The sequence below is a fragment of the Meriones unguiculatus genome, chromosome 8 (assembly GCF_030254825.1).
Source record: "Meriones unguiculatus strain TT.TT164.6M chromosome 8, Bangor_MerUng_6.1, whole genome shotgun sequence".
NCBI lineage: Eukaryota > Metazoa > Chordata > Mammalia > Rodentia > Muridae > Meriones > Meriones unguiculatus.
In genome coordinates this window covers 2102851-2219786 of record NC_083356.1, presented here as the reverse complement: position 1 = coordinate 2219786, position 116936 = coordinate 2102851, and the positions used below count along the sequence as shown (strand labels likewise).

General features: G+C 56.2%; 5 protein-coding genes and 1 long non-coding RNA gene across 13 annotated transcripts; 5 read left to right on the top strand and 1 right to left on the bottom strand.

Moving 5' to 3' along the window:
• The first annotated feature begins 1795 nt into the window (after positions 1 to 1795).
• Positions 1796 to 41171, top strand: Acvr1b (activin A receptor type 1B). Of its 3 annotated transcripts, none has more exons than XM_021654414.2 (9): positions 1796 to 1959; positions 21505 to 21744; positions 22295 to 22543; positions 25774 to 26004; positions 29632 to 29799; positions 30642 to 30798; positions 31858 to 31982; positions 36829 to 36959; positions 38388 to 41171. In XM_021654414.2, the coding sequence occupies exons 1-9, from the start codon at positions 1869 to 1871 to the stop codon at positions 38511 to 38513; spliced, it is 1518 nt and encodes a 505-aa protein (XP_021510089.1). In that variant the 5' UTR covers positions 1796 to 1868; the 3' UTR covers positions 38514 to 41171. The 3 variants fall into 3 exon arrangements, with proteins under 3 accessions (XP_021510089.1, XP_060244559.1, XP_021510090.1); XM_060388576.1 differs by lacking the exon at positions 1796 to 1959 and adding an exon at positions 4322 to 4341; XM_021654415.2 differs by lacking the exon at positions 1796 to 1959 and adding an exon at positions 4721 to 4784.
• A 7908-nt stretch (positions 41172 to 49079) lies between these two features.
• Tamalin (trafficking regulator and scaffold protein tamalin) lies at positions 49080 to 56690 on the top strand. The gene is made up of 8 exons (XM_021654437.2): positions 49080 to 49363; positions 51205 to 51254; positions 53193 to 53247; positions 53351 to 53453; positions 54603 to 54696; positions 54797 to 54863; positions 55038 to 55104; positions 55519 to 56690. The coding sequence occupies exons 1-8, from the start codon at positions 49169 to 49171 to the stop codon at positions 56019 to 56021; spliced, it is 1134 nt and encodes a 377-aa protein (XP_021510112.1). The 5' UTR covers positions 49080 to 49168; the 3' UTR covers positions 56022 to 56690.
• LOC132655736 (uncharacterized) lies at positions 54255 to 55519 on the bottom strand. The gene is made up of 3 exons (XR_009593526.1): positions 55232 to 55519; positions 54973 to 55043; positions 54255 to 54806 (listed from the first exon to the last, which is right to left on the bottom strand). It is a non-coding gene; the product is annotated as an uncharacterized LOC132655736 (long non-coding RNA).
• Positions 56691 to 76115: 19425 nt separating the features above from the next.
• On the top strand, positions 76116 to 94092 carry Nr4a1 (nuclear receptor subfamily 4 group A member 1). 4 transcript variants are annotated; one of them, XM_060388571.1, is made up of 8 exons: positions 76116 to 76216; positions 79648 to 79761; positions 89615 to 90486; positions 91250 to 91379; positions 91609 to 91760; positions 92083 to 92285; positions 92371 to 92549; positions 93329 to 94092. In XM_060388571.1, exons 2-8 carry the CDS (start codon positions 79752 to 79754, stop codon positions 93583 to 93585), a joined length of 1803 nt encoding a protein of 600 aa, XP_060244554.1. In that variant the 5' UTR covers positions 76116 to 76216; positions 79648 to 79751; the 3' UTR covers positions 93586 to 94092. The 4 variants fall into 4 exon arrangements, with proteins under 4 accessions (XP_060244554.1, XP_021510095.1, XP_060244555.1 ...); XM_021654420.2 differs by lacking the exon at positions 76116 to 76216 and adding an exon at positions 76286 to 76656; XM_060388572.1 differs by lacking the exons at positions 76116 to 76216; positions 79648 to 79761 and adding an exon at positions 81468 to 81608.
• An 8477-nt stretch (positions 94093 to 102569) lies between these two features.
• On the top strand, positions 102570 to 109011 carry Atg101 (autophagy related 101). Of its 3 annotated transcripts, none has more exons than XM_021654439.2 (3): positions 102570 to 102847; positions 104953 to 105265; positions 108414 to 109011. In XM_021654439.2, exons 2-3 carry the CDS (start codon positions 105014 to 105016, stop codon positions 108816 to 108818), a joined length of 657 nt encoding a protein of 218 aa, XP_021510114.1. In that variant the 5' UTR covers positions 102570 to 102847; positions 104953 to 105013; the 3' UTR covers positions 108819 to 109011. The 3 variants fall into 3 exon arrangements, with proteins under 3 accessions (XP_021510114.1, XP_060244556.1, XP_060244557.1); XM_060388573.1 differs by lacking the exon at positions 102570 to 102847 and adding an exon at positions 104647 to 104815; XM_060388574.1 differs by lacking the exon at positions 102570 to 102847 and adding an exon at positions 104817 to 104837.
• Positions 109012 to 109155: 144 nt separating this feature from the next.
• Smim41 (small integral membrane protein 41) lies at positions 109156 to 113432 on the top strand. Its single transcript, XM_060388575.1, has 2 exons — positions 109156 to 110637; positions 113001 to 113432. The coding sequence occupies exon 1, from the start codon at positions 110079 to 110081 to the stop codon at positions 110562 to 110564; it is 486 nt and encodes a 161-aa protein (XP_060244558.1). The 5' UTR covers positions 109156 to 110078; the 3' UTR covers positions 110565 to 110637; positions 113001 to 113432.
• The last annotated feature ends 3504 nt before the right edge of the window (positions 113433 to 116936 follow it).

The window sequence follows — 116936 nt, the reverse complement described above, 5'->3', positions numbered from 1 at the left end:
TATAGTGAGCTCACAGGCAGCGCGGGTCACGTGAGACTCTGTTTCAAAACAAAAGGCCTGGCCAGTGGTGGCACACATCTTTAATCCCAGCACTCCGGAGGCTGGGAGACTGGGAGACGCAGAGGAGGAGTCAGTCCTGAAGACTGGGTTCGGGTTTCTAGGCTTCAGAACGGACAGAGAATAAACTGAAACCAGCTTTGGTCCAGTGGCCTTCAGTACTGTGCCCAGGGGAGCTGGGGACCTACGGGAGGGTGGAGCAGTTGGGTAGACCAGTTAGACAGACTTGGGGAGGAGAGGTGGTAACTTTGGGTAAAAAGAATAAAAATAGCTACTCGCTAACGGCAGGCTTGACTCTGTGTGTACCTGGGGAGGGAGGGCCAGTCCTGATTTCCCTCGGTTCCTTGGGGACAGCTTATAAGGGTAAGGTGACAAGCACGCACTAAGACAGCCTCCCTCCTTGGTTTGCTTGGGGTTTTTTTTTTGTTTGTTTGTTTGTTTTGTTTTTTCCAGTCAAGGTTTCTCTGTGTAGCCCTGGATGTCCTGGGACTCACTCTGTTGACCAGGCTGGCCCCAAACTCAAAGATCCGTCTGCCTCTCCTCCCTGTTTCATGATCATCTTCTCAACGCTAGGTCTCACACATGAAACTATGCCTTAGAAAGGTGAAAATGTTGTTTTCCCAGTTAGTTATCAGAAGCAGAATACAGACACCAAAGTCTCTGGACTCTCCAGGCCTCACCCTCTTAATGAGTCAAGCTAAAGAAAGTGAACTCTGGAGAAAGATACGGGATCATTTTCCTTTTATAAGCATTTCCCACTGAATTTGAAATGTTTACCTAGAGAGTATTTAGAAATGACTGGAATATTTACAGAAAAGGTAAAAAATTATTTCAGCCTGGTACTGTGGCACACACACACCTTTAGACACAACATTTGGGAGGCAGAAACAGGCAGTTCTCAGTGAGTTTGAAACCAGCCTGGGCTACACAGTGAGTTCCAGGGTAGCATGGGCTAGCTAGTGAGATCCTCAAATAAATAGACAACAGAAAATCCTAGCGGTACTTTTGAGTAATATCCTCCTGTTTTCTCCTACACATACGTATCAGCCACCAGAATTTCACGTCGTAAAGTTTGGCGTTCTGTGCTCTCGTTTAACACGGAGTAACATTTCCTCGCGCCATCAGTTTCTGTAAACCGAGGTTTAATTACTAGGCCCCTTCTCGTGGCTGAGCCGTAGTTTATCTAAGCTTCTGCGATTGTTTCTCTAGCTTCCAGCTTTTCCCAACGATAAATAAGCAAGGGAACATTCTGCGTAAATATTTAGCCTCATTATTTCCCGAAGACAGACAGGGGGAAGCGCGACGCGTATTCCTGAGGCGTTGGGCGGCCGCCGTCACACGGTTTACCCAGAGGGCGCTACCTGGGCAGCGCCCTCACCGGGGCTGTGCGCAGCGCCAGCCCAGCCAAATTTCCAAAGGGCGATCGCACAGGTTGCCGTGTCCGGAGGGCGGCCGCGGCGACGGACCCAGCGGGGCTCGGCGGGCCGGAGGGCGCGCGGAGGGAGGCGGCCGCCCGACCCGGCCTCCCCCGCTCTCCGCTCGGCGCCGCACGGGCGCGCGGGGTTGGCCGAGGGGAGCGCCTCCGCCCCTTTAACAGGGACCCTCCCCTTTAAGGCGGGCGCCCGCGCGCACCCGGCCCCGCCCTTCGGGGGCGCGCGCGACGGCGGCCGCACCGGCTCCCGGGAGCTCACGTGCCGGCGCGGAGCGGAGGCGCCGGGGGCGCGCGCGCGCGGGCGCGGGCGGGAGGAGGGAGGGAGGCGCCGGGGGCGCGCGCGCGCGCTGGGCGCTGCTGGGCTGCGGCGGCGGTTACTATGGCGGAGTCGGCCGGAGCCTCCTCCTTCTTCCCCCTTGTTGTCCTCCTGCTAGCCGGCAGCGGCGGGGCCGGGCCCCGGGGGATCCAGGGTGAGTCCCGGGCCGTGGGGGAGCGGGGCGGCGCGGGATGCCGAGGGCCGGGCGAGGCCTCGCGCCGGCCGCGGGGCTCGGGCGCGCCCCCTCCCCAGCCGCGCAATATGGCCGGGCGGGGGGCGCGGAGGGCCGGGGTGGCGGAGGGTCAGGCCTGGGGACCCCGCGCGCGCTTCCAGGCGGAGCCCGGCCGGGGCACCCGGGGGCTCGCGCTTCCAGCCCCCTCGGCTCCCTGCGCTCGGAGCCTAGGCTTCCTCGAGATGTGGAGGTCCCCGGCTCCTGCCCTTCAGCGCGTCCGTGCGAGGGGGGTTATTCCCCGCCGGCAGATGCTCCTGGGGGCGCCTTTTCTCCCGCCAAGATTGCGGGGTTCGACGACGGGGGTTTGTTTCTCCGAGGGGTTCTGTTGCCCAGAGCCCATTCCTACCCTAGGCTACGAGGGTAGGGGTCTTCCACCTTCCCTTCAGCTTGGGGTACCCCTCCTCTCCCTCGCCTGCCACCCTGATGTTCTAGGCGCCGGAGTCACATTTCCCCTTCCCTCGCTCAGTCCCTCGGGTTCTGCAGGCACCCCCCCTCTCGGATATCCATGCCTGTAGGAGCTGTTTGGAGGAAATGGGGCGAGCAGGCCCCTAAACCTCTTCGGAGCCTGGCTTCAGAAGCACTCCAACCCTGAAGACCTGGCTCCCCAGCTGTTACCTGAAGCTGGGTGCATTTGTATTTGCTTTCCTCCTCGCCTCCCCCACCCCGCCCCAGGGGGCCCATCCAGTCAATCAATGAGGATGCTTTCAGGTGAAATCCTGGAACATGCTTCCACCCCCGCCCCCACCCCGCAATTATTTAAAGACCCCACATTGCTCTGTCTCCTAGGCCCTCGGTCAGTACTTTTGCCGTGCCACACCATCCCTCCTCCCAGCACCTCCCTACACCCCCTCCCTTACCTTCCAACCCTCAGGGCCTTTCGCTGGCCAGGCCCACCCCCACCTTTCCCACCACAGAGGTGGAGGTTCTGTGGGACAGGCTGGCCGTGTTGTTTATGAGGCGTTTTAGGCTGGGAAGGGCACGCGAAACCCTAAAACATTTCATTTGATAGTGTTCTCAAGTGTGTTTTGGCGTTGGGGTTGCAGATGAAGGTTATATTTGGCATTTGCATCGCAGTGATTATTGACCCACAGATGGATATGGTGAGACAATTAGGATTGGATTTGCTGCTCCCATTGTACAAAGCCTGCTGCTTTGGCTTCTTAGCCGCCCTCACCTTCCAGCAACGGGAGATCAAGTGCGTGTGTGTGTGTGTGTGTGTGTGTGTGTGTGTGTGTGTGTCTGGGGCTCTTCTCTGAACACACACACACATACACTCTCTCTCTCCGGTGGGTCTTGGTTCAGTAATGCAGACCCTCGGTGGAAGGCATCAGGCTACCTTGGTAGTCTCAGAAACAAGTTCATTATCCCCCGCTCTCCCTCGGTGGTGGAGCCTTTGTTCACCGGCTGCCGCTCCTGGTGGGCACTGTGCTGCCCTCCCTGTGTTGCTGCTGTCATAGGTAGCTGTGGACCCTGATAAACGAGCTGGGCTGTGTGAACAGAGCCCGGCATTTGGGGAGAGGAAGATTTTCATAAACGAGAATGTTTGCTGGGCCTTATGGGCCATGCTTTTGGAATGTGACAGCGCCAGTCCCCTGGTAGGAGAGTAAAGATCAGGAGACTCCGTCTTCAGGTCTGTCCTGTTGTGTATAAATAAATCTTTAAGTCCCTCCAGTGGAATTCATACCCTGCCCAACATCTCAAAGATTTTTGAAGCAGTCAGTTCCCTACTGATCCCGTGTGTCTGTCTGTGGGTGTTCCTTGTTGCTAATATAGTTAAGAATGTTTAGTTGGTGATCCAGCTGGTTCTGAGTGCAGTAGGATACCGTTTGTTGCTGTGTTTTGCACCCTCCCTGAAATGGGTGTTTGTTGGGGTGGGGGTATAACAGGGAGTGAGGTTCTTTTTTTGGCAAATGGGAAACTCTGTTGTGTGTCTAGCAAACATTCTCCAAGGCCTTTAAACTTGTTGGCCAGACACTACAGTTTTTCCCGGACACATCCAGTTGCCAGTAGTGCGTGCTATGGAGACCACTGTTGCAAAAGGCTTAAAGCAAGGCGTCACTTCTGGGAAAGTAGAGGCTGGATAACAAGAAGTTGATTTTTTTCCCTCCCCTGCATTTCCTATACAGTGCTCCTCTGTGTGGGCTGGGAAGGGACAGAGCTGGGCAGCCCTCATGCCTGGCGTGCGTGTGGACACCGTGTGAGGGCAGCAGCAGATAGGGTCTGTTAATTAATAAGCCTGCGCGGAGCGAAAAGCCAGCAACGGGAGAATGATTCCCTCCCCAGAAACAGCAGCCGTTTGATAGGGTATGTGTTTAAGACCTCTCTTAAGAATGTTCACATTAATATTATAAAATGTAAAATTTAGTAGCAGGAGAACATGACATTCATTTTTTAAAGACAAAAGCAGCAAGAGAGGCATTTGAGGTTCTGATAGAACACTGTGCTTTTCCGTGAACTGCCTGGAAGTGTAATCTCAATCCCAGCCTGTAGCTTTGCTGAGTGGGCTGGGACCTGAAGCACGGTGGAAGTGAGCTGTGTGGAGGGGGGGGGCTCTGCTTAGTTTGTTCAGACAGCTCCCCGGGGCAGATGTGATAAAGCACACTAAAATGGCTACTCTGGTTAAAGGTTAGCGCCAGATGGGGGAGGAGGCTGGTGCTCGGGGAACTTTGTTTCCTTACAGGTTGTCCTTGAGCAAGTAACTTAACCTGTTACTGCCTCGATTTTCCCTCTGGAGAAGAGAAAATGCTGTGAGTGCCGCTGTTGGGACGGTTGTGAGGCTGACTTACTGATAGCCAGTTGGCAGGGAGGTATTTTTAGACCCAGTTTCTGACTTGAGTGAATAGGCGATGTTGCTTACTTTTTATTGTATGGGGCAGAATAACATAGTTTGATTGATAGACGCACCACATGGCAAGTGTGGCGCACTTCTGATTTTGCTTTTTGTTGCCAGGGTTCAGATTTCCTGCAGTTAACTCCTGCCTTTGGCAGGCTTTTTCCTCACCAGGCGGCCTACCTGGGGAGTGACCTGCTTTAGGCTTTATTGGCTGGCAACGTTATGCAACTCTGGGTGTGTTTATGGGTGTATGTAAATGTTACATAAGAACATGGAGGCTGAGGTGGCCAGAGTGGTGACTGAACACAGGAAGGTTAGACGGAGAACTCCGTCCAGAAGGACCTTGGCCACGTGCAGGCCGCAGGGGGAGAAGCTGTACCTCGTTCTCCCCCAGGAACCCTGTTAGTTGATTGTGCCTGTCGGGGGACTGCCGCGTTATAAATAGGTTTATTCTCCACCGGTGAGCTAATTGTAACCTTGCTACCAAAATATGAATCAGTGGAGAGGAGCCGGGAGAGGAGGGCGCGCTGCTGCTGTTAGCATGCCCTGTTGAGGGTGTGCGCTGCATTTTGGAACATGAGTTGAGTTGCTTTGCAGTCTGTTCTCATAAGTACCCAGGAGAACAGGGTGTCGTGGGGAATGGAACTCCCAGCTCATGGCGCTTAGGTCCTCTCTACCTTATTTTGAAGGTTAAGTTTGAATGCTGGTATGACTGTTGTGTTTTAATCTTGAAATCTGCTTATTGCTGAAGTTCGACTTGGAACAGCAGTGAACAGTTTCCGGGGCCCTGCCTCTTTGTACCGAGTTCTTGTCTGTTGCAGTGGGCGCTGGTGGGGGGACAGTGTGTCATGGTCTTTCGTGTATTTACAAGAAGGGGGTCCTGGCCACTGTGCCGGCTGAGCTGCAGGTGTCTCGGGCGGCAGTCCCGCCTTGCCCGCTGAGCTGCAGCCGCAGTGTCTGCTCTTGGCCTGTTGGTCTCCAGCAGCCTGGCTTGCACAGCCTTCTGTGCTTGCTCATGTCAGGGTATGTACACCGTGCATGGCCCACCCTGAGCTTGGCCTCCAGAGACTCCATCCCCACTCTGGTCTGCTGTGTACCTGTTGGCCTCCACCCGGGAAAAGTGAGCCACAGAGCAGCAGCCGTCCTGCAGAACAGCCTCCCTCCCCGACTCCAGACCTGCCAGAGTTTAGCTGAGCAGTGAATTTCCCACCCCAGCAGACCCTACCCACTCTCCGGATCTCAGAGGTAGTCAGTTGAGGCCACATGGCCATCTTACCCTATATATATATATATATATTTTTTTTTTCATTCTGTTCAGTCCCAGGCCTACATTTATCCTGCTGAATACTTTGGATTTAACATAATGAAAGTAACAAGTGTCACATCACCTGTAGTATCTACATAGTCACATATAGGGAGGTTTCTTTATTCATTCAGTTGGGGATGTGGCTGGGACAGCGTTGGCATGAGGAAATAGCACTGAATAAGATGAACAAAAGTTCTCAAATCCCTACTGTTGTAGAACTTAAAATCACAGTGGCTTCAACTAAAAATAAATAAGTAGATACAGGTACCTGCTGAGCGCTCTGAGGAAGATGGGCCAGAGCGTGCCCAGGGCCGCCACTCTGTCCTCGCTTTACAGCTGGCAGAATTGGTAGTTATGGTCGCTGCTAACCAGTATGAGCCGCCGCTCCTCGAGGGAGTGTGGGCTAGCCTCTGCTCAGCCTTTCATCAGGTGACCAGTGGGGAACCTTGTTTCTGTGTGAAGACCCTGCTTACTACGTGTTGTTGGTTCAGAGCACGAAACCCCAGCAGCAGCAGCGCTGTGGCTTGTCTGAGTGAACCTTCCCTAACACCGTGCTCCCTGACCTAACACCGTGCTCCCTGACCTAACACCGAGCTTCCTGACCTAACACCGTGCGCCCTGAGGCACATCACTGGCTCCGTGTGCGTGGGAACACCGGCCACCACTTCAGCACTGCCCTTGGAGGCCGTTTTACGTAGCAAAGTCATCAACGAAGACTGTGACACTAAATGTACTGCCAGGAGCACGTGTGTTTGCAGTATGAGAGGGTCGCCCCGTCTGACCTCCCGGGGGACGTGTGTTGGCTCGCTCCAGCCTTTCATTGTTGTGCACATAGCCCTGGAGGACCAGGCAAGCCCTGCGGGCATTGTGCTCTGGGGTCACAGGTAACGCCTGGCAAGCAGGCAAATTCGTATGCGTGGAGTCGGAATGATGAAGATCAATTTCAGGAGTTAAACAAATGTCCTGGGGGGAAAGCACCCCATGTGGGTTTTAAGGACTCCTTTCTGCGTCTGTGTGTGCGTGTGTGAGCGGGCGTGCTGTTCGTGCGTGCCTGTGTGGCGGCCAGAGATGGATGATTGACGCAGGTGTTCTCCCCAGTCACTGTCCACCTTCCTGGAGACAGGGTCTCTCGATAGACTCGCTGGCCAGCACGCCCACCGTGTCAGGTCGCAGACACACTCCTCCACACCTGGCTTTTATGCGGGTGCTGGCGTGAACCCCGTCTCGCGTGCTCGCACAGGGAACAGTTTGCTGTCTGCCTGGTCCCTGAGGCCCCATGAGGGGTCATTGCATCTGGATCTTTTGTTTTCCTTTGGCAAGGCCTGGGTGGAACCCAGGGTCTCATTCATTCTAGGCTAGGCCGCTGGCTGCCTCCCCGGCCCCAGGCTTGTGGTGCACACACTGGGAGCAGACAAGCATAGGTGCATAGAGCATGTTTTGGTGAGGCCCACATCCCTTTAGCACATCCTTAGCGAGTGCATTAGCATGGGTGCGAGGGATGCAGCTGCCTTCCCCATGATGCCTGCCTTCTGGACAGAAGACAGCACGTAAGAGGGTTGTGCTTGCAGCTCTCACACAGAGCCCTGGGAGCCGACATCTGCCCACCTGTACCCAGGTGTTCAGTCTGACGCTCGTGGTGTTGGTGCTGCCTAGGGTTTGAGAGACAGGTGTCAGTCAGTGGCTGTACCAGTGGGGGGTGGATTTAAAAGCAGATTCTGGGTCCATTGCAGAAAGGAAGTCAGAGATGGTCCAGCTGGTCTGGAAGCAAGCGAGCACCCCTGCTATGAGCTCCGTCCCATCGGGCACGAGCCAGGCGGGCGAGGTGCTGAGAGTGGCCCTTGTCTGACAGGAGGAGAAAAGTGGGGCTTTGAGTCCTTGCGTGTATTTGCTAGGCAGTGGATTTTGCAGAGAACCCTGAAGCTTGGAAGAGGACCTCATCTCAGGAGAACCCTACCTTAGCTGACACCAGTCGTGCTGTGCTTGGACCTGTGACCTGTAGAGTGGAATAGTAAAGAAGTGTTTTTAAAACACATGTGCGTGTGCACCGAGTCAGACAGCCGTGGGGAAAGCGAAATAGTGGGGAAGGACGAGAAGCAAGCCAGGAGGAGGATGCAACATTGCATTGCCAGGTGTCACCTGTGAAAGTCCTTTCAGTTGTGTGGTGGCATGTGCCTATATTCCTAGTAGTCAGGAGGCCGAGGTTGGAGGATCACCCTGAGTTCAAGACTGGCTTGGAATTAATATGGGGTGGGGGTGGGGGGAGAGGATTTGTATACTTTCTAGATTAGCTTGGGTTGGATCGAGCTGAGGAGTTTGGAGGAATCTGAGGAACCTCTTTGGCCCCGATCCTGGGGCATTGTCTTAGTCTGTTTGTACATCGCACTCAACACTCACAAGATTGAATCCGTCCCTCAGCAGCCAGGCCTGGCCCGGGGCTGGAGAAAGGGGGATAGCCTTGCCTTTCGGCAGTTTACACACACATTGACTCTCCTGCCTGTTGGAATTCCAGTGGAACTGCAGGAGTTCAAACCTTGTCCTTCACCAGGGTGATGGTGGCAATAAAGCATCTAATCCCGGAAGTGCAGCTTCCTCGGCCCTGGGCTGAGCTGCATGCAGTCGGCCTTTGAGCTGCAGCAGCAAGGGGGGCGGAGGGGGCCTGAGCAGTGGCCAGTGCCTGTGGTGAGGCTCTAGAGATATGCTCCAGGTGCTGTGCCCTGCTAACTGGCTTCTAACCCAGCGCTGGCCTCAGTCTTTCACCCCTGGGGGCTTTTGCTTGGGAAGTGTCCCTGGGTCCCTCTGTTTCTGTGTGCTTCCAGGATCAGCTCTTGGTCCTGGTCTAATGTGGCCCTGGTCTTATTGCTGCCCTTGTCTCTGGCTGGAACCTTTTTGCTGTTGGCATTGTCGTTTCAGTGTGGGCTTCATACGCCTTGTGTTTTTCATGGCCCCATGCCTTTCCTGTTCGTTCTTTCTGGTAAGCTTTCTCTCTGCTTCTCTTCCCAGCTAAACACAATGTCCCAGGACTGTTATGTGCCTGTTTTTCCTGGTCAAGGGTGCACCTTTCCTTATTGGGAGTGTTAGAGAGTCACTTTGCGTAGGGTGCTGCTCCTCCTCCGTCAAACAACGGGCCCTTCAGCTGGGCATAGAACCTTGTGCATTTTAAGTCATTAATAAATTTGTTTAATTGAATTTATTCATCTCCATCCTCTTGGTAAAATCCTAGGTAAATATGACTCTGTCTTGCTGTGATTTATTTCCTTATGTATTCACTTTTTTGTAACGTGTGTGGCTGTTTTGCCTGCGTGTATGCATACGTACTTCAGTATGCGTGTACTGCATACTTCATACGTCCACACTGATAGAGGCCAGAAGAGGATGTCAGATCCCCTCGGCCTGGAGAAACAGATGGTTGTGAGCTGCCAGGTGGGTGCTGGGGACAGAACCCAGGACCTCAGCAAGAGTCGGGCTCCTCTGCTGAGCTGTCTCTCCAGCCCCCTGCTTTGTTTTATTTTGTTCTTGTAAATCCCGGTCACTCAGAGATGCTGCAGGGTTTTGAGTCACTTGGGCACACTGATCCCGCTTTGCCCCTTACCTTTGGCTCCTGTGCTGTTACTTACCCATTTGATTGCAGCCAGATGAAGATAATGTCAACCTCAAGACACTCCGTGTCCGCTTGATCTTTTTGCTTGTTTGCTTGTTTCTCCTCCATTACCTTAGTTGCTGGAAATAGTCGCCCCTATCGCTCCTCCCCCTCACAAGTGTGAGGCTCATTGCTCTGTGCATGTCGTATAGTAAACGGGCCAGGAAGACAATATCACTGATAAATATTCTCCCTTAATGAACCAGAGTGTGTCTGCGTGAGTGTAGCCACAACAAACAAACAAGCAGCCACCTGCTTTCTGTGTTTGTTATGAAGCGAGTTACTGAAGGTTTAAGTCCGGCCGCTAGTCTGCGTGCTCGGGGGAGCTTTGCACACCTCCCTCCTGCTGACCCGGCTTGGTTTCCTCTGGTTCTTCGGGCAGCAGGTGGGCCCTGGGTGATGTTCAGGTATTTACCATCAGCCATAAATTACATTGCAGTGACAGGTCTCCTTAGTGCAAACATGGAACATCTCTTCTGCTCGAGAACAAAGCTTTCATTCTCTGCACCGGGCTTGCTGCTGGACTTGTTTAAACAGCTCTCTAGGGTTGGCTTTGTCTCCAAAGGCAGCTCGTAGAAGGTGGAGTGCGGAGCCAGCTTTCCAGACACCTTTCCCTTATGCATTCAACTCCATTCCAAGATCTTTTCCAAGATCTGGAGTTAAATGCCAAGTTTATCAAGTGTCTTATTGTTAAATTGGTGGGGCCGTCTACAAAAGCTTCCTTTATTGTGCCAGTGGCATTTTTTTCATAAGTGCTTTTTTACCACACAGTTTTCTGTGTACCACAAGTCATTGTGGCCTTTGACTGTTTGTCTCCACACTTAGAACTTTGATTCTTATTTTAAAGTTCGATTTTGATGATCATGAAGATGAACATGGAACTTGGGAGGGTGTAGCCAATAGCGTGCAGTTGCTTTGCTGATACAAGATTCTTCTACCTAGTGGAGTTAGAACTTTGGGGCTAGTTACTGCCTTCTCACCCTTTTATCCCCTAAGCAAACCAAACATCTTCCTCCTCCCCTTCTTCCTCCTCTCTTCCTTCTCCTCTTTCCCCTCCTCTTCTTTCTCCTCCTCCTCCTCTTTGTGGGGGAGAGTGTTCACATTCCAAGGCGTGTGTGTGGAGGTCAGGAGTCAACTCTTTCCTTCTACCAGGAACTCAGGTCATCAGGGCTGGCAGGAAGTGCTTTTAAATCACCCGAGTCATCTCACTCACCCCCAAGTCAAGGTTTTCGTAACCATTTTGGCAATTGTCTAAATCTGTAGTTACTGTTTTTTATAGTTTAAGCAGTAGGAGATGACAGTATTGGGGATAGGGGTGTAGCTGAGTGGGTAGAGTCCTTGCCTAACATGGAGAAAGCCCAGCACCTCATAAAGCCGGATGTGGTGGTACCTGAGTTGGACAGTCAGAAGTTCAAGGCTAGCTTGGGATGTATGAGATTCTCTCCCAAAGAGGCTGGTGGTGGGATAGCACTTGTCCTTAATCCCAGCACTCAGCAGGCCTTCCGGCAGTTTGTGAGTCTGAGACAACCCCGGTTTAAGTAGCAAGTTCTGAAGCAGATGGGCTGGCTGCAGTAGTGAGACCCTGTCTCAGTGTGGGCTGGGGAGCTGGCGCGGTGAGTAAGACACTTGTTGCTCTGTCGGACGACCGGGGTTCAATTCCCAGTGCCAAATAACAGTTCACGACCATGTGTGACTCCAGCTAGAGAGAATCTCGTGCCATCCTCTGATCTCCACGCCCACCAGGCATGTATGTGGCATACAGACACACACACATATACATGTACACACACACATATATGCATGCAGGTGAAACACTTGCACATAAAATTAGTAAGTCTCATATAAGTAAACACATTACAATCTAGAAATGCATGTAGCTTTTTGGGCTGAGGCTTATCAAACAGAGCGCTGGGCTGGCTCGGGGTCTCTGGGTCTACCAGATAGGGGCAGAAGGAAAGGGCCCCTGGTGCCCTCCTCACAGTTCAGAGCTTCTTGGGACATGGCAGAAGGCCTGGTGAGCAGTTGGCACAGCACTGTGCCTCCAGATGTTTTTCCTGTGGGTATACTCAGATTTTTATTTAGTTTTTGTACTTGAGTCAGTATTGTATTTGTATTATAAAGTTTGCTTTAGATGTGTAGATTTATGGTAGCTTGAAATTGTAATAAAATGCACATAGCAGAATTCACTTATTTTAAGCACCTGAAAGTGTACACTTGGTGGCATTAAAGTCTTTCATAATGTCCAGTCACCACTATGGACTGGAAGTGCCAAGGGTTTTCACTAATCAGTGGCTCTCCCTCAGCAACACCTTCCGGCCACAGATCCACGTTTGCACACGGCAGGGTTCCTTCCTCAGTTTTCAGGGTCCCTCCGTGCTGTAGCATGTGGAATTGTCTCCTTGCTGTGCGTGTGTAATGATTCCATTGTACGGATAACCACGCTTGCTTCACCGTTCATCACCTGGCGGGGACTTGGGGATTCTGTGACTCTCAGTTCCTCTGGGGCCATGGCCAGGAGTGCGCCTGACGGGCTGTGTGGTAGTTGTGCGTAGTGGCTCCGTCTCCTTCCAGGGAACAGGAGGCATTTTCTGTGGTGGTGCGGGAACACGCGGTTGTGATGGACTTTGTGTGGGGTGGAGGAGTGGGGGGATCCAGGAATCAAATTCGGGTGTCTAGCACAGGGCAGAGGTCTCGCTGCGCTGGCTCCCGGGTTTGTTCTGTCCTTAAGACAGGTGTGGCTGTGTCGTCCAGACTGACCTGGTGCTCGCAGTCCTCCTGCCTCCGGAGGACAGAGGTTGCACGTGGAGTTAGCTGTCGTTTAACCTCGCTGAGTGGATTTGCGGAAGAGACTTTCTTCTCTTGAATGCCCTAGGCACACTGTCGAGAAGCAGGCGGTCCGGGGTGCAGCCTTTGATCTGTAGGTCTGTCCCTACGTTGATAGGTATGACTTTGTAGGGAAATGGGAGTCCTCCAATTTGGTTCTCTTATTTTTACCCTCCGTAACTGTCTTGACTATTCAGGGTCTCTTATGATTCTATATGGATTTTATTGTCAGTTTTTCCATCTGGGATGTGAAGGGGAGGCAGTGCCCCTTTGATAGTGATTGATAGTGATTTGCCCTCATCACAGGATGATCGGGACTGGAGACACAGCTCGGGAGTTAAGAGTGTGCACTGCTCCTGCAGAGGTCCTGAATTTGGTTCCCACATCTACTTCAGGTGGTTCACAGCAGCCTGTAACTCCAGCTCCAGATCTGATGTCCTTGAGAACCTCATGTGTACATTACAAGGATACAGATACACAAGATTAAAAAGTGTGTGTGTGTGTGTGTGTGTGTGTGTGTGAGATAGCCAAGCAAATGAGCACACACCTTTAATCCAGGAGGCAGAAGCAGGTGGATCTCTGTGAGTTGGAGGCCAGCCTGGTCTACAGAGTGAGTCCAGGACAGCCAGGGCTACACAGAGAAACCCTGTCTCAAAACACAAAACAAACATGTATATGCTGATGCACTTAGTGTATGCTGTATAGAAGATAGATCTTGGGAGAAACTTAGTTCCCCCCCTTTTTTTTGTATTACTGAATATGAAAATTTCTTGTATAATTATGTTACTACGTCTAAGAAACCTTGGAGAAATCTACCCCAGATTTTTCCTAAGTAAGTGGAGAGCGTGAATTGAGGGGCCTCACGTCTGCCCCGTTTTCAGCGATGCTGAAGTTGGTTTTTCTATCTACAGCTTGAACATTTAAAGAAGGAAACGGGATTGTATAAAGAAAAAATTGAAACAACCGAGTCAAGAAAAATGCCCTGTGGCCGTTGGCATGGCTCAGGTGAAGCACTTGCCCTGCAGACCTGGGGTTCTGAATTCAGTCCCCAGAGCCAGCGGTTGGGGAAGACACACCTCATACACACTCACATCACAGACCTGGGGCTCCGAATTCAGTCCCCAGAGCCAGCGGTGGGGGAAGACTGCAAGTTACCTTCTGGCACGCACACATCACACACACATCCCATGCACACACACCTCACAGACCTCACATGCACACACCATCACATGTATATACACACAAGTAATAAAATGTTCCAAAGATAAAGTGTATTAAAAGGCCAAAGTCTAGCACACACTATTTGCAGTAGCCCCAGTAGTGTGTGCAGTGACAGAGGCTCTGCCGGGGAGTTCTCCGGTGTGTATGGCTGGACCTGAGAAGCTGGAAGCACTCGAGGGCTTTGGACAGGAACAACTCACAGTGTGCAGATGTCCAGCCACACAGCTGTGGGGAGGGTGGGCTGCCTGTGACCGCACCCACGGTCTGGCCATCTGTGGAGTGACTCGGCCAGGACGGCTGCGATGCCGACCGATGCCGACCTCCTGCCCAGGGTGATGAGGCTGGACCCGACACAGGGTTAGATCAGACATGAGCCACGCGCACCCTCACCGTCAGAGCAGAGCACGGAAAGGGCCTGTGCACAGGCACTGGCATGATGGCCAAGGAGCACGACAGCCCGAGTTTGATCCCCTGAGAGCCATGTGCCGGGGGTGCCCTGGAGCTGCCCCTCTTCTCCGTGTTACACGTACACTGTGACGTGAGCACATGCTCGTGCTGAGTCCATTCGTGAGCTTTGAGTGGCATCTAGTATGAGGGGAATGCTTCACCTTTGCAGAGGACTGCGCCCCTTGGGCTACAGGGGCCGGTGCCGAGGACAGACACACTGCCTGCTGCACAGGCCTGTCACAGGAGAAATCCAGAAGCTGTGTGTGTCGTGACTGTGCTAGTTAACATCCAAACTGACATTGGGTGTGGTGGAACAAGCCTGGAGTCCTGGGCTACATAGTAAGACCCTGTCCTGAAAAGCCAGCAGACTGCCTGGAGAGACCGGCCACTCAGCTGTTAAGAGCTCTTGCTGTTCTTTCGGAGGACCCGGGTTCAGGTCCCAGAGCCTGCACCGTGGCTTACAACCTTCTGTAACTCCAGTTCCAGAGGCTTTGACAGCCTCTGCCTCTGTGGGCGCCAGGCGCACATGGTATGTGTGCATCCATACAGGCGAGCACTCACGCCTGAAATAGTGAAGGAAGAGTGGCCATGGTAAAGACTCACACCTCCCTAGAAGGTGGAGGCAGGGTTAGGAATGCAGGGCAACACTGGGCTGTCTGAGCCCCTCTCTCTAAGAAAGAAAGGGGCAAAAAAAGTTACATTGACTTGGATGCAAACCAGACCTTCAGATGTGAGTTCATAGAGTCTGAGAGGCAGCACATGCCAAAAGGGCACCCGTGGGAGCCAGCAAAACCCAGAGCATAGGGAACTCTGGGATGAGCCGCCTGCCTTCTCAGCAAGCACTAGGAACATGGGGTTTAACAGGCTTAAGGGCTTTTGGCCAGGTGACTTGGTTTTGGCTCAGATTTGGACGCTCTTACCATGTCTTTTGAGATAACAGGCTCATGAGCACTGGCTGGTCACTGGGAGGTGTTAGGAACGCTGTTATTTTGTGGAAATGACCAAGCTGAGCAGTTTAAGATGGAGCATGTAGAAGCTTCTTAGAGCTAGCCTGGGACCAGTCGGTGCTGCCCTGTTCTGCCCAGACCCTTGCCTGTTAGAGTCCAGGGCAGCAGACCGTTTTGGGGCAGTCCATTTGGACTCCCAGAGTATCTGAAACAAAACTGTTTCTCCTTCTATCATGAAGGACTTTAGCATTGATATGATAAATGGCCACTTAATTTATTTTGTGATGGGGAGGGTGTGCTAAAGTTCAGACGACACCTTTCTGGAGTCAGTCCTGAGATGTGGGGGCTCCAGGGATCAAACTTGGGTCACCCTTACCTGCTGAGCCTTCTTACCAGCCCAATGGCCATTGTTTAAGCAAATACTTCCTGTGAGCCCGCTCATATTCAGTCCTGGAGACACAGAGGTTTCTTTGAATGGCACATCAGCCAGGACCCTGTTAGTGACTCGTTGTAGAGAGAGTTCTAAACTCCTGGTTGTTCACTGGGATCTGCCAGTGAAGGCGATGCCGCTGAGGAGACTGGAGTTCCCTAACATCTAGCAACCTAGTGGCTTGGAGTGTCATTGCTGTTTTCAAAACAGTGTTCCAGACTGTCCTGGGACTCACCGTATAGACCAGGCTGTCCTCCAACTCACAGAGCTCCACCTGCCTCTCCTCCCAAGTGCTGGGATCACAGGCGTGTGGCACCACCACCCTGGTTTGGAGCTTTTTAAGGAGGTAAAAATGTCCAAAGAGAGGGAGGTAAGAGCTGGAGAGATGGCTTGGCGGTTAAGAGCACTGGCAGTTCTTCCAGAGGACCCGGGTTCAGTTCCCAGGACCCACATGGCAGCTCACAACTGTCTGTAACTCCGTTTCCAGGGATCTGACACCTCACACAGACACACATGCATGCAGAATACCAGAGCACATAAATAGGGTAAATAAAGTAAAATGAAGCCAGTGAGGGGATGGAATACAAACTGTCAGGGACCAAGTAGGGTCCTGTTGGTTGATTTGAAACCTGACTTTCGAAGCTGAAGTTGGAAGATCCGAACTCCAGGCTGACATGTGTCATGTGAGTTCCGTCTCCAGCCACACCTACAAGGAGGAGCTTTCCATGTGTATGCAGACCTGCCTTTGGAAAGTCGCATGGCTGGCTACACTGCCAGCTGGTGGGCGGCAGAAGGCTCAGGCTGGAGCAAGCTGCAGGTGTAATCAGGACGGTGTTCAGTCGGGAGTGTCGGGTGGATTTGGCATGGTGGGGTGGGGATTCGTCTGCAGGATGGCGAGTTTAGTGGGAGGGTGTTTCCTGTGGTTCTGAAAGTTAGGAATCTCTGGGTAGTGTCCCAGGGACACTGGAGCATACCGTGGGTACTCTAGGAACTACGGGGTCTGTGAGCCCCTTACCTCCTCCAAGGCCTGTTCGCACAAAGTGGAAGCGCTGAGTTGTGGGGGCCCATGGAGGAGGAGGACCTCGGAGAATAATGGAGTGTGTCTGTGCCGAGTGTACCAACAGCCAGAGTGAGCAGTCCCGAGTGCCGGAGCCAGCGCCTGTCGTTTCTTCCCTACTGAACTCACATGAGTGCTCAGGAGTGACGGGAGTCTTACCTAGCAGGCCTGGTCTCTAAACTGTGAGCCTGTAGAAAAGCACGCCCACCAGATACCACCCCTGGCCGCACATCCGCAGCAAACTGAAGTGCTGTAGGGAGGTTGGGTGCGTCCAGGGGAGGAGTGTGGGTCCTGCTGCTGCTGTGCACACAGTGTGTGGGGTTAGAAACCAGAGTGGGAGCTGCACAAAGCCTGCACGCGCCAGTCCTAAGCCAGGCCAGCGAGCTGTGGAAGAGGGGTTCAGTGCGCCTCCCTCAGACTGTGCAACACGCCGCCTATGAAATGTGCAGTTCCCAAGGAGTAGGCTAAGCAGGGTCGCTCTAGGCTTGGAAACCACTGGGGGGTGTTGGTGGCTGATTCCTGGCAGTACAGGGTGCTGTGCATCCTGCTCCTATCTTTCTGAGGGTGTGGGCATCCCCTGGCGGTGTCTTGTGATGCTCTGGCTCTGTGGGGTTCCCGGGACTTCCCGGCTGAGCACCCGTCTCCTCCTGAGGCTGTGCAGCATGACACACAGCAGCCGGAGCCTGCCCAAGGTGGGACTTGGCCTTTCTGAGAACAGCCTGCCTTCTGATTGGGTTTGCATCTATGTCTCACCACAAACCACCTTCCAGTCAGACAGGCTTTGAACCCTGCTCCAGTCCCGCCAAGGTGGCTTTGTCTTCAGTCCAGTTTTGACTAATTAGACTCTCGTTAATAACAGCAAATGTGTGCTGGGGAGGGAGGCTTCAGTTCTAACCACTCCCTCCCTCCCTTCCTCCCTTCTTCCTTTCCCTCCTCCCTCTCTTCCTTTCTTCCTCCTTTTCCTTCCCACCTCCCTCACCCCTTCCCTCCCTCCCTCTCCCTTCCTCCTCCCTCCCCCCTTTGTTCACCCTTTCTTCTTCCCTCCCTCCCTCACCCCCTCCCTCCCTCCTTCTCCTTCCCCCCTTTGTCCTCCCTACCTTCCTTCCTTCCTAACTCCCTTCCTCACTTCCTCCCTTCCTCCCTTCCTCTTTCTTCACACCGGCACTCATTTGCAGTGCTGGGGACTAACCCCATGGCCTTGCACGTATTAGACAGCCTCTGCTGCTGAGTACAATCCTGTTCCCTGGCTTGTTTGCACACAGAGTGAGCTGGGCAGCACTCCTGATAGAGCATGCTTACTGGTAGAGTAGGGAGCATTTTAGCAAGTTGTTGACACACGTGTGCAGATGCTTGACCTGATGAGTCACTGTGAAGCATTACAAGGGGCTGTTGTCACTAACCCAGATTTAGCTTTGTAGAAAGAAGTAAAATTAGGGTGCTACGTTTCAGAGGATGCTTATAATTTTATTATTGCCTTTTTGTTTCAGTGAAAAATATTAGCAGATGAGGAGCAAAAACACAGGCCTTTAGAGGCCAGGACAAGCCGGGCACGGTGGCACACCTGTGATCCCAGCACTTGGGAAGCAGAGGCAGGCAGAGCTCTGTGAGTTCCAGGCTGGCCTGGTCTACAAAGTGAGTTCAGGACAGCCAGGGCTACACAGAGAAACCCTGTCTAGAAAAAAAGGAAGAAGTTGAGGCCAGCAGCAGAGGGCGACAGTGCTCCAGGCCCACCCAGAGGAGAGCTTAGAGCTGGAAGGACTTGGGAGGTCATCTCCTTCACTTCCGTTTTCTGGCTAATCGTGAGGAAGATGAGGCTCAGAGAGGCGGGAGGGCTTGCAGCTGAGCAGCCGCCCAGCGAGTGGGCAGCTTCTTCCTGAGACTGCAGCTCACCACTTCCTAGGCAGCGTTAAGAGACGTTTTCCTCATTTTTTCTTTCAATTTTTATGTTAAAGGGGAGGTTGGTGTTTACTGAGCACATGCTATCCTAAGTTCTTTTAAAGCATGTTACCACGTGCAGGGTTTTTATGGTCTGTGAGCCAGTTGTTCACAGCGCTGCCTCACAGGGCTCCAAGGAGGCTGTGGCACGGTATGGTTAATTGTGGGCTCCAGCTCATGTGACTAGTGTTAAACCAGGCGTGTGCGATTCAGGGCTCTGTGACTCGTTCGGTGATACCCACTGTCACTCCTGGTGCTGTCAATTCAGGTCTTGTCAGGGTGGGTAGTGGCGATGGTTATCTTCAGTGTGTCTCACTCTGTAAAGGGCAAAGATGCCCACAGTGGGCGGAGTGAGCCCTGCTCGGGAGCCTCAGCGCTGAGCAGGCAGTTGGCTAATTTCCCTCTTGTCTCTGTAAGATAAGTGGTGTTTGCTGGTTAGGCAGTCGAGGCCCAGATAGGCTCAGGGACTTACCCAGCCCCTTATCACAAAGCCACATGGCCCGTTTCCCAGCTTCTCCTCAGCCCCTTCGTGCAAAGATTTCGCCACTTTTGTTCTTTCCTGTCTTACACCAAGATTGTTTCAGTACTTCCCAAAAATAATGAGCCACGTGTGGGTGTGTTCATTCTCCAGAGTGAATCACTGAGCGAGGCCGGCACCACCACCAGGAGAATAACTATCAGGAATCAGAGACTCCTGACTCCTCTCCCACTAATTGACGGACCGTGGAGTGGCTGCTCTGAAAAGGCGGCTGTGGGTTTGGCCTGTGTCTCACCGAGCTCAGAATAGTCATCTCTTGAAGTTGTTAATTTTCCCTTTCTTGCTTCCCAAAATAGACCCAATGCTGTTCTCTTTGCCAGACGTCACAACACGGGTTCTGAGAGGTGTGCTCCCTGTGGGGAACCCCTGAGGGACACAAAAGGGAACTGTCAAAGGCGACGTCTTGGACTAGCCGGACTCCTGGAGGAAGAAAAAAGGGTCCTGCCAACAGGGCGCCTTCTTGGACTAGCAGGACTCCTGGAGGAAGAGAGGAGTCCTGCCAAGTTTGCTGAGATGTGAATAAATTCTAAGTTCTTAAGAGAGTAAGGCAGAGCCTGGCTTAGTGGCCTGGGCCTCTAAGCTCAGCGCTGTAGAGGCAGGAGGAAGGAGTTCAAGGCCAGCTGGGGCACGTAGTGAAACCCTGTCTCAAACAAACAAGCAAACAGGAATACGGAATGAGAGAATTTTCAAACACAAGTTTGGGAGGAAGATTTGAGGAAGATTTCTTCCTCTTGAGACCAAAAGGTAGACGTGTGATCTGGGGACAGCTTGCTGTGAACTCTTTCATGATCATGATTGCCTGTGCCCCGTGCTCTGCCTGTGAGGAATAGTGTAACCCCAGCTGCTCACAGGTAGCTGCATGTTGGGGAATTCATCTCAGAAGATAGCGATCTCAAACCCCGTGAAAACACAGCAGCCCTGCGCGGAAGGCTTCCATCTACCTGCCTGTCTCGATGCTGTCTCGATGCTGCCTCGAGCTCCTCCCTCCTCATGCCCCGTGTCCTGGTGTCCTTGAATGGGAACAGCAAAGACCTTGCCTCATGTACAGACACTCTGAGCAGCTTGGATTGGCTTTGTCTTTGCAAAGCTGAGGGATGACTTTTCAGAGACTAGATGAGGAGACGAAGATAAACTCTTGTAGCCTAGGCTTTTGTTTGGATTGGTCGCAAGCCTTTTTCCCACAGAGGCTAGGTGTGTAGGCCCTCCCATTGAGTGTGCCATGGAAGCTTAGGTGTGCAGGCCCTCCCTCAGGGCATGCCCCAAAGGTCTTGCACCCTTTCCTTCTGCCCCCTGGTGGTGAGTGCCTTGTCCCACGCCTGGAGGACCCGCTGGTACTGTGGCCAATGCCACATTCCTGCCCGTCCCAGGAGGTCAGGGCTGGGTTAGGCCTGGGGGAGACACGAGAGCACCAACTGTCTGTGCTATTCTTGCTGGTCAGATAAATAAAGGGCTGCAGATTCCAGGGCTGCTGAGTGGCTTCCAGAGGCGCCAAACTCATTCACTCTGACTTCCTGTTGGTGCACACACTACGTGTGACACCTGCCCAGCAGAACTTGTTAGTTCCAGGGCAATTGTGTGTACTGACTAGTTGAAAAAAGTGTGTGCGTAGCACACACACGAGTGTACATTTGCATGCCAAGTGCTGCTCAGGGGCCTTTCCGGATGGTTAAATTTATTAAATACTTGATGTGCGTGATCTCATTTTGTCCTCACAGTAACTTTGTGAGGTGAACATTCCAGTTCTCAGTGGAGAGCACCCTCCTGGCCCTCGGGAGAGGCCACCACACGTGGCCTAAAGGGAGGAGGGGATGAGGGGAAGAGGAAGCGTTTCAGGAGTGGTGATAGAGCAGAGTTTTGAAGGATTTAGGCAGAAAAAAAATTTAGTGAGAGGAGGTATGAGAGCATGCATCATCCTGGAAATTGGGGTGCCTTGAGCCCAAGAAGATGGAATGGGACTGGCCTTAAGGAATCCGGGGAGTGCTGTGTGGGATGGGGGGGTACCTGCTCTCCAAGGGGAAGTCTCCGCCTGCCCAGCAGGATCGTGAGGATGGAGAAGGTAGATCCTTTGTCTGTTAATGGTACAGGATAGAGCAGTGAGGAGCAGTGGGGCCTACGGAGCTTTGCCTGTGAGCCGAAGTGCAGAGGTAGCCGGCACGGCTGTCTGGCAGGCCTCACTCTATAAAAGCTGCTTATGCAGGGGATCTGAAGTATTGCAGGGGCTCGTTCTGAGTCTCCAGAAGGGCCGAGGAAGACCTTGCAGACCCTTGATACCCTGCTCCTCCACGTCCCGCAGCTCTGCTGTGTGCATGTACCAGCTGCCTACAGACCAACTATACGTGTGAGACGGACGGGGCCTGCATGGTCTCCATCTTCAACCTGGACGGCATGGAGCACCACGTGCGCACCTGCATCCCCCGGGTGGAGCTGGTTCCCGCCGGAAAGCCCTTCTACTGCCTGAGCTCAGAGGACCTGCGGAACACGCACTGCTGCTACGCCGACTTCTGCAACAAGATCGACCTCAGGGTGCCCAGCGGTGGGTGCATGGCTTGTGGGGTCCGTCCTTTCTCCACTGCTTCCCAGCCCTTGGCTCAGGGGGCTCAGGGTTGTGTTTGGGTTTCCCTGGGGGCATAGTGGAGGCTGGGCTTCGTCTCTAGGCAGGCCTGGAGGAGAGGAGAGCAGCTCTCCTGTCAGCAGGGGAGCTCCCAAGCACCCGAGGGGGAGGGCAGTGGCAGCACAGCCCAGACAGAGGTCTGCTGCAGGGACAGGACGAATGGTGTGAAAAGGCTGGACTTAGACAGGGTGCCAGTGGACACCTCCGGCAGCCCTGCCTTCTGTCCGCTCTTTTTGGGGAAAGACTGAGCAGAGCCCGGAAGAGATTGAGCCAAGCCAGCAATTCTGCGTGCCTTAGACTTGCAGAGAGGGAAGCAAGGCAACACTTGAGAGCACCGAGGCACAAGCCAGCGCAGGGAGAGCAGAGGAAACCCGCAGCTGAGGGTCTTTTATGGGTAGCCCAATTCGGGGATAAACTGGGCCACAGCAGTCTCTCATTTTCACTGTCTTCCTCACTGTGCTCGTTTTCTCAGGACACCTCAAGGAGCCCGAGCACCCCTCCATGTGGGGCCCCGTGGAGCTGGTGGGCATCATCGCTGGCCCCGTCTTCCTCCTGTTCCTCATCATCATCATCGTCTTCCTTGTCATCAACTATCACCAGCGTGTGTACCACAACCGCCAGAGACTGGACATGGAGGACCCGTCCTGCGAGATGTGTCTCTCCAAAGACAAGACGCTCCAGGACCTTGTCTATGACCTGTCCACGTCGGGGTCTGGCTCAGGTACTGGGCTCTCCAGGCGCCATGTGTGTCGGCCCTCACAGCTGGTTCCCAGCAGGAAAGGGTGTTCACGAGGAAACCAGGGCCTGCTGTGTTGAGTCATTTGCTTTCATAATTCTCTTCATCTGGAGTCTGACATGGAATAAGATGTGATAATGGCCTCACTGAAAATCTCTCATTCCCCGCGATTCCAGAGGTCAATGCAAAACTTCCTTTTGCAGAAGCTCTGCCTCTCTTCAGGGTTTGTAGCTGCGTGTCTGTGGAGAGTGCGCTGCTTCCCTTTGGGGTGGTGGCATGCTCAGTTTAAGGCCCCTTTTGAGAAACAGGAGTGTGCCTGGTTCCTGTGAGGCTCTGGCGGCTAATCATTGATCCCAGAGCAGCCACAGGGGAGTCTGAGGACACGAGGCAAAGCTGAGAGTGCAGGCCTGGTGAATGATTGACTCCCGTTGCCCATGGCTGTGCTGAGTTATCTGAAGGCCGCGGGAGCCTCCTGCAGAGCTCGGCCTCCATTTCCTGTAGTGCCTCTTGTTGTCCAGGGCTTTCTTACCTGAGGTTTGCACTCAGCATTGGGCCTTGACATGAGACCAGAACTCAGTATGGAGAGAGCTGAGGTTGTCTCAGCAAATAGCTCAGTTAACAAAACCAGAAAAAATTAAATATCTGAATGTGGTAGAACATTGCTGAATCATCTAAAATCCCAGCACTAGGGAGGCTGAGGCAGGAGAATTGCCTCAAGTTCAAGGCCAGTGCAGGCTACCTAGCAAGTATCAGGCCTACCTGCACTACACCACCCAGCTAGCACTCAGATGTGAGTGTGCCTAAAAAGATGTGTGCTGCTGCTGTTCTAATGAAGATGGATGACCATGGAGCCAGTCTGTGCTTCTGGAGCACACAAGTCCCCCCAGAGGTCAGCGCTGCTGTGTCAGCTGACACAGGGCTCTCACTGTGGCTCCGTGTTTCCCTGCCATGGCTAGACTGGTTAGCAAGGAAGTTGTGCCATCAGTCATGCCAAACGCCCTCAGACAACAGGCGTCCTGTGACATTGCAAGGTCTGTGGTTTTGGCTCTGTGAAGCCCGGCAGTAGAGCACACCAGCATGAATATATTTAAAAGCTGCACATTTTTAGAAGCCTAGAAAATATCTGCCGTGTGCTTTTCCACCAAAGGCAGGGCAGTGCCTGGGAAAAGTAGTCTCAGGTCCTGGGAGTTTGCAGCTTTTCAGGCCAGGTGAAATTAGGGAATCTTGGTGAACATTTTGTCTAGATGAAAGTGGTTAATGACTGTCTCTATGGCTGATTCAGTCCATTTTGGTATAGAGTGTACAGAGCTTCCAAGGTGTTGGTCTTTTTTTAGTTTAGTTTAGTTTTGTTTTGCTTTTAATTATGCGGGGAGCAGGCATGTACAGGTGAGTAGGCGCCCTTGGAGGCCAGAGATGGCAGATCCATTGAAACTGGACTTTGTGAGCCTTCTGAAGTAGGTGCTGGAACTGAACCTGGGTCCTCTGGAGAGACAATTGTGCCTCTCTCTCTCTCTCTCTCTCTCTCTCCCTCTCCGTCTCCCTCCCTTTTTTGACAAGGTCTCACTGTGTAACTCTGGCTGGCCTGAAACTATGTAGAGATCCACCTACCTTCGCCTCCCGAGAGCACCACCGCACCTGACCCAGTGTAAACTCTTAACCAGTGAACCATCTCTCTAGCCTAGGCATTGGGTTCTTAATAATGCTGTCTTTAAAGTGGTAAGTTCATGTTCTTCAGGACTCTGGGTCTTTTTAACAAATGAATGCTGAATGCCCTCTGGAAACAAAGACCTTTAAGGAAGTGAGGCTAGCCTGTGCTAGGCTGAGAGGCTTGTCACATTTGAGGGAGTCTGGAAGAAAAGGTTGAGACTGTGAGCAAGGTGAGCAGGCAGGGAACATTCCAGGCCATGGAGCAGACTTTGGATGCAAAGAACAAAAAGCCAGGAAGGCTCAGGGTCTGTTGAAAGACTCACAACAAGGAGACAGGCATGGTGTGCCTAGAGAGGCAGAGGCCAGCTGGCCAGGTATCAGGGCTGTGCGGCCATACTTTGTTTGCCGGTCAGAGCTTCCGCAGAAGTTGTCATGTGGACAAGCGAACACTCACGTTTTTCCTTTGGGTGAAGTTTGGGCAATGGCGTGGAGGCTGGACCCGCTCACTGGCCAGTCTCTTGTTGGAAAGGGTCGGGTGGAGCAGGGCTGCGTGTGGGTGTGGGGGGCAGTGGCCGGGTGAGGCGAGGTGGAAAGAAGAGCTGGGAGTCCTTGAGAAGGGCAGAGCAGGACAGGGCACAAGCTGGAGGGAGGAGGGGCCTGCATGGAGAAGCTGGCAGTCCTGTCCGGTGCAGTTGAAGGCAGGGACTGGAGTGTCAGCCCTGGATTTTATTCCAGCCTTGCCTTTTGCCGTTTGCACTCATCTGGGTGAGTTACCTAACACCCTTTTACGCCGTATTGGTTTTCTCATCTGTGCAGTGGGCATCACTGCCCGCCTTAGTGAGCATAAAGAAATGTAATCTGTGTAGACCTTGGCATAGATCGCGTTCCTCTCGAGCACAGGGGTCCAGCAGACCAGCGTCACCAGCAGCTGTTACTTAGTCCAGTCAGGGAGGAGAAGAAAGTCAGTCATGATGATAAGGGGGGAGGGGGAGAGAGAGGGAGAGAGATACCAAATGAGTCAAAATGAAGGCAGTGATGCGCCTACACAGCAGTAAACCGAGGCCTGAGTTGATGTGGGTAGTTCCTAGTCTACGCCTGGAGCCTTCCTGTGCCTAGAGCTCCGGAGAGCCAGTACCCATGTGCTTAGACCGAGGGTCCACCTTGTCGGCCACACGGCATTGCCCTCTAGTGGCCAGTGAGCAGGGTGGCCAGAAAGGCAGTGCCCAGCTCCCGAGCCCCACTCTTAATTTTTGTTACCATCAGAAGAAAGCAGACACCGGGGAGTTGACAAATCTGGTCAAAGATTTACACTCAAGTTTCTCATCCGCACAGACTGCAGAGGAAGTTCTAAGTGAAGTGGCTAAAGGCAGCTAGTTGCTAGTTTTCTGTGTTGACCTGCGCTTAGCCTGCTGGCCACCCACCCAAGGTGCTGGCCTTGCTGTAGCGCTCTGTGGCCGCTGGAGCGGTAGCATGGCCAGCGCGTGCCCGGCCTTTCTGGAGACACGTTGAGTGTCAGGCTCCTGGTCTGCAGATTGGCAGTCAGCATTCTCTCTGCTCTTTGCCCACAGGGCTCCCCCTATTTGTCCAGCGCACGGTGGCCCGAACCATTGTTTTACAAGAGATCATCGGCAAGGGCCGCTTCGGGGAAGTATGGCGGGGCCGCTGGAGGGGTGGTGACGTGGCCGTGAAAATCTTCTCCTCCCGAGAAGAGCGCTCCTGGTTCCGGGAGGCGGAGATCTACCAGACAGTCATGCTCCGCCACGAGAACATCCTGGGATTTATCGCTGCTGACAATAAAGGTACAGCGGTGTTCGGGGGGGGGGGGGGTGCGATGACACCTCACAGGTGTGCGCACACACACACACACACACACACAGGAGAGAGAGGAAGACCGCAGTCTCAAACGTGTTAAAGTGTGGAACCTTTTATGCCGAGCAACTCCCAGGGAGATGGGGGTTATTGGTGGCGGAAAAGGCACCAGCCTCACCCCACCTGCACCTACAGGCTCTTTGCTCTCAGACCTGCACCCAGTGTGGCCCCTGTTAGGAGTCCCCTATGTTTATTTTGAAAGTCACTACAGTAAGAAATGATGCTCTAACCCTTCCGGGAAAGAATGGTGACAAAAAGCATTCAGTCGACATTCGGCAGCACGACCAGCACTGTCTACACTTGTCCTGGTCCAGCTCCAGAAGAGCCGAGGCCACCTTCCGCACAGTGAGACCTCCTAGTTGTAAGACTCAGTTTTTGGCCTGTTCTATACCTAAGACCCCTGAGTTGCTGCTGCTGGTGATGGTGATGGTATTGATGATGGTGGTGGTGATGGTGGTGGTGGTGGTAATGATGGTGGTGGTGGTGGTGGTGGTGATGATGGTGGTGGTGGTAGTATTGGTGATGGTGGTGATGGTGATGATGGTGGTGGTGATGGTAGTGATGAAGGTGGTAATGGTGGTAGTGGTGATGATGGTGGTGGTGGTAATGATGATGATGGTGGTGGTGATGGTAGTGATGAAGGTGGTAATGGTGGTAGTGGTGATGATGGTGGTGGTGGTAATGATGATGATGGTGGTGGTGGTGGTGGTGATGGTGATGGTGATGATGATGGTGGTGATGATGGTAGTGATGAAGGTGGTAATGGTGGTAGTGGTGATGATGGTAGTGATGGTGGTGGTGATGATGGTGGTGGTGATGGTAGTGATGAAGGTGGTGATGGTGGTGCTGCTGCTGCTGCTGCTGCTGATCCCCCTCCCCTCCCTCTTTTCTTGTGTCTTTGTTAGGAGGGTTGGAGTTGAGGTAGAGTCTTGCCATGCAGTCCAGCCTGGTCTCAAATGTAGTGCTCTGTCTCGGCCTCTCAAGTGGTGAGATTCATAGGTGTACGGACCACACCTGGCTGCCTTGCTGCAGCTCTGAGTCTTTTGCGTGTGCCCAGGCATATCCGTGTTTTGAGATGCTGATGACGATAAGAGGCAGGTGCCAGCCAGCCTGGCTGAGCTTAGATTGAAGCAGGTCACATGAGCTTGAGACAAAAGCAGCAAAAACCGGACAGAAAGGAAGGCTCTGTGCATGTATGTAGAGGTGGCGTGTGTTTGGGATTCTGCAGATATCATGGGAGAAGCAAGGGAGGGGTGGCCATAGACCAGGTTATGCTGGGCTTGTGTGTGCATGTGTGTGCAGGTGCCTGTGTGTGTGTGTGTGTGTGTGTGTGTGTGTGCATGTGTGTGCAGGTGCGTGTGTGCAGGTGCCTGTGTGTGTGTGTGTGCATGTGTGTGCAGGTGCCTGTGTGTGTGTGTGTATGCATGTGTGTGCAGGTGCATGTGTGTATGCATGTGTGTGCATGTGTGTGCAGGTGCGTGTGTGCAGGTGCCTGTGTGTGTGTGCATGTGTGTGCAGGTGCCTGTGTGTGTGGAGGCTAGAAGTCAGTGTCTGTTTTCTGTATTATTCTCTGCCCTATGTTTTGAGTCCCTTCTCACACCCAGTGCTCACTAATTGGCTCGACCAACTGCCAGCCAGTGTCTATGATCCTCCCGTCTCTACACCCAGTCTGGTGTTGGTGTCACAGGAGCGTGTGTCACGCTTGATTTTCTATGATTACTGGGATCTGAGCTCACGTCCTCATCCTTTACCAGCTGATGATGGAGGACAGGGATAGTGATTAGAAGGCTGTTTATTACGTCAGTGGCGTCTGTTGGCCTCTGCGGGCTGGAGCCCAGCCTCTCAGATCTTCCATAGCCGGCCTACACCGAGGTCCTGGGGAAGAGGGGACAGACATCTGGCAGCCGAGTTCCTGCAGCCCAGAAATGAGGAGGGAGCCCGGTCCTGTTCTCAAGTCTCTGGCAGCTATGACAAAGCTCGGTGTGGTAGAGCGGCTTCAGAGGCCAGGGCCCGCAGCGCCTGTCGAAGTGCTGGCTGAGTCATTCTTCACGGGGCTGTAGGGATGCTAGAGACTCCTGGGTTCTAACACAGCAGGAGAATCTCAGCCGTCCAAGGGGGCTGCTGCTTCTCTAACCCTCGTAGAGTCGCTGAAAGGCTCAGAACCGTCCCGTAGAAAGCCAGTGGGCCCTGAGGAAGCTGTTTAGTGTGGCCCCTGCTGGCATCAGAGGTGCCAAGGCTCAGCCATTTCCAGCAGCGTGCTCTGTTGATTCTGGCAGCTTGTGTAAGCTGGGTGGCTGGTGAAACCCGAGTTAGGGCCAGGGAAGGAGGGAAGTCAGACTGTTCTTGCCTGGAGATAGCACCAGCCTAGAATTGGGGAGCTCTCAGTCCAGTTTCTAATCTTCCTAGCAACTTCGGCAGGCCTAGCCTGATTTGATTCCTGCCCCTCCCCCATCCTCCTTCCTGCCACCTAGTGTGAAAAAGAAAGTGTAGTGATACTGCCCACCTGCCATTGCTGCTGTGCAGGGCAAGGTGGCCTTCGTGGGAATGCTGGGACGTGGCTGCTCATGCGTGGAAAGGTGTGCTTGGTTCTGTAACAAAGCAGGCCTCTCTGCTCTGCTCATGGCTCCCGGCCTAAGGAGGGCCGAAAACTGCAAAGAAGCATTTCCAGTGAGACAGGTGCTGGGACGGCCCTTGATTAGAAGGTCACACAGCAGGGCCTCTCTTCCTTGGCAGTGGTGGGTGGAGCCCTATGGGCCCACGTCACTGGGGTAAAGGCGCTGACACCGTTGCTTTCTGTAAGCACACTGTTCTCTCCTGGCAGTGAGTGGTGTACTGCTTAGAATCATCTTCACTCCCTCTCAGAGTTCTCCACTGTCTCCATCACTTGTTTATTCCCGTGATAAAACACCGTGCCCAAGCTGGGCAGTGGTGGCTCACACCTTTAATCCCAGCACTTGGGGGGCAGAGGCAGGAGGGTCTCTTGAGTTTGAGGCCAGCCTGGTCTGCAGAGCAAGTTTCAAGACAGCCAGGGTTACACAGAGAAACCCTGTTTCAAAAAAAATCCTAAAACATAAAAATAAATAATAATTATTACCATTATTATAATAAAATACCATGACCAAGGCAAGTTACAGAAGAGTTTACTTTGTGCTTATGGATCCAGAGGGCTAGAGTCTGATGGTGGAGTGGAGGCAGGAGCTGAGAGCCCACATCTTGAGCTACAAGCAGGGTGATGGCTCAGGGCTTTTGAAGCCTCAGAGGCAGCCCCAGTGACACGCATTCTCTATCAAGGCCCAGCCCTCCTAGGCTTCCCAGATAGCCGCTCACGGGAGGTCAGTGGTCAAATGCCCCAGACCTTTGGGGCTGTCATCTGGCTCAGAGCGCTCACTTGGATGGGGGACAGGCCTAGAAGAGAAGTGCTGTTGCTGCCCTCTCCTGAGGTGCAGGGGCACGAGGGGTAAATTCAGGGTCTGCGTGAGCCTGCCGCTGCCTGCATATGTCGTGCTGCTTCCTTCTTGCTGGAGTCCCTCCTGTGCAGACCTGTCTCTTCTCTGCAGATAACGGAACCTGGACCCAGCTGTGGCTTGTCTCCGACTATCACGAGCATGGCTCCCTGTTTGACTACCTGAACCGGTACACGGTGACCACTGAGGGCATGATTAAGCTGGCCCTGTCTGCAGCCAGCGGCTTGGCACACCTGCATATGGAGATTGTGGGCACACAGGGTAAGTGGTAAGCCCAGCCAGGGAGCAGGAGTTGGAGCCCAAAGACCTGCGCGTCCCTATCCGGTCCTCCCCACTGGGGCTGGGCCAAGCTTTGGAAACGGTGGTTCCTCCTGAGGAACAGAATGCCAAACTGTATTGGGAAGAGCAGAAGCTGAGTGGGGTTTCCTCTTCAGCTCTGTCATTAGCCCTTCCCGGGGAGGTCTGTAAGGCGAGGGCATGGCTGTTGTGAGCATTCACAGGCTTGCTAAGGAGCAGCGGTTTCTGGGGTACACTGTGAAAGAATGGAATGAGAAGAGAGCAGGCCAGCAGCAGGAGTGTCAGAACCCCATGCTGAGGGTGGGCATGCTGCCTTGTCCGAGGCGTGCTGGCCACACATGGGGCCCAGCTATCTGCGGGTCCTGGATGACGACCCAGGCTTTGTGCTCGATGGATTGTTGGCTCCTGGCCATGCCAGGCAGCAGGGGTGATCCCTGATGCCCGGTTACCTGGTGCCTGGCAGGACATGGCATGACTGTTGGGCCGTGGCAGCCATGGTCCGCAGCGCCGGGAGCCCTGGGAGCTCGTGGCAGCCTGGCCCGCCTGGGCTCTTCAGGACTGGTGAACGGTGGCGACATTTTAATGTGAGGCAGCGACCATGTCACTGTGAGCTCTTTGCTTCTGGGCATGTGTTCTTTCTCGTCACATTCCCATGAAGTACTGTTACTCTGTAAGAGAAGTATAAGCTTCTCAGGGTCATTGGCTTGAGGGGGTCAAAGCCAGGCCTCAGCCCAAGACTCTGGCTCCGATTCTGTGCATTACCCCTGTATACATCATCCTCAACATGCTGGGTTTTTCTCTGTCAGGGAAACCTGGAATTGCTCATCGAGACTTAAAGTCAAAAAATATCCTGGTGAAGAAGAACGGCATGTGTGCTATTGCAGACCTAGGCCTGGCTGTGCGCCACGACGCTGTCACCGACACCATCGACATTGCTCCAAATCAGAGGGTGGGGACCAAGCGGTAAGCAGGCCCTGGCCCAGCCCTCACTCGGGCTCACACACAGGAGGACATGTAGGAGGGTGATCTCCCCATCAAGGAATGGTGAATGTTCTCACAGCTGCACCACACCAAGAGCACAGCTCCACAGCTGTATAGGCTGCGGCCCAGGCGGAGGGCAGTGGGGAAAGAACTGGAGCAGGAGGCTTGGCTTGGTGGCACACACCTTTAATCCCAGGACTTGGGAGGCAGAGGCAGGCAGATCTCTGTTACAAGTTTGAGGCCAGCCTGGTCTACAGAACGAGTTCCAGGATAGCCAGGGCTACACAGAGAAACCCTGTCTCCAAAACACAAAAAACTACAAAAGATTTTGGAGCAGCGTTGGGAGGGTAGGCGCCAGGCCTGGCTGGAGGAGGGGGCGCTGCAGTGCAGCTGTGGAGGAGGCAGGAGCGCCGTGCTGGAGGCTCATAGAGCAAGGCCGGCCCCTGCGTGCCCAGGAGTCCGTGGCCTGCTTTCCAGAGCGAAGGAATCACAGAGCTGACCTCCTAGGGTGGAGGCAGGAGGAAGAGAGGGTCTGGGCGTCTGAGTGAGTTCATTGTGCTGCTGCTTCTTGTCCTTTGACCTGAGACCGCACCTGCCCAGACTCCACAGTGTAGGTGGGCCCCCGTACATCATACAATTACACACAGTTACTGCTCAGAGCCACGGGGCACGGTTTCCATCACCTCCAGAATGAGTTTCACCCAGCTGAAGTCAAGTGAGATAACATAAGAAATTCAGAATGGACTTATGCTCACCTCATCGCCGTGTCCCCTCAGTGAAGTGAAGGCTCCAGTAGCCGTGTGCCTTTACTGTCTGTATGGTTCCCCAACGCCCTGTGCCCAGAAAACCAGACAGACAGGCGCCAAAAAAGTCATCCGTGCCAAAACGTTCAGGTTCGAGCCCAGAGAGCTCGTGCAGTGAAGACATGGGTATGCTCCTGCTCCCCAGAGAGCAGCGTGCTCACACATGCACACCTCTAGGTGGACGCTGATCAGACAGCGGCCCCTGTGCTCCATGTGTGACTGTCTGTTGCTGCCCCAGGTACATGGCTCCCGAGGTCCTTGACGAGAGCATCAACATGAAGCACTTTGACTCCTTCAAGTGTGCTGACATCTACGCCCTTGGCCTCGTGTACTGGGAGATTGCTCGGAGATGCAATTCGGGAGGTACGTCCTGCTCCGGCCCTGGCTTTCCGAGTTACGGTTACCCCTGGCGTCAGTGCCCGCTTCCTCCCAGCCACAGTCCTGGAGGCAGCGTGGCGGCGTGTTCACTGCGTGGGGCTGGGCTGAACTTGGGCCTTTGTCGCGCTGCCCAGTACTCTTCCGCATCCTGAGCCCGGGGACCGGATGTTAAACAGTGTCGTTCTGTGTGACAAGTGTTCGGGGGTCAGCACACAGGCGCACACACGCACACATGCACTCGCCTCCTCTCCCTCTCTCTGCTTCCTCCCTCCTCCATCTCTCTGCCCTCACTCACTGTGCTAACTCACAGGGCAGGAGAATTCCTAGGATACACACGGGCCAGGGTTAGTGCTTCGGTCTTGTCAGAGGCACCATGTTCTAACGTGTTCTCTTATGTTCTGGTGTGTCCCCTGCCACATCTCTGGGGAGCCCTGCTTGGTTCGCAGTAGTGTTTAGGACTTTCTGAAAATTGTGTTTTTTTTGTTTTTTCCCTAATTTAAAAGAAAAGAACCTACAGTGACTACTTACTCATGTGAGACCTGATGAAAAGTAGCATCGGATTTAGCTGAATCACTTTCTTTTTTGTCAGCTTATATCAGGTTTGGTTTGGTTGGTTGGTTTGGTTTGGTTTGGTTTTTGTTTTTTTGAGACAGTGTTTCTCTACGGAGTTCTGGCTGTCCTGGACTCACTCTGAAGACCAGGCTGGCCTCGAACTCAGAGATCCACCTGCCTCTGCCTCCTGAGTGCTGGGATTACAGGGGTGTACCACCACTGCCCGGCTGTGCTGGTGTTTTAGGATAGCCTCCAAACATTCGGCCAGGTGGTCTTGACAGAATGGTCAGAGCCTGGAGAGCCCCGCCTCAGCCTGTCCTCTCTGCCGAAAGGTCCAGGGCAGTGGCAGTGGTGAGGTAAAAATAGCTGGTAGATTTTCTGCGCGGCCCTCTTTTTGTTCTGCCTTTTTCTGCCCGTAATGTGTGGTTAGACCCAAGGAATGGCGGAGACGCTGTATGTTATTCATGGGCTTGGGCCTCCTCAATTCATCACGATGGCCCAGCGAAGCTGGGGTGCAGCTCCGTGGCCGTGCCGCACAGCGTGTGGTGTGTCCATGTTGGTGTGTCTAGCGTAAGCCCCGGCAGCCCTTTCCCACGAAGAAAATTGCCATGGGTGTTTTTAAAACTGGTTGTGTGTGTGTGAAGTGGGTTCTTGCTCCCATAGGTCTGTGCGCATGTGTATGCGCGTGGAAGCCAGAGGTTCTCCACGTGGTTCTGAGACAAGCGTTCCCCCTGGACCTGGAGCCCGCGGGGTGGCCTGGATGGCTGTGGTGCCCCCGGGGTCCCGCACTGCGCCTGCAGGGGTGTTCCTAGCTCTTCCCGGGTGGGTCCACAGCAGGTGTCTCCTTCCTCACAGCAGAAACTCGGGCTGCATGTGTGCTAACTGGAGTGTTTCCTCACTGCGGGCTGCATGTCCTCGGTTCACGGCTTCCGCTCACGGCTTCCCCGCAAAGCTGTAAAGGGAGACTCCAGTGTTGTCCTCATTCTGTAGATGAAGAACACGGGTCAGGGGCGATCAAGTCATCTGTGCAAGGCTATGAGCTGGAGCTCTCACGGGCCAAGGCATGAGTTCAGCTCTAGGCTCCATGTCAGGTTCTCTGTCTGGAAATCTCCCCTCACAGGGCTGGGAGATGGCTGAGGGGCAAGAGTACAGCCACTCTTGCAGGGACCCGGGTGCCCAGCGCCCACGTGGCAGCCCACACCCTCTGTAACTGTAGTTCCAGGGGCTCTGACTCCCCCTTCCCTACCTGTGCAAGCACCAGGCACACATGTGGCACACATACATAGCTGCAGAGAGTGAGGAGAGGTGGTAGCTAAGTGTGTGCTCTGCTTCTAGAGGGCCTCGTCACAGCCACCTGCAGCTCCACGGCACAGCTCCATCTCTGCTTCCAGCTGCCTTGGAGGCACAGACTTAACCACAGAGGCAGAGGGATGTAACTCCTAGCAATATACTTTTTAAAGATTTTTTTTTTTGGTTAGACACTGTTCTGCCTACATGTACACCTGTTTGCCAGAAGAGGGCGCCAGATCTCAGTATAGATGGCTGTGAGCCACCATGTGGGTGCTGGGAATTGAACTCGGGACTTCTGGAAGAGCACCCAGTGCTCTTAACTTCTGAATCCGCTCTCCAGCCCTTAATCTAAGAATAAATCTGGGGCCGGAGAACCAGCTCGGCTGCTGGGTGCACTCGCTGCTCTCCCAGAGGGCCAGCATTTGTCCACGTTCCCAGGTCAGGTGACTACGTGTGACTCCAGCACCAGTCAGACACCTCTTCTGCCTCTCGGGACCCGCACACAGATACTCTACACACGTAAAGAGAAAGAAATGCTTTAAAATACACAAATTAAGAAGAACTCTTACCAGCCAGCCATGGTGGCACACGCCTGTAATCCCAGCACTTGGGAGGCAGAGGCAGAGGCCTGGTCTACAGGGCAAGTTCCAGGACAGCGAGAGCAACACAGAGAAACCCTGTCTGGAAAACCAGTAAAGAAACAAATAAATAAATCTGACCTCAGGGCCAGCAAGATGGCTCAGAAGTATACAAGCCCGAAAACCTGCATTTAAGGCCCAGAACCCAAAGTAGGGGAGCCCTACCTACTGCAGCTTGTCTTCTGACCCCAACATGTGCACTGCCCTCCCAATTACACACACACACACACACACACACACACACACTTAATAAAAATTAGTAAATTAAAAAAGTAATAAAAATAAATATTGCCAAGACTGGGAATGGGAGCCAACTTAGGAAGTGGAGAGAGGGAATGAGAAGTTTAAGACTAACCATGGCTATGTGAGACTCTGTCTCAAGAAACAGAAAGCAAATATATAGTATATCCCAGTGCGGCAGTGGATCCCGTTAGCGGTGCGGCTGGGGGCTGCTGTTCTGTGTGAATGGGGACAAAAGTGAGAACAGTCCATTTGGCTCGCTCCACTCCAGACTGAATTAGAATCCTCGGCCTGTCGTGGGTCTAAGAACGAGGATTACGGGCGGACACCACTGTGCCTAGCTTTGGTGTTCTCGACTTTTTATTATGAATTCTCGTACGTGTAAATCTAAAGGGTAAGAGCTCCACGTGCTACAGCTGCTCTCAGACGTGGACCCCAGGATGCTGAAGCAGGAGGATTTCTAGCTGAGGGCTGTGTGGGAGCCACCGGCAGAGCACTGGCCCCTGGCCGGGTGGTATACCTGCAGTCCCAGTGCCCGGGAGGCCGAGGCAGGAGCACGAGAGCCCGAGGCTGGTCCCAGTGCCCGGGAGGCTGAGGCAGGAGCACTGAGAAGCCCGAGGCTGGTCCCAGTGCCCGGGAGGCTGAGGCAGGAGCGCTGAGAAGCCCGAGGCTGGTCCCAGTGCCCGGGAGGCTGAGGCAGGAGCGCTGAGAAGCCCGAGGCTGGTCCCAGTGCCCGGGAGGCTGAGGCAGGAGCGCTGAGGGCCTGAGGCGGGCATGGGCCTGGATAGCAGGGCCTGTCTGGAGCAGGGCGACACTGGAAGGTATGGCTCAGGAGAGGGAGGCTCCGGGTTTGAGCTCACACTGCAGGCGCGGGCAGCCATCACTGCGTCAGCACATCTCTGAAGTCTCTGCAGCCTTCGAGTTTCCTTCCTTCCTTCCTTCCTTTTTTCTTTTCTCTTTACTTTACTTTTTTTGGAGAATGCAGTCGAATGTCCTATAGTTTTCCAGACTAGACTTCACGGTGACCCGGTGGTAAGTCCACCCGGCATCCTGTTCCTTCTATGAATTGGTAGTTTGACCTATCAGACCCACATCCAGGTTGGGGACTTTTGTTGTTGTTGTTGTTGTTCGTTTGGGAAAAATATCTCTCATGGGCTTTAGTCTTTAGTCTGGGCTTTTAATACAAAGTACAGAACGTTGTTCTTCTCCCTTTGTGATGCTGACATCCAGGGTGATGGCTTACAAACCCCAGATGGCTAGAGGCTAAAATCCAGCATGCCAGCATTCATTCATTTATCTCCCATGAGTTAGCTGCATCTCTTCTTATGACAGACTGCCACAGGGTGTCCTGGCCTGTACCCATAGCCTGCCTGAGAGACTGAGGCTGAGGACCGTGGGTTCAAGGCCAGCCTGAACTGCATAGTGAGGCCCTGCCTCAAACCACAAAAGGAAAAATAACAGGACAGCTTCACCGACACATTTGTCGCCACGTATTTGCTCGGAGGTGGAAGTACGAGGAGGCAGCGCTTCTTTCCGGTACTCAGGGTTCAGAATAACTGCTCCCTTGTGGTACTCAGCGGGGGCGGAGCCCTCTCCTTCCAGCGTTCTTATGAACTGGTGAGGTCACAGACACTTTTCCCACTCCCAGGGTTGACATGCTGGGGCAGGCAGAGCTTGACTTCATTTCTGGCCTGGTCTACTTAGTGAGTTCCTACATAGAGAGACCCTGTCTCAAAATACAATAAATAATAAAATAAAAATTGAAAAGGTCCTCCTGTCAGATTGCTTAGTCTTAGATTTCCTTAGCTTGGTCAGTTGGGAACTGCTCAAGTGGCCCTGGAGTCTGACACTGTCTGTGTTTTGTTGTTGTTGTTGTTAACTTGGGCTGTGCTTGTCAGCTGGGTTTTGGTTTGGTTTTTCTGAGGCAGGCTTGTGGGACAGTGCTCTATCAGCCTCCTGTGTCCAGAACTGGAGGCCCAGACTGCCGTGTGACTGTGCCTGGAGTCAGCGGCCTCCAGAGGAGCCGGGCCCCTTTTCGTGAAGTCATTCCACAGCTCAGGCGTGGCTGTCTTCCTCCTCTGGGTGACTGGTGACTTGTTCTTTTCTCCCAGGAGTCCATGAAGAGTACCAACTGCCGTATTATGACCTGGTGCCCTCTGACCCGTCCATTGAGGAAATGCGGAAGGTTGTCTGTGACCAGAAGTTACGGCCCAACATCCCCAACTGGTGGCAGAGTTATGAGGTAGGGGCCGCGGTAGGGACCTGTGTGACATGGTGACGTCCTCATTGCCAGCTTCCTCTACTAGGAAATAGAGTGGTTTTCCTTGTTGATGTGTTTTTTTCTAACGGGCCAATTCCCAGGCTTGCCTTTTGAGTACACTCTTTGTCTGTAAATCCAAAGTGTAAAACTTTTTCATCATTAACATGGTGCTACAACTAGAAAAGCCCGCACCTGGCCTCGTGTGGTGGCGCAGAGTCACATGCAGGCACATGGAAACTATTACACAAGGCCACTTTCAGGCCGTGCGGAGAAGGTAGATAAGACGCATAATAAGTGAGTTTCCTGTCCAGACTTGGTCCTAGTCCCTTGCCTGTACGGACAAACCTGCAGACATGGCGGGTCCTGAAAGGACTCTGCCCCAGCTTCGCAGATGTGAGGATCACTCTGTGCTGTTACACGCGGAGTCCTCTGTGGCTGGAGTCACTTTTCTGGCCTTTGTAGAGTAGTCCCTTGGAAGTGATAGCGTAGAAGAAAAGCATTCCTTGCCATAGGGAGGGAGTCAACAGGACAGAAACAGAAGTGCACAGTACAGTACTGGTGTGCCTGCCAGAACTGCCCTGGGGTGTAGCCCAGTGCAAGGCCTGGGTCCATCTCAGGCCCTGCAGAGCAGTCTGTCAGACTAGAAAACTGTGGCCACAGGCTGGGGTGGTGTAGCATGGCTTTCCAACTGGGTGCCTCAGAAAGAGGCAGGCGGAGACAGAAGAGGGGTGGGAGGGAGGAATGTGAAGGGTTGGATTAGGAGGGGGGTCTTGAGGCACGTGACGTGGGGCGGTGGCTGAAATGAGAGTTTGGTGATAGGTCCCTAACTAACATGGGGTTTGGGGGCCCGGGAAGCTGAAGGTCACCGGGTCCCCTTTCACTCACAGCATCACCTCTCTTCTCCTTTGTGCAGCTTCACGTAACAAGCACACACAGCATTTGCATGTACTGGCGTCCCATCTAGAGTAGGTTGTGATTTTCCGACGCCTACCGCAGTAGAGCCAGGAGCACGTCTGTGACTTACCTGCTCCATGGGTGTGCTAAGCACAAGTGAAGTCTGCTCTGGGCCGCACAGCTCTGCTAAGTCTGGGCCACACCCTCCTGTGTGGAGGGAGAGCCCGCCTCCACCTCTAAGGAGGCTGGCCACTAGGGGGTGTTTCTGCCATGGTTATGAGCTCACATTTCAGCCACCCATTGTGGTTGCATAAGAAGGCAGCATTTTCGGTGTACCTTGGGCGCCTTGGAGTGGATTAGCTGAGAGTGAGGTGAAAGAGCCAGCCTGCGGCTGCCTCCCCTTCCTGGCTCTCCTGCCCCTTCACGGAGAAGAAGCCTAGGCAGAAAGTGTGCAGAAGGTTGCGGGGTGGGCCTGCCCTGGCTGGCCTGCAAGTCACTGTGGGCTTCTCTGCGCAGGCCTTGCGGGTGATGGGGAAGATGATGCGGGAGTGCTGGTACGCCAACGGTGCCGCCCGCCTGACGGCGCTGCGCATCAAGAAGACGCTGTCCCAGCTGAGCGTGCAGGAAGACGTGAAGATCTAAGCTGCTGCTCCGCCTCACACACACCCTGGGCAGTGAGGGTGGCTGTAGCCCCCGGGCAGGTGGCGTGGAGGCCTACCTCTTGTTTCTGCCCAGCCCTCTGGCCAGAGCCATGGCCTGCAAGAGGGACAGAGCCGGGAGATGCGCACACTCCCACATTGGGTTTGAGACACAGACACTTTTTCTATTTACCTCCTGGTGGCATGGAGACTCTGAGAGAAAATTATGTAGAAAACTCGATGCCACCACTCAAACTGCGGTGGGAAGTAGAGAAAGCCCAGTGCACCTGGCGTGCAGCCAGGAGTGGTGGCGGGCGCTGGGCTCCCGGGAGCAGCCCCTGGACCTTGTGGTCCCCTGGGCTGCAGGTTTTCCTCCAGGGACCAGTCAGCTGGCACCAGGGTATTCAGAGAAACCAGAGTGTCACCCGCCCTCCCCCAGGCAGCCCTGAGCCACGCCTTCCCCTTCTCTTGTGGACATCTGAGGGACTGCCCTAGAGACACAACCTGCTGCCTGTCTGTCCAGCCCGGTGTGCATGTGCCGAGGTGTGTCCACATTGTGCCTGGTCTGTGCCACGCCCATGTGTGTGCAAGTAACTGTGCGTGTGTTATGTGTGTGTGCGCGTGCGTGTGCGTGTGTCTGTAGGTGCACACTTACCTGCGGAGCTTTTTGTGCATGTGTAGGCCAGGGTGTGGTGGGCCTGCTGTCTCCGAGTGCCGCTGCTGCTGTCACAGTGGGCAGCATCCGGTGTCCTCCTGACGGTCTCGTGTCTCAGGCCCTCTTCCCAGCAGGCTGCTTGTCCACCCTGTGTCACGGCTCCCCTCTCCATTTCACACCACAACCAAAGCTGGCCCACGTGTCCGTGGTAGGAGAGGCGTTGGGGCGGGAAAAGCGGGGAAGAATGTCAGGAAGCCTGGGTTGTGTTTCAGCATCAGCCGCGAGAACGAGCCAGCCCAAGGGCCTCTTCCTCAGCAGCCGGGAGGAAGGGCCGAGGAGTCCCAAGCCAGATCTTGGGACTCGGATTGGAATGTCACATCTGTCTGTCCCACCCCAGATTCTGCAAGCCGCAGTGTATATTTTTGGTGGTGGTGGCGGTGGTGGGTTTGGGGTGGGGTGGGATGGGCCCCAGGGGGTGGGGAGGGAGGTGGGGGACAGAGGCATCTGCATGGGCCTTCTTGTACTGGATTCTGATCAGGGTAGAGAGGATGAGCGATTCACTCGCTTCGGGGTCCACACTGAAGGGAGCGCTGAGCTGGCTGTGCTGTTTGACCAGGCGCGGTAGTTGCAGACTCTCGAAGCCTGCTGTGAGCGGGGATTTGGTCAGCGTATCTTAAGTATATGATAACTGAAGCCATAACTTTTAACTGGAGCGGTTTATTTTAATTCATTTTATTTTATTTTGGGGGGGAGGGTCAGGATTTTAACTTTAATACCATTAAGTTTTGTAAAAGGAAAACCATCTCTATGTGACAATTACCTCTTAGAAATCCCTAAAACCAACAAAATACCACAAAAATTCTCTAAAATCAAGTGCACATAGTTCAGTCACTGGAAACATTTGTCTTTGCACCTGAGCCTGTTCCCACTGAGCACTGAGTTCCTCTTCCCTCCGGGGGCTTGTATTCCATGCTCACCTTGTCCATGACCCTCAGCCCTGTGTGCATTCTCCCGCCCGCCTGCAGCCTCTGCAGACATGCCGAGTGCTGGGCCCGGGAGGACCCCTAACCGTGAGACAGGCCTGGGCGCTGCCCCTGGAGCGTGGAAGGAAGAGCTGAATGGAGCGAATGGCCAGGGCCCACTTTGAGACCAGAAGTGCTCACGCTGGTCCTCAGAGCCTTTGTGAGCTGGAATCACCATTCTTAAATAAGACCACTGAGGAAAGGGAAGGGGAGCCTGTTTCCCGCCTGGGAAGACAGTGGTGGTGAGCAGTGAGACTGGAGTTCAGAGACCCAGACGGAGTGCATTCATTGTGAGAGAATGCAGGCCAGCTTCCAGCCGCCTCCTGCCTCGGTCTCCCGTGTTCTAGCCTTTCTATTTATTTCCTGGTGTAGAACTTCTTTCCTTGCATTAAAGGGATCTTCCTTTAATTCTTTGGGCCAATTTACTGGCCGTTGAACAGTTTCCCTTGATCCCAGTTGTGTCGTTGGGGAGCCTCTCTCCACCCTGCTGACCTACCCCTGCAGCGAGTTGTCGTGGTTACAGGTGGTGATGTTCCGTGCCAGCAGACACCCCACAGTGACCCCCATGCCGCTGGCCTGCTCCTACGGGCCCGTCTGCCCTCCGACAGTCCAGCTCGCCCGCCTCAGGAGACTTGAGCAGGTTTGGGGAATGCCACTCCCATCGCACCACTCTGCATTAGGCTGAAGCTGTGATTTGGCGCCCTGAGGCTGCCCTGATCCCCAGGGCAGCCTGCACCTCTGGATTCTGGATTCACAGACCAAGTCCAAGCCTGCTCTTCAGCCGCTGCCAAGGCCCCTGAGCGGTATTCGCGGTACTTCTGTTTGGTTTTTGTACAGTTTATTAGAAAGGACTGTAATAGCCACTTAGACACTTTACCTCTTCAGTATGCAAATGTAAATATGTTGTAATATAGGAAATCTTGTTTTAATATAAGAACGAGCCTGTCCAGTTTCTGCTGTACATTATTAAAGTTTTATTCACAGAGCTTCCCTGGTACTGTCTGCTCTTCACTTGTAATGGCTTCCCGTGGCGTGGCCAGAGTACGGGGCAGTCTCCTGTGTGTGCTGTGTGAGTGCACACTCACGGACATGGTAGGTCTTCTGGGGCCTGCTGTGCTGTCTTGTAGCATCTTGGCCCGTTTATACCACAGGGTCTTGATCCTGGTTAGTCATGGCCACTGACCCTCGAAGGCAGCAGAAGAGATGCCCCAGTTTGACGACCCTCATCTAGACTGAAGTGACTGTGAGTTCTCAGGTACATATGAGACTGCTGGACCTTTCAGAGCACGGCTGTGTTTACTGGTGGTTGGGCCTGAGAGTGGAGCCTGAAAACAGACCGCGATAGCCAACTTCAGTGAGAGCGTCAGACTGAGGGCTGACGGTGGTCACCTGAGTAAGGTTCTTGTGAGTTTAGCTGTACACACAAGGACAAGCTGCACCGGGCCAAAGCATGTTTTCCACAGAGGCGTGTGCACTGGCAACAGTCACTGAGAGTCTGGAGTAAACTCCCTCCTGTCGGATAGACCTGGGAGGCCCGTGACACACGTGGACAATTCCGAGCTCACAAGACTCTTGTTTTCTTAGCGCTTTCTCACAGCTCAGAAATTCCCTCACAGAGCTCCGTTGCTGGACTGTGGTCCAACAGGCCAGTTGTGCCTGTCTGTAGCTCCGGGCTGCGGGATCCAGATAGCAAGTAGCTGGAAGGACAGCTGGAGACCCTGGAGAGGCTCCGGAGGCTCCGTGCTCGGCCGTCCGGGCCCTCGACGGCCGTCTGTAGGCTGCCCAGTAGAAAGGACTCCTGTAGGCCTTGTGCAGACCTCTAGACAAAGGCCCTCAAAGGGCAGCAGTCAGCAGTCAGACCGTTCAGTTAATACGAGCAAAGGCCTGTTGAAGACTCTTCTGGGTGGCAGGGAGGTGGCTCCGTTTGTATACACGTTTGCAGGGTGAAAGAGGAGGTAGAAACAAGAGAGTTGTCCTCTGAGGTCCACGTCTGGGTGTGGCATGTGAACACACCACACACACACGAGCGCACGCATGCACGCACATGCGTGTAATGCTAAAACATTGCTAAAGCTGGGTGGTGACACACCTTAAATGTGAGCACTCAGGAGCAGAGGGTCTGTGTGAGGACTGCAGTGAGACCCCGCCTCAAGAACAGACAGAGACGAAACCCTAAAAACAGGCACAAGAACAGCCCTAGTGGAGAAGCCAAATAAATTTTGGTTTTTGTTTCTTTCTCATTTTTTTCTGAGACAGGGTTTCTCTGTGTAGCCCCGACTGTCCTGGAACTCGCTGTGTAGGCCAGGCTGGCCTCAGAGATCCTCCTGCCTCTGAGTGCTGGGATTAAAGGTGTGCACCACCAACACCCAGCTGAGAAATCAGTCGAACAAGGTCTTTCGGCTCACAGATGGACAGGGTCGTGATCAGAGTGTTGTTCACAGCCCATAGTGCCTCTGCTGGCCCGCCGCCACGGAGCCGAGGCTGGCCAGGGCGAGAGCTGTCCCAGGCCTCCAGCGACAGGCTGGATTCCCAAGGTCACTGCTGGGCTCACCCTGACAATCCCGCCGTCCCCACTCTACGTGTGGGCAGTTGATGTCATGAACTAGGGTAGAGGTCGCTATAGCCTCACTACGTCCGTCACTGGAACCTGCCCTCCGCTCCAGCTTTCCCCGTTCGTTCCGGCTTTCACCCAGGATTTGCTGTTTTTCCCACCTGCGACTGATGACCTGAAAACCAAGTAACAGACCTGCAGAGTTTGCTTTAGGCCTCCCGTGCGCTCCGTAGCCCGGGCCGCCGCCAGCTGCTGTTAACTCGTCCTGTGTCCTGCCAGAGGTCACAGCAGGAGCCCGAGCCCTAGCTCAGGAGCAGTGGCTGCTGTGGGTGCACGAACTCACACCTGACCAGGGGAAGGTTCCTCCTGGCCCACCCTGGAGCCAGGCAAGGTTTGCAGGGTCAGCTCTGCCAACGTGAAAATCAGAATGGCAGCCATTCCCGCACGCTCCGGAAGTTTCGTGAATTCACTGGAAGGGTGAATTGCTTGGGGTTTTCTTTCACAGTAGTTTCTGACCCGGGGCCGTACGTGTTTGGATTTCACAGTCCTGGGAATACACTTGCTAAACACTGAGCACAATTAGGAGTAACAGGGTCAGGCCACAGGGGGGTCCTGAGAGGTATGTGTCGAAAAGGGGCCAAAGGGCTTTGAGCTAAGCCCTTGTAACTAGATGTAACTAGGGTTCTGTCAAAAAAAAAAAAAAAAAAAAAAAAACAGCCTGCAGGATAACTGGAAGTGATTAGAGGTTGTGTGTGTGAGAGGGAGAGGTTCTAAGGCACAGAGTCAGTCGTGAGGGCTAGCAAGTAAAAAATCTGAAGAGTGGCCACCAGGCCAGAGCACCCAGGGAGAAGCAGAGCCCTCCTCTGGGCACCTCAGTTCAAGTGGAGAACCCCCGCGTGTAGAGATGCTGTGCCTTAGTGTCAAAAGCTTGGTGTCCAGGCCCAGTGCCACCGGAGGTGGGGGCGCAGGAAGGAGTCTGGTGGATGACTCTAGGGCGCTGGGAATACACACTTGTGTAAGTTACAGAAGATAGACGCTGTGCTGGCGCACACCTGTGATCCCGGCACTCCCCTCGGGAGACAAAGGCGGTGAATCTGTATTCCAAGACAGGCATGGCTACACAGAGAAACCTTGTCTCAAAAAACAAAACAAACGAAAAATGAGTTACAAAACAAAGCTGGGTGGTGGTGGCCCACACCTTTAATCCCAGCACGCGAAGACCGAGGCCAGACTGGTCTACAGATCTGTTACACAGAGAAACCCTGTCTCAGAACAACAAAAACCCGCTGAGAAAAGCCACCTTGAGGAGGGCTGTCTGGGTTCACAGTTTGAGAGGACAGCTGTCCTGACGGCGGGAGCGTGACAATGCAGCTGGCCACATCGGAAGCACATGGGAGGCACCGCCCACAGCGGGAGAGGCACCGCCCACAGCGGGAGGCACCGCCCACAGCAGGAGAGGTACCGCCCACAGCAGGAGAGGCACCGCCCACAGCGGGAGAGGCACCGCCCACAGCGGGAGGCACCGCCCACAGCAGGAGAGGCACCGCCTACAGACAGAGGAGGCACCGCCCACAGCGGGAGAGGCACCGCCTACAGCGGGAGAGGCACCGCCCACAGCAGGAGAGGCACCGCCTACAGACAGAGGAGGCACCGCCCACAGCAGGAGAGGCTAACCTCTTTCTTCCTGTCCTGCTCATTCAGAATCTTGTTTTCCAGGGGATTCTAGATGCTGTCAAGTTTACAGCATTTGTCTACACTCGTCTCTAAAATGGACAGTGGAGCCATTCTTTTTTTTTTTTTTTGAGACAGGGTTTTTTCTGTGTAGTCTTGGCTGTCCCGGAACACTGTAGACCAGGCTGGCCTCGAACTCAGAGATCCCAGCACCGGCATGGCAGCTCACAACTATCTATAACTCTGAGACGCCCTCATACAGACAAGCATGCAGGCAAAACACCAATGCACATAAAAATAAATAAATAAAAATGAAGTATTATAGAAAGACTGTATCAAACAAACCAACCTCCCTGACTTAAATGTCAGCCGCATAACACGCTTCTTCACAGAAACATCTACGTTGATACTTGGCCAAACAACTGAGCACGATAGCTTCTAAGTTGATGGGTCCCAGGACCAGGGATGGTGGCAGCCCACACCAGATCCCCCCGACGGTGCTCCTTGGAGGCTAAAGATGGCTGTGTGGATGAGGGTCCGGGCTCCAAGGACTGCTTAGTCTAGACACGTCACAACTGAGACAGTCTGGAGGCCAGCCTGGGCTACTTGACAGCACCTGACTCTAAAAACGAGGGGCAGTGCAGTGTGGCACAGGCCCCCAATCTCAGAACATGGCTCTGTGTGTTTGAAGCCAACCTGGTCTACGTAGTGAGACACCGTCTAAAAACAAACAAGCAAACACATGAATAACACCCCCCCCCCCAAGGGACCTGGTGAGACAATTCCGCAGGTAAACAGAGGCTCTCTCCCCGAAGACCAGAGTTTGCTCCTGAGCCCCACAGGTGAGAACCAGCTCCCACAAAGACGTCCTCTGACCTCCATGCCCATGACACCCCCCACAGACACAGAATAACTGCATTAAAACAAAGACAAAGGGCTGGAGAGATGGCTCTGTGGAGAGGGTTCGGGTTCCAGCCTTAGCTCCCTAGTGCAGCTGAAAACAGTAGCTCCAGCTCTGGGGATCCAACATCCTTCCAGCATCCCTGGGCGCCAGGTATGCAATTGCAAAACACCCACAAAATAAAAATAAATAAAGTCTCCACAACTACATGGTGGGCTTGGCCACATCAAGGAATCCAGGAATATAAGGAGCAGAGTCGGCTAGAGCTGTTTCCGAGCTGAGGAATCACGACGTCGTGGGGGAGGGGCCCAGAAAGGTGGCCCGGAGGTGAAGCACACGTGTTTTGGGGTTTGGGTGGCCTGATGCACAATGCTCTCCTGTCCCCTGGGAGTGGGGGAAGCCAGGGATCATGCTACTGAACAGGTGGCTTTGGCCAGCAGGGAAGGGCTCTGTGGGGTCTGGGCCTACCAGCGGTCATTTCTGCATCCCCCGCGCTGAAGGGAAAGGCGAGACAGTACCTACTCCACGTATTGCTGCGCTGAGGAGAACCAGACTGAGCGAGCACCCCTCCTGTCTGTCCCTCCAGTCTGGCCAGTCAAGAGGCAGGTGGCCCTTTGCTTCTGAATGGGACTAGACCATGAGACAGCCATGTCCAACCCAAACTGCCCTGCGCATCTGATTCCTACCCGCAGACCTTCTCGGACTCGACACTGGGCTGTGCTGGAGCGGACCTGCTGCCGGAACCCTCCCCTAGCAGGGCCCCAGCGCCAACACAGATGCCATGCCATGAACACTGGTAAGCAACAGGAGCCATTAAGGAAACAAGCATTCCCTGCCCAGCCAGCCAGCTGCCCACCGGCTGTTCTAGGCCTCCTGCAAACAGTGATGTCATGCAGCTGCGGTCCAGCCCCTCATTCCTGGTGGACCGGAGAGCCAGCTGAGGTCCCAGCCCTCTCCTGCTGCCGCCCCCGCCCCCGGCGCAGAAACAGAGAGAAGGCGTCCACAGAGCTAGTTATTCATGTTGCCCGTCTGGGCCCTGAAGTAACAGACTCCCTGAGTCTAGAGGGTCTGAACTTCTAGCTCTAGCGGCCCAGCTCCCTGAGGGTACGCCCGAGCTCAGTCAGGTCTAGGGGGGTCGCAGGAGACACTTCTTCCATTTCCTGACAGGGAATTGCGGTTTGGTGGGAGACTCGGCAAGGAGTTGCCCTGAAGAAGTGAGAAGGGGCTTTGTCCGTTAGACGGTCCCTTCTAATCCCTCGCTTTCCAGGTCCCGCCCCGTCTCAGCCGGGGCAGCTGGAGACCAGGAGCTGGGAAACCTGAACTCCCTGAGAACAAGCCACCTGCTTCTGCGAAGTTGCAGACAGAGGCTAGCTTTCTCGGGAGCAGATCCGAAGGGGATTTGCTAAGAGGCGTGATGGGGTAAGGGATATTCTGGAGGGGCCCCGGAGGCCTGCTGAGCGCTGATTGGAGGAGAGCAGAGGCTACCCAAGGGGCGTGGCTTAGGAGGCGCTGGGGAACAGCAGGCTGAGCTCCGGGGCTGCTCCCGCGGATGTTTTTTATCCACAGCATCTCCCTCTCCACAGCTTCTTCACTGTGAACTCAGCGGCCAGCTGAATACACATCCCCAAAATATGGTTGGTGGCGTCGGGCACCCAGCCGGCCTTTCAGTCTGGAGATTTTCCTCCACAAGGCTCACGACCAGCAGAGGGCGTCACCAGCCCACAGGGAAGCACCCAGGGCTACCTACCCTTCCCGAGAGAAACTGAGGAGCCCAGAGGAAGCAGGCAGGAATCTCAGCGCTCTCCCCGGCTGCCAGCAGCTGAATTAGCAGTCTTAGACAGGAGCCCTGGGTTCCTAAGCCCACTCTGAGGCAGTCTTTCCCTCTGCGGCTGCTGTTGCAAGCAGCAGGGCACGGACCACACACATCTTTTCCAGAACATGAGAGGCCCCCTCCCAGCTCTGAAATCCTAGGACTTGAGGAAATCACGCCAAGGACTTGGAGAAACTGCCATTTCCGGGCTCACGCTAGCTCTGGGTTTTCCAGCGCCCTCTTTCTTAGGTGAGAACTTCAGCTCCGCGGTGCCTTGTCACTTGGAGGCCAGAGGCAATCTGACATGCACAGGCTTGGGGTGTCAGCACAAAGGCGGTCTGTGTCAACAGGGGGTGTTAGATGCGGGCTCCCTAATCGAGCCTCTGGAGGAGTCAGGCGGCTCCTTCATAGAAGAGGCTGTGCAGGGTCCCTCTGGGATGAATATAATAGGACCTCTCGTACCTTTTGCCTTTCTGACTCCCCACCCCCTCCCCCGCTGCAGATGCCGTCTGCCAGGCAACAGACGATCCAGGGGTCCATCTGTGTGAATGCTCCCGACATGCTCCACGTTTCCCCTCCGACGCTCCCGGTGCCCCCAGCTGATGGCCACTTGGTTAAAGGGGGGAGAAAAGCGTGGGGCTCCATCTCAGCTAACACAGTCTCTAAGCCACCCCTACCCCCAGCCCCACCAGCCTCCTGCCATCTGGACTTGTGCAATTTCTGAGGGTGGAGGAGCTCCCCTCCCACCCATACCTCTTGTGTGGAGGACGCAGGGGCGCGCGGCACTCGGGGTTCCAGGGTGGGGGAGCAAGACACAGGGAGACAGCTAGGCTGGCGACCTGAAGCAGGGAGGAGAAAGTCTTTCCTGGCCTTTGTTCCCCTGTGGTGTCTTACACACAGCTACCCCTGCCCAGACCCAGCACCTCTGGCACACCAGCACGCCAGCGCCTAGCCAGCCCTTGGCACAGAGTTGGGCTCCAACTCACTCACAGAGCCGTCAGACTGGCGTTCCAGAGCCGCCATGCCTTGTTTGGGGCCTCAGCTCTGCCACTGAGTGACCATCCTGGCTGGGCGCTCTGTCTGGGTCTGTAAGGATGATGGCGCCCGTTTCCTAAGTTTGCTACCGTGTCTGCAAAGCAGGGGGGAGCGGCGCTTTCCGAACGTGGAGCCCCAGGCTGCCTCTGCGGTGGCTAGACACGGCCTACTTCCCTCTCTCTCTTCTGTGCGGGCCGTCTCTGACGACAGACACGGGTCATCCTCGCCTCTCCGACGGCCCGGCAACCATGGCAACAAAGAGCATGAGGAATGAAGACAGGGTTAGAGAATGGCTCGGCCTCGCCGATGCCCCAACCCTGGGCACCTCCTCTGGGCATCTTCCAAGCCTCAACTGCGGCCTCCAGAGCGGTGCCCCCACGCCTGGGGCCGGCTCCCTTGCCCCTAGCCCTGGAGGGAAGGCTGCTGCAGGTGAAACCTTTCAGCCCCAGCGGCTTCTGCAGGGTCAGTTTAGAGGCGCCTCCTCGTTTCTTCCTCGGAAACCACAACCCTCCCCCTGCACAGCCCCAGGCCCTCCCTCCCTGGTCTAGGGACCCCTGCAGTCTGTGCCCACCGAGTCTGACCCCCTACTTCCCCGGGTCTCCGCTTATCTACTGCACCCCGGGTCTCCACGAGCCACTAACGCCGTCTTTCATTCCCTAACTTCAGATCCCATCCGAAGCGCCGCTCACAGATGGCTTCCAGGTAGCACGTAAACTCCTGCTCGCCCCAGATGTCCTGCCGTGGGCGGCTAGGATTCCCCCACTGCGCGCCCGAGTCCCGCAAAGTCCCCGAAGCCCGGCCGGTGGCGGCGAGCTGTGGGCAGGGCTCGCCACGGCGGTCCCCTCCCCTCCGGGGCGGGGCCTGCGCGTCGGGGGGGCGAGGCCACGGGAGGCCCCGCCCCCGCCCCGGGAGTCTATAAAGCGAGGCTCCACGCGGCCCGCCGGGCTGGCGTCCCGCGGCCGTCGCCGACAGCGCCCGCCGGGGTGAGCACTGCCTCCGAGGGGCGCCGCGGCCATGACCCTGCGCCGGCTCAGGAAGCTGCAGCAGAAGGAGGAGGCGGCGGCCGCGCCGGACCCCGCGGGGCCCCCGGCTGCCGCCGCTCCGCCCGCAGCCCCCGGGGACGAGCTGTACGCCGCGCTGGACGACTATCACCCCGCCGAGCTGTACCGCGCGCTCGCGGTGTCCGGGGGCACCCTGCCCCGCCGAAAGGTGCGTTCCCCAACGTGCGTCCCCAGGCTCGGGGCCCCGCGTTCCGGCGGCGGGACCTTCCCCGCAGCAGCGCCTGAACGACCGCCACGTCCCCCAGCCCGCCGACCCTGGGCACCCGCCTCCCTGGCTCCGTCCTCCGGAGGCGCAGACCTGCTGCCCACTCGGGTCCCGGAAGGCTTGTGGCCCCCGCGACGCCCCCAGCTCGGGTGGCTCTCCCCTCCGCTCCCCGCGCGCGGACGCCCCATCTCCTCCCACTCTCCTGCCTTGACTCCGCCCCAGCACCCCCTTTCTCCGGCTCGCTCCATCTGGCTTTCTGCCGCCTCCCGCTCCGCCCGCGGGTGTCCAGAAAGTCTAGAAACTCTCAGGTCCCTCTCGCCCTAGCACCCTCTCAAGTTGGAGCAGGAAGGACTAGGGAAGGAACCCCCGCCGCTGGCCTCGGACGAGTGGAGGCTCCGGGAGCCCTGGGCGGGGGAGAGGCCGGTGGTCCCTTAGAACTAGAGCTGCGAATTCCCAAGAGCAGGACACCGGCTTCCCGGGCTCAGGTGCGCTTTGTCCCGCATCTGAGACGCGGGATGCTACAGCACCCGGCTCCTGGCTTCAGCCAGGACCAGACGCGGTGGGAGAGGTCACAGGGCAGGAAGGATGCAGGCCTGCACCCGCTCTCTGCGGCTCCCCCTAAGCTCTTCCTCTGGGGACCTGAGTGTTCAGACCCAAGACTCAGGTTAAGGAGAAGGGGTGGGCGCCCCTTCCCTACGCGGCCCTCTCCTCCCCTCCTGGTCCTCTGCACCCCCTACATACAATGAACAGCTTGTTGAGAATTTGCATTTTATGAAAATCGGGTTGAAAAACAAAGGGGTCTCTCTGTACTGCCCAGTCCTTCCTCCTTGGCCTATTTGGGTACTGTCCCCACCCTGAGGCAAACCTTTGGTTCTGGAGGAAGAGGGTCCCCTTCTCTTCCTTGCTTTGGGGCAGCTTGGGGGGGGGTGGCGGGGGCCGTTAGAGAGTGTTAACAAGAGCACAGGCCAGGAAGGCCTCAGGCTGTTTTGGCACTTGGGGAAAGGGCTGGTCCCGGATGGGACTTCCTCCAAGAACTAAAAGTCTTAGGAGGGACAGAGGTTGTTTTAGGTTATCTGGGGGACTCAGAAGAGTTAAGGATCTTCTCAAAACGAAAAACAAAATGAGCCCCCAGTTTCTCAAGTATAGTGAGACAAGTTTGACTCTGAGTTTTTTGGTTTTTGTTGTTGTTGTTTGTTTGTTTGTTTTGTTTATCTTTGGTTAGTTAGTAATGTGTTTTGTTCCAGGAAAAAAAAATGCATGGTGGGATCAAGAGACTGAGGTTTGGGGGACATACAGCAGCCGGGGGTCCTCCCCTCCCCCAGGCAACCTGTTCTAAGGAGATTTGACACCTCTACCACATTCAGACTGGCCCTGCCAGCCTCCTGCTCAGGCCCTTGTCTTTCTGCTCCCCCAAACTACTGTCTGCCTGAACCATTAAATGGACAGGCCCAGGTGGCAGGGGTCCTTGACTTTTGGGGCCTGTGAGACCTGGGCCCCTCAGACATGGTCCCGAGGTGAAGATTATTCTAATCGCTGGTCCAGGTTCCCTGGCAGATGCGTCCCTGAGGTCCCAGGGAAGGTGTGAGCTCTGGGGGAGGTAACAGCTGCACTAGTTCCGAGAACATCAAAGCAGAGTGGGCTGGGAAGGGAGAGGGTGGGCTGCGAGCGTAGCATGGCTGTGTCCAGAGGTAAGAGTCCTCGAGGCTGAGAGAGGCTTCTCAGCGTCTGCTCAAGCCACCCCCCCCCTTCTTCTCATTGTCTTCTCTGGCCATTTTCCCACCCAGGGCTCAGGGTTCCATTGGAAGAATCTCAAGCAGAGCCCTGAGCAGCAGCGGTGAGTCACCCCCACCCAAAGCCCCTACTGTGGTCCAGAAAGTGAGGGGGAGCAGGATAGAGCATCTCGGCCCAGCCCCCTGGGAGGCACCTTCCAGCCTTGCCGGGAGCGAGGGGCAGGTGGGCATGTGGGCTGAGTGAGGGGGCAGCAGAATAAGGGGGGCATGTTTGAGTCATTAGGTGCTCCTTAACCACCTCCAATGTGTGCCAGTTGTGTCTTCTTGGGAAGAGCTGGATTAGTGAGGGGTGGAGGGTGAGAAGGAGGACATGGTAAGGGATTGTCCTAGTTTGCCCTCCCTGAGCCCACCCTGCCCAGACCACGGGCATTCTGCGACCAGCTGTTGGCATCTGACAGGTTTTACCTCTCAAACCCTCAGTCCCATGGCAGTCCCACTGAGGTGTGGACGGTGGACAGGTGCTCATCCAGGGACCCGAAGCTCAGGGTCCCTTTTTACTCACATCCTGTGGCTGACTTGGGCCTGGCTTCCTTTGAAATGGACCAGCGCAGTGTGACCTGCTGGTCAGATTGAGCTGGCTGGCCCTTTAACTAAGAATCTTATATATGCACACACATACAGCCTTCCCTCCCCTCCCCGAGACTGGGTTTCTCTATGTAGCCTGGGCTGTTCCTGGGCTCTCTTTATAGACCAGGCCGGTCTGCCTGCCTCTGCCTCCCCGAGTTCTGGGATTACATGCCTGTGCCACCATGCCCGGCATACAAACTTATTTTGAGGTAAGGTTTTTTTTTTTGTTGTTGTTGTTGTTGTTGTTGTTTGAGACAGTTTCTCTCCAGCCCTGGCTGGCCTGGAACTCAGAGATGTCCCTGCCTTTCCTTCCCAGGTGCTGGGATTAAAGGCGTGCCCTGCCATGACTGGTTTATTTTAATATTTTAAAGGGTTGTGAAAACAAAGAATAGTATATGATAGAGGCCACAGGGGGCCCGCAAAACCTAAAATACTTCCAGCTGGCTCTCTGCAGTGACAGTTCGCAGACCCTCCCGGGAACCCAGAAAGCTCTGGGATAGGCAGAGAGCTTCCAGGCCCTGCTTCTACCCCAGAACACACAGGACTCTCAAGGAGGAACAGTGCATTGCACAGCATTAGGTAGCAGGGGGCGTGACTTGGGCTGGGAGCTAGAGGCCTGGTCTCCAGGGCCTTTCTGAGGCTCCCAGACTCAAAGGGGCTCGGAGCCACTCCGTCCTGCCTCTGGCTGGCGGGAAGGAAGGGGAGGAGGTGGGCAGAGGAAGCTCCGGGCTCCCCTGTCAGGCTAGGAGCTGGAGGCCGTCCAGGCCATTGTGTCCAGCAGGCAGCCTTCAGTTCGGGAAGGGGTGGCCCCAGGCTCCCCTCCCCCAGCCTTCACATCTGGTGGGCTGGCCACACCGCAGCTGGGAGGAGCGGCAGACGGCTGTGGTCTGCGCCCAGCCTCGTGACTGGCCCCCTGGGGGTGGGGCTGTCTTTTCCCTAAAGCAGCAAGGCCAGGATGCTCCAGCGCAGGGGCCCAAATGGGGGCCCATGTTAGTGAGTGTGTATGTGGCCACACTCACTGGAAGCTGGGGTGTCACTAGGCTCACTCCTTTCCTCGTGCCTCCCCCTATGGGGGGCTGGTTTAACTCTGTGCGGCTCCCTGAGGCCAATTGCAGTTGGGTTGGGAAGGGCATTCCACAAATCTGTGAAGAATGAGTTGTCGCAGGAGACGCTGAGTCCCTCTGGGATGTTCTAGACCAGACTTCTACGTCCTTGAGAGCTGAGCGGTGGGACTGCCACACGCCTGTTTCTGTTACTGCATTTTGAGGCAGGGCTTCCCTGTGTAGCTCAGACTCAAAGGAAGCATCCTCCTGCCTCAGTCTCCCAAGGTCTGGAATCACAGATGTGGGCCCACCATAGCCAGCTCTGCCATACTTTTCTTAATTCTATTACCCTTGACCCTCTGCCTTCTGCAGGAAGGTTCTGACTTTGGAGAAGGGAGACAACCAGACCTTTGGCTTCGAGATTCAGGTTGGAAAAGTTGGGCGTAGAGGGTGGAGGGATCAGAAGGCCATTTTGAGGGATGGACAGGTCTGCTTGTGTAGGTTCTGAGTGTGTCCTCGCTTGTCCACAGACCTACGGCCTTCACCACCGAGAGGAGCAGCGGGTAGAGATGGTGACCTTCGTCTGCCGAGTTCATGAGTCCAGCCCTGCCCAGCTGGCCGGGCTCACACCGGGTAGGCCCCCAAGCACAGAGAGGACGGGGCTCTGGTACAGAGCATAACTTTACTCCTCAGCAGAGGCAGGTTCACTCCAGAAGAATGAACAGGACCTAGGCTTTGTGGGTCACGCACACTGGCCGTTTGCTGTGGGACTGTGTGTGGTTCTCTTGCAAATCGGTATAGGCAAAGCACGGTGAGGCGAGCCCACGGTGAGGTGGGGCCCAGCAGGAGTGACGCTACTTCTGCACAGCTGTTCTGCCTCCTGGCAGCTGTGCTGTCCAGCTGGGCAGAATCTGGTAGAGAAGCATCCTGCCAGGTCTGCCTCAGCGTGGTTCAGGTGGACCTGTTATACTCCAGCTAGGGCACCTGTGCTCTGTCCTTCATCAAAGACCCTGAGAGTAGGGTCCCTGTCGGCCTGACACTCCGTGAACCCACACCCATTCTGTCAGCACAGTTGTCTCTTGGCCCTGACCTTCTCGTCCACTTACCAGTGGCAGGCACTGCTGGGTGGTTCCTGGTTGTCCTTGTTGTAGCTACCACAAGGACCCATACCCTTCACAGATGGCAGACAAGCTCTGCAGATGTGAGCATGAAGTCTCGCGTGCCTGGAGCCCGTGCTAGCTCCCGGTTGCTCACTGCTCGCACCGAGACTTCCCTGAACTGAGGGAGATGCACAACAGGTGTGGATTTGCAGAAATAGCTAACGCCAGGAGAACCTAGCAGGGCTCTGTGCTGGGGGACAGAGCTTCCTGAGGGTGTGTGATAACTTCTCAGATCCCTGCTCCCCAGACTAGGTTGCTGTATCCAGCAAGCTGGTGAGGTCTCTGTGTATTTTTTATTTTTGTTGTTGTATTGTTTTTCTCTTTCTTTCTTTTTTTTTTTGAGACAGGGTTTCTCTGTGTAGCCCTGGCTGTCCTGGACTCGCTCTGTAGACCAGGCTGGCCTTGAACTCACAGAGATCGCCTGCCTCTGCCTCCCAAGTTCTGGGGTTACAGTAAAGGCCTGCACTGCCATGCCCAGTTAGGTTTGTGTATTTTGAGTGGGGAGCAAGCCCTGCCCAGGCCTCCCCACGCCGGAAGGGAGCTCAGGGGAGGTTCTCCAGGCCAGCAGTGTGGAGTCCTCCCTCTGAGCCGGGAAACAGGTGCCGACTTCTCTGCCCGGCAGGGGACACCATCGCCAGCGTGAACGGGATCAACGTGGAAGGCACCCGGCACCGGGAGATTGTGGATATCATCAAGGCATCTGGCAACGTTCTCAGGTATCCATGTCGCCGTGCGGGGCCTAAGGGCTCCTGAGCTCAGCCTTGTGCTGTGTCCTCAGCCTTCAGGCGCTCAGCCTCTGTCCCCTCCATCCCTCAGACTGGAAACTCTGTATGGGACATCCATTCGGAAGGCAGAACTGGAGGCACGCCTGCAGTACCTAAAGGTGAGGACCAGGAAAGCCCAGGCGCCACCCTCTCCCCATCCCTTGCCCTTCAGGCTCGCCCCTCCATCTCTCTCCCTTGGCCCTGAGGCGTCGTGCCTTTCTCCCTTACCTGTGTGTCCCCTTGTCCCGCCGATGGCCCGCCGGCCCTGACAGCTGGCCGCGTGTGTCTTACAGCAAACCCTGTACGAGAAGTGGGGAGAGTACAGGTCGCTTATGGTGCAGGAGCAGCGCCTCGTGCACGGTGAGTGAGCCCGCACGCCCCAGGGGCCGGCGGGCCGCTGCCCTCCACCCCGGAGCCACAGCTTTGGACACCCACACGTTTCTCTTCTCCCAGTCGCCCTCTGGAGGTTAGGCCTTTTGGCGCTCACCTTTAATCCCAGCATTGGGCAGGCAGAGGCAGGCGGATCTCTGAGGCCCTCCTTCCATTAGTGAGTCCCAGGACAGCCAGACTATGTGGGAAGATCCTGCGTCCAAAAGAAGTGTGTATCAGTCCTTTCTGGCCCGCCTTCCTGTCTTAAGTGTCTTGAATTTATTAACTCCAGCTTTACAGACAAAAAGGCAGGCTCTCAGGGCCCACATAGGTGGCCCTGTGACCCTCAGCCCGGGCGCTCTGTCCCCAGGATTCAGGAAGCTCCTTGCCCTTCTATCCCCTCAGGCCTGGTGGTGAAGGACCCGAGCATCTACGACACGCTGGAGTCCGTGCGCTCCTGCCTCTACGGAGCAGGCCTGCTGCCTGGCTCGCTGCCCTTTGGGCCTCTGCTGGCTGCGCCCGGGGGTCCCCGCGGGGGCGCGCGGCGGGCCAAGGGGGAGACGGACGACGTGTACCACACGTGCTTCTTCGGGGGCGCCGAGCCGCAGGCGCTGCCACCCCCGCCGCCCCCCGCGCGCGTGCCAGGCCCGGGCTGTGCCGAGGCCCCGGCGTCCGTGCTGTGTTCCGCACCCCGCGCCACGCTCAGCCGCAGTGCCAGTGTGCGCTGCGCGGGCCCGGGCGGCGGCGGGGGCGGGGGCGCGCCGGGCGCGCTCTGGACTGAGGCCCGCGAGCAGGCCCTGTGCGGCGCCGGCCTACGCAAGACCAAGTACCGCAGCTTCCGCCGGCGGCTGCTCAAGTTCATCCCCGGACTCAACCGCTCGCTGGAGGAAGAGGAGAGCCAGCTGTAGGGTCACGCGGGTGGGCAGGCGGGAGGTATTTATTTATTTATTCTTCGTAACAGCCCGTACAAGAAGCGGGGCAGTAGTGCCAGGTCCAAGGACCTCAGGAGCCCAGAGCTGCGGAGGGGGTCCTTGCTAGCTGGGGCTGGCCTCTGCTGAGAAAAAAGGGAGCCTCGCTGCTTTCTTTCCTCCCTTCGAGCGCAGCTGGAGTGCAGGGGAGAATTGACGCTGGGAGTTAGGAGAGGTTTGGGGGCAAAGAAGACTGTGCCAGCCCGCACTCTCTGGGTCAGTCGTGCCTTGTGGGGCCTGCCCCCGAGAAGCCCTCTCCTCGGCTTTACTAGCTCCCCAACCCTTCTCCTTGGGGAGAGGAGATCCATGATGGGTCATTTCCCCACCCCACACCAGACACACACACACACCCCAATGGACCAGCGGGCCCCAAGGGGGCGAGGTGCCCGTCCCCTCCCTCCAGCCTTGACCCCTAAGGGCTTATAAGGCCCCTCTCTGGGGCATATGACTAAGTGGGGTCCTGTCAGGCAGGGGTCCTGGGTTCTGTGCTCCCTGGGGAACAGGAATGAGTCCATTCGGGTGGGGTGGGGCAGCCTGGGCTGTTCCGCCGTCTTTCGCATATGTTGCCTCTGAACCACAAACTGTATAAAATTGATGGGTTTTTTTGCATCTGTGTCAGCGTGGTGACTGCGTGTGGGGGAGGGCTGTGTTCAGGCAAGCGCTGACTCTACCAGGCAGCCGCTCCAGACACACGCAAGCTGCACTTTACATCCTACTTTTATCCCCAAGCCAGGGAAATTGTCAAGGGGATTTCGTGGACGTGTACTGGCCTGAAGTGAGGCCCCACACCCTCTGTAGAACCTGGGCCTCTCACTCAGGTGCAGTTTTGAAGCTTCCCTCCCCACACGGATGCAGGGGTCACCGGTCTAACGTCCCTTGCTGTCCCCTTTGGAAAGCCTGGCTTCCTGGCTTGAGCAGAAGGTGGATCCGCCCAGCCTGTGACAGCCTCAGCCTCGGTGAACCCCAGCATCTCACGCCCGGGCCCCTGACTGCCCAGGGTGCTGGCTCCGGGCACCCCACTCTGGGTCTCTGTGTTGGCTTTTCCACCAGTGACTCCTTCAGGGTTTGACCTACCTGCCTGAGGCCTGCCCACTCAGGCAAACGGGGCCACGCCCCTGCCACAGCCTTGGCTCGTTCCCATGGCTCTGTGAGTCGCCACCCAGAGCTCTCCTCCCCACTCCTGAGGTGAGGTGGGAGTAGGGCCTGTCACCTACGACTGCTGTGCGGGGCCAGCACTCAGCTGTGGCTTTGGGAGAACTCTAGGTGGCCTTTCTCTGGGGACACCCCATTCAACACTGTTTACCCTCCCTGTGGGCACCCCACTTCTTTCCCCATTCTTGCTAGCACTCATCCTTCACGCAGCAGTCAGGTGACCCTTTCAGAGTGGAGGTGGCTCCCAGCCACTTGGGGGGCGGAGGCAGAAGGACCAGGCTCAAGGCAAGCTTCAGCTAGCTACACAGCAAGTTTGAGGCCAGCCTGGGCCACACAAGTGAACCTAGGCTCAACAACAAACAAAAAATCAAGGGCCAGTAAAATCCTCAGCAGAGAGAAACATGGTGTGTAAGTCTGATCCCTGGATCCACGATGAGGAAAAGAATCAACTCCTAAATGTCCTTCTCTGCCACCATGGGGGACACAAGAGCAACTGTACTAAAACACAAACCACACACACGCACACGTGTGCACACGTGTGTGTGCACTAATAAATACAGATTTTTTAATTAAAAAAAGTTTCTTTCTGAGACAGGACTTTCTACATAGCCCTGGCTGTCCTGGAACTCACCGCAATCCTCCTGCCTCTGCCTCCTGAGCACTGGGATTAAAAACATGCACCACCACAGTTGGCACATAATTAAGGAAAAAAAAATCTCACCTGCTTTAAAATCATCATGACTTCCCCTGGAAGAAGATTATGAAGCTCATGCGTTCTACCGTGGCCCGTCCATCACCTCACCATAAGCGGTTCCGGCACAGTCCCTCATCCATAAGCGGTTCCGGCACAGTCCCTCATCCATGGGAACCTGGCCGACTACACAAAGCCACTCACACCATAGTGGGACGGCTCGAGTTAGACCTCAGAGCATCTTCCTCCTGCCTCCCTGTACGGTCCCCAGTTCCTTCTCCTCCACAGATATTTAAACCAAACGACTCTTTGTGCTCCCGTTCCCCAGCTCTGCCCCGACAGGCTTCCTCTGGCCCTGCCTCTTTGTCTACTTCGAAGTTCCCTCTCCCTGGGGTCCTAGCTTAAAGTAACCTCCTCCAAGGCTTCCCTGAGCCCCCAGGGATCCTGCCTGTCCCCATTATTCTTGAGCTCCAGCCCCTCTGTTTGTTTTTTCCTTATGGCACTTTCTCCAGCTCGGTAATCATGTTGACTTCCTGTATTGATGTTCTTTTGTCTGTCTTTTGCCGAGGTTGGGCTAGAAACAAAGCCTTATATTAAGTTGCACCGGAGGAGCTGGGGCGTGGCTCAGTGCCACAGACTCCGTGTGTGAGGTCCTGGGTTCAGCCCCCATCATGGCAATAGATAAAGATGAAAACCAACTGTGAGTCAGTCCGTGCAGTAAAGGGGCTTGCCTTCCTTGGGCCCACAGCTGCACAGTTAGAACACCCCTTCCCATTTGTCGGCCCTGCGGCTGTGGGGAGGCCCCTCCCTGCTTCACCTGCAGCTGCTGTCTGTGGTCTGTGACTCCTCTTACAATGTCCCTTTGGGGCTGGGCGGTGGCGGCTCCTGTCGGGCACCTGCGCCTTGCCACTGTGCCTTTCCTGGTTTGAGGAGAGCGGGCATCTGAGGAAGAAAACAGCTTCTCTAAGCGCCTGTGTTTGAACAGCTGTTTTGCCGTGAGGCTGAGGATCCTTAGAGCTCAGGTTTAGGGGAGGAGCCCTCTCACACCTTTGTTCCCAGGCTGCCCGGAGAGCAGCTGCCTGGCTCAGGTCAGCCCTTGCCAGCTGTGGCAGCTTCCGGGCCTCTGGCTTTCTCTTTTCTGAGAAGATTCCCAGCCCCACTCTCACCAGCCTGTTCCTAACACTGTGCCACGCAGCTGGTCTCAAATGGGATGTCAACGCCCCTCGCCCAGGCTGAAAGGGCTCCTACCCACCCAAGAGAAGAGGAGAGTGGTCCAGGGTGGGGCTGGATCCCACCTCTCAGCTGATGGATGACGGCACCAGCCTCCTGCCGTGTAGGTGGGTGACAGGGAGTGACTAATGTTCGAGCTGAGCTGCTAAAAATTAACCCAAGGATCGTGCTTGGCGGAGGGGGTAGGGGTGTGTGGGAAAGGAGCAGGGACTGAAATTATTGTGTGGTCGGTATTCCCCTGCCCTGCCTCCCTCGACATTCTACCAGCCTTCTGCTCTGCCCAGCCCAGAAGGGGCCCCCAGAAATTCCAGGGGGAAGTAGGCTCCACTGCGGCTGTCACACAGGGTGGGAAAGGATACGACCCTCCAGACGGGACTCTGTCTGAGGTCCCCATGCAGCTGGGCACAAGCATAGCTTCTCTGGTTCTCCTGGTCCCGCTCCCTCCACCTCGGGGCAGAGAGGGAAGGCTTCCTGGAAGAGGGGGTGTGAGGTCAAGGAGATGGTGAGGAGTGGCCTGAGCCCAACAGCTCTAAGCCTCACTTGTGGGAGGAGACTGGAGGTGGGGAGGTAAACAAAAGGCGCTCCAGAGGGCAGCATCTGGGGTGTGCCAGGTCACAGCAGGGCAGAGTTCCACCTGACTCAGAGCGTTCCTATCAAGGTAAGGGAGAAGGGTGGGCTCTTAAAACTTGGTTCTGGGGGCAGATCAACAGGTCTTGGGCATGGAAAGGGTCTTTGTCGACACAAGTGGAAAAAAAAAAACAACTTCTGGAAGAAGTGACTCCACAGTAATTTCTGTTCCCCCAAGAAAACCACACCAGAAAACTTCAGCTCGGTGACGGCAGGAGAGGTGAAACCTAGGAAGTACGTTCTGCTCATCAGCCGGTGAGCTGCAGAAATGAGAGAGACACGGGATTCCCCAAGGTCAAGAGAGACGTCACTGGCTGGGACGCCTGGCCTGGCCCTGCGTTGGTGAGCGGATGAACGGTTCTGAGGAGGAGCTGACCTGCTCACAGAGAGCAGAACAGGGTGCCGGCCGCTGGCGGTGACCCCAGCACTCTGCCTGCCGCTGGCGGCCCACTCAGTCCTCTCCTGTGGCTCTTCCTCTCCGTCCTGCTCCACACTCAAGAAAAGAATCTTGAGCCTTCCTTGTCCCCTGTCCTTTACCTCAATCAGCCCATGCTCTATTTTTGTCAACATTGCTTCTTTTGTCTCATAGCCTACAGGCTAGCAAGGGAGAGACCTTGTCCCCAATCACCTCTGCCTCCCCCTAGCTCAGGGCCTAGCACTGAGTGGGAGGTCAGAGGCAGAGATCTGAGCAGCTCCGCCCCTGCGGAGGATCAGGCACCAAATCCAAGACCTTGAATTCACTTGACTTCCACCAACACATTTGGGGTCTGTGACCCCCCCCCCCAGACTTCACGGAGCAGGAGGAGGAGCCATACCTGCTAACCTGCCAGACAGGGCCCCAGGGAAGGACCTTAGCCTCAGCCATCTCCCTTCCTGGAGCTTGGCCTTTCCAGAGAGAACATGCAAATTTATACAAAAAGTAAAAGTTATACAAATGTTGCCTTTGAGTCTCTTTACCAACAGCTGCTGTATAGTCATGCAGTCTCCCTCAGATCCTTGGGTTCACTTAGCTCTTAGGGTGACAGGCCCCATGGATTTCTCCAGATTCTTCCCTTATGGAAGGTCAGAACCAACCCTAAGTTCTGTGGCCCCTCCCTTATCGCTTGCCATTCTGGTCCAGGAGCTCTGGGCTGGACTAGAGCATTCCTCCCTCTCTCTCTCTCTCTCTCTCTCTCTCTCTCTCTCTAATTTTTTTGAGACAGGGTTTCCCTGTGTAGCTGTGGCTGTCCTGGAACTCACTCTGTAGATCCACCTGCCTCTGCCTCCTGAGTGCTGGGATTAAGGCAAGCACCACCAAAGCCCGGCTGCATTCGTCTTTTTCAAAGTACCCCCAAATCTGAGCAGAATAGTGTACCCCTACAGTTCCATACTATACTTGGGATGCTGGCACAGGAGGGCTATGGAGCACAGGGGTTTGAAGTCATCTGGCAATACAGAAAGATCCCTGATGACGGGGGTGGGGAGGAGGAGACCGAGCAGGGGGTTATAATCCTAGCACCCCAGAGGCTGAGGCAGGAGGATCTCAAGCTTGAGATCAGCCAGGGCTGCCTTTGAGGGCCTGTCTCAGAAAGCAAGAAAACTACAAAAATCAAAACCAAGGGGAAAAACAGATTATGGGAAGGACCTATCGAAAGGGCGCTGATGTAGATTATTCTAGATCTCTGGATCCATTCCCCCCAACACCGGAGCTACAAATACTGACGGAACTAGCGGGGTGTGTCCCCGGGGAGAGGGACACCAGGGAGACTATGCCTCGCACTGACCTAGAGCCTCTCCGTGCTGTTGGCAGCCTCTCTCACAGGTTGGATGAAGCCCTTGGAAGGCTAGGATGCCTTTGGACACGCTCAGTGTCCACCCAGTGGGAGGCTAGGTGGTCACGCATATACAGGACCGGCAGCGGAGGCTGAGTGCAGCCAGTGCTCTGGGTGGCGGAGAGGAGGTGGACTCGGGGCAGAAGCACCCAGCGGCTCATCTGTAGGTCAACAATTAAGCATCGGCAGGAGGCGGTCAGACCCGGGCAGGGCTGTCCCGCAGGCTCTAGACTCGGGTAGGGTGGGAGGGATGGAGAGGCAACACCCCGGTGGAGCCAGCTGGGCATCGCCCCCCACCCTCGCCCACCCCGGGGCTGAGAGGCTGACAGCTGAATTGCAGAGGCAGTCTCTCTCCCGGAGGCGGGGCCGCCACGAGCAGGGCGTGGGTGGACGCGGGGCTCTGCCTGGTGTTTCTCCCAGGGAGCCGGGAGGGAAGCAGGTGGCAGCGCCCAACTGAGTAACCGCCGCCGCCCCGCGACAGCCAGAAGTCTCGGAGATGTGACGAAGCCCTCTCTGCTGGCTGGGACCTTCTTGAACACCGCGGACCTTGCGCAAGCCTTGGACACGGCTTGCACACCCAGACCCTTCTTGCACACCAGGGCCCTTCTTGCCCATGTCCACTCCACTCCACGCCTCTGGACTGGCCTCCCGCCTCACACGCATCGCGTTCCCCTGTGGGGATAACCTCCCTCCCACGTCCAAGCCACAGCCTTGAGGCACCAGCCTCTCCTAGTCCGGAGGGCGGGCCGGGGGAGGGTTGTGGTCCCCGCCGCCTACAAGAGCGGCGGGCGGCGTCGCCCTCTGCTGGCGCACTCGGGCACTGTCCCCTCGAAACGCTGGCCCCTGGCTTCTGGGCTTCAGCCCTCCCTTGACTTGGCTTTATGATATCCGGTCTCACCACATCACCACATAATATATTGAGTTTAGTCTGTTTTCTTTTAAATATTTTATTATGTTCTATCTACCTATCTATCTATCTATCATCTATCTATTTATCCATCCATCCATCCATCCATCCGTCCATCTGTGCCTAGGCTAGAGGACAGTCTATGGGAGTCAGTTCTCTCCTCCCACCATGCGGGTCCTGGGGATCAAATTCAGGATACCTCATTTGGTGGCAAGAGCCCTTCCCCCCCCCCCCCGAGTCATCCCACCCAAAGCCCGTTCGCTAAATAAGGTGAGCCGGCCACTTGTTTAAATGCTATTTTGTGTCCTGCCTTTCACTTTTACTCCCCTAGTGCATAATTTTTGGCTAAAAGCCTGGATCCTGTGGATGGCTGTGTCTGCCCCGAGCGCCTTCCAAGACACAGCAGTGCAGGAAGGCGTGTCTCACAGGCTGAGGTGAAGCCCTGCACGTGGTGCCCGTGTGCCACCCAGGTCGGTCTCCGGCCACCTGGCCCTTGGAGCCTACGTGGTGGCCCTTCCTCCTGTGCTCAAGGAAAGAAAGGAGCAGGAGGCCGTGGCCTCTGACCTGGCTCTGTTCCCAGCCTAGCATGGCCTCATTGTTTCTCCAGTGCACCTGGCGTTTCCCGCCGCCGCGTCTTCTAACTCTTGATCTGGCCCCGTGGCCTTTGCCCAGATGGTGGACGGCTCTCGTTTCACCCAGGCTCTGCCGCTCTGCCGCCTCCGGGAAGCCATGCTGTCGCTGGACTCTCTGGTGCCCTCTCTCCGCCATCACGCTGTTTCTTTTGTTGTTACCTCCCCCACCCCTTTGGTTTTTCAAGACAGAGTTTCTCTGTGTAGCCTTGGCTGTCCTGGACTCACTCTGTGGACCAGGTTGGCCTTGAACTCACAGATATCCTCATGCCTCTCCAGGTGCTAGGACGGTGCTTTGTGCGGGGTCACGTTCGTGTACGTTGCATGCTGTGGGTACACACGTGTGTGTGTGTGTGTGTGTGTGTGTGTGTGTGCATCTGTGGAAACCAGAGGTCAAAGTGGGGGGTCTTTCTCAATTATTTTCCACACGCCCCATGCCAAGGGCTTTTTGAGAGTTTCGCGTGACCCCTCTGGTTCCTGAGAGAGGACCTGGCACCTGGTAGGCTCTATGACTGAACAGATACAGCCACCTTTTCTCTTCTAAAAGCCAACAGTGCCACTTACGGCCAGCAGAGGGCACTACCACACAGCCCCTGGGAAGCCTCTGGTCGCTAAGGGAGACAACTGAGCCAGCGCCTGCCCTAGGCTTCTCTCTTCCCACTGCGTGAGTGCTCCCATGCAGGAAGCGGCAGGGGGCCCCTCCTTCAGCCCAGCTAATCTGTGCTGGCAGCCTGGAGCTTGATGCCCTGGAACCACACCATCCAGAAGCAAGCTCCCAGGGCCGGAGGTCAGGGTACCCTGCCTGCTGGCCTGGACACACCCCTTAGCGGCTGATCCCTCCACAGATCACACCCCGTCCCCAGCTCTGCAAAGGACAGCCGCCGCTTGAGTGTGCTGCTGCTGTCAGTATAAACAGTAGCGAGGTGCGGCATAGACACACTTTCACCGTTGCAAGGCTAAATGAAGGTGGGTTTACGGAAGGGATTAAGGCAGTGAGGGAGAAGGAAGTTAAAAATAACAAGCGCCTTTCACCAAGCGCTTATTAGGAGCCAAGGCTGGGGAAGGCGATCTGCAAATATTGTCTAATTATAGCCAACACTTACCCAGTGCCAGCCTTGGGCCAGGAGCTGTTTAAGTGCCCAGATCCCCATGACTCAGGGAGGAAGGCTGCATCCCTGACAGGAATGCCTCACCTTCCTAGGCCACTCAGGCGGAAGGGGCTATTTGCCTCCTGGAATGGGCTCGCCTTCAAGAGATCCTTCCACTCCATCAAAAACCCGCCGTGAACACATGTGCTTGAGTCCTGCCTACCCACCTCCCCACCATGCCTCCGGTGCCCGCAGGAGGATGAAGGGCTGGGGGAACTGGCATGGGGCTCTTCCAGCGGGGAAGGGCAGATTCGAGCAAGGCAGAGCTTGAGGAGCTGCGGGCTTCCTCAGGAGGATGGGCCATCAGAAGCAGGCTGAAGGGCTGTGAAAGGGTCCTCAGTGGCTCCCTCCAGGGCCTCAGCTCCTCCCTCACTCTAAGCTGCCATCCTGACTGGGGGCGAGAGAGCAGCCCCTGCCACAAGCACCCCCCAACTCATCTAATGGCTGGCCATTATATAATCCGCTTGGAAAGTCATGGCTCAGCAGATGGGCTGGGGGCATGATGAATGGTCCTTAGGACCATCAGCTGTCGGCCAGCTGCTCCTGAAATGACCCGAGGCCGGGCATAGCTCAGGTTCCCAGCCCTTGCTGGGAGGTTCCCAGCCCTTGCTGGGAGGCGGCCCTGCCTGGCCTGCAGGAAACAGTCCTAAAGCGGCTTCCTTGTTTGGACGCCTATGTGGTGAGTGCCCGGTGGGTCATCTTGCCTGCAGCCTGCACAGCAAAGGCTGCCCACCCGCAGTCTCCTGGGAGGCACGTGTGGGCTCTCCACTCTCCTGTGTCCTCTGCCAAGGCCTCTAGGTGAAGAGGAAGGGTGGCCTAAGAGACTGGGCGAAGGGGTCTAGGCAGATACAGTAGGGAGATACAGATACAGATACAGATACAGATTCTGGAGGCCTCAGGCTCCAGAATCCCACAGCTGTTCCGTCCCAGCCACTGTGGCCCACTGTGTGTGTGTGGGGGGCACAACCCCTAGGGACCAGGGATCAGGCACAGCCTTTATCCCTGAGAGACCCCCCCAAGACTTTTAAAGACCACCCAGTCTCATGTCCAAGATGAGTTGCATTTCATTCCCAGCACCAAACAAACAAACAACCTCCCCAACAACAACAAAAGGCGATTATGATCACCGTTTCTGTGTCTCCTAATTTCTACTAGGCTGGTGATGGGTCCTCGTTATTCATGGAGCCGAGGCAGAGGGATTGGGAACTCAAGGCTTGCCTGGGCCACAGCGTGAGTTCTGTACAGGTCTCCAGAGCTGTGATATATTCAATCTCAGACTGAAAAGTCAAAAAGACCGGGGCCTGGAGGTGGAGTCCTTGCCTAGTGTGAGAAGTCCTGGGTTCCATTCCCAGAACGGGAAATAAGTAAACACACACCGGTAAGGCTAGGAGTGTAGCTCAGCCAGGAGAGGGCAGGGCCTTCCCCACCTCCTGCACCTGCTCACGCCCAGGCCCTCTCCCTGCTCAGGTTCTTCCCGTACTCGGTACCTTCCTTCGGAGTTTGTGGGTCCCGGATTCTCACAGTACAGCCCAAGGCCCGGGGGACATGGCCCCCAAAGGTAACCCAGGTTCCCTCAGGGGAGGCAGCCTGGTGCCGGCACAGGGAAGGGCTCGTCTCCTCTGGCACACGCCGCCTGCCTGGCTCCCCAGGCTCTCTCCTGTGGGGCCTGTCAGCAGTAACCAGAGCTGGTTTCCCAGCTGAGAGCAGTAGGAACATCGTTTCTTGGCAACCCGGGACACACAAGATCCAGTTAATCACCCGTGCCAGCTGGCCAGTCCTCCCACAGCCTCCAGAGCGGTCCCTGCCGGCGGGAGGCAGGAATCAGTTCCACCCAGTACATTTTAGGTTCTAGCCTGAGCTGGAGGAGCCTTCCCTTCCCTCTCTGTCTTTTTATGTTCCCTTAAAAAGAATATACATATTGTATTGGTGCATATAAATAATAATAATAAATATAACATAATATGTTGTGTAATATATGTGCCGTGTGTGTGTGTGTGTGTGTGTGCGTGCGCTGAGCCTTGCATACCAATGTTACCCTCTCATCTGTCTTTTCTTTCAATATTTTTTGTTTGTTTGTTTGCTTGCTTGTTTTTTGAGACAGGGATTCTCTGTGTAGAGGGCTAGAACATGTTCCTCTACTGAAGCAGCGTTCCGTTTTTGTTTTTGAGACAGGGATTCTCTGTGCAGCCCTGGCTGTCCTGAGCTCCCTCTGTAGGCCAGGCTGGCCTCACACTCACAGAAATCCACCTGCTTCTGCCTCCTGAGTGCTGGGATTAAAGGCGTGGGCCGCCGCTGTGGGGTTTCTTTCAAGTTTTAATTTGTTTTGTCTGGCGTAGTAATTAGCTTTTACGTCAACCTGACACTGGCTGCTGCCATTTCACCAGAAGGACCTCAACTGAGAAAACGCCGACACCAAACTGGTCTACAGGCAAGCTTGTGGCACATCTTCTTAATTACTGATTGATGTGGAAGGCAGTGCTTTGTGGGTGGAGCCATCTCTGGGCTGGTGGTCCCAGATGCCATAAACAAGCAGGCTGAGCCAGCCATGAGGAGCAAGCCGGTAAGCAGCACCCTCCATGGCCTCTGCGTCAGCTCCTGCCTCAGGTCTCCCCCGAGCTGCTTTCGGTCACAGTGCTTTGTCACAGCAATAAAAACTCTGATATAGCCAGAGTGTGTGCAGAGACCAGGAGAGACTGCCAGCCCCTGGGGACGGAATGTGACACCGCTGTGAGCTGCCACACAGGTGCTGGGAATTGAACCTGGGTCCCCTGGAAGAGCAGCCGGTGCTCTCAGGCCTGAGAAGCTTTCCCAGCCAGCTGAAGGTCTCGCTTTCATGGTGAAACTTACCAAGCAAACATGACAATTTTCTGTTTGTATTTTTTTATTTAGTGGCCCCAGCTCTGTGGTAAGACTTGGAAGTCAGGATTAACCACCTGAACTTCCTCTCTGGAGGCAGCCACGGTGTGTCCTCGGGGCCATGGAGGGGGCGGCATTACTCCTCAGCATGTGACAGCCTCCCGGAGCCACAGCTTCCTAAACACCACAGCAGCGCTCACCTTACAGGCCCGTGAAAGAAGAGACAAAGCAAGGAGAGCTGCCAGCACAGAGCCGGCGCTGCCAGCAGGTCCAGCAGGATTTCCTGCTGGGTAGGTCTCCTACCCTGTCCTCTCCCGTCACTGGGCCCAGGCGTTCATCCTGCCCTCTCCCGTCACTGGGCCCGGGCGTTCACCTTGCCCTCTCCCGTCACTGCGCCTGGGCGTTCATCTTGTCCTCTCCCGTCACTGGGCCCGGGCGTTCACCTTGCTCCGCCCATCGCTGGCTTTCCCACCTACTGTTTGCTCTGGTTGGAATCTCTCCCCTGTTTAAAAGCCGCTTCAGGCTGGGCATGAACTTTAACTCCAGGACTCCAGAGGCAGAGGCAGGCCGATCTCTGAGTTCGAGGCCAGCCTGGTCTACAGACTGAGTTCCAGGACAGCCAGGGCTACACAGAGAAACCCTGTCTCATAAACAAAAACAGAATGCTGCTTCAGTAATGGAACACATTATATTCCTCTGTAAATTACAACCTCCAGTTAAATGTCCTGTTGAGCCACAGAGAGCCTAGACGGCAAAGGCGTGTGGGGAGCTGGGCACTATCATCTTGAGCTGAGGCGTTCACATTCTCATGGAGCTCCTCTCCTTGTCCTTCCAGCTCGCTGGGATGTTCCCTGGACTTCCACGGGCCTCCTGCTTGCATTCGGCAGGTTGGGGCATTCCTGGCTCCCCAGTTTCCTGAGCTATATTCCGTGGTCCTTGCTGTCTACTGAGGGGATTCCCCAGGGTCCCAGAGTCTGAGGAGTTCAAGTTCCTTATACAAAACAGTGTAACAGTCACATATAACTTACACATATTCTTCTCTGTAATTGTTTATTTAGGCTTTAAGATAGTCTTGCTGGGCAGCCCAGGCTGGCATCCAGTCCGAGATCCTCCTCCTCCGGCCTGCCTTCTGAGCGTTAGGACTGCAAGCACAAGACACCACAGCTGGCCTTCTCTACACGTTAAAGTGCTGCAGTCCTGACCGTGCGACAGTAACAGGAAACAAACAAACCCAAACCTCTGTATACGTTTGTTTTCCTGAGGCGCTGGAATGGCGTTTGTACTTCCGGAGAAGCCTGCTCGGTTCTCCAGGCTCCTCAGCTGAGCTCTGACTAGCCCTGGGTAGTCTCTGTTTTGCTCTCTGAGGCTATCTTCTCACGTCGTTTGACATGAGCCTTCCCGAAGCACCGTCCCGCTTTCTGTATCCTGCCATCTCTCATTTCTTTCTTCCCCCGGCCTCCAAGTTGCCTTGATTTTTGTTGTTGTTGCCATTTTGCATTAAAAAAAAAAAAAATGTTAGTGGCGCACGCCAGTGATCCCAGTACTCCGGAGGCAGAGGCGGGAAGATTTCTCTGACTTCGAGGCCAGCCTGGTCTAGGGTGAATTCCAGGACAGCCAGGGCTACACAGAGAAACCCTGTCTCGAAAAAACAAAAACAAACAAAACTCAAAACTTAAACACGTACTTGCTATACGTGTGTGATGTGTGTGAGTGTTTTGCCTGCACGCTTGTGTACCCTGTGCCTGCCGGTGCCCACGGAGCGTTGGGTCTCCTGGACTGGAGTTAAGGACGGTTGTGAGGACCAAAACTCGGGTCCTTTTCAAGAGCAGCTGAGCTCCCGCAGCCGAACCATTTCTCCAGCCCTTCTGTTCTGCTTTTTTCGAGGCAGGGTGTCTTGTAGCTCAGGCCGGCCAACCCCAAAAGCTGAGATTCCCGGCCTGCGCTACCACGCCCAGCAATTGACTTCATTTTTTGCACCTCTGCCTGTAATGCGTCTAACGGAAAGGGGCCTAGGAATCGAGGGCATTCACCTCCGATCGCACTCCGTGCCCCTCGGGACTGGCTGGAACGGATCTGGATGCCAAGTCTCCAGAGCGGCCGAGCTGCAAGTTTCCACCCAGCCCCACCCTGCTCCGGCCGGGGCCAGGCCACCCCCACCCGGCCAATGACGTCTGTTTGCATGCTCCCGAGCCAAAGGAAGCGTTGGCTCAACGACGATTTGCATACTCTCCCGCTATTGGCTGGCGGCGCGGCGCGGCAGCCAATGGCTGGCGGCGGTGTTCGCTGCGCGGCCCGGGTGATGTAATGGAATCCTGGCTGGCCCCGCGGGCTCCCGGCGGACCGCGCAGTGACGTAGCGGCTTCCCCGACCGCACCCGGCGCGCGGGGGCTGGCGGGGGCCGCGGGGCCGGGGCTCGACCTGGGCTGGGCGCTGCTGCGGGGGCCGCCGCGGTCCTTCCGGCCCCGGAGAGGGCAGCACAGGCCGGATCCGGGCTCGGGCGCGGCGACCCCGACGATGTCCGCGCTCCGGCTCCTCCCGGAGTGCAACTACGGACCTCGCACTTTGTCAGCCACGCAGCTCTGCGGCTTTTGCTGTTGTGGACGGGGAGGGGGGCGGCGGGACTTTGATTTCGTAACTGCAAAGTGGCAGAGGACTTGGGTGTGCTTTTAATCAAGAGCCCTGGCTTTGATTTGTGGGAAAACTCCCTTTAGCTCCCCCACCCCCCACTTCCGGCCTGGTGACCTGGGCCACTTTCTCAAGTTGGCCCAGATGTTCCTCAGTGGCAACAACAACAAGAAAAGGACAACAAATGTGAAGATACTTGAAGCGCCGGAAGGGAGCGTGCCCTTTCTTCCCACCCCCAGCCAGTGGCCTTCTTGAGCTCTGGGGTAGACCCTGGGAAACCCTCTCTAGGTATCGCCCCCGTTTTTTATTTTTTTGCCATGAGTGTCTGCTTAGACCTGGAGGGAGGCGGGGGCGGGGTTTGGACCCCAGCCAAGTGGTTATCGATCCTGGAGCCTAGGAAGGGACCTATGAAGGGAATCCCCTTTGCAGCCCCAGGCACATTCCGGGTGAGATCTAGGCTGGTGAGGCCTAGGCAGGGGAGTCCCTTTTGGACCCAGCAGGTTAGTTAACCCTGGCCACATCCTCTCACAGGCAGGGAGGATGTGAGCTAACTGGTGTCTCCCCAACTATGGCCAGCTGAATCCAGGCCACCGAATGTGGCAGATGGCCTTGGGCCTTACTGTTTCTGACTTGCTGTGTCTCCACCCTCAGGACCTTCATCTTGTCCCTGTCTCCCTCCCGTGAAACCTGGGACAGCCTAGTCGCCGTGGGGTGTTCTCTCTCCATTCCTAGACCTATCCTTTTCACACTATACCTCACATTCGCTTCCTCCGGGGTAGCCCAGGATTGACTCTTTTCATCCTACATCCTTATCTCCAAGCCAAGTTGAGGCCTCTTGCTCTTCTGCCTAGCCTCATAGTACGGGCGGCTGTTTGCTGCAGGGCCATTGGTCTTAGGAGCTCTCCAGAACTTCCGTCAGTACTAGGGAGGACTATGTTTATCCCCAGTCTCCCCTAGAAGGCAAGCCTTACAGATAAATGAGAGGTCTAAGGAGGAGCTGGGAGGTGGCTCTGGGCAGAAAGATGATGACGAGGTGGTAGACAGTGCCTCCTGGGCGTTACAAAACCAGGCTGTGAGGCTGCTTGGCCCGCTGACTGGCGGAGGAAGCCAGTTAAGGGAACCACAGTGGGGCTATTTATGGGCTATCTGTTGTGAAACTAAGATGACCATGCCCTGTCTGTGTAGCCCTCCTCCCACAAGCCACCAGATAAACAGCAGCTGGGCAAAGCCAGGCTAAGCACTTTGCAGGGACAGCTCCGTGACACGAATCCCAGCCCTGGCTCTCCCTCAGGTCCCCCTGAAAGGCAAGGGCAGATCCGCCATTGCCTAGCACCCCCTGCCTTATGCTATAAAAGACACTGTCTTCACCATGCTGCCGTGAAACAGGGACTTTGCCATATTTGTGTCTCCAAGGAGGAAACAGGAGCTCAGAGCAGGCGGGTCACTCCCTTGAACTCCCACAGCTGGGGGAGAGCGAGGAGTGCTAAGTCTGGGCGCCCCGTGTCCAGGGGTTCTCCACACTGCTCCATCAGTGAGCAGAGTCTATCACATGACACTTGGGCCTCAGGCCTCTCCACCATCTCAGCCAGGCTCTTCAGGCTGTCCAAGAGTTAACACTCTTGGACTTCACATTTTGCTATCTGATTTATTTTACTATAATAGAGTAGATAATTGAGGCAGGTCGGGCTAAGAATATTTTTAGAGAGACCTCTGTGGGCTGGAAGCCTCCATGGAAAAACTGCTAACAGCCTTTTTTCCATGCTGGTCTAAATAAATGTATTTCTCCTACACAGGCAAATATTTTAGAATGTATTTTCAAAGAGACTTGTGGAAAAATAAAAGAGGCAGCATGGTGGTGCCACCTTTCCAAAGCCCACTGGAAAAGAGCTGCCAGGGCGGGAGGCCAGCCTGAGGAGGCTCCCTCGCTCCTGACCTATTGCGCCTCAGTTCCCTTGTCTGCAAATGGATGTACTGCCTGTGTGGGAAAGAACAGGACTGATTGTGGGAACTTGAGACAAACCAGAGGTACGAGGGTGAGCTGTGGAGCAGGAGAGGAAGGGGCCCCGCCATTGCCAGAGGCCAGGGCAGGTCCAGAGAAGGACTTCTGGGGAGAAGAGTGGGACTCCAGGAGTGAGTGCTCTGGAGCGTGGGGCCTCCTGAGGAAACCTCGGGATGCAGAAGGGACTCTTGACCACGTGGGTCCTGGCTAGCTGCTTGTCAACAGGCACAGGACAGGACCCTTGTGGATGGATTATCACTTCCAAATGGGTCCTTCCTAACCACCTCTAACAAGTCTAGCAGGGTAGGGGCAGAGACACAAAACCCAGCTCACCCCTTGGCCTGTCCTTTTTGGGGTGGGGCTTTGTTTTGTAACAGTTTCTTCTGATATTGAAACATTTCATTCTGTAGAGACCTCCTTAAGACTCAGAATAGCTTCAGGAAGCCCCGGAAACTGATGAGATTCACTGGGTCCCTTCCTACCAGAGTAAACAAGAAAAGCTTAGAATCCCTCTTGTAGGAAGTGAGGTAGAGCCGCATGAGAGAAACCAGCGGAGACTGCCTGGAGGTTTAGAGCATCGGAGGCAACACTTGAGCGGCGGGCGGGCTGTGTGCAGGCCGTGCCGCGTTCTCCAGGTTCCCAGCTGTGTGAGCTGCCACCCATGCTGGGTGGGCTTTGGTGACGCAGCTGTCCTGAGTCACTTCTGTAAGTGACCCCAATAAAGCTCACTGGTTCACTGAGGTGGACTTTGGTGGACTTTGGGGTCTGTCACGGGTTCCCTATCTGGGTTGAGTAGACATGTGCGTTCTGCCCCCCAGAAGTTTTGTTTCACAGCGTATGTGGCACCTGAACAGGGACACGACAGAAGCAAAGGAGGGCTGGGAGGAGAGTGCATGGGCCTGGCTGCGGGTGGTCCTCTCCGGTGTGTTCCAGTGTGCTCTGTGCTGACAGCAGCCGCCTGTTTCTTCCTGTGGGAGAGCACGGTGCAGCTGAGGCTGAGCCATGAGAGGGGTCCATGGGAGGAGTCCCAGCACGGCAGTCTTCATCATGCCGTACGGGGTGGCCTGCCCGCGTGATGAGTGGAGACCCCTGTGAATATGGAGATGTCCTGGGAAAGTTAAAGCTTTAGAGGAGAATTTGCAGTCTTTGAGATTAGGAGGAGCGGAGGGGGTGTGAAGTTAGACGCGGGTGCGAGGCCAAGATGGCAGCCAAGGAGGCGCTAGTTTGCGTAAGAGAGCAATTGTGACAAGAAAGGGAGATGCAGTGGCATTTAGATAGAAGAGGATGAGAGAGAGGTGACAAAAGCAATCAAACATATCCCTCAAGTCCAACCAACCTTTAGTAGAAAATGAGGGGAAGTCTGTAATCCATGCAGAAGCAGACATTCACCGTGGTCCAAGGCAAGAAGCTAGTGTGACCGGAAATACTCAGCCCTCAAACTGCTGGAAGACAGGGTTTCCCTGTGTAGCCCTGGCTGTCCTGGACTCACTCTGTAGACCAGGCTGGCCTTAAACTCACAAGATAATATGCCTGCCTCTGCCTCCCGAGTGCTGGGATTGAAAGTGTGTGCCACCGTGCCCAGCTGGGAAGACTTTTCAACAGCAGTGGACGAGCCTGGTAGCCTGGCTGTGAGGCTGTGAGACACGGGAGCAGAGGGAGACAGTCTGACTGCTGTGGAAGCAGGAAAACGGAGTCATGCCCCTTCCCATCCCTCCTCAGGGCAAAGGCTGCATAGCGTGAGGCCCTGTGAGGGAGGTCAGTCCCCGATGGACAGACTGGCTTACCAAAGCCATTAGGAGTTTGGTTATCTCTGTCCGAGGTCCCCACAAATAACAGCACTTGGAGGACCTTAGAGGAAGGGCAGGTGCTGTTGAGGGAAAGAGAGTAGTAGGAGTTCACTGGTCCAGGCAGACGTGTTCACTGAGGAGGTGAAGGAAAGGCTGACCCAGCGGGGCCTTGAGTCTGGCCAGCGTGTAAAGAGAGTTTGTAAAGTGAGAGAGCAATCTAGAGCAGAAAAGGGGAAGTGAGGCAGGAGAAAAGGCTTGTGTGGGTTACGGAAAAGAAATGTGGCAGGATTTGTACTGCGCTGTAGTTCCTAAGGAGAAGATGGTAGAAAGCCAGACTGTATCTGAGGGCTTCTGGACGCCTTTAAAGCCTGAGGAGCAATTCACAGAAGACGCTGGTGACGACAGTCCAGGTGCTGATGGTAAAGGCTGTCCAGGGGTGGGTAAAATTCCCCCAGACCCCCAGGCCAAGGAGGGTACATAATCAGAAGGTTAAGGGGGAGGTGGTTTGCAGTCAGGGTCTCCCCAACAAGCAGATGTGGTGGATGGCAAGTCAGCACCTAAGCCACAGTGCCAGCCCAGCTCCGACCCAGGTTGCCAGCAGGTCCAGCCAGGGGAGCATGGCTTCGCTCGGCCTTGGCCCTCAGGAGCACAGGAGCAAATTAAGGGCCCACTGAGTTTATCAGGTGTGAAGAGATACAGGGAGGCTCCGTGGACAAGCTCCAGGATAGGGAAACATATGGCTCAGAGAGAATGACTGGGGGTTACAGGACCTAATTACGCCTCTCCACAAGACCCACAAGACGGGCCCTCCCCCCTTTTTTTTTAATTACAAAAACCAGGACAGAAACCTGTGGCTGGGAGGTCAAAAGTCCCAATGGAGAAGCAACTGACATAGCTGCCCTGGCAGGCCGGGATGCGCCCGCCCGGCTACCTCTGTGTGCTTGGCCCCACGGGTCCCTTGCTGTCAGCCTCAACTCACAACCGCTGGTGAAGCTCCTGAGAACAAGCGACTGTTACCGTGGCATGGTGGCCTCTTCCTTAGCCACAGATGGACAGCTGTAGTGCCTCCAAGGCTCTGGGGACATTGCGGAAGACGGGGGAAAGGGAGAACCGAAGTTCAGTAGGAAGCAGTGGCTGTTATGCAACAGCTTCCTTAGATACTGGAACATTCCGTCCTGCAGGGAAACTTGAAGCAGGAAGGGAAACAACTCAGAGTGGCTTCAGGAAGTACCTGAAACTGACCAGATCCAGTAGGCTCCTCTCTGCCAGAGTACACAGGAGCAGCTGAGTGTCCCTGGGAGGAAGTGAAGCTGAGCTCCCAAGAAGGCTCTGAGACCAGACCAGCTGCCTGCAAGAGCCTCAGACCAACTGAGACACCTGGAGAGGACATTCTCCAAGAGCTGAGCTGCCTGCAGGCTGCGAGCCGTCATCCATGATGGGTGGGCTTTGGTTATGCGGCTGTCCTGAGTCATTTCTGCTCCCGTCAGTAACCTCAAGGCTCAGTGGTTCGCCAGGCTGGCCTTCGGTGGTATCTGGACATTGATCTGCGGTGGGATCCCTGTCCGGGTCAGTAGATGTGTTTCCCCAGGAAGATTTTTGTCACACAATGGGCTTCCTGTGCAGCCTGTTGGGATGGGGAGAAGGACTTGCCGGGGGCAGGATGGACCTCTCACTTTCAGAGGCCCAGGACCACCTTGACCCCTCATCCCAAAGGCCTGTGGGGAGGACTGTGCTTACCAATGGTAGTCAGATAGGAGGCAGCTGCACAGGATCCCAAGGTCCACAGAAGAACAGGACAAACGGAACCCGAGCCCCTACTATGTGCCAGAGCACCGACTGTGTACAAGACTAACTTACTCCACAGCTGCTCGGGTTTGGTTGCTGCAGAAGGTGGCTGAAGACTACTCGGGCAAAGAGCAGAGGCTCAGTAGGCTAGTTGACTTGCCCTAGGTCAAACAGGCATGTGTGAACGGACAGACGGGTGAAAATACCCCTGCCTCAGAAAATAGGTTTTCAGGAGACCTTCCCCTCTCTCAGATGCCGTCTCTGTGTCTCTGTTAGCTGCCTTCTCCCGTGGAAGCGCTGTAGCCTGCTTCCTGGGTTCCTTGGCCTTGGAGTGTTACAGTCGCACGAGATCTTGCCCACGTGCTCGCTCTGAAGAAGGCTGGGGTCCTGACCTCCCTAGCCTAATTGCTGTGCGACTTTGGGTCGCGGCCCAGCCCCGCTGGGCCTCACTTTTTCCACCTAGTGCTTAGGGGAAGTCCCGAGTAGGTTAATTCTCGAGCTGGATGTCTGGGGTGGCGTCCTGGAGGCCCCGAGAGGGCTCACCTGGAAACAGCAACTTCACCCTGGCCGCGGGCGGGGCGCGTTATGTAACGGGGTGCGCGGGGCGGGGCGCGCCGCTATTCCGGGCGCCGCTATTTTTAGCCCATTGATGAGGCTGCGTCGGCCGCCACCGCCGGGATTCCGGAGACGTCAATGGGCGCGCGTCACGGTCCCCGCCCGGCCTCCCGCCGGGGGAGGAGCTGGGGGCGGGGGGCGCGGGCGCGGCCGGAACCGCGGGCGGCGGGAGCAGGAGGCGGCGGCGGCTGGCCATGGGCGACCCTGCGGGCCCGAGCGGGGCGCGAGCCCGGAAGGCGCCGGCGGAGGCGCGGGCACAGCCCGCCGGGCCAGGTGAGGGGCTCGGGCAGCCGGGACCTGCATCCGTCGAGCTCCGGGGTCAGCGCGGTCCTCTCCTGCCCGGCTCGGGGCGGCCAGCTAGGGCCGTGGCCAGGTCGCCTCGTTCCTCGGGAGCCAGCAGCGCAGGGCGTCCACTAGGGCCTGGGGACAGCTGTGTCTCCAGAAGGTGGTCTGAGGGGATGCACCGCGTAGCCCCCTCGCTTGGACACATCCCCCTCCTCCCGTTTGTTGATAAGTGTCCGGAGGGTCTAGAGGTGGTTCCATGGGAAGTGGCAGCCTAGGGTTGGGGCTAGTTACACTGGTGGGCAGGTTCCCAACAGGTGTCCGAAGGTGCTGGTGGACCCAGGGCTCCGTGTGCCTGCACTGGGCCATCACCCACAGGGGGAATGTTCACGTCAGTGACTCGGACCAAGACAAGGAAGCCAGACTTGGAGGTGAGCGGACCTGAGGACAAAGACAATGCGCTGTGCTAGGATTCTGGGTTCTGATGATGGTGTGGGCATTCACTGGCGAGGCAGACAGCTCTGATAAGGGGAGGCCTTGGCTGGAGCTAAGACCGTCAGTTCGGCTCGGCCGATGCCTGACGCGGAAGCTCACCTACCCAGCCACAGAGCTTCACACCTGTGCTGTAGGGGGGACTCAGAGACTACATACAGTGCAGGCAGGTTCCCAGGTAGCCGAAGAGAAGGCACGCCTGGCCACGGGCTCCCAGGTGTGAGTGTGTGTGTGTGTGTGTGTGTGTGTGTGTGTGTGTGGAGGCTGGGTTCTAATCACACAGCTCTGACAGTGCCGAGCTGTATGGCCACCAGCAAGCATCTTAACCTTTTTAGGCCTGGTCTCTCTCAGTGAATGACGGCCGCAGTCCCTTTCTTATAGCACTGTGGGGCCTGTAAAGTTCTCAGCCGTTGCTTTCATGTTGTGACCATCGTGCAAGGTAGAGCTGTGTCCAGGCCCATCAGGGCTTCAGGAGCCCTGCCACCCGTGCCTTGTGGCAAGTAGGGGTTTTAGTTAGGAGGACACTGAAATGCTTCATAGGGAGGGCCAGCAGGTTCCTGGTGGGTCCCTTCAGGGCCTGGCTGGTCCTAGAGGGAAGACTTTTCCGACTGAATCAAAATTGTGATTCAACAAAAAAGGGAGACTCGTGTTTCTGTTGGATCTGTCTGCCAGACGGAGGGAACAGCCCCTTAGCTGAATGTCCCTGCACCTAGCTGGCCTTACCCTCAGCTCAAGTGTAGGCCTGTGTGGGTCAAGCCTCACCACCCCGTCCTACCCACGGGCCCAGCACCATCTGGCTTCGGTGCTGGGCAGACAGCGCTGTTTTCTAGTAGGGAGATAGGTGACAAGTAGGAAGTCAGCTGGTCCCGTGTGGAGTGAAAACAGGTCAGTGTGGGGGTGGTGTAGGTCGTGGAGGTTAGGAAACCTGGTGCGTGTGGAGGGAGCAGACAGACAGATGTGGGCAGTGACTTTCCTGGTGGAGGAATCGGCCACGGCTGTGGGTGGTGAAAGGAGGCCTACGTGATCGGCGCCCATGGGAGGGATGGTTTGGGAGAGTGCAGGGTGGTACTAAAGCAAGCTGGCGCGCGTGCCCTTTGAGACGACCTTCCCCTCTTTGGAGTCGCCTCAGCCCTGGGTTTGCCCTCTACCTGGGGCTTGGAATTGGTAGGATCCTGTTTGCAGCTGGGCCCAGGGTGCTGGCTTGCTCAAGATGGAAACCCCCCGGGCCCCTGGGCCTTCCCCTGGCTTGGGCCCTCAGCCTCGCTCTCCGTAGTTGGAGGAATGCTGACCGTGACCTCGAGGAGGGAATTTTGATCTAGGGATGGGATGGGCTCAGACAGCTGTTCTTCAGAGCTGTGAATCACCTGGGCACAAGGTGCCAGGCTATGGCCGCTGTGTCACCAAGAGAGGCAGACGGCCTCGGGCCTAGTCCACCCTGTCGCGGCCGGTAGTTCTGTTTATGGAGCTTGGGAGGATGGTGGCATGCTTCCTGTGGGTAGCAGGCTTGCCACCTGCTTGCCTCCCGTTCCTGACTGGAGGTGCCTCGGCTGTTCCTCGCCCATGGCCTTCCCTTCCGGCTGTTACCCTCTGACGGGGATGCTAGAGAACCAAATCCAGGGCCTTACGCATTCAGGCAGCTGCTGCACCACAGCCACTATTTCTTTCAGGGAAAGTCTGGGTATCGGCCACAGGCGTGTCCCTTAGCTGGTGGCCTTGGGGCAGAGGTCAGGAGCATGTGACCCGCTCGGGCCTTCCCCTATCTTGGGCCTTCCACCTACTGTTGTGGAAATAGCCACTTCTTCTTTCTCACCCCTTTGGCCTGCAGCACACACCCGTAGCTTGAAGGCAGCACCTAGCTTTTTACTCTTCCCCTCCCCCTTGGCTCCAGGGGGAGGGGAGAATGATGGCGAGTGGAAGAAGGGAGTTGGAGGAGAGACAGGAAGCCTAGGGTCCAGTGCACAGCCGGATTCTACTCTGGAAGCAGAGGGCAGGTGCCCACAAGTGTCTAGGAAGGGACCAGAGTCTAGAGTTAGCCTTGTCTTTCTTTCCACCTCCCCTTGCTATGCTGGGGATTGAACCTACGGCCTAGCCCCTGCTAAACCAACAATTTACCATTTTGCTCTCCGTTCCGTCTTGAGCTGGGCTCTCATTGACTTGCCTACCTCGGGAACTGGCTTTGAGTGTGTTCATTTAAGACCCCCCCCCCCATGATGACAGGAGCAGTCTGTGTGCTGGGCCTTGTTTTCCGAGGCAGGTCTTCGCTATGTAGTGTTGGATGGCCTTGAACTCACAAAGATGCCCCTGCTTGTGCCTCCCACCTTGGCCTGTTAGAAAACCGTCTACATTTAAGCCTAATTACAGCCTGTTGCTGCTTTAGGGATGTCAGCTGCAGATTGCCTTCTCTTCACCACGAGGCAGGAGAGGCTGTTGTCTGTTGAGGGGCTGTGTGCTGGAGTCGGAGTTTGGACTGGGTAGTCTGGTGCGCTTCGCCTCACTCCCTGGCTAGGGGCTGGAGTACCGTCGTAGGACTTCATAAGAGTCTCCTTGCTTGGCTTAGAAGACTGGGCTCCCTGAGACCAGTGAGGCTCCAGAGCCGCACTCCCCGGGGACTTCTGGGCTCCGGGGCTGAGCTGGAGGCCTGTAAGGAGGGACAGGCGCCTTCCCTGCCCTTGCGAGGGTCACCTTCCCTCTGCTGCACATCCCTGTGTCCCCAGGACCGGCAGGCAGGCAGGAGGCCGGGCGCAGTGGCCGTATGCTTTCCTGGCTCCGACATACCCAGATGCTGTGCACTTTCACGTTCCTCAGAGCCATTGCCTGCGTGGTCTTGTGTGCTGTGTGGCCCGGGGCCTGCCCCTGCTCCCCCCACTGTCTCCGGGTGTTGTCTCCAGGAGCTTGTCCTTGCTCCTCACTCATGCTGTCTCCCTCTGTAGGCCACCATGGACAGAGGCCAGCCCCTGCCCCTCCTTGGTGACATGGCTCGGCCCTGCAGGCTGCCGGGATGGTGTGAGAGTTGACAGCGGCGTCCTGTCGGCCCATGCAGAGTGGTGAGTACTGCTGCTGCCCTTGGTGCACCCTGGGGCCCTTGAGCAGCAGGTGGGGTAGGGTGGAGGCAGAGGGGGGTGCGGGGCGCCTGGAGAGGATGTGGTCTGGGGGCTGGCAGGGGATGCCCTGCCGGGGGTGGCAGGCGGGTGAGGTTGCGAAGCATGGGAACATCTGATTTCTTCAGAGTGGGGTGTTGCGGGGGTGGGGACAGGGAAGCCTGTGTTCTCAACAGCTTGGGCCGGAGGCTCTGGGTCCCAGTCTCACGGGTGGATGAGGGAGGAGCTGACAGAAGCTCTCGCTCTCGAGGCGGCCTGTGCATGGTTCCAGGAAGCTGAAGGGTGGGGCGGGTAGCTGAGGGCTGGGAGCCTAACAGGGCCATGTGGCTTTGAGGCTTGGCCTGTTTCCAGGTGTAGGTACGGTACCGGGGAGGGCCGCCCCTGTCCCCAGGGCATCATCCACCAATATGAGAGTGGACGTCCCACACCTGTGGCCAACCCCAAGGTGTGCTTGGCCATCCCGCTCCTACCCCCTTCCCCCCTCCCCCGTACTGAGTTAAAAGGGCAGGGGCTTCTCGAGGTCCGGCCAGGAGAGAGGCATTGCGGAGTGAAACTGAGAATCCGTGTCTGTGGGCTCCGGGGATTCGGCCTGGCACTCTGGACATACGCGCTGGTACTCTCTCCCCTTTTCCTTGGGACATGGGCTGTCGTCAAGCAACAGTCCTTCAGGTTTGGGAGAGTCTAGAGCCACTGTCTCAGCCTTTAACACTGCGGCGCCTTAACACTGTCGGCCATGCTGTTGTGGCCTCCGACCGTACAATTAATTTCGTTGCTGCTTGATAACTGATTTTGCTACCGTTGTGAATCACAGTGTGACTATCTGTGTCTTGTGAAGGTTCCGGGCAACCCCGGGTAAAGGTCATGAGGCCCCCTAAGGGGTCACGACCCACAGGTTGAGGACCACTGTTCTGGATGATTGATGGCTTGTTGTCTCCGCCAGCCCTGCGCTTCATATAGAGCGGGTGGTCAGGCTGCAGAGTCTTGTGGAGGTAGCTAGAGTAGGAAAGACGGTATGCAGTCAGCGTGGAGGGTGGCAGAGGAGGCCTGGGAAAGGAGTGCCGGGCCGAGTGTACACTGGGAGACAGCTTCTGTTACGATGGCAGGCGCCATGACACCAGCTTGGGGGTGGGGACAGGGAGAATTACTGTAAGTGGAAGGGGCAGGTGACCCAGGACACGTGGGCTCTGGAGCACCTGAGTCAGGGTGACAGCAGTGGCCAGGTGTCCCCTTCCTCTTGGCTCCTTTCTGCCCCCAGCCCAGACCTGGCCTCCTGAAGACCAGCTTTCCCGTCGGGGACAGCATTTATGTTTGCTCTGTTGTCTGGGCGATGTGACTGGGTGGAATTCCCATGTCAAATACATTGCCAATGCCACCCTGAGGGGCCGTCAGCCAGGGCCCCGTGAGTGTTAGCACTGCAGTCTTGTGACGTGGGCACCTGTTTGCCAGGCCTGGGCACGGGCCCAGCATCACGCTCAGTCCGGGGCTCCCGTCAGCTGACTATTTTGGGCTCTTGCTAACCTGGGCCAAAGTCAGACCCCAGCCAAGAGGGCCCTGAGGCGGCTGTCCCGGTCCCCAGAGGCCAGCTCTGGTTTCTGCTATATAAACAGAAGAGGACACACTGGCTTGGAGGCAGTCCCCGTCCAGAGTCTGCTCAGCCAGTGCATGGCCTCAGCGGGCAAGGACAGGCTGGCCAAGCTGCCACAGTCCCCCACGGCGTTCCTTAGCCTGTGGAACGAGCCCCAACCAGCCCTGGATTTGTCCTTTGCTGTCTGGGTTTGTGAGGACAAGAGCTGGTAAGTTGGGGAGTAGGGACAGAGGCACAAAAAAACTTGAATATTTGGATTTTTTCCCCCATTCTGCCCATCCTGCCAGATGGTTCCATTGTGAGTGGCTAAGTCCTTTGGCTTTGAGGGGACAGAGGAGGAGGAGGAGGAGGAGGAGGAGGAGGAGGAGGAGGAGGAGGAGGAGGAGGAGGAGGAGGAAGAACAGAGGTAGGCAGTCCTGAGAATGGGTAGTGTAGTGTGTCTGCAGTTGGTGATGGACAAACGACTTGGGAACCCTTCATAAGTGACAGTGCAGATGGGGGGGGTCGCAGATTTGCCCTCTCCTTCCTCAGAGTCGCCCACAGAGTGTCTTTCCTCGGGCAGAGAAGGGAAGGTGTCTGTTGGCCCGTGTCATGGTTGCTCTCCGAGTGGGCTCCCTCTGCTGCAGGAGCCAGCAGCTGGGCAGAGGGCAGACCTCGTGCTCACCCCTGTCCCAGCCTGCTCTCCTCGCCCTGTCCCAGATGTTCTGGGTGCTGAGAAGCAAGTCTGCGATGAAGCCAGCTTGCCTCAAACATGCTCCCCGGGACCTGGGCCAGAGACAGCCTCTTACGTGGGAGGCTCCTATGCTCTCCTCCTCCTTGGTTCTTAAAAAAAAAAAAAAAGTTTCCCCTTTCTGAACATGTCTCTAACTGGATCCAGAGCTGTCACTAAAAATACTTTAACAATAGGAAAGTGTGTCGGTCTTCCGGCTGAGGCTCCTTATCGGGGAGGCTTTATTTTGGAATTTGACTTTGTGCTGAGGAGGTTGGGGGGGGGCCTGGGGCAGGGATCAGGGAATTTTGTGGGTGTGGGAATTCTGTAGGTAGTCGGGGACGATCCTTGGTGGGGACTGGCCAGTAGAGATGCCCCCAGAGAGCTTGTAAGGAGGGAGAGATGAGGTAGCCTTTCCTCCAGGGCTTTGAGCTGCCTGTGTGTGCCTACTCAGATTGCCAGTTCTCCTTGAGGTCTAACCTTATTCCTGCATACCGAGTATTAATTTCTTCTGCCTGGGAGGACTGCAGGTGGCACCCGCAGCCGTGCTGACTTCCTTCAGTAATCGGCTTTCATCGGGCACTTGTTGCATAGAGACCTTGGAATTTTCCCGGCACTGGGGAGAGCTTACACTGCTCCTGTTTTCTCTCACTCAGCCCCTCAGAGGGGGTGGTCTCCGTCAGGGAGAGCATAACCCTGGCTCCTGCTCTGTCCTTGGCATCCGGGTCCAAGTGCTCTTACCCGGTGTTTCAAGCTTCCTCCCCTCAGGGAGCCGAGTTCCACACATGGACTATACAGCGTCTGCACATGGGGAAATGGTTTCCAAGGGGCTGCAGGATATGGCCAGGTTTCACTACAACATCTGCTGGCCTTGGGTAGCTCTTCCAGGGATTGCCTGCATTGAGGGATCAGGTGCAAGGTTCGTGGGCTAACCTGGAAACTCAAACTGGGATCCTGTTTTTTTTTGTTTTTTGTTTTTTTTTGGGGGGGGGTGTGTAAAAAGATATGCCCACTTCAGGGTCTTGGAGAAAGCCCAGGATCTCAGAGGCAGAGACCTGGTATTGACCCTTCACCTGGGTTCCCAGAGCTGCCCTGGGAAGCCCCTGAGGCAGAAGGTAGCACTTCCCTGCCCACTGGCAGGGCAGGAAGCGGAAGTGGCTTGGTCAGGGCTGGTGGCAGGCTCAGGGGCTGAGCAGGGGAAGGTCCCAGGGCTGCTTCTCAGTGGAAGGAAACAAGGCTCACCCCCTCGACCTCCCCCATGGGAAGAGCATGGAGGCTGTGGGTGGGGCCGGTGCCTTCCACAGGGTGGGGCCCAGCCCAAGGGGCATCGTGGGAAAGGGCTGTAAGAGTCCACTTCCCCTATTCCCTGTTTACCCAACTTGGCCGAGGAATGACAGCAGACATGGCTAGCTCAGGCTGCCTACTGTTGAAGAACAGAGGCCGCAGAGGAAAAGGCCCCCTGCAGGAGTGGGTACCCTGCTGAACACAACCCTCACACGTGGGTGGGAGTGGGCCTGAGCGCGACTCTGTAACTCCCCGTCAGGCTGCCTGCTCCCCCAACACCATTTTCTGGGGCTTGAGTCGCAATGCATGCACCAGGTGGCCCCTGAACTTGCGGTGATCCTCCTGTCTCAGTGCTAGGATTACAGAGGTGCGCCTCCAAGCTTTGGGATGTCGTCCTGTTGCCGCTCCTTCTAACTCCCTGCGTTCTGAGCAACTGCCGAGGGGACACGTGTGTGTGTGTGTGTGTGTGTGTGTGTGTGTGTGATGAGAAACAGCTTCTGTGATTCCAGTCTAACGAACTTGAGCTCAGTCGAGTCCAGCGTGTCTGCAGCCACGTGAGGGAGCGCTTCCCAACCTTCCTAAGGCTGCGACCCTCAGACACCGTCCCTCGTGTGGGGACCCCAGCCATGATTTAGTCTTGCTGCTACCTCATAGCTGTGTTTTTGCTACTGTTATGTTACTGTAAATATCCGAGTTTTCCGATGCCTTTAGGCGACACGTGGGGTGGGGTGGGGGGGCTGTGATGCACAGGCTGAGAACTGCTGTCATAGGTTAAAAGCTTGTGAATGTGGTCTCTCTAGAGCCAACACGCTCGGGGCACAGTCATCCCAAGGAGGGCCTGGCGTGCTTGCAGCCCTCCGAGACACCTGGAGCAGACAGGCCAGGCCCCAGTCTGTGGCGCATTCACAGGACCTGGGGTCAAGGCAGCATGAACCCTGTGCAGCAGGAGTTATGGGGTCTGTCTGGAAAGCGCAGGCTGTAATTTTAGGCTCAGGGCAGGCAGGAAGAGGGCAGAGTGGATGGCTTCAAGTGTGCTTTCTTGCCTGAAAGTCTGGCCCTTGCTTAGTGTCTTGCTTCTGCACTTGACCTTAAGGTGAGGAAAGCCTTATTGAGAGTCAGGTGGCCCGGGAGTGAATGAAGCTGGTGATGGCGCTGCAGACATGCCCGGCACTGGGAATTACCTGAAGGACCTCACCTAGGTGCATTGGTAGCTTGGGCCCCGGTGTGAGGCCCGACTGGACAGCACTGGCCTGTCTCTGCACTGTCACCTCTCCCTGATGAGCAGGAGCCTGGGATGCCCCAAGTCCTTTATACCTCCGGTGTCTGTGCCAGGTTCCGTGCTCCATCGTGGTCCCCACACAGGAGGCCGCAGCTGTGTCCCCACAGAAGGACCGTCCTTGTTGGCAGCACGTGGTGAGTTCAGGCCCTCCAGCCTCACACTGGAGGCGGCTGTAGCACCAGTTTCTCCTACAGCTTTACGGCAGCAAGATGGCAGCCTCCAGAGAGGCTCGAGGAGGTTGGCCTGGGTGAGCCTGCAGGCTTGGGGTAGCCAGTGAGGCCCCTGCTGCTGGCACATCAGCTTTGCACGCTGATCTCTGCCACTTACGCAAAGGCAAATGGTGTGGAGGGAGAAGGATGCTAGAATGGAAGATGGGGCTTCAGCACGCCTGAAGAAGACAGGACAGTGTGCCTGCCTTTGCCGGAGGGGAGGACCCTGCCAGTGTGTTTGCTGGCATAGCAGGAGTCATCTGGGAAATCGGGGGAAGCGTCCAGGGCTGGGTGGAGAGGTCAGATGGGGAGCCGGATGTGATATAGCCAGGGATAAGACTATATAGGTGATGTGGGGAAAAGATTCAGGATGGCTCTAGTTGGCATCTGTCCACACTCCATCCTTCCTCTGGTGGCCTTTAAGTTCTTGGGAAGGCGGCGTGGGACAGTCCAGAGCTGTGGACTCAGTCACAGCAAGACTGCATGCTGGCTTGGGGTCTCAGGCAACTTCTGCAGATCACTGAATGGCAGCAGCCATGTGCGAAAGCTGCTTCGTATGCAGGGACGGTGAAGATCTGGAAAGAGGCGGCAGGCTGGCATGGACTCCCGGTGCCAATGCCAGGCAAGCACTCTTCTGCTGGGCTGTGCCCTCAGCCCATTTTAAAAACGGGTACGGCCAGAGGGAGGGGTTGGGTGTTACAGGCAGTCTGCTACACTGGTGGCATTGGTTGTGGCTGGCAGCAGAAGTGGCGTGGCGGCAGAGATATTTCAAAGAGAATTCCGGGTGGGAAAGTCGAGAGACTGAGATGCTCTTAATCCCTTCCTCTCTCTTCCTGTGCTGGACTGGGATGGGGCGTGTGTGGGGTGAGGCAAGCCTAGAAAGGCCCCAGGTGACTGCAGCCTGCCCTGCCCTCGGACACAGCTCTGACAAGCCCCGCCCTGCAGGTGTAACTGGCTAAAGCTGCTGTCTCCGCTGCTGCAGGAGGGGGTAGGAAGGCAAGCGTCCTTATAGGGACTGGGGCAGGGAGCTGGCGGGAAAGCGGGAAAGAGCTCCTTGCACACGGAGGGCATGTCCGTGGGTTCGAGACCCCAGAGTGCCACCACCTAGCTGAGTGACCTTGAGCAATTGCCATTATGTCTCCGAATCTATTTATAAAATGGGGAAGGGTTGGCACGAATTTGGAAAGATTTCTCAGGCTCCACCCGGTTCTGAAATTCGGTAATTTCTCAACTAGGGGCGCAGCCATCCTGCGAGGGGCTAGAAAGGCCACTGGGGAGAAGCCAGCATCGTGCAGAGCAGAGCCCGTTCGCCCATCGGCAGGGGCGACGCTGGGGTTCTAGCTGCCATTACACCACCTCGTCGAGGCTGAGGCAGAGGCCCAGCCCACCTCCCATCTCCTGGGTGTGTCCCAGAGTTGCTTGCCTAAGCCCTGACCTGCTCTGGCTGCCCAGGGTGGCGGAGAGGGAAGCCCCAGGTGTCCAGGACAGGCCGGGGTAGTGGTGGGCAGGAGGGAGAAGGCGCGGTTGGCACCGGGAGCAGCTGGAGGGGAGGAGATGCTGTTCCGGGGATGCCCTGCGGGCGCGACTTCACAACACCCCCTCCTCCCGGGCGGTTATTTCGGACCCCGGGACCCGATCCCGGGTCTGGCTTGGGGAGCTTAGTGGGTCTGGAAGCTGCTATATTTAGTCGGCGCAGCGGGCGAGAGGAAAACTATTTATAGATCAAACAATCCGCGCTCCCTGCGTCAATGGAACCCCGCGTGCGTCACGCGCGCAGACATTCCAGGCCCCCCCTCCTCGCCCCGCCCCCTCGGGCTCCCCGTCCCCGCGCCGCCTCCCGCCGGAACCGCGCCGCCCCCCGCGCCCTTGTATGGCCAAAGCTCGCCGGGCCGCGTGCGTCAGTGGCGCCCCCGCCCCTCTCCTTGCGTCACGGAGCGCTTAAGAGGAGGGTCGGGCTCGCCAGGGGAGCCCCAGTGCAGGAGGCTGCGAAAGTTGGGGGAGTGTGCGAGGAGGACCGCGGAGCGCGCGCCGGACCAGCCAGTGACTGGGTCGGGGCGCCGGTCCCGGCCAGGGGGAGCGGGAGCCGGCCGGGTAGGTACCCCGCGGGGAGCGTGCTTGTGTTTGCGGGGTTAGTGCGTGGCAGATACGGGAGTACGCGCGGGCGGAAGGGATGTCTTCGGGTCGGCTTTTGAAGAAGATGTGTAGGGCGCAGTTTTGGTGTTAAAGGTCGCTCTTGGGGGTCTGGAGGTTTGGGGGTGGGCAGTGAAGAAGGCTCTGCAGGGTGATCGGTGCCGCTCGGCAGTGGGAGGCTTGGCCAGCAGTTTTGTTTTGTGCCCAGGGCTCTGGGTTTGGGTGCTGATGGCGGGCTGGAGTTGCCTGAGCGTGGTGCGGGGAGCGGGTCCACGGCAGGGCTGCAGCGCTGTGGGGGCCATCCAGCTCCGAGGAGGATTCAGTGTCCACGGGCCCCCTTCCCAGGCCGCCGCCCCTCTCCGCAGGTGTTCGCTTAGCACTCGGCAGGCTGTGCCTAGGTTTTTCCATTCCCTCGCTTTTCTGTGTAAGCGGTGCAGAAGACCTGGACCTTGCCGAAGGAACCGGCTAGCGAGATCGGCTAGCTAGATCGGCGCGGTGATTGCTGCGCTGGACTAAGCTGTCAGGCAGGGCATGTGTAGCTACCGTAGGAAGGACTGTTTGAGCTGTAGCCTGGTGCACTCTGGAAGAGGAAGAGGGGCACGTGAAGTCTTAGCGGGGTACTGACCAGGGCAGAACCCTTCTGTCAATCAGGCAGGCTTGCAGATCACCCCAGTGGTCCCTGTTGAATCCGTGAGGGAGGGTGCAGCCTGAGGCTGGTTCACCTAACAGGTGCAAGCCACCCTGTTGCCAGGACCTGCCCCAAGCCGGATTCTCCCACTCCCTCCTTCCCTCCTTCAGCCCCGCCTCCTCTTCCTCCTCCTCCCTCCTGGATCCGGAGCCCGTCTTCCCCGCCCTCCCCCGCCCCCCCAGGAGGCTAGGTGCAGGTCTGCAGCCTGCGATGCCGGCTGTCTGCCTGAAACAGGGTAGATTGGATCCGGATGTAGAATGTCCAAGTGGAGAAACAGGATTTGAATGAAGCTGGAACAAATGTTCCGTCCTGACTGGCTGCCGCCCCTTTTCCTCCACCCCCAACCCATCCCTGCCCAGGCTCCTTGCAGGCAGAGGCAGAAGTGGCCATGTTTATTTGTCACAGGTGCCCTGTACCTGAGGGACGTGCCACAGGGCAGGCAGGGCGGGAACTTGGGGCACTGTTGTCTGGGAAGTTGTGTGTGTGTCCAGGGGTGGTGATGTCCTGTCCAGGCGCTCGGGGCTCAGGTGGGGTGGGAGAAATGCTAGGACTACGGGGCTTCAAGGGCCAGCAGGTGGTGACAGCCTTTGCCCCAACTACCCCACCCTCTGGTCTGGCTTGAGTTCCTGCGGGGCTTGCCTTCCCGAGTAGAAAGGCTAGAACCTCACAGACCTCAGGCTGGGAGGTGGGAAGAGGCACCGGTCCTCCAGCTTTTCCTCTGCAGGACTTTGAGCACATGTGAACGCAAGGGCCTCCCAGGAATGCTCTCTGATCATTCAGGTGCTTCAAGTTCGGGTGTGTGTGTGACCTTTGCTGAGCCCCTGGATGCTCGGAAACAGATGTCTGCCTTAGCAGAGGGCCACAGGCAGGGACAGGTTGTCTCTGTGCACCCACCAGTGGGCTCCTCTGCGCTGCCGAGTTAGCTTGTGTCTGCTGCTGTTAGGAAAATGGCCGGGTGAGCGGAGGAGTTCCTCTTGGGAGCTGTTTTTTCTCCTGCCGTCCAGGGGCTGCTCTCTGGGTCTTCCTGCTCGGTTCCTCACCTCCCTTCGATATGTGGGACTTAATTATGTGTATGTGTGTGCGTGTGTGTGCCCATGAGAGTAGGTGTGCTACAGGGCTAGAGGCATCAGATGTCCTTGAGGCTGCGGTCCCAGGTGGGTGTGGGCCGCCTGGTGTAGGTGCTGGGAACTGGACTCAGGTCCTCGGGACCCCGAGCCCTTTCTCCAGCCCTGTACTTGACGTTTGAAGACCTGCAGCCCATGTTACTCAAGCCTTTGAGGAGCTGGGGTCAGTGAGGAGACTCGGTGCCCCCAGCTCCCAGAAACACCCAGAGCTTACAGAGTGGGTGCAGGGCTGCGGTGCCGGTGGGCGCAGCCCCCGGGGCTGAGGTGGGGCTGGAGTCTGCTGCTGCTCTCTCCCTGGTCTCTCCAGAAGGTCTGTCTCCACAGGCCCTGTGGGGTGGGGGTGGGGTGAGGAAGGGGTGTGCAGAGCCTGGGAGTGTATTCCCAGGAAGTGCCTGGTTGAAAACTCGGCAGACCTGCTCCTGGGGGCTGGGCTGAAGCCCTGTGGGTTGCCTCTCCCAGCCCCCACCCATGAACAAGGAGGCCGGGGGTTGGAGGAACACAGCTTCCCCCTGTTCCTGCAGGGAAAGGCTGGCTAGATGCCTTTCCTAGTTCCCAGGCCACTGGGGTGTGGCTGGCCTGGCTGAGCCTCTTGGACTGGGTCTCTGCCCGGGAGCTTTGTGGTTCACAGACCGAGATAGTACTTGGGCTGTGGGGTTAGGACCCCCAGCTTCTGTGGTCCCGACACCCCGCCTCACTTCCAGGCCTGCCACCTGGCCGCCCTGGGTCTACCAAGCTTCTTCCTTCCCCTGCTGACTCCTCCCCTTCCCTCCCTTGGTCTCCTCCCTCTCCAGAGATGCCCTGTATCCAAGCCCAATATGGAACACCAGCAACGAGCCCGGGCCCACGCGACCACCTGACAGGTGACCCCCTGCTCCTCGACTTCAGCAAGCCTACCATGGACCTGGCCAGCCCCGAGGCGGTGCCCACCACGCTACCCAGCTTCAGCACCTTCATGGACGGCTACACCGGAGAGTTTGACACCTTCCTGTACCAGCTGCCGGGGGCAGCCCAGCCGTGCTCCTCGGCCTCTTCTTCCTCAGTCTCCTCTGCGTCTTCTTCCTCATCCTCGGCCACCTCCCCTGCCTCTGCTTCCTTCAAGTTTGAGGACTTCCAGGTGTACGGCTGTTACCCCGGCACCCTGAGCGCCCCGCTGGACGAGACCCTGAGCTCCAGCGGCTCTGACTATTATGGCAGCCCCTGCTCGGCCCCCTCGCCATCCACGCCCAGCTTCCAGCCACCCCAGCTATCTCCCTGGGATAGCTCGTTTGGCCACTTCTCCCCCAGCCAGACTTACGAAGGCCTTCGGGCATGGACAGAGCAGTTGCCCAAGGCTTCCGGGCCTCCACCACCTCCAGCCTTCTTCTCCTTCAGCCCCCCGCCTGGCCCCAGTCCCAGCCTGGCCCAGAGTTCCCTGAAGTTGTTCGCCCCGCCGGCCGCCCACCAGCTTGGTGAGGGGGAGAACTATTCCATGCCTTTCCCAGGCTTGGCACCCACCTCTCCAAACCATGACACTTGTGGCGGTCTGGATGCGCCTCTGACATCCACTAAGGCCCGGAACGGGGCTTCAGGTGCCAGCGAGGGCCGCTGCGCCGTGTGTGGGGACAGCGCTTCGTGCCAGCACTACGGGGTCCGAACCTGTGAGGGCTGCAAGGGCTTCTTCAAGGTAGTTCGCTGTTTTGGGGTGGCTGCGTCCTGTTGGGTGTGGAGTTGTCACCACAGTGGGATCTAAAGTAATCATTCTAAGGGTTTTCTTCCCAGCTAGTTCTGTCCTGCAGGAAGGGCATGGGTTTACCATCTTAGGGGCTTGGACCAGGGTACACAGATCTCTAGGGCCACAAAATGGCCTGGAGGCTCGAGGAGGGCAGAAGGTGCAGCCTGCAGCAGAGTTCAGGAACAGAGTCTAGTGGGCAGCCTCTGGTTCTACCCGTCCTGGTGGCAAGGGGGCCACGGGCACTTGTGTTCCTGGCACTGGATGAAAGGACCCAGGCAGAGGGTTCGGTGCTTGCAGGCTGGGGGTGGACTTGGGAACAGGCTGTGTGTTTGTCGCAGGGCTGGGTGCCTGCTTGGCTTCCCATCCCACCCTTCGCGCTGTCCTCCCTGCCCCAGGAAAGGCAGGTGGATGCCTGCAGACCTGCTCAGAACAGGTGTCTGGGCAGCCTTGCACACTCCTGGGCCCTGTCTTGGGTTCTGGGATCTTCTGAGGCAGAATCCTCTCCCAGTGTCTCCCAGATTCCCCCCCCCAGGCCCTCCCCCCCCCCCCCCGCCCTCGATTCCTTCCTCCCCTACACCCAAATGTTAGGAAAATAGCTATGAACAGAGAGTGCTTTTGTCTGCGCCGGCAGCAGGATCTGGATGGTCCCCTCCCCTGGGCACTCCCCCCCCAGCCCCATGCTCTGACAGCCTGTTCCGTGTTGCCCCCCCTCCAGCGCACAGTACAGAAAAGTGCCAAGTACATCTGCCTGGCAAACAAGGACTGCCCTGTGGACAAGAGGCGGCGGAACCGCTGCCAGTTCTGCCGCTTCCAGAAGTGCCTGGCTGTGGGCATGGTGAAGGAAGGTGGGTGGCGGGCCTGGGGCATCGCTGCCCGGCTGGGGAGGGGCAGCCGGGCTCACCGGGCGGAGGCAGCTGCCCCCTGCCTCTGGCGAGGGTAGGCAGGGGGGCTGCGTAGGGTACCGTGGTCTGGCCCCCCCCCCCCCGACTTCTCAGAAGTGTGTGCAGTGTGGCCTGAAGACCTCCTCCTGCAGCTCGTTCGCCTCCTTCCTCAATACCTCCCGTTCCTCTGCAGTGGTCCGGACAGACAGCCTCAAGGGGCGGCGGGGCCGGCTACCTTCCAAACCCAAGCAGTCCCCAGATGCCTCCCCCACCAGCCTGCTCACCTCCCTCATCCGGGCACACCTGGACTCCGGGCCCAGCACTGCCAAGTTGGACTATTCCAAGGTGAGGCGCTGCCTGCCCACCCACCCCACCCCTAGGAGCATACGCAGTGCCTCCGCAAGCGAGGAAAGGAGCTGCTCATCCAGGCCCACATCAGAAAGGAAGGGGCGCCTCTGCGCTGTCTAGTTGGGGAAATGCCCTGGGTGGCCATGGGGCGGGGAGCCAGCCACGAACAGCTGCCACGGCCCTGGGTTTTCCTGCGGGAACTGACAGGCACACGGCCCAGCCTGGGGCTCACCTGCACATCCCGATGCACGCCACAGCCGTGCGCGCTGTAGCCGCTGCAGGCGCGTTTGTGATGCTCAGCCCTTGGTGCTCCTTTCAGTTCCAGGAACTGGTGCTGCCCCGCTTTGGGAAGGAGGACGCTGGTGACGTACAGCAGTTTTATGACTTGCTTTCTGGCTCCCTGGACGTTATCCGGAAGTGGGCAGAGAAGATCCCGGGCTTTGCAGAGCTTTCCCCGGGAGACCAGGACCTGCTGCTGGAGTCTGCCTTCCTTGAGCTCTTCATCCTCCGCCTGGCCTACCGGTGAGAGGCCTAGCACCTTCCTGGCCCTGTCCCCACTGGCCCAGCCTGCCCGCACCCTGCCCTGACTGTGTCTGCCTCCTGCCAGATCTAAGCCCGGTGAGGGGAAGCTCATCTTCTGCTCGGGCCTGGTCCTGCACCGGCTACAGTGTGCCCGTGGCTTTGGGGATTGGATCGACAGCATCTTGGCCTTCTCACGGTCCCTGCATAGCTTGGCTGTGGACGTGCCTGCCTTTGCCTGCCTGTCTGCTCTGGTCCTCATCACTGGTGAGTGGCAGGCACCAGGCTGGGCCAAGGTTGTGGGGCTGTTGGCTAGGTGGCATGGAGCAGTTTGGGGCCCCTAGAGTGCCTGCGACATTGGGATGTTAGGACCTGCAAAGGGACCTAGCTCTGTTCACCCCTAAAGCCAAACCAACCTTCAAATGACCACAGACTCCTCAGGCTACAGTGCTGGGCGTCTGGCTTAGGGTCCTGTCAGACACCCAGCAAGGTGCACCCATGAGTTTTTCACATGCTGTCTTTGGGTAGCCAGCACCAGAACGAAGGACCAGCCTCAGCTGGGTTAGGCTCGCTCCCTGCTGTCTGTGTAAGAGGCAGCGCTCTGCCAGCCACAGTTCCTGTCGTGGTGCTAGCATGCAGAGCGCAGGGGACAGGATCGGGCTGAGTGTACAGGTCTCTGCCCTCTGCTTTCACCCCCACTTCCACTCAGATTTCTTGCCTCACCCCCCATAGAACACAGAAGAGTGGGGACCTGAAGGGTAGTGCGGTCTGCACCCACTCTCCCTGGTGGCACCCCCATGTCACTCCTGTGAGACTCAGGGTTCCTCAGCAGTGTGGAACCTGTATCCTGGAAAGCTGACTCGGGGTTTGGTTTTGTCTGTCTGTCATTCACACTTTCCGGGCCCCAGTGTCGCCCCTGAGAACAGTGGTTTCCAATGAGACCAGCCTGGGAAATGGGTCCCTGTGGGACACGCTGGGGGAGGCTGGGGGGCCGGCCGGGGGAGAGGGGTCAACGCAGAGCCTAAACTCTGCCCTCCCTGCTGCAGACCGGCACGGGCTGCAGGAGCCTCGGCGGGTGGAGGAGCTGCAGAACCGCATCGCCAGCTGCCTGAAGGAGCACATGGCCACGGTGGCCGGAGAGCCACAGCCGGCCAGCTGCCTGTCACGCCTGCTGGGCAAACTGCCCGAGCTGCGGACCCTGTGCACGCAGGGCCTGCAGCGAATCTTCTACCTCAAGCTGGAGGACCTGGTGCCGCCTCCACCCATCGTGGACAAGATCTTCATGGACACGCTGTCGTTCTAACCCTGCCCTGAGCTCCTGTGCACACCCATGCGTGCTCTTACGTCACCCATGTGCCTTCAAGCCCCCGGGCCCCCAGAGCACCCCATCCTGCCTGGCTTTGAGCAAAGACCGGCTCCCCTCCTCACTCCAGAAGAGGGCTGCAAGGAGCTCAGGACCAGGAGGGGGTGTTCGCGGGGGTGACCCCAATATTTGTCTCCTCCAGCGCAGCCCTGGCCTTCGTGGTTGTTTTTTGTAAGATAAACCGTTTTTAACACATACCGCCCTGCTGTAAATAAGCCACTGTAAATACAGACAGGAAGAGGTTGAGGCGGGGGCCGGGAGGAAGGGATGGGTCCCCCACCAGCCTGGGCAAGCCTTCCCAGCCTCCTTCCACATGTACATAACTGTCACTCAAGGTGAATGACAGATTCTGATTTATATTTGTGTATTTTTCCTGGATTTATAGGATGTGACTTTTCTGATTAATATATTTAATATATTGAATAAAAAATAGACATGTAGCTGAAACCGAGTTTGCGTCTCGCGTCCCCGCACGGTCGGCCCCCGTGATAGAGGATGGCAGTAGCGCTGACCGTGGCTGCTGGCGGTGAGCTGTAGGCTCCAAGGGCAGGCGATGGGAAAGCCCCCCCCCCAGGTCATCCCTCTCTCACACTGCACAGATGCTGCATGCTCTGCACATCGCCCATTGGCCTCAGGCTGCTGGTCCTCCCGCTCCACTTCCGAGGGTTGGGATTTCAGACCCTCGCCCGACACCTGCGTGTGGAGCCGCCCCTTAAAATGGGAAGCCTCTCCAAACTGCTCACCGCCGAGCCCTCGGTGAGGAGACCAGGCTGGGTTCAGGGGAGCGGGACAGACCTGAGGGACAGGTGGCCTCAGGCCACAGGTCTGTTTCTTAGGGCTCAAACTTTGGGGTAAATATAGGGCAATTTGTGATTTAGACTTTGATTTTTAAAAAGTGGGTTTTTTTTTTTTTTTTTGTTTTGTTTAATACTGGTTATGAAAAAGAAGCTCACGGTTTTAGCTGGGCATGGAGTCACATACCTTTAATCCAAGCATTCATTCGGGAGGCAGAGGCGGATCTCTATGAGTTCCAGGACAGCCTGGTCTACAAAGCAAGTTCCAGGACAGCCAGGGCTACACAGACCCTATCTGTCTTTAAAAAATAAATAAATAAATAAATTTTAAAAAAATGGAGAGACAGCTCAGAGGTTAAGAGCACTGGCTGCCCTTCCAAAGCTCCTGAGTTCAATTCCCAGCAACCACATGGTGGCTCACAACCATCTATAGTGAGAGCTGGTGCCCTCTGCTGGTGTGCAGGCACACGTGTGTGCGTGTGTATTGGCTCTCCCCTTCACAGCCTGAGTCCCGGAGATGACGCTTAGCTTGCCCATCTTGTACCTCCTGAGCTGTCTTTTTTATTTTGGGGTGTGGAGTAGGAGGGGCCTCACATGAGCTCAGCGAGCCCTCTACCACCATCCCGGAGCTTTTTAGAGTATGGTGAGCCTGGGAACTGCGGTCGCCAATGTTAATGTAGGTTTTGTTTGATCTCCGTTTTCGCTGTCCCCACCCTTGGCCAATCCCAGCAACGGGATCTGCAGCAGCAGTCTCTGGGTTCTCCGCAAGAAGATTGTTCTCAAGTCCTTACCTGTGCCCAGGTGTCCTACAAAGGATCTCCAGCTTACCGCTGACTTCGGGGCCTCGTGGCCAGGGCCTGGCACCTCACTGGCACTGCCTAGTGCACACGAGCTGCAGGCTGGCCCCTCGGCACTTGGGGAGAGATGGGGAAACACGAATCCAACCAACAGCATCCCCAGGCCTGTGACACGCTGGCGAGAGGCAGGGCCTGGCCACCCTTACCACGCTTAGCATAGACTCATCTCCAGAATCTCCCAAGAGCCCTGGAGGCCGGACCCTCCCAGCCATTCCTCGCCACCCTTGGCCCAGGACCCAAGGCAACAGGTCCATGGCCCCTTGACGCGGGACCTGAGTGGACAAAATGGGAGTCTGCTCTAGAGTCAGAAAGGACTGAGAGCGTCTCCCAGGCTCCACCCAATCGGAGACTCCCTCAGGGGCTCCACTCACACACCCGTGAGGTCTAGGAGGACACTGCAGTCTCAAGAAAGGCCCACAGGTGGGTGGCTTTGGCAGCCCCTGGCAAGCATGGTAGACGCTCCCTTGGGGCTGTGGACTTCCAAGCATATGCCCTGGGACACTAGCTGGTCCCCAGTAGCTTCACCAGTAACCCTAGCACCTGCCTCCACTTCCCTCTGCTGTTACAGGAGCCAGTGCCTCACCCAGCCTCAGTTTCCCTATCTGACAGTGCTTCCTGGGAGCAGAATGGTAGTAACTGACAACCAGACCAGTTTCCTCTCATTTTCCTTGCACGCCTTTAGCGCTGGAAAATACAAGAACAGGGTTGTCCCTGAGAAAGGCAAAATAATTCATCCTTCCACGCTGTGCGTGTGTCAGGCAAGGAAAATCTCTATCCTTACGGGACTCTGAGCTAGCGAACTGACGTCTGCTGGAATTTGGCCTTCCCCCAGCTGGGCCCTTTTCACTGCAAGGAAGTGGAGGCAGGTAAGGATGGTTTAGAACTCCTGACCCTTGTGCTTCTGTCACCTCACAGGATGTGCCGCTGTTCTGTTGCTCTTGGTTTTGAGACAGTTTCTCAGTGTAGGGAGGCTGACCTTGAACTCACAACAGCTCTCCTGCCCCAATCCAAGTGCTGGGATTGCAGGCCTGTACCTAGGTAAGTGTTAGCCACTGTATTTTCAAAAGAGGGTATCCTCTTCAGAGGAAGGAAACGGCCTCCCCAGGCTTCATAAGTGGCCATGCTGGGAGTGTGCAGTTTCTTGACCACTAGGCTGCCCAGCCCATGCTTTGGGAATAAAAGACTGTCTGCTGACAGCAATTCCTCTCCAGGCCTCTTGCACTTGGGGCGCAGGGTGGGGCTGACCTGCTGCTTCTGCCCCACCCTAAGGCTGGAGCCTGGAGGGAGGCCCTTTCTTTCTACCAGCAATTGGAAGAACTGGCCTCCAAGTCTTGCTTAGGGGCTGAGAGGGCGAACAAGGGGGCATTGAGTCTATTGGGGCCTCACAATGGTGGCTCTGTCCCCCTTGGCCGGGGGCTGGGCCCGTTTCCGATGGGGACAATAGTCAAAAGGCAGTGACGCTGGCAGGGCCTGGAATCCCGGGCGGGATTTTCCAAGTCCTCAAAGCCTGCTGTTTGTCCTCACGGGAGACCCAGGAAACCTGCCTCCCTAGTGGCCCCTGCCCACGCTGGGCGCAGCGCCCAGAGGCCCTGGACCCCGTCCCCAGCTGTGAGGCGACTGCCTTGGGACGGGGAGCTTCTGAAGTGGGCGCAGCAGCATCTTTTCTCCTTAGATCTGGGTGGGCGAGGGGCCTCTCATCGGGTCTAGACTCCCAGTCTCCATCCTGGAGGGAGGTGGTGGAGGTCAGCCTTGAGACGATGAGGAATTCTGAAAATCACTGGCAACTATGCTGGTGAAGAGCTGTGTACGGGGTCCAGTCTTACCCGGCATGCTCTGGTCTGTGGTAGTGGCCCCAGTGGTGGAGAGGGAAGCACGGGCAGGCTTGTGAGGTAGGAGACCACTTTGTGGCCCTGGGCAGTGAGCAGCTGTATGAAGCCAGGCAATGCTGTGTCCTGGACATGGGTGGTTCTGGATGGCCTCACATGAGAGTGGAACCAGGGATTCTAGAGAGTGGTAGCTTCAAGGTCTGAGTGAGCCCATCCAACAAGCTGCTGACTTCAGAGAGCCCGGATGGGTGGGCCTCCTCAGAGCGTGAGATCCACAGGCAGGCCTCTGCCTACCTCGATTTCAGTTATGTCCAGGCTTGGTCCTACCGCTCCACAGCTCAGCTACCAGCTTTTTCCCTTCAGAGGAACCTGTGCTCAGCCCCAGGTGTTTCTAGCCCTGTGCTGGGCACAGGTTCTCAGGATTCTGCCAATGCCCTTCCCTACCCCCAGGTTTTGGGGACTGTCTGAAGAAGGCCTTGATGGCTAGTGGAAATTCAAACTTTTGGAGCCAGTTGAAGGAAAAAGCGTATTTGCTGCCCCTTCTGAGGGCAGGAGACCCATTCCAGCCACACACACCTGCCCCAATCTGGATTCCAGGCTGGCCCTGCGTTTCTAGGGTCCCCTGCTTTGTGCCCGCCTCTGCTAGGCTCTTGCCTGCTCATCTTCCTCACCACTCTGGCTCCCCTCTTGTCCTGCTGGGCCTGAACCTGGCAGGCTGGGGGCCACCCGAGGTCTCTTCAAGGTCTGACCGAGACACTGGCAATGTCTTGCCTCCACGCAGGACCATAAATCAGGCTCCCTGTGGCTGTGGGGGTGGGGGGTGGCAGCTGAGCCAGTCAGGGGAGGGTGTTGAGGGGGCCTGTCCCAGCTGGTACATGCTGTGTTAGCAGGAAGCGGTGCCCAGCTGCAAGCCAGGCAGGCCTGGTGCTGACTGGCCCTGCCCATCCAGCCTGCGCCCCCACCCAGGAGACCAGCCTTGGGGGGAACCCCGGTGGTTCCCCGCTGTCTCAGGGAGCTGGGATACCATAAAGATAGACTGTCGAGGTTTAGCTGAGACCAGGGCCAGAGGAACAGTCCCCAGGGAGAGAAACAGACCCCCGACCTTAGTCGCAGTGGCAAACTCCCTCCGCAAGGATGGTCACGTAGACGCCTTCCCCCGGAAGGACAGATACACACACGCTCTCAAAGAAACAAATGCATAGCTTTTTCAGGGAGGTGGGGCAATCCGAGGGACAGACACACTGACACCCCAAGCTGGCCAGACATCCTGGCCTTTACAGCGCATGGACACACAGCAGTTGAAATGCAGGAAGGGCATATCCCCCCAAGTCCTGAGGCCACAGCCTGAAAACGCCGGCAAGCTGGGCAGGGAGGCCGGTTTGTGAGGATCTCTGCCACTTTCTCCACTTTCCCCTCTGCTCAGCCACTTCCTCTGCCATGGGACATCTCAGAAAGAGTGGGAGGTGGAGGATCCCAGGGGACAGATGTCAGAAGGGGACAGCTGGTCTTTGTCCCCCGCGGCCTAGCTAGAGGGTCAGCGGACAGGGTTCTGGCTACCCAGCAAGGCTGGCCACCGTCAGGAGCCCCCAGCCTGACGTCAGTCCCACTCATTGTTGTTGCTGGGGCTTGAGTCACGCCCTGTGACGCCACTAGGGTCAGCTCTGCAGCAGCTGGAGTGGCCTTTGGGGCCAGCTTCAGGGCTCAGCACTCCCCTGGGTACACCCCAGGATGAGGTGGGGCCATCCGAGGCCACATTCATCAGGCAACGCCAGCTGCCTGCTTCCAAGGACTTGGGTTAGTCTTCAAGGTCCCTCCCCAGGCCTTTGCCGCAAGCTCGCTGATAGCGCCCTAGTCAGAGACACTGGATGCTCACTGAGAAGTCCTGGGCTTCTGTCCCTGCCTGTCCTGCCACAGAGCTCCTGCTGCACCCTGAGCAAGGCCTCTCCGCCTCTTCGTGCCCTTCTCCAGAAAACCCTGTAGCTCCATGGCTTCCTGGCACCCCCGTCCCCGCTGCCCATTTGCTCAAGTTGCTGTCTTGTGTTCTCTGCAGCGACCTGGCTTTTCTTCTCCTGTCTGGTCACTTCCCACCTTTCTGAGAATGTGTCCTGCTACTTCTCCTCTTAACACTGGTGGATTTCTTGTCTTGTTTTACTTGAGACAGGGTCTTTCTTGCCGTGTGACCCAGGCTGGCTTCAGACTTACTCAGACTCTGCAGCCCGGGCTGGCCTTGAATTTTTGATCCTCTTGCCTCAGGTTCCGAAGGGCCTGTACTATAAGGATGGCTTCCCTCTTTGCTCTGAGTGTGTTCCTTTCCTTTTCAGGCCACCAGGGACCCTCCTAGGATGACAGCAGCAGCTGCCTTTCTTGCTCTTTCTGGCCCCACAGAGCCTGCTGTCATTTCTTCTGGACCATTTATTTTTCTTTTCATTTTTTAGACTTGCTAACTCTATTTCGTGTGCATGCGTGTTTCGCTTGCACGGATGTCTTGCACCACTTGCATGTGGGAAGAGGACAGACCAAATCCCTCAGAACTAAAGTTGTGAACAGTTGTGATCTGCCATGTGGGCGCTGGAATCAAACCTGGGTCCTGTGCAAGAACGAGAAGGACTTTTAACCATGAGGCATCTCTTCAGCCCTCAGACCATTCTTGAGGTTTCTTGGTCAGGTGTGTCTCCTGGATTGTCTCTGTTGTACGCCTTGGAACTCCCAGCGAGCTAGAATTGTTGTCTGTGTGGCGTTACACACAGATGCTGGACAAACGCTCTACCACTGCTCTGTATTCCCAGAACTCTTCTTATTATACTTTTAAAGATTTATTTAGCCAGTGCAGTGGTGCATGCCTGTAGCCCCAGCACTCAGGGGGCAGAGGCAAGAGGATTATCTGTGAGTTCCAGGCCAGCCTGGTCTATATAATAAGTCCAGGACAGCCAAGGTTACACACAGAAACCCTGTCTCAAAAAAAACAGATTAAAAAATTCTTGATATATTTTTTTCTTGCATGTATGTATATGTAGCATGTTTGTGCCTATTACCTAGTATCCTTGAAGGCCGGAAGAGGGCATCACATCCCCAGGACCTGGACTTGCGAGTTGCCATGAGGGTGCTGAGAATTGAACTCAGGTCCTCTGAAAGAGCAGCAAAGTGCTCTTAACCACTGAGTATGCTCTACAGCCTCTAGCATACTACTAACTTTGAGACAAGTCTCTCTAGTTGCCCAAACTGGTCTTGAACTCACTATGTCTCATTGGCCTTGACCAGCTGGAATTACAGTCATGTGCCACCAGTCCTGGCTAAACAGTTGTATCTTGGCCATTAGGGGTCAGGGTGTAGATCAGAAAAGTCATGCCACACACCGTCGTCCTTTCTGGCCAAGGCGGATGGGACCTGTGGTTTGAGGTGCCCTGGAAGAGGTCAGGAAAGTCTGAAGAGGCGAGGCTTGCCCAGCATGTGAAATCAGAGGAGGGGAAAGAATCAGCCTCAGTGATAGGCAGCAGAGGCCTAGTGGGGAGCATGCCTTGTGGAGCGGGGAGGAGGGTGCTGTGTGGAGGACAGGCATGCTATAGGCCTGTCATTCCAGCACTCAGCCGGCTGAGAGGGCAGTCAGGGGGTCAAGAATCACAAGCCAGCCTTGGAGAGAGGTTCTTTCAAAATCACCAATGCAATAGCAGCAGCAACAACAACAATGAAGTCACAACAGCAATGTGATTAAAACACACGGGCAGAGTGAGGGAAGAGCAGCTGTGTGGCCCTGGCACGCATCTTAGAGTTTGCAGGGACACAGTAGGGTACACGGACCGAGACACACACACACGGGAGGAGGTGGAGAGAGGTGGATGTTTACTAGACCCTTACCTCATTACACAGACAGCCCAGGAGCTGATGTCGGCAATGGGAGAGCCAGAAGTGCCGAAGGCTTAGTTTGAATCTGATCGCTGCAGTCTGGAGCCTCAAGAAAGGACTGACAACCAGCCCAAAGCAGTGAAGAATGCCCGGTACAGGCCCGTGAGGCTTTTCGTTTCAGAAGATCCACACCCGACTGGAGGACACCCACCGCACTGGGGAGGACCCTCGTCTTCACTTAATCTACCAGCGTTTCTCTCACCAGAAGCACCTTCACTGCCTCATCTGACTAATGCCTGGGGGAGGTCCACTCAAGCTGCAGCTGACACCGTTAACCATCACGGTGATCACTGCCGATCAGCAGACCTTTATCTTGCCTGAAGGGCACAGGTACGAAAAAGTCAGCGCTGAAGTGCCTGGCACAATGGCTAGCAAAGAGCTCAGGACAGCGTTGTAGCTTAGCGGTAGAGAACCCACCCCGGATGCACACGGCTCTAGGTTCAAGGCCCCCAGCCCCCAGGACACACCTGGTCCTAACCCTCAGGAGCCTATTGTACACCAAGAGTGTAAATCCTTTATCCCTTTCAGACTCCAGATCGACGTGGCGGAAAGTTGGCAAACATACCACGAATCATGGAGGTTCCCTGCTACACAGCAGGAGCTGTCCATCTGACACACTCCTTCCTGGGGGGTGAGCCGCTTTAGGGAATGGTGGTGAGTGGAGGGCTCTGCGGGACAAGCCAGACAGGTGTTGCTGAAACGCCTCGGTTTGGACTCCAGGCTGTTAGCCACACAGTGATCTAAGTACGTGACTGACTCTCTCGTTGTCAATTTCATGTTCACCTAGTAGTTTTGCTAGAAACTAGGCATTGCGGCTTTGGGAGATGAAATGTGTTGGGAATAGTTGGACATCAGTGTTCACGTTAAACAACTCAGGGGTGCCCTCTGCTGGAAGCTGGGGACATGGACGCTCTCTGGGAGCTAAATGGCAACGGACCGAACAAAGCACAAGCGATGCCAGAGAATCAACCGCGTCAGGACGGAACCTCCGGCAGCGCTTCTTTCTATCACGTAGAGCCTGACTGAGGGCAGCACGGACGCGGCCGGGCGCTCAGCGTCCTGCAGGCATCTGCGGGCGCCTCTCGGAGGCCGCGGCCTTAGCACCCTGCTGTCCACGCCGCGGGCCTCCGAGCGAGGCGGTCGCCCGCGGCCTCCGCGCAGGGCTCAGGGGCCATGACTCCGCTCGGCCACCGGGGGCAGCGCCGAGTCCGCCTGCCCCCTCTTGCCCTCTCGTCTCGATGGCGGAAGCGAGTCGTCTCGGCCCCAAACAACCCTCTCGCTGGTGCGCGTGAGTGGGCTCGTCCACACGAGGGGGTGCTGTTCTCGCCGAGCCTCACGGCCCCGAGGACGGTCACGGAGGAAAACCTGGCGCCGGCGCCGCCGCGGAGCATCACGGGGGAGGACACGGCTCCCGCGCGCCTCCCGAGGCCGCGGCCGCAGCCCGGCCGGGCCGGGCCGAGCCGCGCCGGGAGAGCGCCCGCCGCGGGTGCGGATGGTTCCTCCCGGCTCCGCCCTGCGGCCGCCCAGACTTCCGGTCCGCGCGGCTGTGGTGCGGGAGCGCCGGCCTGGACGGAGTTGTGGTGCGGGTCTGAGCCCTCGTCGCCGTCCGCCCCCGAGCGTGTGCGAGCTTGCGGCCCGCCTCCCTGACGTCCCGTGCGAGTTGTCGATTCGGATCCAGAGCGCCTGTTTGTTTGTTTGTTTTTGTTTTGTTCTGGTGTTTTTTGCTCTTGGTCTGTCCCCGAATACTCGGCGTTTCGCGCGGGAGGAGCGGCGGAAGAAGGGGACTCGAGGCTGAGTGACTCCTGCTCCGGTCTCTCCACGCAAGGTGAGGGACTGGCAGGTCCTGAGGGATCAGCCGGACTTCATCCTGGTGGTTAGGGGACCAGAGAGACATGCAGCCCCCGTGTAAACTGCCTGGGGCTGGAAGGGAGAAGTGGGTCCTGGAACAGTGCTGAAACCGAGGGAGGTTGCTGCTTAGGGGGAAGAGTAGAAGAAATGGCTGGACCGCAGCTGGGAATCTTTAGGCGGGGAAGTGCAGCATGGAGTTAAACAAGGGAAAATATAGTAATGAGCAAGAGAGCTGCCACATCCTTGATCCAGGAGAAACGAACCTTTGGAAGAAGCTGGAATTCCGGGTCAGGAAGCATTGAGCGCTTAACGGGAGCCAGCCTGTAGTGGTGAATAGGATGTAGCCCCTTTCCTGTAGGAACAGTGTTGGGTGGGAAAGGAAGAAAACACGCGATGGTGCGGGCGTCCCTGAGCGGATGGCCAGGTGAGAGGGGGAGCCAGCCTGAAGGCAGCGTGGTCCACACACTGTTGCCTTGTGTCCAGAGATAGCCCTACTGCGTAAGGGCAGAAGACAAAGCCCAGCACTCGGGGAGCTGAGGCAGAAGATTGTCAGGAATTGGAGGGCAGCCTGGATTAGATGAATGCTTGTCTCAAAAAGTAACACCCCTCCCCCACTTCCCAAACACACTAACAGGGCAGATAGTAAACTACCTGGATTGAAACACGAGATGTAGAGTCCTTTGGCAAGGAAATGGTTAACCGTCTAAAGAGGAGATGGTCTGTGTTTGAGGTTGTGAGAAGTCACCAGGAAACTGACAAGGAGGGCACACATCTAAGAAACTTATCTTTACCTCCCAGGCTCTTTGCCTACCACCTGCCCTTTGCATGGCTGCCAGGTAATAACAGTGCAGTAGTGAAGGTTGCTGCTCACCAGGCACAGCAGAGTGGCATACACATGTAACTTGTTCAGTCTTTGACACAGCCATTTGAAGATGATGCAACTTCGCTGTTTCTGTCTCTTTTAATGGGTTCTGGAGATTGGACCCCTTTCACATGCCAGACGAGCTCTACCACTGAACCACACCCCCAGTTTGCACAACCCGGATGCCTAACATTTGAGTCATTGTTTTCAACTACTAGACTGTTTTACGTATACTATCTTAAATATTTTCTGTAGTCCCAATTTATAGGTAGAAAATGGGGTTCACAGGGGCTGGATGATTTGCTTAAGGTCTGAGAGAGTGTTGGCTTTTCTTTTCCTGTCACGAAATACCTGAGATTGCCAGGCAGTGGTGGCACACGCCTTTCATGCCAGCTCTTGGGAGGCAGGCAGAGGCAGGAGGAGCTCTGTGAGTTTAAGGCCAGCCTGGTCAACAAAACAAGTCTAGGAGAGCCAGGGCTATACAGAGAAACCCTGGCTCAAAAACCAACCAACCAAACAAACAAAGACTAGGTAAAGAAAGAAAAGTATAAAAGAGGCGAGAGCACTGCTGTTCGCTATTGACCCCGGAACTGTTTGCACGAATATTCACACGCTGCATACTTCGCTGTCCCATTGCTAGTCGCACTTCTGGCTGATCTTGCTGCCCAGCCTTTCTGTACTAAATGTATTTTACCCTTGAGTCCAGATGGCTCTGGCGTGTGTGTGTGTGTGTGTGTGTGTGTGTGTGTTGTGGGTTTTAAAGCCTGCCTTCAAAGCTTTCACTGATCTGTCAAAGTGGTTTGTGTAAAGAGCTGTGTATGCCCTCTGGCCAGTGCTGACCTGATGCACACGGGGTTCGGTGACTCTTGCTCTTGGGACAGAGTCCGGTTGCTTTAAGCAGGCTGTTAAGGTCCCAGGAAATTACCTGGGCTTTTCCCTGGGCTCCCACTCCTGCTTTTGCCATCATGGGGCTGTTTCCCTTCCTGCCTCTGTGCACCTGCAGCTTCGCTGATCCCCTGGACCGAATGTCACCGGTGGAAAGCGAGTCTCGTCTCCGGCATTTGGGCTGGAGACGCTGATGAGGTGCCCCTTGCTGGTCCCAAGGGTCTGTGGATTTTTATAACAAAACACTGGAGGCCAGTCGAGTTGGGGACAGAGCCAGCGAGCAGAAAGTGGACGGCCGCTGTGACCTGGTTCTTACAGTGACCTGTTTCTTACAGGCTGGCCCCCGCCGGGGTGAGGTGTGCTGTCCTTCGCCTGTTCTCGGGCTCTGGCTGCAGGATGAACTGCCGGTCGGAAGTGCTGGAGGTGTCGGTGGAGGGGCGGCAGGTGGAGGAGGCCATGCTGGCCGTGCTGCACACGGTGCTCCTGCACCGCAGCACAGGCAAGTTCCACTACAAGAAGGAGGGCACGTACTCCATCGGCACGGTGGGCGTCCAGGACGTGGACTGTGACTTCATTGACTTCACCTACGTGCGCGTCTCCTCTGAGGAGCTGGACCGTGCTCTGCGCAAGGTCGTTGGGGAGTTCAAGGTAGGTGAGTGCATCTGGCCTGTGTACCTGTCCCTCTCCCTGCTGTGTGGTGGGCAAGCTCAGGCCAGGCCGAAGAGCAGCAGTCAAAAAGAACAGCTATACTAAGAGCCCCATAGCTGTCCATGATGGCTTCCCCATAGCTGTCCATGACGGCTTCTCTTGTTTCTTACCCACAGAGTCTGGGCCTTTCCAGTCTAGAGAAGTCCTCACCTGAATGGCGTCTGTCTGAATTTGAAATTCCTTTGGTCACTGTGACCCAGGCTTGTGTACACTCTTCCAGGCAGGGGAAAGGGGCAGGGACACACCAGCTGCTCATGTTGGTCACCTCCCTCTGGTGATGGAAGTGGACTGGGTTTTAATATTTTTCAGATAGTGTAAAGAATAACGACTTCCTTTATGATGTCTCATACGTGTGTCACTGTACCTTGATCTCTCCATCCCTCTCCTGGTCTCCTTTCTCCTCCAGACAGTCCGCCTTTTGTGTCCCACATGTGTATGTGTGTATTTAATCTAGATTTCCCATGAGAGACAGCTTGTCACATGGTGTCTTTCAGTTTTTCCAGATTGCCCTGTTCCCCCATCACTGGCAACGTGAGTTTTATCTTTTTCCTCAGTAAGAACTCTAGTTTCAAAGTATGGAAGGGGAATCCTCCTCTTCTTTCCCTTTCTCCTCCCTTTGTTCCTTTGTTCCCTGAGCCTGTCTGTTCCTGTGCACTATAAGCTTGGACAGGGCGAGCCTGTGAAGATTTCCTGTCGCTGTTTAGACAGGCAGTGCTCGGCCTTCTGATTGCTTGGTGACTGGCGGGCACAGAAAGGCCTGCCTAAGAGTAGGGACCAGAGCCATCCCTCCTCAGCAAGTCTGCCCCTGGCAGGTGACCTCTCAGAAAATGAACTTGGAGCTGCAGTGGTACCTGCCTCATGGTTTCTGTGCCACGGGGTGTAGTGATCAAGATGTGCCTAGTGTGTGAATGGGGTCTGATGCTGACGCCAGGCCGTTAGCCATTGTCACTGTCCATCAGGGGTGTGAGACCGTTTGTCTATGGAGGAATGGCTGTGCCCGCCCTGGAGGCATCTTCGCCTTCTGTGCCCAGGCTGGAGCAGTAGCCCACAGGACAGCATGGTAGAGTTCCTGATGGTTGGTCCCACGCAGAGAGCAGATGAAGCTGCCAGATCTGTTCGTGCTTCATTTTCTTAACTCCATCCCTTGACGCCCTCTTCTAAATCGGTCCCTAAGCTTCCCATTCTTCCAGCTTTTAAAAAGAGACTGCGTTTGTGTTGTAATGACGTAGGAAGTAAGGAGGGTTTATCTGGGGAGGAGATCTTGGTGAGGTTTTAGAGATTGTATTTTATTACATGTATGTGTGTGTCCATGTGAGTATATGCCACATATGTGCTCGTGCCTGTGGAAGCCAGAGAGGCTGTCACATTCCATGGAGCTGGAGCTAGATGTGGTTCTGAGTGTTGGAACTACTAGGTTCCTCTGAAAGTACCGTCCAGTGAGCCACTTCTGCAGCTCTGGAAAGTGATGTAAAGGTCGAGGGACCCGAGAATGGTGTGACAGAGGAGGCCCTAGTGTGAGAGTGGAGGCCTTGGTGTGAAGCTGAGTGACAACTGTGATCGGACAACTTGGAGTCAGGCTTTGGTGCAGCCCTTCAGGAGATCACTTTGGCAGGTGATTTTTTTTTTTAAATACCTTTGTGTTTGTGTGTGTGTACAGATGTGTGTAACGTGCTTATGGAGGCCGGGACATAGCCAGGGCATCATCCTTTGAGACAGTGCCTTATTGGCCCAGTGCTCACAGTTAGGCTGGACTGGCTGGTTAGTGAGCCCAGGCATCCCCTTGCCCAGCCTTCGCAGCATCCACACGACCCAGCATCTGTCTATGGCTGTGGGGATCAGACTCTGGTCCCCAGGCTTGTGAGCACACTTCCTTACTGAGCAGTCTGTTCACCCGTGTGCTGTTGCTTCTCTACTGTCATTTCACCTCAGTAAGACAAAGAGTCTCCCCCCTTCTGGGGTGGCTCAGAGAAGCCGGTGGGGATGTTGAAAGTTCTTGACCCTGAAGAGGCCTCTGGACCTGGCAGTCTGCTTGAACTCTCCCACTCTTCCGCCTTTACCTCCCCTGTGCGGGGATTGCAGGCGTGCACCCTATCTTGATGACGCTTGTATTCCTTAGGTTAAACATCATGACAAGGCAACCATTAAAGTCTTTTATTGGGGGCTTCTGTTCAGAGGGTTAGAATCCACAGTCATGGAGGTGAGGAGCATGACAACGGGCAAACATGGTGCTTGAGCAGTAGCTGAGAACTCTTGATCCATGAGCAGGAACCGATGGGCTTTTGAGGCCTCAAAGCCTGCTCCTAGTGGCACCCTCTTCCAATAAGGCCACCCTCCAAATCAAACGGTTCTTGTGAGAGGTCGATTGATGTGGAAGAACGGAAAGGAAACCAGGGACCTGGCCGAGGAGCACAGAGTGCAAACGCATTGCATCGAAGGCTCGCTTTATTGTTACGGTTCCTTGATAGTTGCTGTTTACAGTTCAGCCAGGAAGCCTGATTCTTAGGTGGGTCTTCAAGGTTAAATGAATGTCTGGGGCGTGGGGGCACCTCACGCCCTGGGTCTGTCCTGTTTTCTAGAAGCTGAGGAAGGCGTGGGCATTCCTGTGTTCCTTCTCACCTTTGTTGGCATCCCACATTCCTTTCTTGAGAAGTACCTCAGATGTTTCCGCATCCATGTCGAAAATCCCTCATATTCTCACATAACCTTAATTAAAACCCCAACCGTTCCAGCAGCCAGGGACCGAGGATTCAGTCTGAGCCTGTGGCCAATCCCATTCAACCCACAACATGGCGCCTGGCCACAGTGCAGCGCCTTACCGTGTGTGAGTGTGTGCCTGTGTGGCGTGTGTGCACCTCAGCTCACGTTGGATGCAGCACCGCCCCGCAGCCAGCTGTGGGCAAGTTTGCTTGAGCCAGTCTCAGGCCGTCAGGGTTTGGTGTCGCCTCACACAAGTCACACAGCTCTCTGGGTTCCGTGTCCTGCCTTGTTTAGGGGGTTGGGTGGGTAGGGGTGGAAACCAGTTCCCTGGGTGTGGGAATCAGGCTCACAGTGTAAGGCCATGGCCTGCTCATGGCTCCTGTCTTCCCAGGATGCACTGCGGAACTCGGGTGGCGACGGTCTGGGCCAGATGTCCTTGGAATTCTACCAGAAGAAAAAGTCGCGCTGGCCTTTCTCGGATGAGTGCATCCCTTGGGAGGTGTGGACAGTCAAGGTGCATGTGGTGGCCCTGGCCACGGAGCAGGAGCGGCAGATCTGCCGGGAGAAGGTGGGCGAGAAGCTGTGTGAGAAGATCATCAACATCGTGGAGGTGATGAGCCGGCACGAGTACCTGCCCAAGATGCCCACGCAGTCAGAGGTGGACAACGTGTTCGACACGGGCCTGCGGGACGCGCAGCCTTACCTCTACAAGATCTCCTTCCAGATCGCCGACGCGCTGGGCACCTCCGTCACCACCACTATGCGCAGGCTCATCAAAGACACCCTCGCCCTGTAGGCCGCGCGGGACCCTCGGCGTGGAGCTCTGGTGAGACTTGGAGAGAAGCCCTGGGCGTCCTTGCTTTGTGCTCACCAGCTTTGCAGTGCTGCGGCCCTGGACGCAGCGGTGCCACACCGGCCATGGTGGGCTTCGCTGTCCACGTTGTACCGAGCCACCGTGAGGTGGTAAATAAAGCTGACGTGCGAGATTGTCTCAGCTCTCTTGATCTGTGTCCTGCCCGGAAACATGGACGCTTTCTGACACTCCCCTGAGGGCACCGTATGTTGAGGGTTCTATTCCAAGCTTAGAGCAGGAGCCGGCTGATGCAGTTTAAGGACAGGTTAGAACTGATGGAGCTTGTGGTGTAAGACATCCACACACGCCGGTGCTGGCCAGCCAGGTGTAACCCTGACCTGTCCCATGGAGGGGCCCGTGGGGTGGCTTGTGGTTACTGGGGCATCTGAGGAAAGGCGGTCTTGGGACTATGGTGTCCCGTGACGGTGCTCAGGTTGGCCCGTCCTCACTCTTTATGGCAGTGCTCGGGGACACACTCACCTCTACACAGGCACACGGTCTCCACTGCTGTGCTTTGTGCTTTGTTCATTTGCTCTCTGTGATGCCCTTGACTACGCCTGGGGAGATCTGAGTGCAGCTGAGTGTGCTGCCTGTCAGGAGAAATGCTGGAGCTGCGGCATCCTGGTCATGGTCCTGGAGCAGGGTGCATGGCCAGGGTTGTGCCTGCGTTGCCTCTGGCTGTTCCCTGACAGGCTCTGGTGTTCTACTCTCAGTCTCTGGCTCTGGAGGATGCCGGAGAGGGCTTGGTGATGGAAAAGGTGCCGTCACAAGTTTGCCCAGCATGCTGTGATCTGGGCTGTGACCTTGTGACCCCCTCCCCTCTTGCCCTCTAGATCTGTGCCCTTGGTAAATAGGACAGAAGGGAAAGAATGGAGGCAGGCCTTGCCATTGGGTACCTTGTTGTAGCCATCCTTTCTGGCCTGGGGTCTGGAAGAGTCCCGTATTCTGCTTGCCTGCCCTGAGGGAAGGGTTTCCACCATTCTGACTGTCCCTGTGGACAAGAAGTGTTGAACTTGTAGGTGGGAACAGAGAGCTGTTTGCCCTGTGCTTTGCTCAGAGTGGTCCGCGCTGGGGCCTGGGTGGGTGTGGGGTGTCCAGAATCTTAGAGGTTCTGATAAGCCCGGAGGGCGCAGAATCTTGGCCTTTGCAAAGGAGGAAAGCCTTGGGGACAGTCCTGGGCTTACCAGCAATTCTGAGTTACGGATGTGGAGTTGGGGAACAGATAGTCCAGGCGTAAGACACAGCCTGTCACAGGAAGCCCTAGAGGCCACTCTGGAGAAGCCTGTGTGGGAGGGGCCTGAGCAGGATCTCTGCATGGAGTTGGGCAGAGTGGGTCGTAGGCCCCCTGGAGGCCCGCCCCTTAAATACGTTGACTGGGCCTCAGCTCCAAGCGTGCATATCTGGCCAGCTGCTGGGAGCATGAACGGCTCCCAGGTGGGAGCCTCGGCCAAGGCCGCCTGGCTGAGCTGCTGCAACCAATCGGGGTTGCCACTTGGGACCCCAGAGGGGCCACGCATGGCGCAGGCGGTAGTGCTGGGCGTGCTGTCGCTCCTGGTGCTCTGCGGGATCCTGTTCCTGGGTGGTGGGCTCCTCCTGCGAGCCCAGGGTCTGACAGCCCCGTTGGCTCGAGAGAGGACCGCATCACAGGAGGCTGAGCCTGGTGCCTGTGCAGGGGACGATGACTCTTGAGTTCTGCCTCCTGTGCCGTCGGAGCTCATTTCTGTGGAGCGCAGCAGAAGGCCCATCACACAAGCCTGCCCAGGTGAGTGCCTTGAGGCACAGGGAGTGGGGCTGGGGGTGGGGCTGAGTGGGGTGGATGCAGTGATGGCCTCTGGCTACCCCCAGTGTGTAGCCTGATAGCCGGGGCTGGAGGATCCCTGTGTCTCTGAGCGAAGTCTCCCTCAAGGTCCACCCCTGAGCCTTTGTGTTCTCACGGGCATAAAGGAGGAGGGCGGGGAGGCTGGATAGGACTGGTACACTTCCGCACCCCTGAATTTGCCCAGCCCAGCCTGCCATCCGCTGGGCAAAACAGGACCCTCTGTACCGGAGGCTCATACAGTCCGGCCCTGGCTTTCAGCTTGCTGCTCTCTCCTTCCTGTCTGTGGAGGAGGTGGCAGGCTGAGGTGAAGGTGGAGGAGGAGCCTTCACTCCTGCTTGAGGCCTCCCTGGTTGTTGGGTGAACTGTGGGGATGGGTGTGCCAGTGCCCTCTCCCCTGAGCCCTGCTCACGCCTGGCTCGAGCGCAGCCAGGAGCTCTGTGCGCCGTGTGTTGGGGGGTGGTGATGGCAAGGTTTCTGGCGGGAGTGCAGTGGGGCTGAGGGTTCCCAGCTGTGGGGCTGTGTCTGAGTCTCCTGTTTCCAGCTCTCCAAAGACAAGAACCATCTGGAAGAGGACCTGGGTGGCCTGAAGGACAGAGTAATTCCCGTCCACGGCCACCTAGACTGGACCATGAGATGGGGGTGCTTTCATCACCTCCTGCTGACGCCCAGCTGTGTGTGGGCACTCCTGAGGCTTCTGTGAGCGCTGTGGTGACTGGCCACTGAGGGCTTCTGTGAGCGCCGTGGTGACTGGCCACTGAGGGCTTCTGTGAGCGCCGTGGTGACTGGCCACTCCTGCTGTCAAGTTAGCGCAGGAGGCGGTGGTGCGGGTTGCCTGCAGGGATGGCCTGGTGAGGGGCTGAGGGTGTGGGCAGGTGCAGGTAATCCGCTGTGAAGCTGATGATGTGTGATCCTTGCTTAGCAGCTAAGGAGTTGGCACTAGTCCTGGGCCACCGTGCCACACCAGCCTGGGGAGTGACAGGTTTCTCACATCAGAGATGCCTCCCACTCCGCCTCAGAGTCCTCAGAGTCCAGGGCAGTGTGTGTGTGTGTGTGTGTGTGTGTGTGAGAGAGAGAGAGAGACAGAGAGAGAGAGAGAGAGAGAGAGGGGGAAAGGGAGAGGGAGAGAGAAAGGGAGAGGAAGAAACAGAATGAAACAGAGAACGAGCCCCTGGCGTCAGGGTAGTGGGCAGGGCCCTGGGAGCTGTCCCTGCTCACTTCCCTGGTCTTGGGCACTGGGGAACTTTGTGTTGTACCAGGCTCCTCCCGGCTGGCCTGCTGCCCACCACACTCTGTTGTCTTCCCTGTGTGCCTTTCTTCTCTCTCCTCAGTGCGTTGGCAGTCTCTAGATCCTTCTGAACGCCCTCACTGGGAAATGGACACACTCAAATTCCGAGAAAGATGAGGCTCAAAGAGGCAAATAGGCAGCATCCCCAGGAGAGGGAGGGGCAGAGCTGGACCTCAACCTCAGAGCTCTGGGTTCCAAGCTTAGTCTCTTGGCTCCATTCTCCCTTCCGCTCTCCCACTACTTGGAGACTCTGGAAGAACACGTGGCTCCCCTCCCTCAGTAAGGAGCCGTCACAGTGTGTAGCCTCCAGCCTGGGTCAGGGGCCGCAACCCTAAGCCTCATCGGCACCGCCCTTCCTCAGTGGCCTTGCCAGGGACCTTTTTGCTTCTAGAACCGTCTTCAGATGCCAGGCGGCAGCTCCTTACAGCTGGCCTCAGCTTTCCTGGCTGGAACCTGAGGGACAGGGGAGGGGCTGGGAGACTTACTGGAGAAGACATAGATGGGAAGATCCAAGCGGTCTATCTGCACAAGTCCCTGCGGCCTTAGGGGTGTGTAGTTGTGACTGTTCCAGCATCGTCTTGTCTGCCACACCAAGGGTGGGGGCAGAGCTGGGGGAGTGGGCAGGCAGCAGCTTTCTTCATCCAACTTCCTGCCTTTGATGTCCCTTGGGCTGGGTGTTTGGAATGAGTTTGTGGTGTTAGGGGCCTACGTGTTCGGGACAGGGAAAACGCTCCGAAGTTTGCCTCGGATCTCTGTCTGGTCAAGGCTGTCAGGATGGGTGGGGATGCAGGAGTTTGGAGAACGGGAACAGGGATGTTGCAGTCGCCCCCTTTAAAGGCCTGGGGGTAGGCCTGAGGAGCAGACATCTGGGCTCCCAGTGCATTGTCAGCCTGAAGCCTGTGTGGATGGACGGACAGCCTGGGCTAGCCTGTCAGCCTCAGCATCGTGTACAGGGCCTTTCTGCTCTCCTCAGCGGCCTGCATGGCTCCCTCAGTCAAGACAAGGGCACCTTGTCTTACAGGTGCTGGAGCTGGCTGTGTGCCTCTTGGAGAGCTCTCCCTCCACCCGCTGTCATCCCAGGGAACCCCAGCTGCCCGCCACACCCACTTTGTGTCGCAGTCGACGGACCAAGGACACCTGGCCTGTGGTGACGCCTCATCCTGGGACCGTGACACTCTGAGCCACCTCTGAGCTGTGACACTCCTGTGTGACACTCCTGGAGTGGGACAGAAATGAGTGTGCCCTGGGCACTGAAGTGGCTTTACACCCCAACTGCCCTCTCACGCTAGGCCTCTGTGGACGTGTGCACAGCCTCTGTCCTGCCCGATGCCAGCCTGACGGCCCGGCAGCCTAGTGCTGTGAGGACCGTGGGCTAGCACCTCCCATCTGGGGCGTGCGACAGCCGTCCATCAGCGCACATCGCTTCCCGTGGCTTGCTATTAAAGAGGCCGGAAATACAGTTCTGAGTGTGTGGTCTATTTCTAGCCCTTGACCCCTGGGATTCCTGGCTTGTTTGTTTTTTTCATTCCCCTTCAGTTTGGTCCATTTGTAGCAGATTTTTTTTTCTTCTTAAATTTAGGGTTTTCTGCAATAGCCCAAGCTGACCTGACACTCGTGTGTGCTCTAGGATGGACTTGAACACGTGGTAATCCTCCTGCTTCAGCCTCTGTAGGATGGCAGTCAAAGGCCAGCTGGTTTAGAGCCAGGACTTTGTGAGTGTGGATGTGATGTGGCTGGGAGTGACTCGTACGCACCCTGGACCCGTGTCAGTGTGGTCAAGAGCTTGGCTTTATTGAGCCTCTAATAAGAGCTTTGCCAGTGGGGGCAGGGCAGGCTCTGTGTGTGTGTGTGTGTGTGTGTGTGTGTGTGTGTGTGTGTATGTGGTTCTCTGAGAGCGGACTTCATAGACGTGTGCTCTGAGTTCAGTCAGCATCGGTTCCCCAAGCCTGGCCAGACTAATTATTGCTGTTGCTGTGGTGAGGCGCCATGACCAAGACAACTTATGGAAGAAAGAGTTCATTTTGGGCTTCTGGTTTCAAAGGGCGTGTGTGAAATACCAGGGATCGAGCGCTGAGAGTTGGAGCCACCAACAGGAAGCAGAGACTACACTGGGAATGGTGTGAGACTTTGAAACTCTCAGAGCCCGCCTCTGACCTTCCTCCCTAAAAGTCCCACTAGCTGGGGACCAGGTGTGCAAGTGTCCAAGACCGTGGGGGCATCTCATCAAAGCACCACACTGACCACTCCCGGAGAGAAGGCAGAGAGAGAAGGGAGAGTGCGGCGGTCTGAAGGAGACTGCCCCGTAAGGCTCGGATGTTTGAATACTTAGACCCAGATGCTAGAACTTTTTGGGAAGGATTAGGAGGTATAGCTGTGCTGGAGGAGGTGTGCCACTTCCAGTGGGCTTTAAGGTTTCAAGGGACCTGTGGCACTCCCACAGCTTTTTCTCTGTTCTCTGTGCCTTGAGTATGAAGATGTAAGCTCTGAGCTGCTGCTCCAGCACCATGCTTAGAAGGGAGGAAGGAAGGAAGAGAGGAAGAGAAGCAGGGAGGAGGGGAAAAGGAGGGGAAGGGAGGACGCATCTGCCTGGCACCCAGGACTCACTTGGTTTCTTTGTTACTTTCCTGACTGCTCTACTGACATTCCTGACATGCTCTGGAGATTGGGCATGAGGGCGAAAGGAGATAGTTCTACCCTCAGGGAGCTTTCCGTCTGATAGCAAGAGGGATTCAAAGACTGAGGGTAAAGCAGACCACAACCATGCCTAGGTGGAGAGGAGCAGCTGTCCTCAGCTGGGGAGCTTTGCCCCCTCACCGCAGCCATGCCTGACCCTCCCCTGGTGGAGGGAGAAGAGCCGCCTGGCAAAGGGACTCTACCAGGGAGTGAGGCCCGGGGCAGGGGCAGTCAGGGGGCTGGAAGCTTCCACTCAAGGCTGGACCATAGAGGCCTGGTGCACATTTGAGGGTGGAGCAGATGGAAATGGGGAAGCAGCAAGGGTGGATGGTCTAAATCAGCCAAAATGGCTGCAGCTGGAGCTCAGGACTCAGGCTTTGGCCAGTAGCCACGTGTGAGGGATGACGTAGAGGCAGGAGACGTGGGTGATGGTTGTGGCCCGATGTCCTTCACTGAGACGATGTTTCAGTGTGAACCCACAGAAAACAAACCTCTTGGTTGAAAGAGAAGAGAATTTATTGGCCCACTTCAGAAAAAGTCAGTACTTGAGCCTAGTCTGTTTTCAGGGCCCAACAAGCCATGAGGGCAGGCCTGCCTTTCTCCTCTCCTAGCCTCTCCTGTCCCTCAGTTTGCTTCTTTCAGCTTCCAGGCCAGCTTTGGGCAGTATAGTCTAGCTTCGGGAGCCCTGGTGGACCCGCGCTGCCTGAGTCTGCACTCTGGTAGCACACACACTGACTGTGGCCTGAGGAGATGCCTTATTTCTGTAGCACACCTCCCTTATCTTCCGACCAGGGGAAACAGGATGTGGCTCGTGCTATTTTGTCTTACACAGATAAGGTATGAATGCACAGTGTGTGCTGCCTTCACGTGTGGCCTCCAGCTTTCAGGCCAGAGGGAGTTACCTCCAAGTGATGCAGTCCAGGGACTGTTGTAAATGAACTGGGATCGCTGTTATACCAAGAGCATAGAATGTTCCGGACCTTGGCTACATGATCTGCTTGGCTTGCGGCTGAGGGACACCACAAACCGCTGGATCTAAAGCAGGAGCCTGTCTCCTCATCACACATTGGCATGTTTACTTCCGGGGTAAGCTGGAGCTCCTGGCTGCATGTGTGGCACCTGCAGAGGAGTCCGCTGAGGAGCTCAGCTCTGAGGCACCTCAGGGCCAGCTAGTTCCTGGGTTGGCGCTTAGGGAATTCTGGGCCACGATGTTGCTGGAGCCACACAGGAAGGTTGGATGGATCAGGCTGAGGCAAAAGGGTGGCAGTGCCAAGTGTACCATCCCTGAATGAAGGCAGAAGAGGAGGGCCAGAGAGCTGGGGGAAACGGGATGGGGCTCGCTGCGTAGGGACGAAGAGTGGACTTTGGGAACTGGCTTGGCCAGGGTTATTCACATCCCTAGCAGGTCTGGGGTTGTGGGAAGAAGCTTGCAGCTTTGGAGCATGGCTTCCAGAGAACGAGGGTTCCACTTCTCTCAGAGGCAGCTGGAGAGCTTTAGGGCGAGGCCCAGGCAGCCCAGGCCCTGGTGTGGAAAAGGTTTTCTACGGAGTGTTACAGTTTAGCTCTTTCAGAATGAGACCGAGGGTGGCAGTGGAGATGTGGGTGTTCCAGAACCTACGGTGATACCAAAGTGTTACAGCTTTGGACTAAGCTGCTGTGCTGAGCACATAGAGGCCAGGATGGACCAGAAGGCAGATCCAGTGAGATGGAGGTCATCAGCTGGCCACTGAGGCAGCGTTGCAGGCAAACGGTGGAAGGAAGCCCACTGCAGTCAATAGCACTCAGCTAGACCAGCAGTCAAGCCGGGGCAGTCCAGGAACTCAGGGCAGGCAGGCAATTGCTTGGGCAGAGGGAGGGATTTGGAGGGTGAATGTGTTTGATTCTCTGGAGTCAGGGGGTCAGGGATACTTGATTTGCATGTAGTGGCACAGTGCCTTATTTTCCTTGCCATAGCACGGTCCTCTGATAAGAAGGAGAACACAATACTTAGTTACCCTAAGTACAATTGAACATCACTGCTGAAAACTAAGATCTTCAGCAGGGTGGGGCATTTCTAGGAATAGAGGGCTAGTTGAACTGGTTTTCTTATCAGGAAAGGGCCTGGTCTGTAATCTTCCCTGAGGGCTGTGTGACACTCCTTACAAGACCTGGGGTCATCCACACTGGGGGGGGGGTTAGGGCCTTGCTGAGAAAAGGGAGTCCACCATCATAGACTGAGCACAAACAAATGGCTCTCCGGAGATGTCAGACTTCATTCTAATCCAGCAAGGCCTACAGTAAGCAC

Excerpts from the sequence above, each read along its gene's own strand:
- Nr4a1 (XM_060388571.1), top strand. Across the intron at positions 91,761-92,082 it reads CCAAGTTGGACTATTCCAAG|TTCCAGGAACTGGTGCTGCC; the intron begins GTGAGGCGCTGC and ends TGCTCCTTTCAG. Across the intron at positions 92,286-92,370 it reads ATCCTCCGCCTGGCCTACCG|ATCTAAGCCCGGTGAGGGGA; the intron begins GTGAGAGGCCTA and ends GCCTCCTGCCAG.
- Tamalin (XM_021654437.2), top strand. The coding sequence starts at position 49,169 with ATGACCCTGCGCCGGCTCAGGAAGCTGCAGCAGAAGGAGGAGGCGGCG. Across the intron at positions 53,248-53,350 it reads CCTTTGGCTTCGAGATTCAG|ACCTACGGCCTTCACCACCG; the intron begins GTTGGAAAAGTT and ends GCTTGTCCACAG. Across the intron at positions 54,697-54,796 it reads GCATCTGGCAACGTTCTCAG|ACTGGAAACTCTGTATGGGA; the intron begins GTATCCATGTCG and ends TCCATCCCTCAG.
- Acvr1b (XM_021654414.2), top strand. The coding sequence starts at position 1,869 with ATGGCGGAGTCGGCCGGAGCCTCCTCCTTCTTCCCCCTTGTTGTCCTC. Across the intron at positions 31,983-36,828 it reads TCGGAGATGCAATTCGGGAG|GAGTCCATGAAGAGTACCAA; the intron begins GTACGTCCTGCT and ends CTTTTCTCCCAG. Across the intron at positions 36,960-38,387 it reads ACTGGTGGCAGAGTTATGAG|GCCTTGCGGGTGATGGGGAA; the intron begins GTAGGGGCCGCG and ends TTCTCTGCGCAG.
- Smim41 (XM_060388575.1), top strand. The coding sequence starts at position 110,079 with ATGTGGAGTTGGGGAACAGATAGTCCAGGCGTAAGACACAGCCTGTCA.
- Atg101 (XM_060388573.1), top strand. Across the intron at positions 105,266-108,413 it reads AGGTCGTTGGGGAGTTCAAG|GATGCACTGCGGAACTCGGG; the intron begins GTAGGTGAGTGC and ends CTGTCTTCCCAG.